This window comes from Borostomias antarcticus, assembly GCF_949987555.1.
Source record: "Borostomias antarcticus genome assembly, chromosome: 8".
Lineage (NCBI taxonomy): Eukaryota > Metazoa > Chordata > Actinopteri > Stomiiformes > Stomiidae > Borostomias > Borostomias antarcticus.
Window position 1 is genome coordinate 29560573 of NC_140241.1, and position 141514 is coordinate 29702086.

The 141514-nt window shown below is 44.0% G+C and overlaps 1 protein-coding gene across 1 annotated transcript; it reads right to left on the reverse strand.

Moving 5' to 3' along the window:
* Positions 1-40726: 40726 nt before the first annotated feature.
* On the reverse strand, positions 40727-121669 carry brinp1 (bone morphogenetic protein/retinoic acid inducible neural-specific 1; the record flags this gene model as incomplete). Its single annotated transcript, XM_084442748.1, has 7 exons — positions 40727-41867; positions 46529-46751; positions 49072-49308; positions 68174-68279; positions 82210-82379; positions 85202-85392; positions 121452-121669. The coding sequence occupies 7 exons, from the start codon at positions 121667-121669 to the stop codon at positions 40727-40729; spliced, it is 2286 nt and encodes a 761-aa protein (XP_084298874.1).
* Between the last annotated feature and the right edge of the window lie 19845 nt (positions 121670-141514).

Genomic DNA, 141514 nt, shown 5'->3' on the forward strand with positions numbered 1-141514 from the left:
CTTTCTGTAACGGATCAGTGTGACTTTAAAATGACTCTGTAACTAAATCTGTTCCATCACATAACACATTCTGAATAACACATAACATCACATAACACGTTCTGAAGATACTGAATGAAATGGCCATTGAGATATAACAGTATAAAACAACCCTTAATTCAATCAATCAATCAATCAAAGCTTTATTTGTATAGCGCATTTCATACCCTGAGGCAACACAATGTGCTTTACAGAGAACAAGGGAGGTGGGCATACGACCCACTCTCTACATATTCCAGAGGGAAGCAAAAAAACAGTATCACCCGGGGGCCAGATAAGTGAGCTGTAAAAATTCTTCCCTGACCCCTCTCAACAAGGCGATCGAGCAAGCTCCAGGAGTATGTTTGTCTACCGGCTAAGAACATTTATAAAGCAATAAATAACATTAAATTACATTTTCAGAGTAAGAGAGGCTAATAACATCATAGGAGAGACATGGCAATTGTCATCCACAATTCATACACTTGGTTGTGACCTCTGCCCCTGTGACAGTGCAGGGCGAGAGGTCATGTTTTGGGTGGCGTGTGCACGTCGGTCTGCATGTCTGTCAGCAGGATTACGCAAAAACTACTGGACCGATTTCCATGAAACTCGGTGGAAGGGTGTAGCATGGGAGAACTTAGAACGATAACATTTTGGAACGGATCTAAATTACGGGGCGGGTCCCCAAGCCGCCCAAACACAGCTGGGTCGCAACTACCAGACCGCTTTTCATGAAACTCAATGGATGGGTGTAGCATGGGCCAATTTCGAACCCATTCAATTTGGCGCACACAGAGCCACGAAATGCATTCAGGGGCGGAGGTCTGTGCTCCCGGAGTACCATTTTTTCTTATAATGTCGGGTTGCACTTTCATTCTATGTGCTTGTGAATATCAACTGTGAACCGTGGAAGCTTGGCGGCAGCTTTAGAAGTGCTTCAGTTTCCTCCATTACATTTACTCCACTACCTTTCATCATTATTGTTATATATGTTTTTTGCTAGCAGGTCAAGGTTAATCCAATTATAAATACAGGTGTGACTTCTCATTTCTGAGGACCACCAAGACGATATTTTAATTAAGCAATAAACCACGAGAGTGAATATTTTCAAAGCAACAGCTGCCACCACTCTAAAAACATAATGATACTGAACATTCCACCAGCAGTTTCAATGGCACAACAATTACTATTAAAAGTTAAATTACTAAAAAAACTATAAAAAATATCAAAAATCTTAATACATCAGGGAAACAGCTAAAGATGATGAACATTTTAAAGTTTGAATGAAGTTTCTAGCACAAAATATGAAGAAGTAGTTAAGGGCCAAAAAACTGTGGAAAACTATAATAATAAGTAAGAAAGAAATAGTGGGAATATTACAAGTTGGGCTAGCTTCTACAAGCTAGCCCACCTAGTAATAAGTAAGAAAGAAATAGTGGGAATATCACAAGTTAAATATCACACCTAAATATTAACATTTATTCAAAACGAAGCATCATTCCCTCAATTCCGCCGAGCAAAATAGTTCCCCTAGCAAAAAGGTGGCCAAGCAACAGATGCATTGGATGTAATCTTCAGTTGTTTTGAAAAAACACAATAACAGGCCCACAATGCATTGGATCAAATGGGAGGCGCATTAATACTGAAAATGGAATGATATGCGGTCCCAGGTGTGTGTTACTAAGTATTTTAACACGGCTTCCAGCCAATCAGAATCAAGAACCAGAACTAACCGTTGTATAATGTTACATTTTGTCTCAAGAGAATGTCAGTGTTCTTTCAAGATCATGACTATGTGCTTATTGTCCGTGTCGGTATTACTGAACATGCTCTGAGAGTGCTGTTAAACAAAGACAGAAACCACGGAAGACTGACAGGAAAAGTTGTACTTCACTTCTTGACTTCTTACTTTATTCTTATTTCACTGAGAGAGTTGGTAGAAAAAAAAAGTCAAACATACCCAACAAACTTCAGCATCCACAAATCTTTCTTAATTTGCCTGCTTCAATTTAAACCTACTTATTTATCCCAGGCCTTGTGCTGTACTATTTTCTGTGTGGGATTCCTGTACGCTGGAGACTTCAGCACACTGACACCTCACAGCTTCTGTCAGCAGTCTTACTTAATCTCCACAGAGGGCTTTGATGTATCTGGGAAACAAACACAAACAAGCAGACGTGCACACACACGCGTGCACACGTCTAGCGGTGGCGTAGCTACACCCCGCAACGCTGATGGGCTTTGATAGTGTGTCACTGTGACAACATGTTAGCAGTCATTAACAACCCGCATGCACTTTCATTCATTTAAGTCGTGACATTTTCTCATGCCTCACCATAATCCTGGCTACAGAGACGACGCAGGGGAGCCCACCTTCACCGCTTGAGCCAATGAAAGACTGGGACCGTTCCTGAGTGTGGCGTTCCACCCCTGAGGGAACATCACAGACTAAGGATTTATGGCTTTGCTAATTAAATTTTGCAAACCTGGCAGAGCCCCTGGCAACTGCTATCTCCCTGCAATATTTTGATTAACTGGAGCTGAATTCATTATTGTCCAGAGGTGGTGTTTGGGGCTTATAAACATCACCCCCCTAATTAAAAAGAATAATGCTGCCTGTTTTATATCTAAGACAATCTGCATCCTGCTTACCTGCTATGGAATGGCATGTCAAATTCCTATCATATGTATGACCATAGCAGAATATTACAGCAATGCTGTTTGCTTGCCTTTGTTCTACCTTAAAAGCAGATGGAATCCAGGATAACAGTCTGAACCAACTGGGAACAAGGACGCGTCGGCGCGTCTTCTAAGGGTAATAGGATTAACATACTGTACTTATGATGGTATGTAGAGTGCAGCTGGTTGAAGTTTGTTATTCTCTTAACTGTAAAATTGGTGAAAAATAACATGGAATTGTGTGAAACAAACATATACACAAACATATGTACACGCACACACACACACACGGTGGCCATTTTAGGACATTCTCAGGAGTCAGATGTCAGATATCATCTAGATATTGTAAGATGTCACCTAGATATGTCAGATTTCACCTAGATATTTGGCAGATGTCACATAGATGTCAGATGGCAGGTATCAGTTGTCAGACGTCAGGGATCAGATGTCAATGTAATTTTATTTATGTAGTGCCATTCATACAAATCAATGTAGTACATATTGCTTTACATAAAAGGAGATGGATAAAAACATAAATTATACAAACACAGTAAGAACAGATTTAAATAGATTAGATGTTAGTTATCAGTTGTCAGGTATCAGTTTTGAGATGTCAGGTATCAGATGTCAGGTATCAAATGTCAGTTGTCCCCGACTGGCTCTGACCCGAGGGGGCGGAGTCTCACCACCACGCCACAAACCCCACAACTCGGTCTCTGAGTGGGCTAGAGAGACACGGTCTTCACCGGTTGGTGGCCTGGAGAGGGGTTCACTGTCCCTGACTGGTTATGACCTGAGGGGGAGGAGTCTCGCCACCACGCCACTATCCACACCATGAACCCCACAACTTGGCCTCTGAGTGGGCTAGAGACCTGCACCGATCGGTGAAGCGGTGGAGTTGTTGGGTTTGTGGTGTGGTGGTGAGACTTCGCCCCATCGGGTCAGAGCTTGTTGGGTTTGTGGTGTGGTGGTGAGACTTCGCCCCATCGGGTCAGAGCAGGTCAGGGGCAGACAGTGCAGTGACTTCCAGGCAATCTCCATGCACCCTCCGGCAAAGACTGTGTGTCTCTAGCCCACTCGAGTGCTGAGTTGTGGGGTTCGTGGCATGGATAGTGGCGAGTGACATCTGACAACTGGTACCTGACATCTGATACCTGGGATCTGATACCTGGCATCTGATACCTGGGATCTGACACATATCTATGTAACATCTGACAAATATCTAGTTGATTTCTGACACATAGCTTAGTGACATCTGACAATATCTAGGTGATATCTGACATCTGACTCCCGAGGATGTCCTAACTGCCACTGACTGTACACACGCACACACACACACACACACACACACAGACCTTCTGTGAACACCCCCTCACTTGCCACATCCATCTCTTCACTCATACCTCCACAAGACAACTTGGCTTCACCTTCACTGGCATGCCTTCATGGGCCTTGTTTTTTTTCTTTTTTTACATAACAATAAAATTCAACAATAATTCACTTTTCCATTCATTTGCTTAATTAGCCACCCATACAAAGCAGAATAAAATGACACAATAAATCACTCCATAACAGAGACAGCCGAAACTCCATTATTCATATAACTCACCAGGGTAGAAGAGTAACATTTATTTCAAGAAAAGAAAAAAACAAATATAGTATCATTCCCCTAGAGTTGTGGGGACAAGCCAGGAGAAGATATGTAAAGCTCTGGAGGAAGAACCTGATGAAACTGTGAGAGGATAAAAGAGTGCTGGCATTTGAAACTGCGACTGAAGATGGACCAATCAATGGAGGGGAAGAAGAAATCAGTCTCTGGGTCTGAGGCGCTCTCTCATCTCAACTCCATCAGACCTTAGATAATGCATAAATAATCTCCCGGTGCACTGCATGCTGGGATTTGACTGCAGAGCAAGTGGCACATGTGTGTGTACTGGAAGCCTCATTATTTAGTCCTCCAAGGAGCTGAGCTCTGTGGGTGAATGTAGGCTACTGTATTTATTTACAGTATGCATTGCATTTGTTTCCTTGGCGTTTTTTATTTTTTTATTTTCTCCCGAAAGAATGAAAATGGAGATACAGGCTTTCCTATGATTAAATTCAAAGCACACTCCAGGAACCTTTAACGATTCGTGTTTTTTTAGATTTTTTAGAGATATTGATCCCGTTCCGGGGGATAACTGTAAAGGAATGTATCAAAGTGAGTATTTGCTATCGATGTCATGAATGTAGTCGTAGAAAAAAACAGTATAAAAAATGCTTTGAATTCTATTTAATTGGAAATGAATTAAGAGCCAGTACTGACTTAGAAGTTACGTATACAGCATGGTCCCTGCTAAGAACCCCCCTCTTATGGTGCATTCGTTTGTGGTCGGAGGTGGCAAGTCGCAAGTGGCAAAATACCTACCTCCGACCTGTAGGTCGCTATTCGAGCTATAGCGAATGATATGATGATGATATGATATGATATTGACGTCAGCCGGCAACTGGGGGCTGAGAAACATATCCGAATTTGCGACGAGGAAGTGCGAGTTCATGCGGCGTTTTATTTAATCATTCCTAGTAGCAAGTCGCAATTTGCCACCTCCCAGTTAGAAACGAACGCCCCATTATTCCATCACTTCAGAATCAGGAAATTGACTTGCACTACTCAAGAATACTGGTACTGCAGGGACGGCTGGTTCATTAGGCCGATTGGACGACGCCCCACTAAAGGAAAAAAAAGAAAATGTTTTTTTTTCCTGTTCGATTCTCCAACAGTGTATGCTACCTGACTGTTACTAGGCAGAATATCACAGTGCGGTCCAATCAGCGTAATGTTGTGTTCTGTGTAAACCTTTTGGGGACGATTTCAGTCTGGTTGGAAATCGTCCCGACCTGCTTCATAGACCTCCATGTAAAAAAAATAAAATAATCTAACTTCAGGGCCTGTAATGCAATCTCTATGGCACAGGAGGGTCTTGCACTGTGTTGTGTTGTGGTCATGTGTTATGTAAGTTATCCTAAAAAGAGCAAATAAATGCGAGGGTCAGTTGGAAATGTGTTAACATAATTCTAATTGGAGACCAAACCAAATAAAGAACATGCAAAAAATAGTCTTCCCCAATTTCTCCCTCTCTGTGTTGAAGAAGATGGTAAATTACCACAGCTCTCTTACTTTGAACGAATGCTATCTTCAGCTTTTCTGGAATCAGTTATGGACCTTTCATGAGATGTCAGAAGTCTGTAGACTGCAAATGACCTCTGTGTGTCTTCAAAGAGAATGAGATTCTCAGGTAATATGTAACCTTTCTTTTTGGAACGGCTTGCTTTGCACAGGTACTCTTATAAATTATTTGTTTGTTTAACATGCATGGTGAACAGTAAAAACTGACATTTTGGCATGCTTATGTTTATGTCTCTACAACACTCAAGAATGAAAATAAATCCCCATTAGTACTGCTTTTGAGCAATGACAATGACATACTGTGAGAGAGAGCAGGTAATTAAGTTCTCTGAATCTAATTTCCAGTCTATAGTGAAGTGGTACTAACTGAGCAAAATGTCAACACGTTATTCTAAACAAAATACCTGACGTCAGAAACATTAATGAAAGATTAAAGGTGACACTAATCAATCTCACTAATCCAAATCATTCTCCAACTAGAAACGGTGCTCAGGAAGCACAGACCTCCACCCATGACTGCATTTCGTGTCTCTTTGCACACGCATGTTCGGTATTGCTGCATTCGTTAGGTTGAGATTTTTACACCAGTCCAAACCATGTGTCTCTTTGACCTTCCCATGTCGAGATATGGCCCTTTCATTTCCCCCGATTGATAATGAAGGGGGGCAATGTTGCCTTTTTTGAGCCTTAGTCAAAAAAATGAATTGAGGTGAATGGCCGGCCATGTTTGGGCAGCTTGTGGATCCTCTCCATAATTTAATGCGTTCTAAATTGGCTCATGCTACATTCCTCCACCAAGTATCTTGAAAAGTGGTCTGGTAGTTTCTGTGTAGTCCTGGTCCAAAAATGAATGGTGCTGTATGGCCAGCCGTGATTTGGATTCCCCTCTAAAATTCAATGGGTCCTAAATTGGCCCATGGTACACCCTTCCACCGAGATTCGTGAACATCGGTCTAGTAGTTTTTGCATAATCCTGCTAACAGACAAACACACGCACATATGCCACCAAAAACTACCTCTCGCTCGTCGCTGAGGTGGAGGTAATAAAACCGAGACAAATGTCGAACGATTGAGCCGAGTACTACTACTGGAGAGCATTACTAAGGAATACTGTCATAGATTATGGTGGAGGGAAAAGGTGCTTTAAATACATTTCTCCTATCTCTATTCTGGACAATCAGGGTGTTAGCAGCAGGAGCTTAACCATCCTCTCACCCTTCAGGTGATTTTGTTTTTGTCCACCAGGGGCTCCAAAATAATTTGACATATCTGAGCTTCACCTCTCCCCTGTTCCGACACCCCTTGCTTGTTACCTTTCATTCCAAAGCCATCCTGAATCTATTCCATTGCCATGTCTAAGGGATTTAGTGGTGGGAAGGATTAGACAGAGAGAAGACCGCAAGCTCTCCCCTTAATGTTACCTCTGGAGTGATGTTTAGGAGAGCTCTGGGGCTCTGCGGTAAAGCCCCTTTTTTCCTCAATTAGATTGATTTGGAGGCCTTGGCCTCGCGTCTGCTGGGAGTCCATTTGTCTCACATAGACTCTGGATGTCCGAAATCGACAGAGCAAGGTGCAATGGATGTCTGACCAAGTCAACCCTCTCAAAACCCCTCCACCTCTCTTTTCACGTCAACTTGCAGAAGATGGAACTGTGAGACGTTTGACAATGAATGTCCGGACCAGTGGTTGTGTATTACCTGGATAGACAGAACGGCACAGAATGATTTGAGGACTTAACCGTTTCCCTGACACCATTAGCCTGATATATTCCAGCCTGATATATTCCAGCAGAATAACATTACATTACAGTCATTTAGCAGACGCTTTTATCCAAAGCGACTAACAATAATTGCATTTAACGTAGGAAAAGCCAATGTACTACTACTTGCCAGAACTCACAAGTGCATCTTCTTTCTAAAACAAGTGACTAAGAGCATAATCTAGTGCTGAAGGCAAAGTGCAAGAATAGCAATCTAAAATACAGTGCAATACAATACAATACAATAAGTGCTTAGAAGGAAGGATTGTTGTAGTACTTCTAGAATGTGCTCTGTCCTGCATAATGTCTATGTATCGCAGTCAGAAGGTTTGTCTGCTGGATGTCAGTTGGTTTTGTGATTATGTAGCAGGATGCTCTTGTCTGCCTCCACAAAGCCCATTATTATGACAGGGAAATATATTCCAAGGTTGGGTTGAGAATGTGATGGGGAAGCATTCCTGGGAAAGATTCCAGGGCGAGTCTGACTACTGTCAAACTGGAATGGCATGTGATTAGGCTTCCTCCCTTATGCTATCTTGAGATGCAGACCACAAAAGGTTGCCTGGCCTATTGATTAAGTCCTGATATACAGTACAGTACTTACCATGTGGACTGCATTATTCACTCAGTGATATAAACATGTAATTTAAACTTAAATGGTAAACATATTTGCCCTACTCTTATAAAAAGATGCTAAAACACTGACAATGATCACAATAAATAATGGGATTTTCAATGCTCAAGTAATTTTTATTTTGAAGGATGCTTATTCCATTCCCATATATATTTTATGCATTAAGATATAAATAAAAGAGGTGGAAAAAATAAATCTCTTGGACCGGAATTAGAACAGTAGTCACGGGGGCGTGTAACAACCTGATCTACAGTTTTGCACCATCAGCTGAGAGCCTTTCTCAGATACAGGTTGAAGTGCATCAAGTATTAATGCTACAGCCCCATCATGGTGGTTCCCCAGTAGTAAGCAGTGGCAGCGCTGTGCCAGGATGTGGTTGGAGGAGAGGATCAACCAACAAGTCCTCCATTGGTCCCTCGGCTCTGGTGACCCCACCCAAATGCTCTTTCCACGTAGAGGAACACCTGAAAGACATTTGGTTTTCAAAGTGTAATAACATCCTAGAGCTGGGAAATGAATGACAGGAAATCATGTGTACTGCCACTGGATGATGTTACACAACACGTTTGAATGGCTGAAGATTGCAGAGGATATAAACAGTCAGCTACATTAGCTGCTTGGTCATCTCATTTTATAACTAAGCTAAGAAGCTAGGCTAAGATTGTGTTAAGCTCTCACCATGTTTCCTCCGATCTTTGCTCCTCTGCAGAAGCAGGCGAGTCATTTCAGGCAGTGAGTAGGGCTGTAGAGTAGCACTCAATAGTCAGGTGGCGTTGTGTGCTGTGTCCGTAGATATTCAGAGTTACGACTTGGCAACCGAACACGCTTGTGAGATACATGTAATGCATGCTGTGCCTGAACAGAGATACCCACAATAACGGAACCAGAATGCCATTTGGCTGCAGCCATTGAAAGTGAATGGCATCCGTCAATGTTGACGCATCAAACGCAAGCGTGTTATACTTACAGCGTTTTACTAGTGCTAGTATTAAGAGGTGGATTAATTCAGGTAGGACTGTGTGTATATATCTAGTAGCCTACCTATTTTTACGGTGTGCGTATGAGGTGGTCCCCGAAAATTCTTGATTATTCAAGAATTCAATTCTTGATTACCACTTCATTAGTGGTCCACATACACAAAAAGTTTGAAAACCCCTGGCCTAGGACTAGGGCTCGAAATACTGTTTCGTTGCAAAAGGCCCCTGCCTAATCCTTGCGAGGGGGCCCCAAGATTTTGCGTTACGGCACTGCTCATTAAGTTCATTGACATCCATCAACAGACCAAGGCAAATTCTTCATAGGAGGAAGTCTACTTGGCTAAATAAAAATCTGATTTTGATTGCCCACGTTCGATCTGCTGTCCTCCGACTTGTCAACGCACCTGACACAACACCGCCCTAACCACTATGGTACTGAAACGTTGGCAAGTCGACCTTGCTTATGACCAGTATTCATACTCAGAACAGACATGTGCGCACAACCATTTGGTCGCACGTCTTTATATCAAATCAAACTTGAAAAGCGGAAAAACTATTCCCTGACCTCTCTCAATGAGACAATCAAGCACGCTCCTGGAAAATGTTTGTCTATTGCCTAAGAATATTTGCAGAGCAATAAACATGGGCTAAATACTTCATAGGGGAGACATGACTGTCAGTAGAGTAGATTCGATAAATAGTTACAGAGATGTTGCCTACATGGTCGGCCATTATGTATTATCCCTGTAGTCCATAACAGTCTACTAAGTAGATAAGCGCATTGTGTTGCCTCTGGGTATGAAATGTGCTATACAAATAAAGCTTTGATTGATTGATTGATTGATTGATTGATTGATTGAACAGGATATTTAAGTGAATCATATTATAAAGCACAATAGGCACTTAGTAGACAGGCTCTGAATGGAAACTAGGTATAGCAGCTAAGCAGAAGAGGGGAGCCAGAAAGCAGAGAGTCAAGGGTAAAAAAAGAGGCGTGGGGGTGACTTGATAAGGACAGCTGACGACACATAGTGGGATGGAGCTGGACACTAGGATGGCAGGGGCCCTCTCCAGGAGCCATGGGGAGCCATTAGGAGGACCTTGACCGGTAAAAGGAGGGGGGGGGGGGGGCTTTCTGGGACCAGGGTGGGGGAAACACTAGACACTAAAGAATCCCAGATGGGTTACTTAAACTGCCATTTTACTGAGGCAGATAGTTATGGTATTGCAGGCCTATATATCATAGTTTTGGCCATCAAATTAATTACAAATAAACAAAATCTGAAATTAGAGATAAAACCTGTGTGAATTTCATCCCATGGTTCAACCCTAGGTTGTTGTTTTGTTTTGTTCCCACATGTACAGTCTAACCAGCACATCACACACCTTCAAGCAGGATTGCTTTGTTGTCATGGGAATGCAAACCCCGGCTGCACTCGACTGACGCGCCGAGTCAGACTGCACTAGGCCAGGCCAGCCAGGGAATACGGCTTAGGGGAAATTTACTGTAACAGTGTTCTACAGACAACTGAGAAAATTCAGTGTCCCACCATATCCGACGGACAGAGAGGGGCACGGATAGACACGAGGTGGTGCTAGAGCACCTGCCCTTGGCCCTCTGGACAAGGCAAGTGCCCTTTTGAAAGTTTTTTACAGTGTAGGCCTACTGTATGTGGCCCATGGTGACATCCATCAATTCTCGATTAAAAGCGTGTAATAATAAGGCCCCAAAATGCGTTGTCATTTTGCCAGCCCCCCCCCCCCCCCCACACGTGCCCGCGGCACACCCGTGCCCCTCCCCTCCCTCTCTTCCTTTGTCAACGGTAAACGCAAAAAGCGGACCCAAACGGAGGCGCGCTGCACACAGCACACACACCTCCTCCCCTTCCCTTTCCCCATCCAGAGTGACCGAGTGATGACCGCTAACCAGCCAGGTAACACATAAACCAAACGAGTGTATTGTTTGCCCCCTAAGCCTCAGTTGCCAAACTATAACTTATTTGTCTCTGTTGTGAAGTAAGTCTGATGTAAGTCGTATGATACAGCGCCAAACAGCTGAGCCTAAATTATCTGACTGCCCACCTGCGTAACAAGCTAGCTAATCATAATCAATTAATGGTAATCGGTAGAATTTGTTGTTGGTATACTTAAGCTGAATATTTAATATTATGTAGTAACCTTAGGGCTGCCAAGACACACGCGTTCAGACTCTTCTCACGCTGACACGCCACACTTCACAATTCTCACGCGGAGAAATGAGCAACACCTACATACTACAGGAGCCCCCCCCCCCTCCCCCTCCGGGAAACAACTCGCGCAACAATCAAAAAACTCTGTGAGCCCCCCCCCCCACCCTGTCAACAACTCGCGTGTTCTTCACCTCCAAGGTGCTTAGTGAGCAGGTGAGAGGTGGCTCTGACACACCTTCTGACCAGCTGATCAAGTCACCAAGGCTGGAAGCATCACAGTTGATGTCAGGTGTCTTTCTGGTCCTGACAGAGGAGTCCCCCAGCTGAGTGTCTGGGTCCCCCTCTCCCCTGACGGCCAAGAGTCTCTCCACCCCCTCAATCCTCTCCCTCTGATCCTCAGAGCACAGCAGTGTCTTGAGGATGGCTTCACTGTGGGCATACCAAGCAGATCTTCTCACAGTCGGCATCACAACATCCAGCACCTTCTTCCTTTGCGACTTGAGACAGTCCAGCTGAAACAGGATGTGCCTAGGTCCGTCGATCCAGGAGTGCTTGACCTTCACCTTGAACCAGCATGTATAATACACTCCAATGATGTATTAAACAATTAATTGCAGATTCTTCTGATTTGTTCGTTTCAGACCATGCTTTGACACCCAGAGCCTGAGAAGTCTGTTTGCTGTGGTGAGCCAGCGGCTGTAGTTTACTGGTCCAATCTCCAATAGAGGCAGCGGCGCAGGAAGCACTCCATCTCTGATTGCACAGACCATTTTATAGCCATAGTGTTGATCAGTTGAGAGATCTTCAATGACTTTGTCAGGCAGCTTCATCAGTGGAGGGCCAACAATGATTGGGGTGAGGTTTGGATTGATATCCATGTCTGTAGCAGAAGCAAGGTTTCCCTATGGGTCCTGAAAACTGATAGTGTGACAGAGTAGGGCCATCAAGGTGAACAATGACATGGCGCAGGGGAAGTCCATTAGTACATTACTTAAGATATGAACAGAAGACAGATGGTTAAGGATTGACATCCAGCTTGCAGCAACAAAATGCGAAAACTGTTCTCGAGGCTGGATTTGTGCAAACTGGCAAAGTAAGAAACTGATGTTTGGAAGTGACAAACATTCTGTTAATATGTAAAGCCTGTTGATAAATATGTACATTTATTTGGGATTTGGTTTTGGCAAAATGATTTCCCTTATATCATTCAATATCTTATAAAGAGGGTTGAAATGGTAAAAGTGGCAATTTGCAAATACCAAATGATGTAGGTAGGAATGTTCCTATCCCAAAAATAAGCACATATTTGAATTCCTGGTTGAAAAACACATGAAAAAAATAGTATGACCCGCCCTACTGTAACAGGTTTGAAAGTTTGAGGCTCGATCCAAAAAATGCAACCATGCAACACCATGCAAAACCAGTGTAGTTTGATCCGAAAATGCTTAACAGTACAGAAAACCAAACCATGGACAGCTAGCATTAGCAAGCCTATGGGCTAATTATTGCTAGTTTTCGTGACCATGTAACTGCACCCAAGCACTGTGTCCATGTAAATAAATAAAGCATTTAAAACAAAACCAGTAAGCTGGATAGACAGTAGTCAATTAGTAATCTACACCGTACATTAAATGTGACAAATAAAAGGAATCTTGAATCTACTCCCTCTTGAGGTTGCGAATGGTGGTGCAGCTGTTTCCGTGCTATACCTCAGTAAAAGTGAAGAATACATCGATAAAGATCTGTACAGCATGTTCTCAGCCAATCTGCCTCACTTAATAAAGGAAAATACAACTTAAAATAATAAAATAAAGGAAGATATGCTGTCACATAAGTCATCTGTGTGTCCTCCACAAATATGCTTGGAATTTCAGATGCTGTTCTGAGTTTGGCTCTTCATAAACCTGTTACTCAAATGTCCCTCTCAGGCTGCCTCTGCCCAGTGCTGTGACAAACCAGTATCTGGATGAGCTCACTGAGTCTTGTACTGGTGTGAGTGGATTACATCATGTATAGACAACCCTTTGACCCCTTTGGACGTTTTCTGCACAGACACAGTATTGGCCCTGTTACTTCCTGTTTGGAGAAAGGTGCTCTCCAAGTGCTTTGTCGGCTGAGGTTGGTTGTGTCTTTTGCTGCCAAGGTAACAGATTGAGCTGTTCTAGTCTCTCTCCAACTGGATGAGAGCCCTAGACTTCACACAAGGGCTGGACGGCTGTCTTCCTGTTGCCTTGCGTACGCTCCGGAACAAAGCTCTTCAAACCAAATCTGGTGTACCCAATTCCCCCCCCCCCCCCCCCCCCCCGCCCCCCTTTGTTTTCTGTTTTTTTCTCTCAAGATATTGAATCCATTGTCTTCAAGTCAGTCAACTTTCTTTTTTACTGCTTTTCACAACCTCTATCACAGTTTATTGGGTGTTCATGCGGTATGCACCAACTGGATTCTATAGATTCGGTTAGCTATGGAATGATGTCAGGAAACCATGTGGTCTGGTAAATCTTGCAGCACTATGTAATTATGTAATACGTACCGCAGCACTATGTGTAAAGAGACACCCGTCATACAGTATATGAACAACAACCATTGTGCAATGATTACAGAAATGTGCAACACACACACACACTATTCCCACATACTTTACAGCAGTGCAGAGCAATTACCTCTGAAATATGTCACTAGCTGATGTCGAATGACATCCACTACCAAACAGCCCTGACTAAATGTCTCTCCTTTCCCCAGTGATCTATTCCCAGACTGAGACAGAGGCTCTAAAAATCCTGGGTTTATTTGAAAAAGGGCAGGCTGTAGCCCGCTGTGGGTGTGTGTAAGTGATGCCTCTGTAGCATTAGGCATCTCCAGATTACAATTTCATGTCTGGGCTAAATGAGTAATTCATAATGGGAGTAGAAATGGATTTATGGATACAATCCAGTAAAGGGTTGGGCGATTAAAGGTACCCAATGTAGTTTTTGACCACTAGTTTGCGCTCTAGAGCAAATTTGAGAAGGTGGTCCCCGAAAATCGCGTACTATGTAATTGCGTCAATACGCTGAGCACATAATTGTTGTTTTCAAAACATTAGCTAAATATCATTTTGCGAAGAAATTAAAAGGTAGGAAAGACATTCAAGTGATTCAACGTGTTTATTAGACTACAAGGAACCATTTAATCGAGGAATTTCGAAAATAAACAAAGAACGGATTGTTTTGATTCACGTTTCGTTGGGTACCTTTAACCGCAGATAGAGCATGCTGGTAAATACAGACCCAAAATAATCCTTAACAAAATAAAAAATAAAATTAAGAGACGGGGGTCCTACGGTTACATCACCTTAAAACTGACCAGACAGACCCTCTCTCAGTCCCCCTCTCTTCATCACTGTATCTCCCTCTCTCTCTCTTGCTCACTCTCTCTGCCATCTATCTAATGACCAGATAAAGTTTGTAACTGGTTCTCGATGGATTTAGTATGGTATGACAACGCCATTTACTCTGTATTGAGGTCATTGTGGAAATAAGGAGATAGGCTCCTGCCCTATGGGCCACTATGCTCGAGAACCATTGGTTCCCAAGGCTACTTATTTACTTACTTAATTACAATGGTTTATACCACTCAGCAGACAGAGGACACTGTGTGCATGTTTTGAATGGGCACTGCAGTACTTAGCATGAGTGCCAACTTTGTCACGCCACAAATTGTACAATTGTTATCGAAACAATTTGTTCTTATCACACTTGATAGAGACAATGCCCAAGAGTACAGACTTAAAGATGTATTCAGGGATTTCCAGGAAATTCTTAATAATAATAGAAATACCATCAATTACAAGAGGGATCCTATGCTACTGCATAGGCCCCTAAAAACATTTCATAATCACTGCATGTTTACTGGTCGAAACGATGGTGGCATTAGAATGGTCTTGTCGTGAGAGTAGTGACATTCACAGCATACAAGTACATGGTTATTTGAAGCGAGGACACACACAGTATGTCCATGTGACGCAGGAACCTTGAACATTCTATACTTTTGCACTTTTTATTTTTGACCTATGGGTGACGCCTGGACGGAACCACCTGCCTGGTTCTGAACTGCAAACCTAAGCAAGGTGTTTGACTTTCCAGCACTTAGTGAAAATTGAGGACTCTCCCTGCCACGTTAAGTAATGTTAGAAAGTGGATTATTGTAGCAGCAGTGGAGGAGAAAATCCTATTTAGTCCCCTATCTGTTTAGAGATTCACATTGACATCAAAGTCAAACCGGGTAAGGTCAATTTAAAAAGAGAATGGTGAAGTTTTAATGCCAAATAGTCACACTAGAGGGATTAGAAACAATTAGCCTACCCTTACACACACTTCCTTTTGCCTTCATCAGAGGAGCTGCCACTCTTGGGCCTGATTCATTCCAAACCGGAAGATAGCAAACATTATACCTGTGTGAGTCTTTAGAAGAAACATCAGAAATACGACCATAAAAGAAAACATGTTTTCTGCCAAACCATCCGTAGTTGGTCTAAGGCCGAATATATAAATGTCATTCCAAACATGACTTATTGTTGGTGTCTGTCTGGAGGAAAATGAGTCTATTAACAAAGTATTCAAATGCCTTTTGTGAAATGTACTGTAGTCACACACAAATTGAAGGCCAATGAAAGGGCCGCCCTCTATCAGAGTTTGTCAACGTCCAAAAGGAAGGTCCAAGTCTAGAAGGACAAGTAAATGATTACATGTCGTGCTGCTCTGATGCTGTTTGATTACTTCCTTGACCTGTGCTTTACCGGCTGAATTCGAGACCCGTTTCAGAACCTTGCTCACTGTAAGTGCACTACAGCTGTCGACAGAACAAGAAGGTTCAATCCTATCCCCGGCAATCCCTGTCTGGGCCGACCTCTCTCTCCAAACGTATTGTTATTGGCTCTGTTCAGAAAATCAGGTCTGTCAATGCAATGAACCTCAGAGATCGGAACCTCAGAGATCCGAAAAGTCTGGTCAAGTGAACGGGTGTCAAAACTTCAAGTAGCCGCCAAATTGAACTGTAATGTTTACTGTAAGGTGACAAAACGGTAATGTGTATATATAGTATTTGATTGCAATGTCTTAATGAATTTTATATAGGGAATTTATTGATTTATACAATGTGTAAATTAAATAAATATTCTATTTTGTTAAATTGACGTCACTTTCAGAGTTACGGTAATTTCAGAGATCCGAACGACCCTCATTCCTGATGGGTTCGGATCTCGGAGGTTCTACTCTACTATGAATATCCTCTACTTTGTTACAAAATGGACTGACTTCACCTCTCCAAATTTACAGTCCTTTGACCATGCCAGACTTACATAATGACTTGTGTGAGCGAGAGAGAGAAAGAGAGAGAGAGGACATTCTGTACTTCAATGACATCACAAGTTCTAATTCTGTATTTAAGCAATAAACCACGAGAGGCCGTGTGTTATAGTGATTTTATAACAGCTAGGGGGCGTTGTTAGGCACGACGCGAAGCGGACTTAAAATCACTATAACACACGGCCTCGAGTGGTTTATTGCTTTTATACAACGGTTACTACAGCTATTAGTGTAAAATAAACACACAGCAATATAAAATATTAACATTTATTGAAAACGAAGCATCATTCCCTCAATTCCGCCGAGCAAAATAGTTCCCCTAACAAAAGGGTTGCCAAGCAACAACAACAACTACAATGCATTGGATCAAATGGGAGGCGCATTAATACTGAAAATTGAATAATATGCAGTCCCGGGTGTGTGTTACAAAGTATTTTAACACGGCTTCCAGCCAATCAGAAACAAGAACCAGAACTAACCGTAACTAACAATTATTTGATCATGACTGATAAGAGACCTCTTACGCTAACATACTATGGGGGACCAGACATGACATAAGTATAAATAAATAAATGCATGACAAATAAGTATGTTTTGGTAATGTAAATGTATTTGTGCATGCATGTATTTATTTATGTCTGCATTGATTTATGTATTTTATTTATTTATACTCATATTTGGTCCTACTTAGTTAACATATCCATGCTGGGAACAATAGCATTGTTCTGAGTCAGGAGCTACCTCCACTTCATGACCAGTATATTTGTGCTATTTTCCCCGCTACAAAAAACAACCATCATCTGGGCATTCAAATGTTCTCTGCCAGGTGTAATAAATCGATGCTCAGGAGAGAGAATGACAAATGGGCCTGCTGTTCTCAGTGAGTACCAGACAAACAACTACTGGACGGCCCACAGGCATTACGTCACAGTTGGCAACAGCCCTCTCACATTTTTGCAGATGTGGAATAATTTCAAAAATTGCTGATCTTGTCGAGATGCTATTTGTCAAGCACTGTCATGCAAACGGAAAAAATGCGGTGATGTGCCGTCATAAACATATACATAAATGAATAAATGTACCGTCTGAGAGGAAAAACAAATATGCATTTCCTTGTGTTTTGTGACGACTCAATTTTGTTGCTGTCACCTTTCATCCTTTTTTTTCTCACTTTCTGGGTTTGCGCAGAGCTGAATATGCAATTCCATCCCTTCTGTACAGGAAAAATGAAGAGGCACTTTTAATAAAGGACAGATTTGGAATTTAGCAATGTTATAAGATTATTTACGGTCATATACAACGGGTGCGTAGCTTCAGTCCGACCACCCAATAATCTGATTACCCATAATTCCGACTACCCAATATTCCGACCATAGGTCCCCATCATTTTAGACCAGTGGTCTCAAACTCGCGACCCGCGGGCCATTTGCGGCCCGCCACACCCCTCCATCCGGCCCAGGACATGATGTCAGAAATATAATGTAATCCGGCCCGCAAAATAATTTCTTGTAAACGGCGCCGGCAGGCAGGCCTACAATGCGAAATTCAAGTCGCTCAAACGCGGGGCGAAATTCTGTTATTGTGCGCAGCGCGCGAGGTGAACGATGCAGTCACAGGTGCAATCAATCCACACACGACTATGAACTATGAACGGAATACAGCTCGCCACCGAGAGGCTGTTTTCATGGTTAACTAACGTTAGGAACAAAGACAGTTTCAAGAAAGATGGACATTGCAGTATTTTTTGTAGAGTTCAATGGAAATGCTACCTGCCTGACATGCAAGAACAAAGTCGCCGTTCTGAGGGAATATAATGTCAAGAGCTATTCTAAACATGGAGAACAGTGTTATAGTGTGTTTTATTCCACCTCCCATTGTAGGTAGCAGTAAAAATGATTGCAGCAGGGTCTGGCAGATTTAATTTGAATGTGTCCCTTGTGGGCCACCATACTGCACCGGCCAGTAAGGTGACCGGCCATTGGTGTCGAAGAAATGTGCACCCTGCAGTGCGCACAATAGCTCTTTGTATGCCATGGAGGGTGAGCATGATGCATGTCCCTCTTTGTATACCAGGCAGTAGCTGATTGGATGTGTGGTTGTGTTTTTGTGGATACTGATCAGATTGCTGTCAGAATTAGTTTTTTCTTCTTTTCTAGAGGGATGATTGTCAAATGACCCCTCCTATGTACAAAAAAGAAAAGGCTTACAACATACATTGTGTGCATTAATTGGTATGTGTGTGTGTGCGTGTTTTCACACTCGTCAGCGTGTGTGTGTGCGTGTCTTTTCTTTGACTGTCTCTGGAAAACCAAAACAAGTGATGTGTTCTGACCAATTATTAGTGTGCTATTAGTATTGACCACAGGCAGGAAGACACTGCATCACTATATGAATGCTGCCTCTCCTTGTGGCCTTTATGCAATACTTTCACTTCCAACTGCTCAGTGATCTAACCTACAAGCACAAGCAGTTCATAAAACTGATGTTTGCTGCGGTTTAAACAATGACCCTGGCGTTGCTCCATTTCTTGGGGTTCGTCAGGAATGTGCTCTGCACAACAAAATATTGCAGGGGACAGGTTGTAATCTATGTGCAGATAGCGAGGCACTAGGGGAATATCTATGGCTGCAGATATGATGACTTTGGAAAACTGTATGCAGTTTCTCAGGCTGAGGAGCTGTTTAATCACATTTTTCATATGACAGAACGACTACTGGAAGGCGGGTGGAAAAAATGCCTCAAGGACAAAAGCGTGATGCATGCTTCCCTGTGTGATGGCTGTGGATAGCAACTATCTCCCGGATATCTTTTATTGCTTTTATATTTGCTCCTGTCCTTGGTCTCTTCATGAATTGGGATTCTTTCTGTGAGCAATGTTAAACCCAGAGCCCTTAACAGAAGAAGAAGAAGAAGCAAAACAGAGAAAACTTCTCAAGGCCCTCCTGGATGACTGTGACTAATGTCTGTGACTGAATGTTGTTCATATTTTACCCCGCTCGTCAGCAGCAGGGTCTGCAATGACAGTATTATATTGCAGAGCAGAGACATGAAACAGTGATGACTGCCAGCTTATTCACATACTGTAGGATATGGCTTTATTCGCTGTCATAGTTTGCCGAGTATCTGGGGAGTGCAGTGTATCTCAGACCACATTTGCAATATTTTAGGTTCAAAATAATATTTTCATGTGTCTGTTCTAATTACCATGAAATTAGACCTGCAGGCGTCAACTATGTGTTGTTTTGGGTGGTGAATAAGCTTCTTGATGGTGGGTTGTGTGAACCACTACACCAATTATTTCATTAATACCTCCTGGTTATATAGCTGTAATACTATTGGCTGGAACCAGGAAGTGGATTTTCGTGAGGAGGTGGATGGGGCGGAGCAGGCGACAGGGGTTGGAGTTCACTCGTGTTGACAGCTGGTTCAGCTCACCGCCGACGTGAAGTCGAGCTTCAGGTCCACATAGTTCAGCAGGATGCCTTCCTACTCCTTCAGCATCTCCTTCAGCCGGTTCACCTCCCCCTAACTGGGAGCGAGACTCACCGGCAAAGGCCCAATGAGGGGGCCTGCTGTGGTGGAACGACATCTGGTAGGTAGGTTTAAGGTAGAGATGGCACAGGACCGCGGTGAACGCGTCCTGTTTCTGATGTTTCCTAGACTAGGCTGCCAGCATCACCGTAGCCGGTGTCGTTAGCAGCGTCTCCGTAGCCAGCGCGCTAGCACTAGCTAGCGGTGTCCATTCATTCCTGATCAAGACTCAAAACTAGCCTACTCGGGAAATCAGCGTCAGATTGATAAAATAATTACAGGTATGTTGTTAAAAATAAGTACATGGAAACCACCAATATCTAAAAGCGATCACAAAGAAATGGTGTAAAACTGGAACTTGAACTAAGGATAGTTGCAAAATTGTATCAATTTTGTTCCGTTTCCCATTGAATATTGAAAAATAGGTTTGAAAACATCCTAAAATTCTGAGAATTGTCTGTTTGTTTCCTTAACAGCATGTTCAGACTGGATGCGAGAGTGCAGTGAAGTGTCACTCATGCGAGCAGGAGCAATCTGCTCCTCTGCACTTTAATCACGCGTTCACTCGCGGCCCATGAAAAAATAGACCAGACACAAAACTATCCGCTGCAGAGCGCGAGCTGGCCATGGAGCTTTGCAATGTGACACAGCCGGTGTGAACAGTCACATCGGTAAACATGCGCACTGAAAGGAAACAGGCTGTGCTTCGCTGTGCTTTCGCATCCAGTCTGAACCCGCCATTAGAAGCAAAACTGTACACAGACACCTTTATTCACCCTTGCCATAAACTACATTGTCGTGAGACTATTGGTCATGCTGCATTAATCAATAAGTCAAACTAACCAACTAGAGGCAGAGTGATTTCCAAAGGGCAACCTCACACAAGAGTTACTGAACATTAACACAGTGTGCTTCAGAAGCTAAACTTTCTTCCATGTTGCAACTCTATAATGCTGAGCACTTGGCTTTGTTGTGGTACACAAACAAGCCAAAAATTAGTCACCTTGTGGACTGTCAGGCTGATGTAGTGGCCTTAATTGGTGTTGGGCCTTCTGGGTCCAGACTCAGTCAAACGGGGAGAGCTCGACCCCACATGGCTTCCCACAAGGTCGGGTTGCCCTACCCGCCATGTTCACCCAATAGCCCCATACATCACTGGCGACAGACTGAAAATTAATGCCACCGCCATCCAGAGCATGCAGGTGACATCTCACTCTCTGGCCAGACTCATCATAAATGTGTTTTTTTCAGTGGCGCTGGGGGTAATTGTGGGTTACCGCATGTGAAATGCAATGTTAAATAAAACAAACTCAAAATGCTTGTGTGATTATTCCTTTTTGTCATTATTATAATGTACCGTTTCTCCATAAATATTATTTACGTGAAACATGGGAAGTTCACAAAGTTAACTTTTCCGACAGTTAAATGAACAGCTATGAGGGGGTGTTGGAACAACACTGAGAATGATTTATTTTTCTATAACATTGTTAGCTATCATACAGGAGCTAATTACAACATTTGCCCTTGAGAGTGACTCAAGCCCTGCAGGAAAACCCACCAGCATACTAAAGATGAAGCTTCAACTCTGGTTGAATTTGAGGGCTCATTAGATTTCATTATAGCATCAAGTCCACATCTTAAGATTTTTGAAATATGGCTAGCTTGTTAACTATAAAATCATCATGCACTACATTATAGCTAATGTTCCGATTTAATAGAATACTAAAGCAGTTTGACCTTGCATTTTGGCCTTCTCCTCCAGGCTACAATTTCCTTTAGTTGCTAATATTTGAGGATGCTTGGAAACATTTCATCTATAGGCAACAATCTATTTCAACAAACCATATGTACTGTACAACAATTGGGGATCAAACCGACCTCACCTAGCAGCTAAGGGCATATAAGTACATCATATATTGATGGACACCATTTTGCTGGTTATGCACATGGAGCTGCTGAGGAATAATGGGTCTGTCTAAAGGTGTACAGCGTGTTCACAAAGCACCAAACAATAGGCATTATGTTTGATCTTGTATTGTGTTTGTTGTTAGTCAATACTGGTTACTCTAGGGCTACTTAATGATTTAATGGCTATGCCTAGTAAGTAATTGCACATACATGCTCTGCATTAATAATATTGCACACTGGCAAAGTTATTTTGTGAAAAGAGCACTTGGAATATTGGTGCCATCTCTTATCTCCAGTCTTCAGCAAAGTCACTAATTAAAAAGATGCTTATCAAATGAAACGGTATATCCATGATGCTTTGCTTTGTACCGGGGATATAATGAACTGTGCTGGATCAAACATATACATTTTTTCCATTTATCACTTAGTACCAAACCATTTTGCCATGGGCCATGATTCTCCATTTGTAAATATCTAGCTTGCAACACAACGCAACGAGAGAGAGAGGGAAGGAGAGAGAGAGGGAAGGAGAGAGAGAGAGTGAGGAGACAGGAGAGACAGAGGGAAGGAGAGAGAGAGGAGACAGGAGAGAGTGAGGAGACAGGAGAGATAGAGGGAAGGAGAGAGAGGAGACAGGAGAGAGTGAGGAGACAGGAGAGAGTGAGGAGACAGGAGAGAGTGAGGAGACAGGAGAGAGTGAGGAGACAGGAGAGAGTGAGGAGACAGGAGAGAGAGAGGGAAGGAGAGAGAGAGGAGACAGGAGAGATAGAGGGAAGGAGAGAGAGAGGAGACAGGAGAGATAGAGGGAAGGAGAGAGAGAGGAGACAGGAGAGAGTGAGGAGACAGGAGAGAGTGAGGAGACAGGAGAGAGTGAGGAGACAGGAGAGAGTGAGGAGACAGGAGAGAGAGAGGGAAGGAGAGAGAGAGGAGACAGGAGAGATAGAGGGAAGGAGAGAGAGAGGAGACAGGAGAGAGTGAGGAGGCGCAGGAGAGAGAGAGGAGAGAGGAGAGAGTGAGGGAAGGAGAGAGAGAGGAGACAGGAGAGAGTGAGGGAAGGAGAGAGAGAGGAGACAGGAGAGATAGAGGGAAGGAGAGAGAGAGGGAAGGAGAGAGTGAGGGAAGGAGAGAGAGAGGAGACAGGAGAGATAGAGGGAAGGAGAGAGAGAGGAGACAGGAGAGAGAGAGGGAAGGAGAGAGAGAGGAGACAGGAGAGAGTGAGGGAAGGAGAGAGAGAGGAGACAGGAGAGAGTGAGGAGGCGCAGGCTGCATTCCAGCATGCAGTAACCTTGATGACACCCTTCATTACTTTGTACAGTCTGACGTCCTGACAGAGGCACTCTGCACCAGATGGAGGGGAGGGCCCCCCCCCCCCCACACACACACACACACACTCACAAACGTGTCCTTTCAGGGGCCAGGAGAAAGAGCCTGGAGTAGGGGTTGGTGGGGAGGCTAGTTTGGACCGGCTAGCACATCCCACTGGCTCGGTGGAGCTGTCCTTGTCAAGGTGCTTTGACAGCAGGCGGCTTCGGCCCTGCGCTGACCTTGCCTTGCCACCAAGCCGAGCCCGGTGCAGCATGAGGTAATGGTCCTACGACCCTGGTACCTCCTCGGGCCGAGAACACGCCAGCAGCCGCCATCATCGAGTGAGAACACCCAAGCAGAGTGGAAAGATGCTGTGACCTGGAAGTGATGATGCACGGGGTGACTTGTAGGTGGGATTCAGTGCTTCCTACACAAAACTGATTAATGAGTTATCCAGAACAATCAGTTTAACGTTTACAACCACCCCCGTGGTCACTGGTCATTCTAGAGAGGTTTGTGCAATAGTTACGCATCATAGCTTAACACTAATGTTTCTTGCATACTGTAGCATTACCAGACCTTCACTCTTATACTGAATGTCTTAACTGTTGCTATGTGAAGAGAAGAGACATTTTAGAATGTCTGTCTTGTGAAACTTTCAATAAGATCTGACAGGTTGAATATTGAAAACGGTAGTTTTCGAACATTCATCATTTCAAATTTGTATTGTCATTGTCAATGTCATTTTATTTATACAGCACCATTTATACAAATCAATGTAGCACGTAGTGCTTTACATAAAAGGAACTGGATAAAAACTTAACTCATACAAACAAAGTTAAAACATACTTTTGTGAGGGAATATTTTTGATTTGTAAGAGAAGAAAACTTAAAATGTACTGTACAAATATGCCCATCATCGCAATATTACAGTTGTAACACAATTAAGATTGTTAGTCTTTTTATTGCATGTTATGCCTAGATTACTAACATCTAGTGGTCATCAAATTATGTATCGGCTGTGCAGAATGCTGAGATTTCAATTGAACATAAGGACTGTGGTTGACTAACATAATTTCGGTCAAAATCTGTAAACACGAAAGATGGGGTACTGTAGCATTGATGACGATTAATTCCAATTTCCATTATTATCGTTACTTGAATTGCGAGTGAAAGCGAGTGCGCCCTGGAGGTCATGTGCATCCGGGTATCAGTGCGCCCTGGAAGTCATGAGGCTCCGCCCTGCAGAGAATTGTGCCCTACAAGCATGACACAAATCTTTATAGCTCCCTCTTGGTCAAAACTGGTTTCCTCTCCCTTATTACATTGTTTTTCTTAAGACTCCCTTCTTCCTTCAGGAAGACCTTTCCATCCGACTGCTTTCTCCAACTCAGTTCGACATCTTCAGTCAACCCCCTCTCTTTCAGCTTCATCTTGATCTGAGTAAGAGAGTCTTTAATGTCTCACAGTATGACTTATGCTCTCTTCAGAGTGTACTGTTGGTCTCTCTCAACCGGATGATGATCTCAAAGTAATGTTGGCCTCACTACAGAATATCAAATGTCTCTTTACAAGAGAAAGTACTGTTGTCTTGATCAGATGGCTAGAACATTTCTTTCCGCTAGTACTTCTCACCTGCTGTAAGATGGTCTCCATCACATTAGGATTCTCTATGTTCACACTAGAGTCCTTTCTGATCAGCTTCCCTCTCACCACATGCTTCTGCACTGGTACTGGGGCAAGGGTGGGAGTGGGGTGTATTCAGGATGATGACATCAAAGGTTTGTGATCTTACAGTGGTATACATTTGTACTACTAGAAACAACCCAGACATTATTCTATATCTATTGTTGTGCCTTACATGTTATGTAAGGGACAATACGCAAGGTGTAATGTTGTCGAAAAATAATGCACAACATGCTAATTACCTCACCAGGCGAAGCCTCCACGAAGTGCATTATTTTTCGATAATAGCACACCTCAGAGTGTATTATCCTTTTTATACCATGGCCACTCAAAAAAGACAAAAAATATGTGTACAAACCTTACGTCCTCAGCTACATCTGTCTTGTCCTGTTTATTTACCTTAAAAAAAATGGGTCTATATTGGCTAGTTAAAATCTACCTTGTGGGTTGTTCAAGGGAACCCCAGCAGGTGGCGCTGGACCCCAAATTTGAGGCTCCTCCCTTTCATACAGCTTGCGGTAACTGTGACACTCTCTAATCCAGTGACCAACTTTACCACAATTAAAACATGTATCAGGTCTGTTTCCCTTCCTGTTTTCCATCCTGTTATCTGTTCTGTTTCTAACACTACGGTTCTTATTGTTCATGTGACGGCCCTGTGGTCGTTGTTGGTTGGGAGCAGGCGGAAAAACAGAGTTGGGAGGCGGGGTTAAATAAGGCCAAAAGTAATCCCATTGATTGACTCTGACTTCACTCTGACTCTGACTCTGACTCTGCACTCTCAACAATAAGGTGGGCCCAGTGTCCCCTCATTTTATTAATTAAATTTGCCATTTGGAAACCGTTTAATAATTTCCAAAAATGTTCTTAGGGCACCAGGGTTAATTGGGCATTTGGCTCTTGAGAAACTCCTATAAACACCCTGGAGGAAAGTGTGTCCCTAAAAACGTCACCGGCTCCTTGCACGGAATAAAAACTGGAACAGTGACCCGCCCTTGGGGAACACCTGATTTTCTGGTGACCCTAACCATGCTTCTTCTGACAGATGGAGAGGGTGGGTTGGGGGCGACTCCCCCAGCATCCACTCAGAGCTCTAATCCACAGAAGACCCTTGGCTGACTGCCTCCCCCAGAGGACAAGGGGCTTTATAAATTATGTTGTTACCCAAAGAAGTGTGGCGTGTTTGCTGTATTGGGGTAAATGACGTGGTGGTCTTTGCGTGTTTCTCTGGGTTGGGGTGTGTGTGTGTGTATCTTTGAGTATAGTGTGTGTGTGTGTGTGTGTGTGTGTGTGTGTGTGTGTGTGTGTGTGTGTGTGTGTGTGTGTGTGTGTGTGTGTGAGTGAGTGAGAGAATGTGTACTTTCTCCTGTGTGATTCTGTGCTTCTCACTGACAGAGACAGATGGGGTGGGAGCCACCAGATTTACCATAGGAAGCAGTTTATAGAACGCTGTCAGAGGGGAATAGGCAGAGTCGCTGAAATACAGGCCTCAAGTCGCAGCCATCAATCTTCTGGGTGCCAACCAGGATCAGACAACGGGGAGAGCTAGTTTGTTAGTGTTCACAGAACATCAGATATGAATGCGTTACACCTCACCGCTGCACTATTTCGGGGGCCACTGAGACAAGCAAGGACGAGCTGTTTGCTTGATTCGATCCTATTCTTCCTTCAAGCATCGAAGGTTAGGCAGTGGTCATCAATATGTAAATATGTTGTTCCATTCTGTCAATCACATACGGGAAACGGGGGCAGCGAGCTCCGAGGTAATGGGCAGTCCTCAGAAAATGTTGGCCGGTGTTCACTGTCATAGAAATTATAGTTTCATCACCTCCTTTTGTAATTCACCACCTCCCTCAACCTTTCACATAGCTGTGCTAACCTAATTCATGACAGGATGACCTCCAGGAGGTCCACACACCTAGAAATCTGTCTACTCCAGAATAACCATCCTTTGTCCCTTTGTCTCTTCAAGAAATTACCGCCTTTGCTCATGTCACGTATCTGTATTCTCGACCACTGTTGATGACGCCTGCCATTTAATATGACGTACAATGGGTTAGCCAATCACATCCTGGAAGCGTCGTACCTTTGTTTTGCTTGAATATAAGGCAGCGCAAGATCAGGAGGCGGCACTTCTTTGGATCAACCAAGATTGATTCATTATTATCATGGATCGGTATTGGGATTGATCAAGGGCGAGTGTGAAATAGCAGCCACGAACTCAGCGGGTTATCCAAGATGCGGTAGCAGCGGCCAAAGCTCCTGCTGGCGGGGAGTGAAGCTCTTCAACTCGCCTGTCACTGGCTCCCTGGAGGAATTTAGCCTGGCTGCAATAACGTTATCGCGAACGGAATGAATACCATCTACTAGCAAACGAAACATGTTCAGCTATAATTAACCTGTTAAAACTAAGATGCCTGGATAAAAAAATAATGTCTCCAATGGATATATTTGACAAAAACAGGTTAATATGCAAGCCGGTTTTCATTGCTAAATCAAAGCGGGGAGAGTCTTTCTCCATTGTTTAGATAGTAGATACCGAAATATATGCAAATGTCCGCATATTTAATGAGTTATTGCCTAATTTGCATGCCTACACTTTTTTTTTGAGAGAGAAAGTGTAATACAAAAAACATTTCTCTTGATGTGAAGATTAAACTGGTAAAAATTAATGAGGATATATTTAAAGGAAAAAAATATCATATTCAACTGTAGTGTCTCCCCTTAAATGTCTTTCATATTGAAATTCACTTGGACTGGGTGGTTGTGAGACGTGTTGCGTGGGGGGTCATCAAATCAAACTTTATTCATTCATTTCAGACACAGATGCAACAAAAAAAGATACTGAATCCCAAAATACAAGCCTGCCATTGATGCATTTTTCACTTCCAAAAAAGCCCTGATACGACATATGAATGAGAGCTGCAATTTGAGATAGAGATTTCATGATTCAAAGTTTCTCATTCTATCTTCGTTCAGTGGAAATAGTTTCAGTTTTCTCCTTTTATTTCCTATCTCTCATTGAGTTAGGCCCTGGCCTCAAGATTTTATCTACTCCATTATATGCCCAAAGAAAACACCAAATACATTATGTACAGTACAACACAATAACAGTTGCATTTTGCACCTTTGTACAGGAGGAACATGTCTTCATAACTGAATTGTCATACGTCCAAGTCAAGATAAAGAGTCCCCGCACACCTGACCAAAATGTGCATATTAGCCAAAACATGGCATACCTGCATGCTAAGCATGATTCATCACAAATACAACAACAAGGACAAAAATCTACATTATTTGCCTTCCCACCCTCGTGTCTATGCACTGGCCTTTTAGGCAATACTGTATCTCTCAAGGCAGCCACAGGAGAATGCTACCCACAGGGTAAAATTGTCTGAGGTTGCAGATTTGTTCTTCTACCCTCAGGGCCAGGTGCGTTTCAGTGACGTTTCAGTGAAGTTTCCTGCTGAGTGTTGCCAGAAGGGGAAAATCCGAGGTCATCTGAGGGAGTTGAGAGGAGGTCAAGTTAATGCATAGTCCTCTACCGTCAACCAACCAGACAAGAGGGGAGACCATGGGACCACTTTCAAACTTTTGGGCAATGTTCTAACCTACTGTATTCATGAACTGTATTCGTATGCATACGTGTCTGGCTTGACTTCCATTTCATTCAGGAACACTCACGTCAGAGGTTGATTGACCATCTATTGCCACAAATGGAATACAGTTAAGTTTGGCGCTGATGGCTCCGCTCTACATGCTTCCCTGGATTAGCCAAGCTGCAAGCCAGGCTAAAACAGGGAGCGAGCTACAGTCACGAGAAGTATATTCCCACGTCTGCAGGCATATAGTGTGACAGCAGCGGCGGTAAAAAACATATTACAACCCGCAACCACAAGGGGCAGTAAAGCACTGCACAATATTTTTAAATAAGATGCTGTTGGTCAATGTTGTGTTTTTGGGGGTTTTTTTTGCAAAAAAAAGGCTCTATACACCCATCGAAATAGATACACAAAACAAAGCCAAACGTGTATCAGTAGTGCACTAGTAGCCTACCAAATAGCCTGCTACTTTAGCTTTATTAAATGTCAGGTCTCTACCAGGAAATACATTTTTAATCAATGATTTTATTATCAAGCACAATCTTGATTTCATGGTTTTGACTGAAACTTGGTTAGACCAAGGTAACAGTGCAGCTGTTCTTATCGAGTCAACCCCTCCCAACTTCAGCTTTATGAGTGAGGCTAGAGTGCATAAGAAAGGAGGTGGAGGTGCCATTTTGTTTAATGACTCCCTCCAATGTAAGCAGATGTGTTACAGAAATGTTGGTTCCTTTGAATATGTGGCTGTTCAGTTGAATTCATCTTCTCGAGCCATATTTCTAAACATCTACAGGCCACCTAAATATTGTCCCAACTTTTTTGATGACTTTACTGAACTGTTGTCTATTATCTTTATTGACTTTGACTGTGTGGCTATTGTTGGTGATTTTAACATCCATGTTGACAACCCTCAGGACAGAGGGGCTAAAGAATGGTGTTGTCCTTGATAACTATGGACTGACTCAGCATGTGACGGAGCCCGCACACAACCAGAGGCACACTCTGGACTTGATCATCACCAAAGGTCTGAATATTTCAAAGGTTGAGGTGTCTGATGTTGCACTCTCTGATGATTCCTGTGTTTTCGTTGAGAGTACTATCTCCATGCACATAAAAGTTAACAAACCCTCCTGTGTCAGTAGCCTCTGAACTTCTATCCACCAGGGCCTGCAATGAATTTGCCTCATTCTTCACTGACACGATTTTGACAATTAGACAAGCAGTCAGTGCCTCCATATCAGGTACAAGATATATTGATAAAATCAATACCATGACACAATTTTATCCGATCAACCATAAAACCCTGGAGGACATTATACAATATCTGAAATCCTCCTCCTGTTGCCTTGATATTCTGCCTACAGGCTTTTTTTTTCAAAATGTATCTAACTGCATGGCCTCTGATTTACTCCAAATTGTAAACACATCTCTTCTTTCAGGTGTGTTCCCACAAACCCTGAAAACTGCAGTCGTCAAGCACTCTTAAAAAAAAAGAATGATCTAGACACCACACAAATGAACAATGGCCCATATCAAACCTCCCGTTTTTAAGTAAAATCATTGAAAAAGCAGTTTTTCAACAGCTGAACAACTTCCTGTCACTAAATAATTAGGGCCCGAGCACTGGCGGTGCGAGGCCCTATTGAAATTGTAAGGATTATTCTCCTACCTTCTTCTTCTTCTTCTCCTCCCCAAACAAATGCCTTTTTGGCGGCCTAAACATTGATGAAAATGCATGAAACTTTGCAGATACGTCAGTCCCGGTGAAAAATTTTATATTTCATGGGTGACGGAAATGGGCGTGGCAAAACGGCTCAAGAGCACCCCCTAGAACATTTAAAATGGCGAGCCGCACCTTTCAGTTTGATGTAGGTGAACGAAATTCGGTGGGCATATGTAGTTCATCGAGACACACTAAAATGTCTCTTGGAGCTCTACCCAACATCCAACAGGAAGTCAGCCATTTTGCTCTTAATGTGCCATTTTTTCCTTGTTTTTACCATTTCCATGCCTCGTATTTTAACAAACTCCTCCTACAGATTTCATCTGATCAACTTCATATTCAGTCAGCTTCATCAATCAATACTACCGTCAAAATAACCCTGCAATGTCGGAGACCAATGTAATTCCAAAATAAATACTTTATTTGTTTTGATGCATATTTTGCTTATCAAAATAATTCTATAATTATTATATAATATAATATGTCTAAAGTCAAAAATCAATCCTATCAGAAAAATATAGGCCCTATCTATTCACAAGATCTGATTTTCACAATCATTCAGCCAACAGACACAATACGACAAGGGCAGAGCAGTAATCCTAATCACGGGTCGGATCCACGAATGAAAACAAAACATAGAACGAAGCCAGATCCCTGTGTGGGGGTGCTAGAGACACGGGGTTTGGACTGGGGTGTGTGTGGGGAGAGCCCGGAGTGTCGGGTGATTCAGACACAGAGCCACGAAATGCATTCAGACCGGAGGTCTGTGCTCTCTGAGCACTCCAGTTACTAGCTAGTTTCAACTAATTTTGGTTGCACCACTCCAACTTACGCAATACCTTAGCTATTAAATACCAGTAATGCAAAAGTAAATAAAAGTCACTTGAAAGAGATTGTCGCATAACGTGACAGGGACTTTATAGCCAATCAGCAAGCAAAGCCATGTCTGGTGCACATTCCCTGCTTTTAAAAGAATCTATTTTTTTGGGACCAATCCAAAAAGATAGCCTTTTTAAATTTTTACCTTTTGTTTCAATATCTAATTGTTCAATCTCAATTCCCACAAATGTGATAACAATATTACTACTGTTCACCTTATGTATTTATGTAGGCTATGTTGTAAGAGATTAATGGCTGTAAGAACACAGCCGTATTGCCATTAATTTAAACAGTTCCCTTTGCTTTCCAAGCATCATGTCATCTACTTCATGTTGATGCATTTTTTGTTTTATTCTTTCATGGCCCCCAGAACCAAGTTATTACCTGCGTCAGAAGTGGGGCTCCCAGTTCACAGTGGCAGGATATGTGAAACCTTTTTGTCGACATGGGAGCTAGGATGGACACAATGTCCCTGTGCCTTAAGTACCAGGACTGTGTAAAGTCAATTAGCAGTAATTAGTACACTGCTGGATGATCCTCTGCCAAGGAACACCCAGAATGCCAATACATACTATTGATCCAATTCTAAGAGGACGGAGGAGTTCCTCAGGGTTGAACTCTTAGGGATGTGTCCCAAACACATAAAATGCAGCATTTGGAGGCTTCTGTACACATCTCGATATATATACAGTGCATAACAGAATATACACCAATGTATACAGAGGATTCACAGGCAGGTTGGAGGCTGCCTTCCGGTGTCTCTATGTCCTGGCTAGTGATTGTAGGCTAGGCCGAAAAGGTACGTCTTGAGATCTCGCTTGAAGACCTCCGTTGTTTCGGCCCTTCTTAGGCACTCCGGCAGGGTGTTCCAGAGGTTGGGGGCATAGAAACTAAAAGCTGCCTCTCCGTGTTTCTTGGTCCTGGCTCTTGGAACTGAGTGGTCTGTTGGACATGTACCTGACAAGCATGTCTAAAATGTATTCAGGTGCATGCCTGGAGAGATTTATAGACTAGTAATAGTATTTTAAAGTCTATTCTAGAGTTGACAGGTAACCAGTGTAGGTATCTCCTGTATACTCCTGTATCTCCTGTATATGTGTGTATCGAGTGAGAAAAGCACCACCTGCGGACAGATCCTTCCCATACTCCAGAAACTGAAGAAGAACTTCACAGTTCAAGAAGAAGACTCTCTTGTTTGTGTCTGGCATTAAACAGAAGGTTTGGACTGATATCGCTGGACGCTACCAGGACCACAACATCCAGATGTTCCTGGAGGAGGTGACTGCCATGGACCCCAGATTCAAAGACAAAAGTGACAGTGACTCCACCTGTCTCCGTTTGGAGAAGGCAGCTATAGTAGTCAACGCAGCAGAAGAGGTGGAAGCAGACGCAGACCTTGCGGTGGACAGTGACACATTCCAGGAGGAGGCAGAGGATGATGATGAATCCTGCAGTTGCAGTACCACAGGTAAAGAAAATATTAAATTAACATATTGAATATACATTTAATAACTTTTTGTTTACATCAATTATATATTTCAAATTCTAATATACTCAATTCACTATTATAGCCTAAGAGTCTTAGAATTTTATTTTTATTTTTGTTTTCCGCGTTGATTGACCGACAGGTGGTAGTTGTAACCACCCTGGAGGCTTATTCACTTTGCACTTACCCATAAACCTTCAATGAGGTGCAGCAGGTTTCTTCAAGAACTTCTTCTGGAATAGGCTACTTCGTTTGGTATGTCCATGTTTTATTCTAACTCACAGCGACTGGTGAGTCTACAGTATAGGCTGCTCAATTCTGTACAGTATTTGTGTGACAGGATCCCAGCGGGCTCTGGAAACCAAGACAAGGCAAGTTTATTTATATAGCACATTTCAGCCACAGGGCAATTCAAGGTGCTTGAACCAAGCACTGAACAGTGAATAGAAAACAGGGGCCTGGTGGCGTGAGGTTAGTTGTAACTGACAGACGTCACATTTCTGTATTTTGGTGACATGACAACATGACGTCTTTACACAATGCTGCCTCGGAAGTCCGTTTCAATCCAGACTCCTTCACAAGTATCGCTAAAAACACTGCCTCTAAAAGTATAGTGCCTCGCTAGACTGCAAGGCAGTCAGCTGACTACAGTCTGGGACACAGCCTACTGTATATGTGCACATGCTGAGAGGAGATGGCTCCTGTTAGTAAGTGACTATTTTCAACTATTATCTTGCACAATTCATTTGCCAATAGTTGTTAAAGTTGTTTTAAAAAGTCACACCTACAATACAATTAAAATATTAAAATTGCTATTCTTGTGCATCATTTCTAACACTGCAAACAACCCACATGGGGAACATCCCATTTTGGTGACATTAAAGATTGCAAGAAAATGGAAATTCTATGAACATTTCGTCCTAAATAAGACACAGTTCTGCATATGGTGTCTTAATGAAGACAAATAATGTGTACATAATATCAACCTATCCGAGTGGCCAGCAGTGTTGGAGCTGCAATCTTGAGCAAGTTCACGTGGGTGGTTGATGTCATAAGTATTGAAAAACAATATTGTCTTTCTTGGATTATTCAACCTAAATGGAGCATATTGCATGTTGATGTGTTTGTTTCCGCATGATAATTGTCACCCAGGAAAGCCTAATCCTTCTTTGCTAACACGATTTGTTTTGCGACTCAAGGGGCCTGAGGTGATAGGAAATCCAGGCTATATTGTTCTCAGTGGCCTGACTGACCTCCCGGCATGTTCTATCACCAACGTCCCTCGGACTAGTTCTTTATTAAGATCCATGTGTTCTAATGAATGTTGTGTCTTCGAGCACAATTTCATTTCTATTGTTTATGAACCGCCCTCAGCTCATTTTAAACTAGAGGGTCTTGCACTCAGAGAGCAGACCTCTGTCCCTGTCCCCCCCCCCCCTCAACTGCTCTCCCCGTCCACGCCCCCCCCCCCCCCTACCTTTCCTCTACCTTTCCTCCCACCTCTCATGTGCTGTGCTCTCTCTCGCTTTTTGAATTGGTTACTGTAGCACCACCTGTAGTTTCCTCTTTCTGCTTGACATCTTTCCTCTCCAATTTCCAAAACGCTAGTTTGGTTGGTTAGTTGCTTGTTTTGTGAAGACTTCCGATTCACATTCAAGCAGAGCAGTAGTGGAGGGAGGAGTGGGCTGATTCAGAGTCTGCAGACAGTAGTTTACAAGATGTACATTTGAGATGGGAGTTATACAGACAATCAAAATGAAAAAGAGCGGACTCGCACACTGCTGGGCTCCATGTTTAAGGCATTTATTGTACCTGAATCAAACGTGTGACGTTTCGAGCTCGAAACGTCACACGTTTGATTCAGGTACAGTACAGGCCAGGAACAGACAGTTTTTGCCCCCATGGCCAGGAACAGCCAGTTTTTGGCATAGTGGCCAAGCTCGGTATTGCATGTAGCGCCAAGAACCTGAAACCTATGAGGAAACTGAAACCTAAATCCCCCACTACACTGAAGTTACAGTAATATGGGTACTGTAGAACCACCTATGAATGAATCATGGTCAAAATGTAATGGAGAGTTCCTTGGCCCATGCTGCACCCCTCCACCGAGTTTCATGCATATCGGGCCGGTAGTTTTTGTTTAATCCTGTCGGCCTTCAGACACACACACAGACAGACAGACAGACAGACAGACAGACAGACAGACAGACAGACAGACAGACAGACAGACAGACAGACAGACAGACAGGGGCGAAAACATTACCTTCCGCCCTGTGGGGCTTTGCCCCTGGGGCAGAGGTAATCATAGTCATCAACAGATGTGAGCAACCCATAGAGGGCATAATCTATTTGATGGGTTACCCCTCATAAACTAAGCAAGAGAGAGACAAGATGATTTATAATGTTCAAATTTCCTCGCTTCATTAGGGATATTATTTTTTAGAAAAGCGTCACACCCATTAATTTTGTTAGATACAGTCAAATTGACATTTTCTTCTCAGATTTGATTCCAAAAAAAGCCATCTTGGGTGTCCACACACTCAACATCTTTCTTTTTACAGCACAAAGCTTTAGATGTTCTTTAGAAATTCAAGGACATTTTCCCTCCTGATCAGCTTGCATCCATTGGGTTGCTGACATCCACAGAATGCAATCTCACAGTATTTTTAGCCACAAAACAACACTCTACCAGGTGATTGCTCTAAGGCTTCTACATTATCTCCACTTTATTTTTATCTCTTCTTTTTTTGGTCATTCTGGAATAGCAACAGCCTCAAGGTGTTTACTGGGGTGTCTTAACTCTACCGTCTGGAGAGCTACCTGCCAGGTAGCCTCTAATTCCTTGCGAGGTGAGAGTGTACACTAACAAGTGTGTTTACCCTTGTCTGCCCGGAAGGAAAACATAGTGGTAACAGTAGCTTAACCTGTACGCCCTAATGGGCACATTCATCTGCTCGGAATGTCGTTGTTTCCCTCTCGGATCCATTTAGCATGAGTTTTATTTCCTTTGTCTTTCATGTTAGCTTCAGCTTCGTCTTCAGCAGCTCTGGGTTTGGGGCACTCGTGTCTCTTTTCTATGCAGAATTCGGTGTAGCGTATGCGCACACTGCATGAAATGGAGGGTGTCAGCTCTGGGAATACGAGTCAGTTTCTACATCATTGCTTGTAGCCATCTGTTTGCATGTGAATACCCCGCTTATCTTGACTTCCCAACCTTTTTTGACAGAAAAGTCTGTCTCTGTATTGGTATAGTAAGACATGCTGTAAACGTCATACGACATACCTAGAAGACCATGTAAAACATTTGTTGGTCTTTTTTTTAGCTTTAGCTTTCGGTTTTACCTTTTGTGTCATAGCTTGGAACCAACCCTGAGAAAAGTGAAGCCCACATCACTTTACATTACTAAGACCCGGAGCATTTAAACAAGTCAATTACCTATTACGGAGAGTGAAACCCTCCCTATAAATCGCTTCCACCATCATGGCCATTACCTCACGAAACATTAAACCCAAACCAGTATGATTTACTAGAACACTGTAATTCTTATAATTCCAGTTTGATGTTCTCTTCCCCACCTCACTCACATGCACACCCACAAACAAACAGAAACACACAAACCAAAGCAAACCCAACCACAAACACACAAACTGCCAGTACCTTTGGTCGTGGGCTGGGTAGCAAGAGAGCGATGAGTGCTACCACACAAAGACCTGCTTGCCTCATTAACACATATTAACTATAAATACACCATTAATCAGTGCTTTATATAGCTCAGTCTTGCTGTGGCTTGCATAGATTAGGCTAGTAACCACTCTAAGATACCCATAGGTGTAATGGAGAGGAATGGAATGGACTGACCTTGCAGTAGTCTTTTTCTGTGAGTTATTTTTCCGGTTCCCTCTTTTCTATGGCTGCAACACTAAATGTGCTTAGCTGTTCTCCCATTTCAGTGTTTTATACCTGCCAATATTTTCAGCAGTCTTAAAAATACATGTTTGGTCTTTGATTTGACAGCTTTTTCAATGTGCAAAGAGAGCTAACGATTTAAAAAAAAAATGTATTTGTCAAACAACAGCGCGTCTGACTTCTCTATGTGTTTGCAAAGACTGGATGAAACTAGTAGGGTTTCTTCTATCTAAATGGAGAGCAGAGGTGAACAGAATATAAGTGCACGTACTGATGTCCACAGACACTCATCTCTCACTTCTGAAAGGTCTTGATGACACAAAGTAAGTATGAAAGTATGTCTGCTACCATCCCTTTATTGTCAGATGATGTTTTAATTCACTCTTTCAGTGTAATTAAGCATAATTGTTGAAAAGCTTATTTTCAAACTTCCTTCCATTTACATTTGACATCTTTGTTATTTACAGTAGGAGGCATTCTTTCCTTTCTAAGGCCATGTTGTGCTGTAGCCTCCACAAAAATAGATCACATTTACCCTCACAATTTAAAATGTTCTAAAAGGGAGCCTAGCAGAACATCAAAATCACTCACGGCCATCAAATATAATGTTATCCCCCGGACAGATTACAATCCTTTCTCCCCTCGACTGCACAGCTAACACATTCCTAGGTCTCACTTTTATATGCCAAAATATCATCATCTTCGTATCCGAGGAACAAATGCCCCAGACAGAAGTATTGTCTGCTGGCAAGTACCAGTAGTTTCAATCCAACTGGATCCGGTGACTGCTCCAGTATTTCCCCTTAAGTAGGACAGCTTGTCATCTGAACATCACGGTCACCCAGACGTTCTCTGACACACTTGTCAGCCGGTGGCATCAGTGTCCAAGGGTTGTCATAAGTTGGAGATGCTGATAGACATGTAAAAAAAAAAAAAAGAAGGAAAAAAAAAATGGAGGACGTGTCATTTTTTCTGTTCTGTTGCTGGTGTAAGCACCCATTTTGGCCATGGGAGGGCTGCAGAGTTTATGAATAGGAAAGCTTCTTATGCTACTCTAGTTATTTTGCCTTTATCCCTGCCAGTGATGAATGTATGGGTATGGTCTGACTGGTTCCTGCTATTGAAATGACTTCCATAATCTCATTTTGATAAATGCTGTATGTTTGCTTTATAGAGTTATTTAGAGTAGATAGATAGATAGACAGACAGACAGACAGACAGACAGACAGACAGGCAGACAGACAGACAGACAGACAGACAGACAGACTAGAGTAGTAGTACCAAAGGGAAATGTAAAACCTACAGTACCGTCACTACAGGCCCTGAACCTGGTATGGAGAGTGCATGATTTGTAATGGAAGGTACTGCAAACAAGTGTTACGCTGTAAAATACACATTACTGCATAATCTCTGAATAATCACTCACAAACTAGATGTAAATAAAGATACAATTAGATCTTGCGACTCAAGTTACCATGGTTATCAGCAACCTGCAGAAAGGTGCCAGTAGCATTTACCTTTGTTGTTCCAAACCAGTGAACAGTAAGCCCTGTGCATACTCATATTTTTCCTTACACTATTTAGGCTACTCTTCAGCATTGGTTGAAAGTGTTACACACAAACATTGCTCTTCTTATTAAATATAGCCTTTTAATGAGAAATAGAGTATTATATGAAACATTCATTTGAAATAAGCTGACAGAATGATTTCAACAGAACATCCAAAAATTACATAGGCAAGGTATTAGGAGCTTTATCTTCAGATATCAATGGGCATATGCAAACATATCCATGGGTATATGCAACATTGCAATGAGGTTATGCCAATAGATCAAATGTGTGCTTGTTTGCAGTAGAAAGAAGTAACTCATACCAAGATCAAAACAGTCATGAATTGTCATCCCTCTCTGAGATTACAAAGTAGCTCACTCAAGAATGATATAGACTAGAGAATGAGTATTTGTACTTTCTGATAAGGTAGTCAAATTTAAATCATGGATTATCATAGTAATCATGGCCTGCTTTGTTCTCGCGGGATTACTCCAATTTCTGTCTTCAGTAGAACTGTACCAAAGCAAAATTGCTATTTACATGTATATGTACATAACAATAACCTCAATAACCAATATCCTTAATAACCTCAATATCGTGTCATTTCCCCACATGCACAAACCATCCCTCCTCATTCTGAGAAGAATGACCATGGTCTCTCAAGCTCTTTTAATATCATTATACTGTTTGGTTGTTTGGTGTGTGTTTAGTAAATAAATTAAGAACAAATTCCCATCTCTAAATATATTAAAGGGATAGATAACAGGCACTTCAATAATAATAATAATAATAATAATAATTCATAGGTAGTGTTCTTAGATGGTCCTTACTTGATTATGAGATAATCTGGTGGTAGACAAACATATGGTTTTGCTAATGTTTTCCAGCAAGGTCATTTCATGTTTGGAAAGATTTTTTTCAACTAGGTACATTTTTCAACTACGTTAATTCTGAATAATTTGGGTTTTATGTAAAGTGTGACTTTAAAAAAGAACATATTATGGAAAGGAGATTTACAGATTAAATTATTAAATTATTTGAAGCTTTAATACAGTATAACGATATGTCATATTGGTTCACTCAAGTTGATAGAAATCCAATGGCTTTATAATGTAATTCCATAACCCCAAAGAATATACCCTCTCTCTCTCTCTCTCTCTCTCTTGCTGTCCACTGCTCTGTCCTCCTTTTGACATGAATTGGGATAAAAACAACAACAACATAACACAAACACAAATGGAACATTTTTCACTTTGATGAAAAATGTGCAGGGTGGGGGCTTCTCACGTCTGAAGGAAATGCATGTCTTACATATTGCCTGTTGTGGATGCATGTGAATGATCGTTTCAAATTTGCTCTTGGTGCCCGAAAAGCTTGACACATCAGCAGTCACAAGGTGTACGTTTTGCAAAGCTGTACGAAATAGCATTGATTGTTCGTCTTTAGACCACAACGTTGCACTCAGGCACCAACTTATTTGAAACACTGGTAGAATTTTAAAATGCAGTAGGCAGCGCCCAAAGTTTCAGCATAGACTGATCACTCACTCTCAAATGACACATTCAATTAACAAACAGCAATAAGCATTAAGCGAAAAAAAGGTATACATATATATAAACAGCTGGCTTCTGTTATTTGACATGACATGACTATCCACTGCTGCATTGCGGTGTGTCTATACCTTTTAGTATAGCGTCAAAGTGCCTCATACCTTAACATACCATACATCATAAAGAGAGGGATGCAGATTTGCCATGGGTTCTGATGTAATAAAGAGGCTATAGCTTTAGCTGTAGCTAATTCTTAGAGTAATTGCTCACTAGGCTATTTAACTCCTAAAATGTATAAACGTCTTCATATTAAACTGTCCTTTTACATGTTTGTAATATTAGCTTCTCAGTAAAGCATATTGACTTAAGTAAAATTATGCTATCTGGTCTGCCCTTGACTTTATTATATCTTTAAAAATGTTTTACTCAGTAAAGAATGGCAGTTTTAGATATAACCTTTGTTCCCTCAGAGTAAAATCAAGGCCTCTTTGTCACCAGAAGATAGATTTAATTTTTTCCTCTTTTTCTCTTTTTTTATGCTCTTTAAGGAAATGACAGACATGCTGGGACAAATATGGTACAGTCTTTAAAGTGATTTCTATCAATCTTCTTCTTTATCCAACTTAAAGGCTTTTTGTCAGTCTTTTCAAGTTTCTGTTTAACAATTACACTTACAAAGTTGTTAATATTACATCAAAAGGCAGAACAAAAAGGTCAAAATTGAAAAAAAAGGAAAACAAAATAAAGATTAATATTCCCAAATTGTTCTTTCTGTGTGTCCATTTTGTTGACTTGTCTTCATTTTCGTGAGTGTTTTTTTTCCAGTGTATTTCAGCAAAGTTTGGTAGTCAGGTGATCTGATTGTTTCAGTATCTCTGTGTTGAACATGTCCAAGGCATGGTTGACCCGGATCATCTCGCTGTTGTTAAGCTTGAGTCGGTGCTTCAGCATACAAGAGAACAGGTCCAGCTGGGGTTTCCCGGGCGCTACTGGAGGGGCCAGGCGGTTAATCCGATCCCTAATGTCCAGCAGCAAGAGCATGACAGAGGACGAGGAGTAGAACTGAGTCCCCTGGGTATACGACTGGTTCACCTGCTGCACGGCGCTGCGAAGCAGGTCGGCGTTGAAGCGCAAACTGTAGCCAAAAACCTGGATGTCGGAGATCTTGATGTAGATCTGCCGCTTATTGGGGTCAGACAGATCCACGGGACCCTGGCTCGTGTCGTTGCGCAGCCCAGTGGGCACCTTGGCGCGACTCCGCAGGTAGATGTGCACCGTCTCGAAGAAGGTCTTCCACCGGTTCCCCAGGAGCAGAGTCCAGTTGAAGCACTGGGAGTTCTGCAGGCGCACCTTCTCCCAGCGCGGGTAGCCGTGCTCGCCAAAGGGCATGCTCCAGCCCTCCGAGTGACTCCCGCTGAAGGGGTTGACGTAAACAAAGAACATGGGGTCGATGCTGCTGTTGCGCATCTGGCAGATCTTCATTGAGAGCCCAATAATCATGTGAAGGTAGTCCATCCGGTTCTTGTTGCTCTTCAGGGTCAGGGACATGCGCTTGCGCCACCGTGGGTCGAAGAAGGTCTCCAGGCGAATCTCGTTGCTGATGAAGGTGGTGTGGATGTAGAGGCGCGAGTCCATCTTCTGGAGCAGGTACTTGAGCTCCAGGTCCTGGAAGTCCAGGTCTGTCTCAAAGCTGATGAACTGCTCGCTGCGCTCAGAGTCCACATTCTGGGGCTCGCAGCGGCCACGGTACAGCCGGTAGCCTTTGTTGCAGGAGCCACACTGTGAGATGTTGGCCAGGCTGCACATGGCACAGCTGTTGTTGCCGCCAATGACGCAAGGGATGGGCCGCTGGCACAGGGTGACGCCCGTGTGGCACACGCAGATTCTCTGGCTCTCCAGGAAGGTGCCCCAGAAGCCGTTCTCGTTGCAGTAGAGGAAGGACTGGACCCTGTTCAGCCACAGCATCACAGACCTGAAGAATAGAGAGAGAGGAAAGAAAGAAAAAAGACAATGAGAGTGAGAGAGATAAAGACAGAAAAAAGACGGATCAAGTGTCAGAGCAAGGGGGAGAAAGGCGAGACGAATGGATACAATGCACCATTAATAAGGACCGTTTAGCAAGCGCAAACCCTGCGTTAAACTCCAAGGATTAAACTGCTCTGTCACTGCTGCAGCCTAGTGCTGTTTGTTATAGGCCAATACGTAAATGGGATAATGTATTCTCTCAGAGAAGGACTCCCTTTACTTCCCTCCTGTGGGAAGCATTATTTCCTATGCTAATCTCGTTGCTCTTTTCCCCCTCAGGCATCCCTCCCTGTCATCTTGACAGTCCTGAAACTTCCTCTGTGCGTGGAGGGTGAATCCTGAATCCTGATTTCTATGAGAGGTTCAAGGTTGGACTGACATGCTAATGAACTCACGGTGCCTGCGAAAACAGATGGCACAGCGCTTCGACAGGACACAGAGCCCCAAGCCACAGCCTTAAACCAATCATAGAAGGGACACTTTAAGGGGACAGAGGAGACAGTCTTTTTCACACCCTAACTGTTTTTGCTCCATTATGCTGTGGAAAATGTTGAACTGAAGGATATGTCAAATGTGCTTTGAAGATTACGTAAACATCACAATCAGACAGTTTTCTAAAATTGGAACTGCATTATCTACGCAGAGATAACTGGAAAGTTTCACACCCAGGTTTGTCTGTGTGAATTGCAGTTCTGATTCGGTAGGAAACTGAGTTCTGATTTGAAAAGACATTTTGTTGAGGTTTCACCTTTGTACTATCTTTATGCACCAGGCACATTTCTACATCAAGCTGAGTCCATTACTATTACAGATTATTGTGGAAAAAAGGTACAAGACACTTTGCTATGTCTTCATACATTTTCAGTTCTACCCCTGATAAAACACTTTTGCCCAGGGGAAAATTGTAAAATAATAAAGAAATGGTTGCATGCATGTGTCCCACTGCAGTAACCCAACAATGAACTGTGTATCAATGTTTGTTTTTCATGGCCACATATTCACACATATCTCTGTAGAACATAAAGACAAAACTAACAAACTAACTAACTCTGTGGAAAAAAAGGGGTTCTTGCTCAGGCTTTAATTTGAAAAAATCGACAATCTTTGGAAAAATCTTTAGTAAATGTTTCATGGCGAGACCTTTCAGCAGAGAAGGTTAGTTTGAACTTAAACTCTGGATATCTTTCCAGTAAAGCCCCAAATGTATTTTACTGTTAAAACTATGCTGTGTGAGAAAGTGCCAAAACTGAAGAGATGTGACAGGATTTGCAGGTGTTTATACAGCAAATATTAAACTATCCTCATTAACTTTTTATGGTCTATTCATTAGGCCTATTGCATGGGAAACAGACCTATTTGCAGCGTCCCAGCATCCCCCCTTGAATTTATTTGCAATAACTGGAGTTTTATGTGATATGAAATGCACTCTATCATTATAACTGCTCCTCTCTAAACTGTGTGAGATTGTCATGCAGGTTGTTTTGGCTTGTCTTATTCACTCCCCTCTGAATCTAGTGTCGCGGTACATTTTGCCACAGGGAATGAGATTGAAATGACTAGAAATGAATGCTGTTTGTTTTCACGAACCAGACCACAATCTCTGGGTTTGTAATGAGGCATCACACAGGCCTGGTGTTCAGTGCAGATGACTTATGCCATTACCAAGCCCCCTCCGAATAGTTAGAAGGGATGAGGGGGGGGGGCAGAAAGTTAGGGCAGGGTAGAGGAGATAGAATAGGATTAACATGGGGAAAATGTCTGCCTGTTTGTTTGTGTGTGTGTGTGTGTGTGTGTGTGTGTGTGTGTGTGTGTCTGTGTGAGAGAGATTTGACAACGCCAGTGATTGGATATGATAGCTTCCCTATCAGTGCAATGTGTTGAGTAACAACAACAATAGCCCATCATTACTGATAGAATTACAACAGCGCGCCTGACACACCTTATCATCCATTACCCTGTCAAAATCACTAGTGACTGTTACTAAATAATACATAAATATGTATAAACAGTACAGTACGGTACATTAATAACTGTGTACATGTTAAAACTCTGTCCATGAATAATTAAGTATGATGCCTTGACAGGAATGCAAATGATTTGACTGGGAGTGAAGTTACCGGTACTACATATCCGTCACTAATCACATTCTCTTTAATTTTACATGAGAAGCGCTGCTGAAACATATTTGCTATTCAGATACTCCATATTGTCTCTGCAGTGAGTGTTCACATGTGATTTCCCTCGCAGGAACGTGTACGGTACAGACAAGGTGAGGCAGGTATGTTGAGCAGGACCAATATTTAAGTCTCTTCTTATAACTATCTTCTGTTTTCCGATGCGGTAACCGCTTGGTTCCGCCCCCGGGGTCTGTCAAGCACGGCTGATGACAAACGAGCCCAATTAGGACCGGTCGTCACCCATGTATGGTAAGACTCATCAGGGGGCTTTCATACGTCAAGGCGGTCACCATACCAGTTGAATTTCGCTCGCTTGTTTGATAGAAAATCACTTTTATATAAATCAACGGTAGGCTATACACCAGTAAGATGACAACGAAAGAAAGTGAATATCATGCACCACTGTACCAGAGCTTATGCTCATATCGTATAGATAATAAATGGCTCTGGTTTGGAGTTATGTAGTTCAGTTGAGAATACGGTACATGGAATAACCTAGCGTGTTCATGTAAACAGGTGCTGATTCTGGGTAATGCAGTTTAGCTGACAATACAATCAGTTCAATTACAGTACCTAGCACACTGACAGAAATAACAAGGCCCTGCTATCTTTTTGCTGCTCTGCATATTCCTCTTATCCCAATTGCAAAACACCATAAATGTTTAACAAGGTACCGACCAGCTTTGCCTTTTACAGGAGACTGTGGACTGAATGAAAATGGTGATGAGAATAGTAAGTGTGTAATTATACTGTGGGGATCAAGGGGAGGTCAAACTAGCACCCCCCAATCCTTGACACCCCCCCACCCCCCTTTCTAGGTCTGGGCTAAGCTAGACTAACTCTTCTCTCTGGACAGCAGCTAAGCGCAGTAGCTACTGTAGCTAGCTACCTAACCCCCTCTAGCAGTGGAGAGACCAGAGCTTTTTTCTTTATTGTTCCAGCAGCCCGGAGTCTGTTCTCAGCGGAGCGACTTCTCTCCGTAATTGCACTAGAGTGTCCCTTCGGTGGAATTGCAAAGCTGTCGCTGAGCTAGCTAATGTTGTGGCGGGCAGTGGTGTCTCTGAGTTTGGACCTTCAGGGCAGAGGCTGAGGCGCCCGGGAGACTTGCAGCTAACGTGGAGCGGCAGGACAATAAGATCCATAGCTGCTGTCACTCATGGAGCTGCTGGTCTCGAGGACTGATAAGTATGTATTGTTTATACGGTGTTTCATTGCCATTTGCTGTGTATTGTAGAGTGGATCAGAAAGAGGGATCCAAATTGAACTCTGTGGAAAATACACAGCAGTCAACCTTTCAACAGCATTCCTACTTTCCTTCAAACAACAATTGCCAGTTGCTGTGGCTTGTGCCATGTAGGATATGGGAGCTTGCTCCTCTTAACATCACTGATCACAACAGTAGCCCACTGTCTTCAGAAGGTTAGTATTTTATCTGTATCTTGTTTACTCCAAGTCGGCGATATCAAAGAAGGACACATTGTTGATGTGGGCTCTGGTCTGCAGGGCGTGTGTTGGCTCAGTGCATTTCTCACTTCCTGTGTAGCATGAGTAGGAAAATAAATTTAAGTGCACACACACAGGACGATGACAGCATGGGCCGACTTCCATCAGACAGATACACGCACGCTCACACAAACAAGCACAGTTTTTCTACAAAGTGCCGTCAGGCGTTCTTGATGTGTGCTCTGTTGAGCACGGGCGGCGTGTGCACGTGCTTTGATAACACTTCAGAACAATACTTTCTCCAACGCTCTCGCATCTCTCTCCGAGCGTGGGCGTTTTCCTTCTACCTTAGTGACAGTTGACAGTTGCTTGTTTTCCACATAAATGAATATTTTTGTGGATTTTCTCCATATCTAGTTTAGCTTAACATGCTATTTCTGTCCCTGATTTGTGACATATTTTGGGAGGGAAAACTCCCAGAATGCATTTCAGACAGCACTTCTGGGCCAAGCTTTGCCTCTGCAGTCACGGTAGGTGGTGACAGATTGTGCACTGACCTGTCCAGAAAGTTCCCACTGTTGCTTGGGGGTGGGGGGTGGGGGGGTTGGGGTGTGGGTTGCTACAGGTATGTGCATTCCTGGGCACTACAGAGCTGTAGAAGGACAATGACAGACCAAAGACACCAAATCCAGTGTCATAATGTATTTTAAATCCCATTGTCTAGTATTGTGTCAACTACATGCTTCAGGAGGCCAAATAAAAATGACAGTACACCCAACAAGCTAGATGGGGCGCTCTCTTGGGCTCTCTCGTACTGCCATCTGCATTGCAGTCTTTCTCCATCGTCCACCTCAAGTCAGAGAACGATCCCTATCACTATCGCCCACCATAAACATGACCCGGGACAACAATATCCATTGTCTGCAAAACAATGCAACCTTATCCCCATTCCCATCTCGCTCCCTGGTCTCCCTGGTCAGATGCCCACCTCTCCCTAGGCATCTGGTGGTTGGGGTTGTGGTGGCATCGGATGCTGAGGCCGAAGAGCTTGCGGGCAGTGCGCTGGATCTTCAGCCTCTGCGTCTCCAGCGAGCTCTGGAGCAGGCGGTAGCGCGCCTGAAGGTCCCAGTCGCCGCCCCACAGGAGGTGGACACTGCCCACGGGGAGGAAGTGGGTGGAGGGCAGTCTCTTGAGGAAGGACTTGAACTCGTCTGGAAAGTGGGGGAGAGAGGGATGAAGGGGGGGGGGGGAAGGGAGAGGAGAGAGGGATGAAGGGGGGGGGGAGGGAGAGGAGAGAGGGATGAAGGGGGGGGGTGGAAAGGGAGAGGAGAGAGGGATGAAGGGAGGGTGGAAAGGGAGAGGAAGGAGGGATGAAGGGGGGGGGGAGGGAGAGGAGAGAGGGATGAAGGGGGGGGGTGGAAAGGGAGAGGAGAGAGGGATGAAGGGAGGGTGGAAAGGGAGAGGAAGGAGGGATGAAGGGGGGGGGGGTTGGAAAGGGAGAGGAGAGAGGGATGAAGGGGGGTTGGAAAGGGAGAGGAGAGAGGGATGAAGGGGGGGGTGGAAAGGGAGAGGAAGGAGGGATGAAGGGGGGGGGGGTTGGAAAGGGAGAGGAGAGAGGGATGAAGGGGGGGTGGAAAGGGAGAGGAGAGAGGGATGAAGGGGGGTTGGAAAGGGAGAGGAGAGAGGGATGAAGGGGGGGGTGGAAAGGGAGAGGAAGGAGGGATGAAGGGGGGGGGGGTTGGAAAGGGAGAGGAGAGAGGGATGAAGGGGGGGTGGAAAGTGGAGAGGAGAGAGGGATGAAGGGGGAGGGGTGGAAAGGGAGAGGAGAGAGGGATGAAGGGGGGGGTGGAAAGGGAGAGGAGAGAGGGATGAAGGGGGGGGTGGAAAGGGAGAGATGAGAGGGATGAGGGGGGGGTGGAAAGGGAGAGGAGAGAGGGATGAAGGGGGGGAGGGGGTGGAAAGTGGAGGAGAGAGGGATGAAGGGGGGGGTGGAAAGTGGAGGAGAGAGGGATGAAGGGGGGGTGGAAAGTGGAGAGGAGAGAGGGATGAAGGGGGGCGGTGGAAAGGGAGAGGAGAGAGGGATGAAGGGGGGGGTGGTAAGGGAGAGGAGAGAGGGATGAAGGGGGGGGGGTGGAAAGGGAGAGGAGGGAAAAACAGAGAGGGGGAAAGGGGGAAGAGAGGATTGAGGCGATAGTTAGAGAGATTACTGCCAGGAGCTCAACGTTGTGTCAGTCTCTCTTCTGCGTATTCTTCTCTTTCTCTCCTCAAAGAACCTTCAGTAATTGATTGATTACTTTATAATAGACCTTCATTATAATTACGATGCACTGCTGAATACTAACTTTATTCGTTTTGTACAGTGCACAATGCACTTCCTTTCAAAGAAGCTCCTCATACTGTAGCTCCTCATAGCTGTATGCCGTCAATAACCTTGAAGGACTCAAACTCAATTTCTATGTTCTCTATGGTGTATAAATATATAACTTTCAGTTTTTTATTTATTATTTTGGGCCCTTTTATGACTTATTAATATTATATTAGCATGCTTCTCTTCAGTGGAATATTGGGAGTTTTCCTTTGGGAATAACCCTCTCCGTTCCCTCAGTATTCTGGCTTGATCACCAGGGGACAGACAACTGTGTGTGTGTGTGTGTGTGTGTGTGTGTGTGTGTGTGTGTGTGTGTGTGTGACTGTTAGACAGACCTGCCGGCGATTTGGGTCATCTGTTGGGAAATATGGAAACTAGTGGGCATGGAGCCACTTACCCTAAAATCATGGAGGCTACACGCGCACACACACACACACACACACACACACACACACACACACACACACACACACACACACACTCTCTAGGCATGACACACAGCCACTAGCGTGCTAGCATGACAACCTAGCTCTGGGTGGAGAAGTGACTGTTACAATTAACTGTGCGGGCCTCTCTTCTAAAACAGAAGGCGGCCCTGAATGAGCTTGAATAATGCATCGCCCACTTTATTGCCGATTGGCTCCCCTAAGAAGTTAACATGCGCGTTTTAATGTGCTGTGTTCTATGGGAAGGTGACTCGCGTAAATGTGGCACCACACCCTGTATAAAAGACCAGCTGACAGGCTGAGTTAGAGCTCTCTGTGTGGGTGGATATATTATTATAGCAATTTATGGCTGTTTGCCGTAGATATAGGAGTGTTGTAAAAGACAGGCATCTGCTGTTCCTGTTTGAGGAGAGATCAGTGAAGAGTTGCCTGGCTTAAGGACTTTCAGTACAGTGCCAGGTCCACGTGCCAACGGGTCATAGCGTGATCTCACACAACAGAGGAATTAGACGATCTATTTAGTATATACGTCCTATTTACTTTTTCTGGCGATCCAGCCTCCTTTAATCTTGACAGAAGGCTGTGTGATATCTATCTGACACAAGCCTCTCTTAGTCAATTGAGATGGGAAAAGACGGAAAGATGGCAGCTCCAGTGCAAACAAGGCTACATCATCAGTACATACGGAGCTTAGCTAGATGTAGATCTCTTGCTTACCGGAGTTCTCAAAGTCTTTGTAAGATGTGGCCCAGGAGTCCGCCATCCCCAGAAGAGTGTTCTCCATGATCTGGATGTCCGTGATGGGGCAGTTGCATTGTGGGTACTCTTCGGCGCACTGGCAGATGCACTGGCTGTTCCGGCAGATGTACTCACCCTCGCCATTGCACATGATGTAGCTGAGAGCCGACTGGACAAACTTCTCCTGCAGGTACTCTGGGAAGATGACTTGGAGTCCTGCAGACACACACACACACACACACACACACACACACACACAGGTACAAGAAAGAAGGGGACATGACACATTCGGTGTGTTGAAAAGAGGCAACTGTCCAAGTGAGTGTTTGAAAAAAAGTCAAAAGCATCAAGTTTAGAGGACCTGTTAGGGGGTCACAGCGCCATGAAATGTCACTGAGCATCATAGACGAATGAAGTTAAGAAGCACTTTCTTCTTAAACACCACTTACAGTTGCCACATTCTGGCATTCACCAATGTGCCTCATTCATCAACAAAGTTAAGAATTTCTTAGGAAGCATTTATTCTTAAACTCCGTTTCCAAGAAGATTCTGGCGTTCACCAATGTTCTCACATGTGGGAAATCAGAACAGAATCTACGAACACGGAAGAGCAGTCTTAAGTAGGCTACGGACTATTGGTGCGAAAGACATGTTCATTTAAAATGATCTGTGATTGTGTTTACTTCAAATCTACAGTCGTATAACATTATAGGTTTGCAATACTATAATATTTGTCGAATTTATCTTAAAATAATGGTTTTCATGATTTTACAAAGCAAGCGCTGTGCTGTCTGTCTGTCCAATAATGCGCCGGGTCCAACTGTGAGCCCTTCTCCGGATTCAGCGTTAACTGAACAAGGCTAATATCATCCCATGCATTTTACTGACGCTGCTAAATGACAGGTTTTCTTTTGGGCATGCCACGTTGACAGCTGTTTTTTGTAGACTGTAAGCTATTGTATATTGTATTCTATAACTTTGACATTTTGCACTGTTCTGCCTCACTATGTTTATGCACCAAGTCGAATTCCTTATAGTAGGAAGCCTACTTGGCTAAATTAAAATCTTATTCTGATTGCCACAACTAACACAACCCCACCTAAATCATCGTGCTAGCGAAGAGTTGGCGAGTCGAGGGCGCAGATGACCGATATTCATTCAGAGAAGTGACATCTGTGCACGACCCTGTAGTTGCAAGTCCTTATATGGGGCTGGCGGGGAGTTTACCTATGCTAAATTGGGTGAGCGGCCACATGCTTTCAATTTACGAAAAAGTGGGATTCATTATGAGAAGGCTGATGAGAACTCATCAGGCGGTTTACGAACACATGAATCAGACGGGAGCTTTCTTTAGAAACGTTCTTAGGAAGAAATTTAGGAACGGAATTTAGCAAGATATTGGCGAATGAGGCCCAAGGGATAGAGCTTTCTAAAATAAGCTCTTACGGAAAGGAAAGTTACTGATGTAGGTGGCCCTGCATGATGTAGGCCTATTGTCTATTTTGAAAGGTCTTTAAAAGTTTTTTTTTTGTGTTTCCCTTTGAGCTGTCTTTCTACGGAAGGCCACTCATGATGTGACAAAATAGAACAGTGATTGATGCCTGTTGTCTTGGTTTATTTAACACAGCCATCAGTTCGGTGTGTGTTCGTGCGTGTTTGTCTGTGCGCGCGCATGCGTGTGTGTGTGTGTTTGTGTGTGTGTTTGTGTTATGAATCTTGCATCATGCTGCTAACTGGTAATTGCCTTTATTACGCTAACAGTGACGTAGCATCTGGAAGCCTGCTAAATGAAAACGCTCCTTCACTCTGACAAGGTATTTATACTTTCACTTTTCTATCCTGTCCATATCTCCCCCAAGGGATCTCATAGAAGTGAAGCTCTGACAGCTAAGTCTAAAGCCTCTCTTCAATCCAGCCCAGGAAATAAATCCCCCGTAATACAAGCCACTGGATTGGAAAAGAATGTAATAGATTTTGCTTCCTTATATGAAACCAAGGCAATATTTTCTTAATAGCTTTTGCTTTAGTGCAAACGGTGCCTTTGCAAATACGCAACCAGAAACCAGAACATAATATGTTGTTATCGTGATCATAATATGTTATCGTGATGTTGAATGATTGGTTTAATTTGTGTTTTTCCCCATACGGTGGCTGTTACCCCAACATGAAAATGAGACTTCAATTTCAAGAAAACAGTATGGTGTGGATGAAATACAAATTCAGCTTATCTATAATATGGCATTTCACATCTGGATATTTTCAAGCTTTCTAGTATCCAATGATATTACTAATAACCCACAGTGGGGGGATTCATGATTATGGTGTTCATTAAAAGGGCAAATTAAATGCTAAATTGGAAAACGGTGGGTGGTTTCAAAGCAAAGGACGTTTTAAGCTTGTATCTGATTAAATAAAGGTTACATAAAAATAAATAAACCAGGTCCAACAGCCCTTAGACATGAAACTGAATCTTAAGAGGTGACTTATCAAAGTTCATATTTTTGCTACTAATGATTGGAATGGAATTAAAGCTGCACATGCTTTCTCTTTCATGCTTACCCTACTAATCCTTTGATATAACCTTTACAGACATGGACACCATATGCATGCCAATGAGGCAATTACAACTGTGTACCACCCCGGCTATATGATAACAGTGAGTTGTTGTACCGTATGTCTATCCAGTGTTAATACTCCTTGGGGGTATATATTTTTTCTACCCCGTTGTGCCCCCCAATACAATCACTCTGTTTTATTACTGTGTATAACCTTGCTTCGTATCTCTTTGAGAGATCACTCTATTCACTTCTCCGCCTGGTCACCTCATCAGAACCTGTGCTCATGGGGGGGGGGGATGAATGGACCACATCTGACCACAAAAGAGTTGGATTGCGAAGGGCTCTCTCTCTCTCTCTCTCTCTCTCTCTCTCTCTCTCTTTCCATCCCTCCCTCTATCCAGGCCCTGTCTGCAGGCCTCCGGAGCCAATATTCATTTAGCTTGATGTATTCCTGGGCATGAAACTTTAATGTGATTTGTGGGAGATTCCAGATGGCGAGTTCACGGATCGACGCTGCTCACTGACAGAGCCGGTGCCAGCGGCCCGGCGCACAATAACATGGAGTGGTTTGCTCTGCCCCCCCCCCCCCCCCCCCCCCCCCACCACACACACACACACAGCATGTCCCTCAGTCCAGTTCTCCTATTGTCTCAGCACCAGAACCTTTATTCTCTTTTAGATATTACAAGGCAGTACCCAGGGAGTGAAGGAGCCACGGACACTGTCGTCTGTACACTGCTCAGCGCAATCAGCAGTAAAGGTCTCTCTCTTTCATTCTCTCTCTCTGTCCCTGTCTCGCTTCATTACCCACACTTTTGCTCTGTCCCTCTTACCCCTCCTCCCATTCTCTTTCTCTCCCTCACTCATCCTCTTTCTCCCTTCCCTCTCATTCCCTCTTTCTACCTTCCCTCTCATTCCCTCTTTCTCTCTTCCCTCTCATTCCCTCTTTCTCCCTTCCCTCTCATTCCCTCTTTCGATTTCCCTGTTTCTACCCCTCTCTCTCTTCTTCTGTAATTGCCTCACTCGTCCCATCTCTCTCCCCTACTCCATCAGTGACTCTACTACTCTCTAGATATTTGTAATCTCTTGGTTGCCACTTCCACACCCAAGCAAAATGGGGAACAAGTAACAAGATAAAACTGAGTCCATCAACATTTCTTAGCACTGTGGTGACAATATAAGCCGTTTAGCTCATACCAAACCTAGTAGCTCGACGCCCCCAGGAGAAGCAATATGATGAGATATCAAGTTTCGGTTAAAACTAGGTTTATCTTTATGATTTTTCCTGTTCATTTAGGACTTATGGCAACACCCAGGAACACCCAGAGCTATAAGGGCCACATGTTTATAGCCAAATGGGTGTCATATATATATTTTCTCTGACAGCAGCACAAACCATTAGACGCCAGGAAGAGAGAGACCGCCGTGCATTTCGACAGTCTCTCTCTGAAGAAGCGCCAATAAAACAGAAGGCGAAATATCAGAAGTCCTATGCAACAGTTTTATATCTTCACGCTCTGTCAGTGCGCATAATTCCCAGCTTTCCTCTATCTCCCACTAAGTAAACAGCACCTCAATCACCACTTAAAGTGACTGCATACATCGCAGGCGAATATATTTCCCTCACGTCACATACCCTTCGCAGGCCATGCAGAATAACATGTATTAAAATAAAATAAACTCTGCTAAAATCTATGCTTTAGAGTGTCCTTGTAACTTTGTCTTTGGCGATCATTTTTACACAGAGATAGAGGGGCTGTCCCCTCGTTGCTATGCCATGCTTCACCTCGTAAGCTGCAGTTTCATCACAAATTAATTGACCATTGTGTTCCCTGCAAATTCGCAAAATAATCATTATTTAATCCACCGGCGCAATAGAGTGTTTTACTTTGATGGTAGCATTAAATTGCGCTGGAGGCACTCGTAACGGCCGACATAAAATACCGAGACCTCTAAACTAGAAATCCACCTCATGACCTGCCTACCCCGTGTCCCTGGAAATCACAAACGTGCGGTTGGTGGGGGAAAAGGGTGCAAGTGTTATACATTAGTATGTATACATTAGTATGCACTAGGGCTGTGCTTCATCAGGTCTTTGGACTGTGTGAATAGCGTATTCCTAAATCAGCTGCTCAATCGGAAAAATTAAGTTCTACAGAGTGAAAACCAGACGTGTTTACTGTATGTATGTACTAGTAAACTAACATGTATTTGTAAATTAATAATGCAATAATACATGTGTGTAAATAAATAAATAAACAATAAATAAATAAATAATACAGTACCTGGGATCAGATCAATGAGAAGGACAGGTACTTTAAATGCAGGCTAATATATGTATTAGCCAAATAGTAAAATGAAACTATAACTCAATCAATGTAGTCAGTACAAAACATACCTTCAACAATATGTAATTACTTAGACGTAGTGAAAAGGCAAAGCGATTCAAATGTAATTCACATACTGTGGGTTATGTTTTTTTTTCCCATTCTACTTTTATTTAACAATAAGATCAACAATACAATGTCACAAGTTATCAACAACAACAACAACCAAAACAAAAACATTAAAAGGAAAAAGAAAAGAAAAAGAAACTGCTGTCAGGTCTCAAGTCTGTGTCAACTGCCAGTATGAAGTCCACTTCCTCCATTTACTGTTATATTTGGTCCTGTAAGCCGTAGTCTGTGTGTCAGTCTTTCCATAATATGTATTTCCCAATCCATCCATTGGACCTGCCTAAGCAGGTCTTCCGTACCCCATTTCCTTGTAATAGTATTTGTCCCAGCAACCATGAGTATCTTGAATAGATACGAGTGCCCAGCCTGTATCTCAGTCTCTGTATAGTTACACAGATATGTGTATATACATATATATATATATACCCAGCTCAAGGTTCATAGGAAACGTGTATCCCAGAATCTCTTGTGTTATCGCTTGTATCATTCCCCAAAACCCTGCGATTTTGTGGCAATTCCAGAATATATGGGCATGGTTAGCTTCAGATGACCCACAGTTCCTCCAGCATGTCTTCCTTATAGCCCAATAATGATTCAATATTCTGGGCGTGATAAAGAACCGTATCAGATCTTTCCAGGAAAACTCTCTCCAAGCACGTGAACTAGTTGATGTCTGATGTTTTCCCCACATATTATCCCAATCATCTTCAGATATTTTCATACCAAATTCTATTTCCCATTTTTCTTTTATGTAACCTGTTGTGGATTTGCCAATCATCAATGCCTTGTACAATGTTGTTATAGCCCGGCTTACCCCTATAGGCATTAATCATTATTTTCACCACCTCATTCACTTCTAGGGAGAGTTTCTTTCTAATCTGTTTCCTATAATAATCCCGCATCTGAAGATATTTGTAAAATTCCCGCCAATCCAGGTCAAATGTAGCTTTCAAATCCTGAAAACTCACCATCTTCCCCTTTTCCACCAGCGTGCACCATGCCGTAATGCCTTTGTCTGCCCACTGTCCGAATCCTCCACCGCACCCAGCTGGTGTAAAATTGCTATCAAAAGCCACCTATTTCAATAAATGTGCATCCTTCTCCGCCTTGTTGCGTCTGAGCAATCTGAACCATAATTCCAGGGTACATTTTGTGATCGAATCCATTTTGTTTCTAACCTTCATAAATGCTTCCCTGCCTATGATACTCTGTATCGGGAACATTCCAAATGATTTTTCCATTTCTTTCCATTTTGCTTCATAATCCGGTTTACACCAACAAATTACATATCTCAACTGGGCCGCATGGATGTATTATTTCAGGTTAGGCAAGCTCAAGCCCCCCTTCATCCTCTCAAGATGAAGAGTTCTAAATCTCACTCTAGGCCTCTTAACCCCCCCCCACCAAATGAATCTGGAGATCATCCTTTCCCATGATGTAAATTGTGATTGAGGTATCTCTATTGGCAATGAACAAATATAAAAGTCTGGGCAACACATTCATTCTTACTAATTCAATCTTTGAGCTAAAATCCAATGTTAGGGTGGACCAACGATGTATGTCTCTTAATAATTCTCGATTAATCTTATCATAATTTTCCCTGTACAGTCCTGATAAGTGTCTAGTCACTTCTATCCCTAAATAATACATTTTCTTTAGATTCCAATTTAAGTCCAAATTTTCCCTGATCTCCTTTGGTGGACTGTAATGAGTCCAAGAGATCCAGCAACACAGGCAGCGAATCACTCGGCTGTTCAAGGAATGGTATGACGTCATCCGCGAAGAGGCCCACCTTATGTTCCACTCCACCCACTGTTATCCCTTGAGTCTCATACTGTGGACTATGTTAAAAACTATTCTCAACATAACTCATACGATAATCATCAAAATTATACTCAACACAGGCATTAAAAGCATTCAAAAGAACATTTACAGAAACACAACTTTTAATGCTAATTCATCAGTCTTTTAAGTCACCATTTCAGTCTTGATCAGTTCATCTTCCTCTCGTTGCCACCCTCCTGTTGGCTTTTGCCAGTTGGTGCAGAACAAAGAAGTGTGACCCCCCTGACCATGAGGAAGTGGTCATGTGGTCACCCCCGAACCGGCCTACATTGGCGACTTGGTTTAGTCCAACCCATGACTCCTTGATGAAAGGCTAAAGTGGAACTACTGTATGTAGCTTATGTAGCTACAATACACCCCCCCCCCTTCCACACACACACACACACACACACACACACACACACACACACACACACACACACACACACACACACACACACACACACACACACACACATATCCCTACACCCCTGTGCTCCCCATCATTTTCTCTCCCATCTCTTTGCATACAGCTTTCTAAGTCCTGGCTTAGTGAGTCATCCTCCGTTTCTAAGAAAGACAGCTCTGTGTGGTTCTGTCCGTGCCTTGGCATTTAAATGGATGAAGCAGTTCTTCATCTGTTCTGGGTAGATTATCCCCAGTGTTGTCTGTGCTCTACAAGCCGGCAGTCCTCTTCTGTTGTCAAACAGGACTGGGTGGGGCAGATTATTTTGTTTAATCAACAACCTCACTTTAAGCACTAATGAATTGGAAGTGTTCTGTACGTTGCCCTTAATATTCTCCCCACAAAATTAAATCACCACCTCTATTGAGTTAGTATGGGACAACAATGTGATGTTGTACATAACTCACCTATAAAGGAAACTGTTAGTGCGTTTCACTTTATTTTCCATGACTACATGAACAAACTCCTGCATACATAAAGCAAGACAAAACAAGACAAGGCTGTTGGTGCCTATTTTGTAGAACAATGCATATATTATGAAATCCGCCTTGCCCTATGCTAGCCTCGTGAATAGGCACTTGGAAATATACAGTTAGACGTGAAGGAGCCCTGTTTTAAAAAAAAAATGGAAAAAAAACAATATAGAAAATGTAAAGTAACGGCAATAAAAGCAAGAAAATTCCATATATGTTTATAAACCATCCTCAGTTTTTTTTAATACCCCTCCTCCTGAAAAAAAAAAGGCAAGGCCTAAATTGCACGTTGTCGCAATTGGTGTATTGAACCTTTCAGGGAGCCCAAGATGAGCTGTCCAGGGTGCTGAAATATTGTCAGAGGAGCTGAACAGTTGAGACAGCAGGGTGAGTCAGGGCAATACTAAATACCCCCCCCCCCCCCGTGCAGCAGAGCAAGGCCACGAGTACAGGACGAGTACAGGAAGAGTACAGGACGAGTACAGGACGAGTACAGGACGGACAACCGCACTTCAATGACTGGTTTTGATATGTGTATACTCTACTGATAGTCATGTCTCTCCTATAAAGTATTTAGCCCATGTTTATTGCTCAGCCAATAAGCAAACATTTTCCAGGAGCTTGCTTGATCATCTCATTCTGAGAGCCAGGGAAGAATTTTTTCCCATTGCTCTCTGTAAAGCACATTGTGTTGCCGCTGTGTATGAAATGAAATGCACCATACAAATACAGTTTGATTTGATTTGATTTAGTCCTCATTGTAATTGTTTGGATAGTGCTTGGACTTGTGGTAGTATTTGTTTTATCGATAGCATGTTCTTCCACCGTGCTTCGGTACTGCGTGCAGCGAGGTAGATATTTCCCTCAGCTCTGATCATCAACCGTGCAAAGATAGGTTTTCACAGTGTAATTGGAGATTCGGTTTGTTGTTGGCAGACCATCTTAGTCAAGAGCGCTCAAGCTGTTTCAGGTCACGTGGAGCGCTGGTGTTGAACGCACCCTGCCATGTGTCGCTGCACAGCAGTGGTGTTGGGGGCTTGGCTTCTTCTGCTCATATCACACAAAGACACACACACTACAGACTCACGCACACACACACACACACAGAAATGTACAAAGAGACACTCAAACAAACATACGCATGAACACACGCACACACACAGAAATGTACAGAGACACACATACAGCATAGCAGTAGCAGCAGAAATCACGTTTTACACAAATCCCGGAGCGAGGAGATGCAAGCCAGATCTGACATTTACATTTTGACTATAAACAGATACTGTAGGAAGGACTTCTGTAAACTCTCATTTCCATATTGCATGGGAGACAGGAAAGAACAGAAGAGACAGATTTGCGTCGTGATAATTACATTAACATTTAATTTTGTTAATTCTGTAATTAATGCACTTTAGCGCAATTATGCCCACCATAGAAATTCTCTAGCAGGGTTCCAGAACTGACTATACTATTTATAATTCAGCAGTAATAAATGGCAGTTCTCTCTTTCAAGAGCAAATCAATAACCAATCTAGAGCTATTTTGGGTTGCCAGGTTGGCCCCGTGGCGGGGAGACATAAACATCAAGCCTTTTTAGAGGCACTTAAAACACCGTAGATGACAAAGTGCTTGTAGAAAGGTGAGGCCTAGGTAATATCGAGCTGTCAGAAATGAAGGGCCCTTAAATCTGAAAAAAAACTAAATCCCTCACCGATCGATAGGAGAAGGAAAGAATGCATGACTCTGCTGGCTTGGGAAAGAAGGAGAGAGAATGAGAGAGAGAGAGAGAGAGAGAGAGAGAGATGATCTGAGGTGAGAAAGACAAAGAGAGAGGCATGTGATGAGACAGGCAGGTTGTGCGATGAGTGCGAGACAGAGAGAGAAATAGAGAGGCTTGTGATGAGAGAGGTAGGTTGTGTGATGATGGAAAGACCGTGAGAAAAAGAAAGCAAGGGAAAGAAAGCGAGAGAGAGAGAGAGAGAGAGAGAGAGAGAGAGAGAGAGATGGTGGATCCTTGGGTGCTGACAGAAATGGCCTGAGCCCTGCTGCTGTGAGGAGGAGAGAGGAGCTGATTTATGGGACTGCTAGCCCAAGTGGAAACTCACTCCTGATTGACCACCTCCAATTGAGAGTTGACCCCGAGGTCACCGGTGAGAGATTTCATCAGGTACCCAGGGCTTGCTCTGGCACAGGGAGGTGAAATAAAGGGTGCAGCCATCCATCTTGAAAATGATCCGGTATTATCATTTATCCGGGGGCCGAGCTAGTGTACTTTTGTAGTGAGAATAATCCCTCAGGTTAAATGCTTCAGTGATACTGGGCACGACGGTTCGATCTGGCACAGTGTTATTAAGCATCAGTGAAATGAACTGCGTGCTCTTATGAATCACTTTTTTTTAGCTGCTGTTTTTTTTTTGGCGTGGTGTGTATTGTGTGTGTATTGTGTGTGTCTGTGTGTGTATTGTGTGTGTCTGTGTTGAATGAGATAACAGTGCAGATAGTGAAGGGAGGGAGGACGTAGCGAGAGACCGAGAGAAAAGGACAAAGAGTGCCTGTGTGTGCTCATTGAGATGCCAATCACACACGCACACACACACACACACACACACACACACTACCAACATTGACTCGCTGTGCAATCCACATCAACGATTACCTCAAATAAATCATATCATTGAAAACATTTTCCTTGCAAATAAAATGTAGTCTCTCAATCAATTTCTGACACATCTCTCATCAAACACATCTTAATTGATTTGTATGTTTGTTTTCTTTCCCCATCCAAATGTTTACAGTGGATACAAAAAACAATGAAGGACAGGAATCTTCTGAGCAACACAACAATGAGCATCTAATCCATCACTTTCCAGATGAATAGCCTACAGGCTGTTTAATTTATTTTCACTTCACCACTTTGAAAACTGTTGGCTCAGGCTATTCTAACATATTCATAAATCTTTCCCAGATAGGCTGGCGGCTGGAATGAGCAGAGAGAGAGAGAGAGAGAGAGAGAGAGAGAGAGAGAGAAACAGAGAGAAATACACAGGCAGAGAGAAACAGAGAGAGAGGGACACAGAAAGACAAACAGAGAGACACAGAAAGAGAGAAACAAAGAGAGAGAAAGAGAGAATCAGAGAGAGAGAGACAGAAAGAGAGAGAGAGAGGGAGCATTGCATTTGCTTTTGTTTTTGCAGTTAATTTATCACGGCCATTTTGGAGGGTGATTGTCGATGGGAAAGGCCTGAGGAGGTATCGGGAGCTTCTCTTTAGTCCTCCACTTCCCAGTCCGCCGGCCTATAGGAGAAGACGAGGCCCTATCACATGATTAAGTGACAAAAGACTGGGCCGTTTAACTACCACTTGTTAATTCCCACCTTCGTTTAACTCTCCCTCTCTCCTTGATAGGCTACTCTTATTTATAGTTCCCAGAGGAGACACAAAGTGCATCTTAGAATGAAACCAATATCCCAGGGTTACTTAGGGTTTGGGCGTCAACTCGAGGAGGATGATAAGAGGCAAATAAATAAATGAGAGGGAAGCGAGAGAGAGAGAGAGAGAGAGAGAGAGAGAGATGAGTGTGTTTGTTTACTCACTAATTATAGAAAATCTTTAGACGTTAGAAGTTAGATAGTGAAGCAGTGGCAGGATTGATGAGGTTTCCGTACTGTAGTTAAGCTAACGTAAACTATAGGAAGCATCGCTCAATGCTGCCAGGTCAAAGATGTAAAATCATATATGAGGTTCTGAACCAGCAGCGTCAGGAGGTTAGCAGTGGTTTCCATGTGAAGTGAGAGGTTAGTTGTGGTTTCCATGTGAAGTGAGAGGTTAGCAGTGGTTTCCATGTGAAGGGAGAGGTTGGAAGTGGTTTCCAGGTCATGCAGTTGACTATGATTATGTGATTCAAGATTCCAAAAACTTTATTGTCCATTGTTTGGTGTGGAACATGGAAATGCCTTCAATGGGTTATAGACATAAGTGTAGCATACAACAACCCCGCAGAAATGATTAAATGCCCTGTTCACAACAGTACTGGTCAGGTCACACCGTACTAGCTTCCACTAAATCAACTGCATTTCTCACCATTGATTTACCATTTTCAGGTATACAGTAGATGTAGGTGTTCAGTAAGCATTCTGGCAAGACAAAATGAATCAATTACAGTTCATGGAGAATGTTCTTTCTGCATTTGCGAGGCAGCCGTGTGAATAGTGCTGTTGTAGGATCTCAACAATGACAGGCGAGAGAGAAAAAGATAGATACAGAGAGAGGGGGAGCAGGAGAGAGAGAAAGAAAGAGACAAATCTGCACCCTGTGCATGATCAATAATTACCTCCTGGACCGACCACAATCAGTGACCGCAAATAGCACTCCCCGATGACCTTCTACGGAAAACCGTCAATAATGAGGTTGGTCATGTCTAGGGATGTAACAATAACCGGTATAATGATAAACTGTGATCAAATTTGATTAAATGTATCGCGATAAAATGATCACTAAAACCGTGTTCACTATTACCATGCTTTGAAAAACTACTGTAAATACTGTCCAGCATCAACCAAAGCTAGCAACAGTCTCCGAGACGCATTATTTTAATGTTTACGCAAACAAAAAGTGCATAGTGCTGCTATTTGAAAACTATTTGTGGTTTTCAATATAAAACTTAGTGAAATGTTTTCAGAGTGTACTTTTTGAACATTTTCAGCATATTTTAACAGTACCGTGATAATACTGATAACCGTGATGATTTTGGTCACTATAATCACAATGAGGAATTTTTATACCGTTACATCTCTAGTCATGTCAAACTCTTCTGGGCGTTCCCCCGAAGGCTTTCCCTCTGCACGTCTAAGACGATCCCTATAACATTCTCACTTTCAGAACTGTAAATGGTAAATGGACTGCACTTATATAGCGCTTTTCCACCTTAGCGGCACTCAAAGCGCTTTACAATGGCCTCTCATTCACCCATTCACACACACATTCACACACCAATGGCGGTAGCTGCCACGCAAGGTGCTAACCTGCTCATTGGGAGCAATTTGGGGTTAGGTGTCTTGCTCAAGGACACTTCGACATGTGGACAGTCGGAGCTGGGATTCGAACAGCTGACCCTTCGATCATTGAACGACCCGCTCTACCAACTGAGCTACAGCCGCCCCCTGTAGTACAAACTGTAGTACAAACTAACCATGAATCACATCTCCACCTAGACCATGTCAGGTAAAACACTACCATTTCCCTCAGATACGTTTGAACTGCACTCTCTTGCATGGTGCGGCAGAGCTTAAGTGAATCACACACAAAGGTCCGATGCAAAATTGTGTCCCTGCGTCACCTCAAATTCAGAGGCTTGTCAAGAAAGAGGAATGGGGGTGGGGGGGTGGAGCGTTAGGCATCATTTAGTTTGCCCATTATTTTGAGCCTGGCAGCAATTTCTCTTGTGGGGAGGGCAGTCTGCTGGCTTTGATAGGTAGCTACCTTGATGTCAAAATTCGTCTGCATTTCAATATGAATCTGAGTGAAAACTGGTGGAATATGTGAGCGTTTGGGGGCTGGTTATATCACCCCCCGCTGTGTTATCTGTGGTTCCAGACCCGAGCAGCTCACAAAGAGCATGGCAGGCGGAAAAAAAAACATGTCTCTTTGAAAATGTTGTTTTGTATTAGTTTATGTCAAAGAACAGAATGGGCCATGACTAAGCTCACTGCTACACACGGTCTTCATTGCTTTCTGTTAATAATTACAGGATTTAAAGGCTGCTTGAACCCATTTTGGGGCTATAGCTCTGCTGAGGCTTTTTCATGTCTGTCTCAGTTCTCTTTGGTCTAGTTAGTACAAAGAGGAGGGGTAATGGCTGCCAGTAGTGTTTACTTTGTAAACGTTTTGAATGGGATCCACCTTTGATAGGATGAAATATGTTGATTCTATATAATTTGGGGTATATAAAGTATTGGGGCCTGAATGCACTATGCAAACTGCACAGAGAAAGAGAGAGAGAGAGAGAGAGAGAGAGAGAGAGAGAGAGAAATAGAGAGAGAGAGAGAGAGAGAGAGAGAGAGAGGTGTATGAGTTTAATTAAAATGAAGGAAATGGAGTGGGTTTACCATTAGTGCAACTTGTCCACACCTGTGTGGCCCTGAAGGCTAAAAATGTTAGACTTCCTTGTCTGCAATTAATCAAGAAAAGAAAATGCACACCTTGTTTGGTGAGGTGCCGACCCAAAGGCATATACTAATCTAAAATTGAGAGAGAGGGTTCGTACACTCTGGTGAAAATTATTGCATTGGAGGACCGGATTGTTCAACCCTCTCAATGTTAGATACTTCCCTATCCACATTCATAAGAAATGACTTAATAGTTGCACCATTTTGTCACTGCATCGCTTACATAAGAGGTAGGGTGTGTATTTATTAATTTTCTTCATAAGGTATCAACATAGCTTAATATCTGGCTAGGACCCCATGCACTACTTAAATATGATCAATTCATCTTTTTTATGGTGTTTTAGAATAGGGCATCGTATCAGTCTTTTTTATTAGAGGTTAGAAATCACTTGAACCTCCTTTGATGCTATTTTATTTAATTGCAGAGCTTAACTCATCAATGATGATTCCTGCCCTCCAAATGTCAACCAAGCACTAAGAAAGCGAAGTCATGATCTCTTATGATTCATAGACTTTGCAAATCGCTGGTGCAACTTAGCTCTGTTCCATGCCCCGGCTTCCTCTTACCACACAAACTAACTGACATGGAAGGTGGAGGGACAGAGAAAAAGCGATAGAAACAGAGAGAACATAATTTGAAGCAAGTTGAAGCAAAATCTCAGTGAGAGAGTGATAAGGAACAGGTGAAAACAAGAGAAAGACCGCAGCAAGTAAAAAAGACATGAGACCGAGAGGCAGAGAGAGGCAGAAATAAGGAAGAGAAGTAGAGAAAAAACTAAGACTGAGAGAGAAAGAGATCCATTCTCCACGGCTCATCTCCCCACTGTCGTGACCTCCATCTTGCGGACACGGTGAGCCTGAACAATGATCCGTCTCTCTGGCCACAAACTCTCCGTTAGCCCCCCGCCGGCACCAGGACCGGGCTCCTGCAGAGCCCTCCCCAGAGATAGCGCAATGTTTGGATGCAGCAACTCCACCCCCTACCCTTCATCTCTCCTCAATCTCTCCCACTGGCTCCGCTCTGGTGGTAATGATCTCTCCAGCTAACCTCCTTGACCTGTGGCCCTGACCTTGGCCAAGGGAGCCTGGGCACAGCTCGGTCTGGCCCTGGGCAGCACTGCTTTTATTTCACCCCGGATGATGTGACGGACAGCTGAGGGGATTCTTCCATCTCCTGGCTAACCAGACCAACATTCAATAGCTAGCGCTCCAGGTGGACAATACTGTGTAAAACATTATGACATTATTACACAGCGCTCTGAAATACTTTAATCTGATTGTGCAATCCACACATTCTATGGTCAATTATATAACGGGTATATAACTCGAGTACAGCGTACATACCTCAGCGCAAGCGCCTCGGTATTGCCGCAGCACTCTCGTACCATATATGACGTTAAAGAACGTAAGTAGCCGTGCGGGATAACGTATGGCCAGCCGGTCATTATTGAAAAATACGAGCCCGACAGTGCGCTCGTAACCCTGAGGCGGCGCGGACACAGAAACACAACACTGAAATAGTCTGGTAACACAACACTGAAATAGTCTGGTCTGTACAGTTACTGGCTTATGCTAACAGTGAAACGCGGGTGTACTGTAACATGATATAGGAGAGCATACTATATCGGGTATGTCACTTGCATATTCATCTAAAGAATGGTGGCTGATCCGTGATCTTTCACGTTGGCCAGTCTTGGTAGCTCCTTGCTCCTCCCTGTACTTCAAATGCCATCACTTTCCGCACTCCTTCTGTAATTGTCCGTTAAAAGGTCAGCAGGCATTCGAGACACACAGTGAACCTTCATTAAATGGCCCAAGAACAGACATAGTTTGATGAGACTCAAATGGCCAGCCGACTCCTTTCTCCAGACATAGTTTGAGAAGACCACTCTTTTATTCCTCTCTTCTTGAATCATTTTGCAGAGGCCCATCAGTAGCGGTGTGGATGGAAAACCACATCAATAGGATGGAGGACATTTATTCGGCTTTTGGATACAAACAGATTTTCTTTGTGCATCTCCTGAAGGGTTAAATCCATTAGGACATAAAATCGATGGCGTCTCTCTGTGTGAGCAGCGGGTGGCCGTCAAAAGTGCTTTTCTTAGAAATTTGGAGAATCAGCCTTAATCATTTCTTTCAACTAATGGGATGGAGAGAAAAGAGTTTTCCAAGCGGCCAGACCCCAGTCCCCATTGGATGGTAATTATCCTAGCTCCTTCCAGTCTGCCTACTCTCTCCAAAAATATATTTTTCTAAGTGCCCTCTGGATGAAAGAAAGTAATTGAAATGAGTGTTCTAGTAATTTGTCATCCCATGTGTCTTTTATTCATGTATTTTTCGAATAATAGAATAGTTGTTGTTTTTTTTCCCATCTCTACCCGCCACACAGTCATCAGTTTTATTGCCGTGTGTGCAGTGGAGTAGAATGAAGGAGAAATTGGATCTCAATTATATTAATGAGACCAACAGTTCCTTCAAAGTGACCTTTCCTTATTCATTTGTAAATACGGAGAATTCATTTGTAATTGCGGTTAGGGGAGACAGGAACTGGTCCTCTCCTAGAAGATGAATCGCTCAAATCACCATATCTCTACAAAGCTAGCATTGGTGTCATTGGTTTTAACCCACCACCATGCTCATGCCACCATGCGGGTTAAAACTGACAAGGGCTTTTGATAACACACACAACCTTCAAATCATAAGGTTATGTCATTTCTTATCTAATATGGTGAGGTGTAGTGGTGAATACCTCAGAGCCTGGGCCATCTGTGTGTTCTCCAGTCACACATGTTTAGACCTCGACATACAGAGGGGGTATTAGACCCCAAGGCCACAGCTTCAAATTCTATGACAGAATGAAGGGGAGGGATGTTGAAGCAGCGCACTTCTTCTTCTATGTTCACTGCCAGAGGAGGGTGAGGGGTGATTCTATTTTGCTATTTTATAGAGCCTGGGGTCAAATGGCACATAACATTGTTGGGCTTCATTTGTGTGATTGACTGTAGTTACAGTACTCTGAGGAATGAGTGTATATAATGTATAGAAGACTAGGGGCACTGTAAACCCAAAGCCATCTACGGAATTAATGTATAGAAGACTGGGGGAACTGGAAGCCCAAAGTTTACAGTTAATACAGTTTTTTTTCTCTCTCTCCAATTTTGTGAAAGACATTGTGGCTTTTTTTATTCTACTTGCAACTTGAAAACGTAAAACCTCCTAGGAGGAGAAATATTTTAAGCATTTTTCGAAAAATTCTAAATGTCTGAAAACAAACCAGCAAACCAACAAGCTAGCCCACCTAATAATAAAACTACCAATTACAAAAGGGTGCCTCACACTTTGTGCTTGGCCACATAAAAACAAACAAACGTTGAGGCACCCGAGAGCAGATTTCAAAACTCGTTTCCATCCCATCAAATCAAGCTGAAAGATTAAATAACCAGTGTCTGGTGGTGGTGGAGGTGCTGTCACATATCAATAGGATGACGAAAAAACGTTATTATTCAAAGCACTGGGGCCAATATGCCTGATGCATGGGAATAAAGCTGTTGCATAAAGACCTAGCAGTATAGAGTCCTTTGAGCAAGTGGCGGAGGGAACTTGAAAGGTATTTTATGACAGGCATAGTGATACTCTGAATCAAGAGCTGTAGTGATCCCTTTGGGAGGAGTGAGACGGAGAGGCACAGCTGGAAATATTTCTGAGTTAGCCAAACTATTTTTTCCCCCTCTTTTCTTTTTTGTAACCAAAGGTAAACCACTTACATTGACAGGTGATGGCGTGTGTTGAAATGTCAGCACTATAACAAAGGCTTGCATCACTCTTTCCCTGTGGGAGACATCTCTTGTTAAGTAGAACTGGGTGCTTCATGCTTAGCGATTGCTTCAGATGTTACAAAAATAAAATCATTTTGTTTTTTGGTGAACTAAATTTGATCTCCCTCCACAGCAGATAATTGCAAATGCTCCTCATACAGGTTTGTTTTAAATATGGTGTGACCTACAGTGTCAGTTTAGTTGGGGGGAAAAATAAAACAAAACAATGTTGTTTTTCATATCACATTATTGAGTGCAAAAGTTTGAAGCACTTTGTATTCAATGAGAAAAGGAAAGAAGGAAAGTACTAATAGATACACATGAGTGATGAACAAATATGAGTCAGTGGAAGGTGTTCTTTGGTCAGAAGGGTAACTGAATAATCAAAAACAGAAAAACAGACCAAGCTACTTTTCACCTTCACCCTGATGAAAGCTTCATGCCGAAACGTGTCAGTAAGTAAGTAAGCTTTATTTATATAGCGCTCTTCACAGCACGGATGCACAGAGTGCTTTACAGTAATAAATTAAAATGGCAATACAACACGAGACAAAATTAAAACGACACAGAACAGAAAAAAACAACATTGCGAGCAGCAAGGCGTTATAGATGGCCGAAGGCCTGCCTGAACATGTGTGTCTTAAGAAGTTTTTTGAACATGAGTTCAGTCAGCATGCCAGTCTAAATAAAGGCATTTTAAAGTAACTACAAGACAACAACTACTAAACCTTGCCTTGCCTTTTTTCCTTTTCCGATTACCTTTTATTTAACATGCAACTCAACTAATGTTTCTAACTAATCATACATGCTACTTTTTGACTGAAATAAAAGCACTGCACACACTGTGTCTTCCAGTATATTCCCAGTGTAGTCTGATGCTACATTATACTGTACATCAAAGGAACACATTAAGTGTCAGTGGAGTGTTTGAGCTCACATATATAAATAGTTCACATCATGGTTCATGATATTACAGTATTTAGTATACAAACCTCAGCTTCTATCAAGTCTAGACGGATCTTCTCTTTTCTAATTTAGAGTGCACAGCTGAAATTAGGGTTAAGTGTTTTGCGGACACAGAATTGAAAATACTGTCTTTATGGACAGGAAACCTAGTCACAGTAAATCTTGCGTCTCCCAGTTCATTCACAAAACAAAACCATACAGGAAGTCCTTTAATTCTGAATGGGTCTGGAGTGGGAATTCTCTTTAGTTTCCTGAATGGTTCTAGGGGAGTTTGGAGTGATATATTGACCCAGTCTGGACCCAAAGCATGGTGTGTGTGTGTGTGAACACCCTGGTAGTGTATGTTTGGTGGTGTTTACCTTGCAGATGAAGCTTGCTCTCAGGGCTCTGCAGGAGGACCGAGCTCACGGAGTCCAGATTATCATAGCTGCTGCATCCCAGTGGGCCGGTGCGTGTCTCCGTCACCTGCCAGAGAATCACAACCCAGATGAGAGGAAAGTGGAAAGAGAAGGGGACCTGCTGTGTGTGTCTGTCGGTCTGTCTGTGTTCGTATGTTTGTGTCTAAGAAGTAAAAGGGAGGTAAGATCAGACAGAACATTGTCAGAGAATCAAACTATTTTTGTTTATTTAAATCCTGAAGGAAAATGCATACACGTGACTCGACTATATCAAGTTTATTAGACTACTCACATCCCTCGTTACAAAGCATTCATTTTTCCTTTGCTAGAAAAGGAATAACACAGTCATTGAGCATGAACCACGTCTCTAGTGAAGCTCTCAGTTCCAAAATACATCACTTGCAGATACTGCTTGCTGTGCTTTTAATAGCAGATATTGGATGGATGGATGGATGGATGGATGGATGGATGGATGGATGGATGGATGGATGGGTGGATGGATGGATGGATGGATGGATGGATGGATGGATGGATGGATGGATGGATGGATGGAGTGTTACATATCATATATATGCTTCTAAGCATAACATAACATAACATATCATAAACCTCTAAGCATAGCATATATATATATATATGCTTCTAAGACTCGATAAAAACAAAAACCTTTATGAGAGGTGAGATGTTAATGGGCTTTTTTCTTCGAATGATCCTGGTGTACCGTTCCCTGCCGGAGAAAAACACCCACCATTACAGTATAAAAGCCTCCATAGCCATCCCTCTCCAGCCCCAAAACTCATGTGAGAGAGGATAATTACAGTAGAGCTTTTAGGTGCACTCCATCTGTATTTAGTTTTTAAAGAAAGTGCTCTTCAGAGACAGAGGATTGACTTTCCAGTCCTTTTCCTATCGTCATTAACTCATTACGAGGTGACTGTCACTGCTATAGAGAACTTTCATGGTTCCGAGAAGCCAGATGAGATGCTACACAGAGAAGGAGATCAAGAAGAAGAAGAACTAAATAAAACTCTTGGCAGTATCTTCAAACAAATATCCCAGAGTCTTAACTGGCTCACTTGCCAAACTCCAAAGCATAAAAGAAGAGGATGAACTTGGGCAGACTGTATCAGGTCTAACTGTTTGTTCTTTATAATAGGGTTGAACCAAGATGTAGAGCGAAAAAAAAGAGAAAGTCTCAAGTTGAGAAAGTCCTATTCAAACCACGCACAGAACACATTATTGCAGTTGCTTTGACGTGCAACGACGAGTCCGCCTGTGTCCTCAGAGACTCCAGTGTGATTGACAGTGACACCATTTTCCTATCTTTAATGTTGATTCAGAGCCAGATGGCGAGTTGATAAGCAGGGAATTAGACAGATGTATCGTATATCGCATCCTCCGTGTCACTCTGTTGCCGGGGAAAATTCCAATCCGGGGAGAAACCGAGGAGGACAGACACCAACGGAGCTTCACAATGAGTTCACTTTAACTTTAGTATGCATCCCTGCCATGGTAACTGATCTAATATTGGACATACTATAATGACATATTGAGCATTACATTGTATTTTGACGTAGAGTATTATAGATACAGCTGGATAATAAGCTACAGTGCAGTAAGCACAGACATTCATAAGAACGCATACCTGCTCAAACCCTGTGTCGATCTGCATTGGCCATTTAACACTGTGGCTCAGTCTGCTTTCTATGAGTCCGCTATCACTTGGCTGAAGTTTTTTTGTGTGAAGCCAAAACAAGGACATTTCAATGCTTCCCACAGCCTTGCCTAGCATCGCGTCTGTCTATGCAGATTGATTACTGTGCTGGCCCGCGCCTATCAAACTCTGCCATCTGCACGGCTGCTGACAGGGCTGTTTTCTCACCCACTCTTTGTTGGGCTTATCGCTGAATGAATTATCTCTTTCAGAGGTCATGTTGCATGATGCATGGCGACCTAGCAAAGTGAATAACTGTCCTTTGAGCCTCTGGATAATAACCCCATAGCTGGAACACCAACCAGTGCGCACACATGGACACACATTCGGAGAAACACAAACTCACACACACGCACACAATACAGCCACCGTCAGGCATACCTTATTCGCAATAAAACGCTTACTCAGCATCGTTGAACATGTCATTTTTCTCCCAGTCAATTGATGGGATGGTGTATCTTTTCCTGTGGCCCTGGTAATCTATCTGACCCGAGCCCAGTATCATGTGAGGAACTTTACTGTTGACACACATGTGCACTGACCTTACATAGATACACACATGCATATGCATACATATGAGTAATGTTTGGGGGTTATAGTGTTTTATCACAATGAGTATTGTGTCAGATTATGAAAATTTAATACCTAGTAGTAAAAATACATGGAGCAATCAAAGGACTGAAATGGGACAAGGGGGACTTAAAGGATCTGGATTATTAAGCAGAAAGCAACTATGGAATCCCAGAGGGTCCATTTCCTAGCAAAACAGCAGGAACCGTGGCTCCAGCACATCCTCTGGCTCGCTATCTGCCATCTAAAATCCAGCACCGATTGCATCTTTTACTCCCTAATGTTACTCATAATCTCTGACCATCCCAAGGGCCTGGATTTGTACATGAGGGGAACATTGTTCATGTCACATAAATTGCTGTACTGATAAATGCAATAATCTGCGAATGGATTGATCCTGATCTCCTAACGTTCATCGAATCATGTCCACGAAAAAAACCCGCAAAGAGCAGTTTACGCACACAGGGTAACATCACAGTGCATTGAGTATGCAACGATGCAATCATCTCTTCATCATCTGCATCATCTTCATCATCTGCATCATCTTGTCATCATTGCAAACAACTCTTTCCCGTCTTCTCCACATGTTCAATTCCATCCATCTCCTCCCATTTAGCTGGATCCGCAAAACCAGTTCCACACACTCTCTGCCAATTATGTGCATAATCAATTGCTACAGTAAGAGTGTGTCCTGCTCGAGGTCTCAAGAGAACTGCTTAGATTATTTCAATATATTATGTAACGGGGGGGTGAATGACAATGTTGTATCCAATATCTAGTTTCCTTAACCGTATCATGAATTTTTAATTAACACCCAATTACATAATTGAATGTTATTTGCACTTTTCACACTTTTGGTCTTTAAGAAAGAATCCACTAAAGTGCATATATGGTTTTACTGATGTCAGGGTGCATATAGGGTGCATATATGGTATGCATGATGCAACCCTGATGACCCAACATATCAATTGCAAATGCAGAAGCCATTCATTACTTATGACTGACGTTCTTCCAATGGAATATTAACGATGAATTCACAATGGACTGCACTCTCGGAGTCTTGTTGACAGCTCTGTAAACCACAGTGCAGCATTCAGGAAACACGAAAACAACAAATCAGTTAATTGTCCTCCAGCTCTCTTTTTATGATAATGTACTGCACAATGGAGTTCAATTGCATGTGGTCCCTTTGTTTACAAAGTGTAAGGGAGTAACCATGAACTACCTCAGGTGTAGTAGTCTCAGTTGTACAGTACGTGTTGGCGGCCATTTTGTGACGGAACACTTTCCGCACACCTATGATTGCAATTTGGTGCTGTATACAACAGCTTAGTCAAAGCAAATGTAGAGCAACATTCAGAGGATTCTGTGTCGGTCAAGAGATTGAGGAAGATATTGAGCTTCAGAAAGGAAGCCAGAGAGGGAGATGAAGTCAGAGAGAGAGAGAGAGAGAGAGAGAGAGAGAGAGAGAGAGAGTAAGCTGGGGCTCGAGAGAGGGCTACTCTATGTATGATGGAGTGTCTTCATCAGGGGACTGCCAGCGCAGAGCCTTCTTAATCTGCCCATCACCTGCCGCTGGCTTAATGACTTGCTATTTCTGGCAGCGTGGAGATGAAGGGACACGCTCTCTTCTAAGTCTCTCCATGCCTCAAGCTTCCTGATGTTGTTTGCTCCTTCCTTTAGAGTATAACGGATTAACAGGTAAAGGACTGTATGCGAAACACTGAATGGTAGCTGTGCAATTGTATAGAAAACACAGGGACTATTTGCTGCGACGATGTGGTGCTTTTTCGATGGTTTTTAGGGGGAATTGCATCCCATGGTGAAATGCACTGAACCAGATGGGTATGTGATTACATTTAAATATGCTACGAGGATGCGAGTGTAACTCAATCAGTGCCCAATTAAGAAATTTGTTTTGTAATGGATGCAAATGACTTAAGACCCAAAACTCTTTTGGTTTACTTCACAAAAATGTGGGTCGAATTATGTGCCTTTTAATATCTCCACCTCAAATATTATATCTTATTGGCACCCTGAGGGCTTGGGCGCCGTGTTGCAATCCAAAACAGCGAAGCACGAAGCGTCTGCTGCCTCATCAGTAAATCTGCATACTGAGCCGTGATGTAAATCAGCCTGAAGTCACTCCACTGGGAGGTGACCTTGCGGGGAGACGCAGTGACACACACACACACACGCATTCACACGTGCACAGCCACACCACTTGACACACACATGCACACGCAAACACAGAAGCACATTATAGCTGCACATACACACACACGCGCGCACTCGTGCACACCCGGCATAATCATCCCTGGGCTTTGCCACAGGAAAAAAAAACTCTCGTAAAATTGCATTTTTTTCTTCCATTACAACGCTTCATTGGGTATCTTATTTTCATTCTTAAGCGGTCCTCCTCCCTGCGAGCGATGGCTTGCAGCCTATGGGAGCGCCTGCTAAACGCCAGCGCGCATCCCCTGCTACTCCTCTCCTATCAGCAGGGTTATTATGTGTATTATTATTAGTGTATGTATGTCTATATATGGGGCAGTAAAGCACTGCTACAGTGTAGTAGGCTACTAGGCTTCTCTGACTATCTGGTTGCCATTGCTTATAGCCTAATGTGGGCTATGTTTCTCAGTTTGACCGGTCTGAATTTGCTCTTTTGGATTAGCTACAGCAGAGACAGTAGCCTACATAAAACTGGTTATTTCAGGGGCTATCATTTTACCAACTGATCAGACTTCATTCATTCTTTAGATTCAAACCCAAACTCAGAAATCCCACATTTTCAACCCCTATTTTCAACGATGCAGTCAGAGTAACAACATTAAATATACAATCAATAAATAGCACCAAACCAGTGAGGACTATTTCATTTCAACCTGTATTTACCCACCCATGACAAATGTATTCAATTCAAGGCACAACTACACACGGCTGCCCAAGTGGCACAATTGTTAGGGCAGCAGACTTGTTTAGGGCAGCAGACTTGTAACACACGGGTCACAGGTTCAACTCCCCAACCTACTTGTAACACACGGGTCACAGGTTCAACTCCCCATCCTACTGTTTCAGGGATACTTTTAGAGTTCTATTAAATCGTTAAGAAGAAAAGAGGTATTATTTTATTTTATTTGTATTATTAGGATTTCATTACTTTTATTAAGTAACAATGTAACAACAACAATGATACAGTTGCCTATCCCTCAAGGTCTGTAGCAGTGCACTTCATAAAATAGTTGGTGATATCCTATCTAAAGGAAAATGCCTATCTTCTTAATAAAATGCCTATCTTCTTAATACAGTAGCTATTCCTAAACTCATGGTTTTGTCCTAGACTATCCCAGATCTCATAGGCTATTGTATCTTTGCTTAAGAAATCCTAACTATCCAATTCTATCTCAAACGGTCGGTCTGCATTTGAATTTATAGTTTCTCTGTCCAACTGGGCTGGAATATTTGGAGCATATTGCCAGGTCAACACCTAAACTTGGGCTGGTGGTACAAGAGGAATAATTCAGTAGCCTACTTAGTTTGCTCCAGCTGCAGTGGATGGAGGGAGGTTGAGCGGAAAAATAGCTGGCCAGCATAATCAGTTTGTTGGCAATTCTTTTGACAACTGGACAGTTGATGTTGCACAGTAAATGCAGTACATTCTATCCATGGCTAGTTGCTATCGAAATCAGGACTGGCATCTATCAATCAAACTATCGAATTCAGCCCAACACCTGTGGCAGACCGGCAAAAATTTGAAATGGAATGGAGCAGTCACTGCCAACAGCACAATAGGAGCCCTGGCTGGAACTCGCTAATGTTAGTAGCACCCCCCTGCCCCACAATCCATTAGCCCACTGGCTATGAAACATATCGATCCAGTTAATTTGAATATGAACAGGTAACAGGGAAAGGGGTGTTGCAATAGCCTAGTACGCACATATATTGTTAGTATAATAAACACACTGCTTGTTATTTAAAGGTATAACATAGCAATTTTCACTTTTTTGAGTTTGTACGTGCTATTTGCACAAGAGGACATTGAAGAAACACAATAGAAATGTATCCGTTTTGTAGTTTTAGAGGAACTGAAACCTTAAAATTTTCAGTCCAATTTCACTGTGGTTGAAAATGCCCCCCGTTTGTGCGTTTTTCTCTTTCTTGACATCACACTAAAGTGTGAAAAACACGCCACCACTCCCCTACACCCGCCCCAAACAGAAATCTGTCTGGCTTGCGCACCTGCTGTCTTTGCTCCATTTCATGCTCGCACACCTGCTGTCTTTGCGCATTGTTTATCGAACACGGTAAGGAAGCTCTGAACCTTTTCTCCTAATCTTGAGAAAAATTGATTAATTGCAGTCTCAACGATGACCACCTATAATTTTAGTATATTTTGTACATATGTTTTATAACTTTATTTGCGGTTGACATACAAATTGAGAAGTTTTTACCATGATCTCCGTCTATGATCAACGTTAGTATTGAACCTAGCTAATGTTAGATAAACGAACCATAAAGTTAGCTGCAATTGGCAACAGTTGATAAAAAGCTGTCTAATCCAGCTAGCTATCTGTCTTTATCCAGCATGTTGATGTTAGCTAGCCTAATGTTAGGTATGTTAGCTAGCTGTGTTAGTTATCCTAGCACGCTAACGTTAGCTCTCAATGCATTTGCTTTTGGTAACATTAGTCCTCCTGTGCAATGGCAGAAACATGTACAGCACACAATACCCAATATACACAATACATATACACACAATACCCTTCCCTGGCATTAAACACTGAATTAATCAGGTGCAAACTGTGCTGTAACGTTTCCAAAGTGATAGCCTACCAGCCTAACTGTTGTGAGTGTGCTGTGTTGTATAGGCCAATAGGCAATGTTACGAAGTCAAAGTTGGTTAGAAGTCAGTTTGTCTCCCCAAGAACCTCCCGATTGGTATCTCTCGCTCAAACTACATTCAATATGCTGTAGACTTACCGATAAATAGCCTATTGTTGTAATTTATGCTGTTTTGTATATGTAAAATAACTCGCTCCCTCGTTCCCTCACTCCCTATTCCCTACATAGGGTTCACCATGTAGTGAACTACCTAGGGAACGGAAAAAATGTAGGGTACATGCACTGTTCCCTGCAAATCAAGGTGAATTGTGGGTAATAAATAGTGGACTATACAGGGAACGAAAATTCCGTGGAGAATTCGGACACTACAAACAAAATGGCTGACGCCCTATATAGTGCACTATATAGTGAATAGGGAGTGATTCCGAACACAGCTTGGGACTCAGGAGTTCCAGGTCCCTCGTTTCAGGGCTCTGGAGGTGTGCAGGTCCTGGAAGGCAGGTTGCAGCCAATGTCACCTAATATTATAAAATGTTACAACACCCCCGTTTTATGAGAAAGTAGCCTATGTCTTAATTTTATGTCATGTTGTATTCGCGACAATTACCTCGGGAAATAAAGACGTAGGCCTACAGTACCCGTGCAGTTTTTAGTCATGTTCTAGAAAACATAGCCTATTCTCACAATGAGATCGTCCCTTCATCAAACACACCTGTGTACTGAATCGTTTGTCCTAAGGCCTTGTATTGCAGTGTTGTGCTGTGCTTATAGAAGCTATTGTGATACAATTATGACTACATTAAGGGGTGGGTAAGTCAAGTTTTTTTTTTCCTTTCATAATTTACAACACCAACGAATTGTAAGTTCTGCAAAACATTCTGAAAGTTGTGTAAGCCTAGTCATCAATGCAGTGGCATCTGCTCCACAGAATGTTGATCATCCAGCACCTCGATCCGACCCAACTGCAGGAAGCATTGCACATTTTGGATTAAACATCTACAGTAGCGATATTCTATTATAACCAGAGGGCATTACAATAACATTCAAAACTAGATCTATTGACTTCATGACCTGTTACGTCTCTGGCTACCCCTTGTCCGCTGTGAGCTCACAGAGTCTTAGCGCACGGCCCTCTGTTTCTCCAAACTCATCGATTATGTTGAATCGCTGCGCACTGCATGCAGTCTGACACATAATTAGGGGTAGGATAAGTAGGCTACATGTAGGCTGCATCCTCTCCCCCTGTCTGTAAAGCATATTTGGTTGCCTTTGTATATGAAATGGGCTATAATGATTAAATTGATCTGACTAATAATCAGTTATTGCAGTGGTATTCTGCTCGATTCCTTTATATCACCACAACTGACAGATGTTGAACCCAGAACAGTAACGTTTCAGTGTGCAGCTGGCTTTGTTGGACACCTACTAAGATAAATAAAAAAAAGACGTTAGACTGGTGAACAATGCGGATTTAATGTCAGTTTCACAGCGCAAATTATCTGTCTTCTGGTAAGACCCACAGTTGCAATTATTTGACTAAATAGGCCTATACTGTTCGTAGCTGGCTAAAAGCTATAACGGTAGTCTAATTGCCCAAATTTCTTTTCTTCAGGCCTGTGGAAGCTGCTGCTAGTTGTTGTTATAATCATTATCACTATCATTATTATTATTATTACACACCTTGTATTCTAAGAGCAGGTTGAAAATGCAGGTCTGAATAGAAAACATTCAGGTCCAGAGAGGTTTCCTCCCAAGCTCTTGTTTGTTTTGGGGAGTTTTCCTTCCGGAACACCCCGATGACTGAGAATCCACCGATGCTGAAAAGAGAGGCTCCAGGCTCCCGGGCAACAGAAACTCATTGGTTTGGGAAGATACATTTCTGTATGGGGTCTTAGAAAAATAACTAGTCCCAGACTTGCTCTGGGCATCACTGGGGCAGTGGGGAGAAGTCTTCATTTTGATTAACGCTTGCATGTTGCTGGAACCTCTTAAGCAGAGCTAAGGCTGGTGGAGACAGGGATGATAAATATAGCATAGCATGGCGGATCAGTGGATGCTCTGAGGCCAAAACAAACCCACGCACACAAACACACACACACATACACACACAAGCCTCTCCTAACTGATCATTTGCCACTTTCACACTCACCAAGACCTATTGAAGTGTCTGGGATACATTCCCCTCCAGCAGCAGCCATCAAGGGGGAAGAGAGAGAGAGAGAGAGAAGGGCAAGGCAGACATCTTCTCGTGGTGCCCCCGGTCAGTTGCTGCGATTAACCAACGCAAGCGAAGCAAAGTCTGCCAACTGAGGGCCCCCACCCAGGCTGGCGTTCGGCTGCCACAGGCGGGGAGGCGACTCCCAAACCAGAACTCTGCAGCTGAACACCGAAGGGCTCACAACCAGTAAGATCGACGTCATCAAACACCTGGCCTGCACCACCAAGGCCCTCGTCATCCTCCTCCAGGAGACTCACTGTGTAACAGCAGATAAGCTAGTTCTCCCAAATTTTGGTCTAGGTGGGTCTATCCTAAGCAGGAAGCATGGCCTTGCTACGTTTGTCCACCAAAGGTTGAACTGGACTCTCACCGACCAATCCCCAATCCTGTGTGGACGTTGCCGGCTTTAAAATCGTCAACGTCTACAAGCCTCCACCCTTGCGATTCACACCAGCATATCTCCCAGTCTTCCCCCACGCCTGTCTCTGTGCTGGTGACTTCAATTGTGAACATGAAGATTGGGGGTACAACACCAATACACCCGACAGAGTGAACCAGCTTTGTCTCCGGTCGCTGGAAAACTGGGACGAATCCTTACCTGGAATTCGCAAGTGTTGGCATTGATAACCGGCTCCCTGATAGACGCGTGCTAGGAAAGTTCCCGCGGTCCCAAAATCGACCATCACTGATAACCACGCCTAAACTCGTGGACCTTGTCCCGAGCGAGGAACTTCTGAAAGACCAACTGGAAACGCTACTGCCTCCTCAACCATAGATCCACGAGATGCGTCCCACCACCTAACACCAACAACGTGGACGAGGCGTACCGGGAACTCTGCGGCATACTGGAGAAAGTGGCCAAAAAATCCATCCCACATGGACGTCGCAACAGCTACAAACCGCGCTGGGATGCGGAGTGCGAGGGTCTCTACTGTGCTTTTACTTCCGGGGTTTATGAATTTGTATCGGAGCTTGGGATTTGGTACCCAGAACGGCGTCAAATCCCAGTTGAATGCGTTCCAGAGAAAAAACGCAAAACCCTCACTTTCGTCCAATCTTTGTAGTTCTAGGCAAGTTAGTAATTGTAAGCCATTGTTAGCAATACTGTTATTTTGCGCATTTGACAGACACCACGTCTTGACCCGACGTCAGTTACTGAGATAAATACTGTAGATAGATATATTCCTAATAATTAAATTACATCCAGATGGAGAGAAATGTGCTTGAGAAAAAGGTAATAGTAACAATAAAACAATATTTGTATCGCACCTTTCATACAGATAAATTCAGCTCAAAGTGCTTTACAACAGAGCATTTAAATTTAATAATCAGAAATTGAATGATGCAATGATCAGGCTTGTCTTCATTTGTAGACTATAGGAGAAATACACTGTGAGCCCAGCCTGCTAAATCTGCTCAAAGACGCCACCTGGTGGTTGTGCTTCACTAAAAACACCTGTCTGAAATCCCAATTTTCCAATGGGATTTCCCTGTCAAATACCATGATGGTCAAATGCTGCAGGATGGATAATTTCTAACCACCCCATACTTGCCAACCTTGAGACCTCAGAAATAGGGAGGGGGGGGGGGGGTTGAGACATTTTCCTGTATCCTACTGACATTATGAATATTTGTTTTTATAAAAAAAAAAGCACACAGCAACAGGATTTATATTGTTCAATAATTTTATTTCATGAGGGATTGAACTGAAATTGAATGGGCAATATCTGTATAGATTAGTATATATCAGTATCATATTAGTCATATCAGTATCAAATAGGCTATAGGCTATCCCTTTCCTCTAAAACTCTCAGTGAGAAATGTAAACTCTACTGAGGCTGGAATTTACATGAGTATTTTTCTTTTTCTTTGAAGAGCTCATTCTCTCTTCTGTCAGTCAAGAGACGGTAGACGCTAGATCCTCAGGGAGAAAGTCCTGTAGCACATGCACGGACTACACAGCTACCATGGAAACCAAACAATGGTGTAGCTGTATTGAAGTCCGAGTGGAAACAGTAAAATTTGGAGCGTTATGTTAGAATGAAACAGGTCGTGACACGTGAGTAAATCTGATAGACAGAAATCGGGAGAAAAGCGGGAGAAATATGACCCCGGGAGAAAACCGGGAGGGTTGGCAAACTGTATACTCTAATGCCGCGCCTGCCTTTAAGTCCTGGTTAAGAGTGTTCCTCTCTTTCTGCTTGTGCCAACTCAAGATCCCCAAAATCTGGAGAAAAGCCCTAGTTGTCTCGATCCCTAAGCCGAATAAGCCTGAAGGGAACCCAAAGAGTTACCGCCCCATCTGTCTGCTATGTATCCTCTTCAAGATCCTCGAGCGCCTCATCTACGCCCGCGTCAAACCAATCATCAACCTGCTGCTCCCACAGGAGCAGGCCGGGTTTCGACGTGGGAGATCGACCATAGATCAAATCACTTTGATGACTCAAGACATCGAGGACAGCTTTTCAGCCAAAAATAAGGCCGCAGCCATCTTTATAGACCTGACGGCTGCCTACAACATCTTATGGCACCGCAGCCTCACCTGCAAGCTGCTCCGCCTGCTGCCGGACAGGCATATGGTCAGCATGATCATGGAGCTTGTCCAAAACCGCCGATTTACCCTCACCACCAGTAGCGGAAAGCAAAGAAGGTTGCGACACTTTAAGACGTGCAACTGTGGTGCTGAGTAAAAAAAAAAGCAGACCACGTCATCCAGGACTGTCCAATATATCGGACACCCAACGGAATGCGTGGCCTGATGGTCGTGGATGATGAAACGGTGACGTTGCTTCTGGAGGTGTGCCGGATATATAGCCCGGCTGACCCCACACGCAAGCTTGGAGTGGTAAAAGGATAGCCCCGAGCCTGGGGGGAGAGAGAGATGGTGTACAGGCTGGACTATGAAGCAAACACTGTGTGCTTATTTCTATATGTGCCACTGTGGGAGAAAAGAGACAGACCCCCAAGGGCATATACAGCACTGCCAAATACACTGTCAAACCCACAAGTATAGAGTACACAAGCTGATCGCTCAGGGAAACAACCGTAGACCGACCGATACGGTGGGAAGACAAAAAAGTCTCATGGGAAGGGAGTATAGCATTCTGCAAATGCTTGGTACCCCCACCCTTATACCAACCTTCCTCCTTGCAGTTTCCTCATGGCCACTACTGTCTAGGGTACTAGCTCCATGGAATGAGGATAAATATCCTCTCACCTGGATCGTTTCCTCTGTGTGATCCAGCAGGTATACATGTTTGTGGACAGTTTCTTGCGTTGATACAACTTTCCTCAAATAATGTGAAATACAAATCTTTCTGAAAGCCCAACCTCGAGGGGCACAAATACCCATTACTCCCCCGGCACGCAAATGTGCTTACTCGCAAGACAGGAAGCGCCTGTATTGACGTCTTTGTGCGTGTTCTCTCCACAGACCACAACCTGGCACTCTGGGGTTGGGACTGCCAGCCATATTGAATCAATATCGGAGGAGCTACGGCCTCTGTTCTTTGTGTGTATAGATCCACACTCTGCTCTGCTTGTTGACTGTCTACCCGGTGACTGCCAAGTCTAAGGGGCCGTAGAAATGGAGAGCTGCAGAACCGGACCTTCGGATGTTTACCTCCTAATTATAGGGTTAGGGAGGAAGGACTGAACCCACAAGGTCCGAGACGATTTTGGATTTTATTTTTATTTTTTCACGAAAAAGTATGGATATTGTATACGTGAACGGGAATATGAGTCAGCAGTGGCCTTGAACAACTCCATTTCTGTCTGTTCTGTCTTTTTTTCTCTTTCCCCTCATTTTCTCAGCCCAAGTGGATTCCTCATGGGGGTGCCAATGCATATCACATTGATCTCAGTCAGAATATTCTACAGCTTTCTTCTTTATTTAATTCATTTTAGTAATATGCTCTTTTATTCCTTCCAAGTGTCATCGTGCTGTAAGCTGAATATACAGTATGTGGAGTGTTTAACTCTAATCAGAAGTCTGGAATTCCCACTGTTCATAGCACTTTTCCACTGGGAATAATGAATTGAATTATGTAAATACATGATATGTTCATTGAGAGGTCTTTTCTCACAAAAGAGAGACATATATATTTGATTTTATTAGTTGTCTCACTCTCCTGCTCACGCCCAGGACACAAGACAGGTTTGCAGACAGACAGTCACGACGGCACGCCTGCACCTTCTCACAATGTGCCTCTAGCGTGGCCATATTTATCCAGACTAGAATGTGCTGTGTGAGCATCCTACACCCCTCCTCCTCCTCCTCCTCCTCCTCCTCCTCCTCAGGACCTGACTCAGCAGCCATTGTCAATTCTGTTTAATTTGGTCATGCTTGACTTCCTGCCACCCAGAGCGCCCGTCTGCCACAACCTTTTCATCCGCCTGTCACTTAGGACAACAAAAAGCCAGGTGACTTCTCCTTGGGGGGCTGGGGGTGGGTGTACAGGTTGCATGTTTGTGTGTGTGTGTGTGGGTGTGTGTGTGTGTGTGTGTGTGTTGGTGAGTGTGTGTGTATTTGTATGTACTGAAGGGGGACATGTGTTGGGTACGGGGCTTATGAAGGTGTGTTTGTAGGGGCGGGTTTATGCACGGTATGTCCGTGTATGCGTCTGGGCAGGTGTGCTGGCACGCGCATACCTTGATGGCATTGGTGGATATCTGGATCTCGTGGAGCTTCCTCATGGTGCCGTCCCGGTCGATGAAGTAGGAAGAGGCGAGCTGGTGCAGGGCCTCTACATTCTGGGTGGCGTTGACCAGCTTCCTGTCCAGCTTGTTCTTGGCCATGTACATGGTCAACGCCTCCTCCCCTATACAGAATAAGGAGAGAATGGGTTTGACTACATATTAGAGGAGGAGAGGAGAAGGGAGGGGAGGAGAGGGGAGGTGAGATAATAGAATACAATAGAAGGCAATACATACAGTATATCAAATATGCATCTGACTGGGTAACGGCATGATCTTCATGTATAGTTGGTTACCTTAATGAGGTTATTGGAAAAATAACCAATTATATTGTACTTGTCCATCAACGGCCATTTCAGTATTCTGCCCTGATTATCTGTATTTGCTCCCATATGTGTTCCGTAGAGTATCACATCATTGTAATTACTTTCTCTAAATCAAAATGTCACATGCCAAAAAAGTCAATATTTTTCTTAACTCTCCTAAGCTTTTTTTTTGAAAGGTTGAGGTTGGTCGGAACTGGAGTGAGAGGATTGCTTTCACACTGAGAAAGTGACCTTTCTTTAAACACTCTCCACCACAGGGAAGGAGAGAATCCCCAGCTGAAAGCCCCGTTTAAACACCAACAAACGTTGGCCCCGATGTGCAGTGTGCTTTACACTTGTTTGTTGACAGCTTATAAAGATTGAACAGCTCATTCCTCCCCTCCCCTTCTAGAAAGTACAGATCGTAGGGCCAACCATGATGTCTGGAGCTCATTCAAGAGCATGTCAGAAGTGCTCAAGGATCCGTGCATGGTGATTGGTTACTCTGCCTCGAGCCCTGTGTTGGGATTGGTTCTTTAACTTGTGGTGACCGTGACCTGGGGGGAGGCAGGCAGGCCTAATGTATCATGGTCTCATGACACACACACACACACACGCACACACACACACACGCACGCACACACACACACACACACACACTCGCACACACACACTCACACACACACTATCCCTTTTCTCTCTTGAGTGACAGAAGGTTACTAAGACACCCTTGGCCAAATGCACAAGGATAATGTACCCCATTAACCCTTGATCGGCTTCTCTGCCACTCTCAGGCCCATTTTGGTGCAAGTCTACTGTACATAAACATACCACACTTACATCTTTCACCCCAGTGAAATCGATCTTTGCAGCCTTTTTTACAATGAACACTTTCTAATTCATCCCCGCGGGTGACTTTCTGTAAGAACTACATTGTCTTATATCTTTTACTGGGCAGTTATTTGGCACTCTGCCCTAGTAAAGCCCAAATTGATTCATGTGCGGCCATTTTGAATATTCTGTCTCCGTCTTTGCTCAAAATGATGTAATTCCAATTTTTATGGATATACATTATAGCCATACAGGGGCATGGTTTTATGGTCCAGTGTAATTAAATAACACAAGCTGATGGATATATAAAAGCAATACATGAGGGGGAAGGTATCGATTTACTTGTATATCATTAACAGTGTCTGCTGTCTGGCTCTGAGACAGAACACCCGCTTGGCTTAAAAGGAATGAGAAGAGCTGGGTTTGTGCTTCAGTGGATGTAATGGGGCCGGTGTGGTTAGCTTACAGGCGATATCGCACTACGCTATGCACAGTGCATGCTGTTGAACATGCACACACATTAGTCCCAAGTATTCTGTGACTACTTTTTACCTATAGACTGTGGGTTAGCAAAGAGAGCATCATCTTTTCTTAACTCCTTTATCACTAGAGAGCGCCCGCAGGCCAGCTCTCAGTCCACTCCTGGTCCGTGGTCTCATGGCTTTATCCCCTCACATAATGGTGTTCTTTAATGGGCAGCCTAGAGATCGAGACAGGAAACTTTCAGGCCGTAATTCTCACGAAATGCCCTCCAGGTTAAATGATGATCTGGTGACACTTAGAAAGTGGAGAGAGAAAGAGAGAGAGGGCGAAAGAGAGTGGGAGGTAGGTGTGTGTGTGTGTGTGTGTGTGTGTGTGTGTGTGGTGTGTGCATGTGTGTATGTACATACTGGATGTGTGTCTGTGTGCGGTAGTGTGGAACCCAATAACAACAGATGTAATCAGTTTTCTGAGTCACAATCCCCTCATATATCACCCACCTTTAATCACTTCTGGGTCTGTGGCAGCTCTGAATCATCCTCTGTGGGCTCGCTTGTATTTATTTATACTCTGCCATCATATCATATTTCACCACAATATTGTATTTCCAGAGTCCATAATTAGTGCATTAGGGTGAATCACCTTGCAGGCATGTGTACATGATATTGCAACTCTAAACTTCTTCTACTTATGAAAGCCTCCTTCAACCCGCCTTAACTGAATTATTAAAGCCGACAGTCAAGTGAAAACACTCAGTTTGACATTCAAGTGAAATCCTATATTTAGGTCTAACAGAGACGTGGCCTTGCCTGCCAAATGTATGTGCTCGAATGGCCATACTGCTTGACCAAAAAGTTAATGCTGAATGGGTGAAATTTGATTCATACACTAAATTTAAATAAATAAATCATATACAGTGTCAAATGGAAGCTTTTGAAACTATCTTCTAGAATTTCTGACCATTCGATCAAGATAGTTTTACGCACACATTTAAACAGTTTGTATGAGTTTCTCCGAATGATAACACCCACGTCATTGCATCATGGCTTCCACAGTCATTCCACTTCCACAGGCTGCGCTCCCGAAATCATGCACAGATGAAGTTAGCTACTCTTCACAAAAGGTGATACCATAAACTATTACGGCTTCTTCAAACACCCAAAACATCTTTGTTGAACCTGGTAGAATCAAGGACTTCTCAAGCTTTTTTTCCAGATCCTTCTCCCAAGACAACCACAGAGCCGTTTTGGAATGCTTTTTTCTGTATATAGTTTTACTGTAACTATTTAAAAGTGATTTTGTTTGGAGAACTAAGGAGCATCAATTCTTACCTCCCAGGGTGGCAGAGATGAGGATGTGTGTTCCATACTTCTTGATGATGGTGTCGATGAACTGTTGAATGGAGGGTCTTCGCCCCAGCAAACGCACGCTTCGCTGGAAGTCTGGCATGAGGGGTACAGGGTTCCTGATCAAGTCCCTCCTCTCAATGGCCGTGTTCCTCACCTTCCAACGCGCAAACTCCCTGCAAGGAAGAGAAAAGGAGGTACATGTAACAAACAAAATGATCATAAAAGGAAATTATGACAAGCATTTATGATTAATAGGCAATCTTCATGACCAGATGAGTCTCAAACCCATTGGATACAAGTAACACAGGAGCGACAGGAAAGGTCATTTTCGCAATTGAGATTCACGATATGCAGCGATGACGTCATTTCGGCAAATGACGCGTTTCACTTCTGTACTGTATTTTAATACAGAATGAGATATAATGTATGGTGAGTAATAAGCCCTATGGAATTCATTAAGTTCCCAATGTGACACAGAAAATACCTCAGACCTTAACCCACTTTAACTCAACGTGCTGTCTCCCTATTCAAAGGCAGCCCCATCACCATAATGGTAAAGAAAACAGTAGCACTATGAAACGACAATCAATTAGCCTTGCCCTAAAGGACACGACTGCTAGCCGACATCAAACTCTGCAATCTAAAATCCAAATGAAGACAGCATGTTATCTAATCAGGGGAAATGCCAACCGTAGCCAAGGGCTGGCTCTGAGACTCGTGATTGCGTTTGCTAAGTAGCAAATGATCAGCATCAAGCCAGATCTGCGAGCGTGCCATCAAGCTGAAAGAACAGGCCAATAACAGAATCACAGTTAGAGACAGGGTAAGACTTACAGGTCTTTTTAATGGACATAAACTGCCAAGAATTAAACAATTGAGCCCCATGCAATAGATGTTTCTACTGTTACGGCACCACCTCCACACACAACCCCCTCAGCTCCTCCGAGCTTGCCGGTGGACCGACCGGCTTTACCCCGCGGCTTTCGGGGTCTCCCGAATTCCCGCCTCCTCCCGAATTCCCGCCTCCTGACTCCAGAGTCGGGGCGCGTTCGCGCTCCTCATCCCCGGAGAGTAATGCTGAGACGCCCAGCACCTCAGCACACGCACGGCGCGCGCTCCAACGCCACAGGTGAAGGTAATCGTGGTGATTAGTGAACGAGCTTACGGCTGAGTGCTGCGCACCGGGGCCCAATCATCATCATCATCGCCTGCCTACAAGTTTTCTCCACGCTCATTGCCAGATCTTCCCATAGAATACCTGTGGCCTGTACCCTAGCCAGCTTAGCCTACGTTGATTGCTGTCCGTATCTCTGTTGTGATTCTTTTTTCTTTTCTTTTTTTACCTTTTCATGTTTTCAGTTTCACTTTTTTTTTCTCTTTCCGTTTTTTCCCTCCAGACCCAGTGTGCAGTGCTCGGCTTGCCTGCTATCACCACCCCTGGACTGAAACATGGATTCCCTGACCCCCCTTCTGGATATGGACTTTTGATTACGGATTACGGATGTTGGACATTGTTTGTTGATCACCTGACCCCTGCCTGGTTATCGTTTTTGACCTTGCCTGCTGGACTTTGTATTTAGTATTAAACCGCCCTTTGGCCTTTGCATTTTTTCTCTGCCTCCTGTGTCGTGCGCTTGGGTCCAAATCCAACCCGGTCTTAACATCTACTCATACTACTAATCCAGTTTACAAAGTGAATACTTGTAAAAATAAAAAAGGAAAATAAAAGATTGCAGGTCATGGCGAGGGCATGCAACTCAAGGTGGATTGTGAGAAACACAAACGTTAAGCGCCGGACATGTATCACAATGAACAGTAATCTGATCATTATGTAATCCTATTATTAATCCCAGATAGTGGGAACCAGTATGTTATCCTCGGTCAGTGGGTTTCGCTATGTAAATACGCCGGGGGCGCAAACACTTTACGTTTATATATTCACTGTCTGAAATAATCCCCATGGCAATTGTCCTTTTAATTTTCCAGGGAGACAGTCTACAGTTCACAAAGACGTTTAGAGACCTACCGTCTCACAAAACGATTGTTACAATGGACAGGGCTGGGAGTGAGGAGAGGTGCTGTTACAATGGCACCACCAGCAGCTCGGAGCGGCGGCTTGTACAATTAAGTCTACCTGCGTGAAGCCAGGATCACATACCGTGAGGTGGGTACCGGAACAACTGTAAGATTTTCTTACCGGCAGACGGGTTTGTTAATCTTATTGGGCCTTGCAGAAACATTAGCAGATTTCTAGCAAAAACTACATCACTTTAGTGGAGACATCGCCGCAAATTAATTGGAGGAGGAGAGGAGATTTTGGCACTGCCTTCCTCATTAGACTCGCATACACTTTCATACATGCACACTCATACAGATACACTCACATATCCTCACACAGCGCCACGCCCTCCTCTCTCGCAGTCTCACAGACAGAAAGAAATATGCAAACAAGCACACATTTACATGTGAGCACATACATGCACGCACAGCCCTTGGCAGAGGAGCGGCGGTTGACAAAGGTGGATCTCTCTCTCTCGCTCTCTCTCTCTCTCTCAGCCTTTTGAAAGGCATCTAAGCATTTTCTAATTACCTCTCTTCAAGGGGCAAAACATATGCAAATTGCATTGTTTGACTTTGAATCAACAAATCTCAAGGTAAATTGGGGAAGAAAATGAGCCGTATTAAGTCTCCACATGAGACTGCTCATGATGAGATTGGGGGCGAGTTGCCTTGTGTGTTTCTGTGTGTGTGTGTGTATTTGCGTGCATGTGTCTCAATCAAGTGAGGAAGGGATGGAGATAAAGGGAGAAAGAGAGACAAGAGGCTAAATGAAGAAAGATAGAATATGATTCATATATCTACAATGGTTGGCCCATGTTCCAGGAAAAAAAGTGTGTGCTGGGTTTTCTCATTTGCTCCAGCCTCTTCATGTGGACCCCTGTTGATGAGTAATCCAATGTTCCTACAGTATAAACAGTCCATTGTTAGAGAGAGGAAGACCTATGGCCTCGGCCTCTATCTCGCGCCTACCGTACAAGCTCCTGACAATATGAGGCTAAGGGTGGAGACCAAAAGGTGACACTGGCTTCAGATGAAGTACAGTAGCTATGAACAACAGGATGAGTAGATAAAAAAGAGACAAAAAAACATCCTGAAAACACAGTCAGCCATGAGCTAACCAGTGGAGTTGCAATATAATTGATTTCCAGCACAATAGTTCATCTATCCGTGCGACCCCCAGCCTTCTGAAATCAGCGTCATGGAAGACCGCAGCCACTGTTTTCACTCTTTCCAGCGCCCCCTAAACCTTGAGTGTGCCTCACAATGAATTAGACCTCACATTAAGCTTATATTGTACTCAGCACAGAATCTCAGCGAGGCGATCAGCTGGGGTTCAATCTCCCTGTGCGGAGTCCCTCAGTAACACCTTTCATTGGTTCTGTTCCGGGTAGGTAGGTGGGTACTTTATTAATTCCCAAGGTGAAATTGCACTGTTACACAAGCCACATTCAGACAAAGTACAAAAGGTGCAATTATAAATACACCATGCACTAGGGAGCCGTTAGGGCTACCTTTCTACCAACTACCATTCTTTTTTACTCTCCATGCCAGCAGCTGGACCATGTCCAAAATCCCATACACTACGGGTACAGTCAAGAACTACAGTATATTCACAGGTCATGTACTAAGTGAGCATTGTTATGAGGTGTTATGAAACAGTATAGTGGCTTATTAATGTTCCTATAGCACTTCAGTGAATCTAAAAGATGTGTGTTCCTCTACAAAAAACAAAACAAGAGTATGTGTTACTGTAAGGATGACTCATGGGCACCGAGTTCATCTCTGAGACCCGAGACGGGCCTTCTCTGATCTGCTAGACCAGTTTGTTTTCATCAGATAACCAAGATGATATGTGACTGCCTTCCATGGGCCTTTCTTAGATACATCACAATTCTTCAATGTCAGAACATTAAGCACTTTTATCGGGGCAAGGGTTGGGGGGGGGGGGGGTTGGTGTGCAGATTCAGTATTTACAAGGCGCCTGTGTGTGTAGATGTGTATGTGCGTCTGTTGTTGTGTATTTGTGTGCATTACACACACACACACACATGGAATAAGTCAACAGATCTGCAGCAAATGTGATAATAATGATGCCAAGCGAACTGAGAGAGATTTATGGCTCCAACTAAAATCTCTTTCTCTGTCTGTGTCTCTATCTCTCTCTCTCTCTCTCTCCCTCTCTTTCACATCAATTTAGTTTAAGTACATCCCTCTTTGCGGCTGTCTCGATTAGCACAACAACATATGCGGCAGCCATATGTATTTGGGTCCATATGCCCCATATTAAGCAGGATAGCAGATGGAACCTGTGACATGACTCAGTGCTTTATTTCCCAGTACAGAGTGTAGTAACAGCCCCTTGCAGAAACTAAGGATGAGATAAATAGCAGCACCGCTACAGGCTGAGGTGAGTGGGAGTGCTAGTGGATTATCCTGTAGGGTGATTATCATCGCGGCCTGATGTTGAAGCTACTGAGGTTATGGTCCGTGTGTGTGTGTGTGTGTCTGTGTGTCGGTAGGCGGGTTTAGTCTGTCAGTTGGGTTTAGTCCTTGTCACCAACACTTGCCTCACAACGTACGTAGCTAAACTATTCACACAGCAAGCAACGTCAGCTGACTGGGACTGAGGGCTGTGATTTAGCAATGGGTTGACTAATCACTAGATCAATATTTTCAGTTGGGGATAGGACTACAACACCACCTGTGCTGTGGCACCAGGAATCTGCTCTGACCACTGTTTTTATTCACCACCATATCATGTTATTATGCAGATTAAATGTTCTGTATGTCTACGCGACACAAAAAAGGTAGTATTAGTTAGTATTGGAAGCATTGGAACTGATGTGTCCAGGTGACAAGACCCATCTTTATTTATCAGTCATTACCGTCCTACCAGTCCCGCACAGAAACAAGCAAGCCAACACATAAGCCAGGCTTGACCTGGCCTGGTTCTTTTTTGTCTTACCTTACCACTACACATGTACTTTCCCCTTTTGAATCCATCTGGTCTCTACTTGATCTCTACAAAATGTATCTGATATTAAATGACAAAATTAAGAACATGATAAGAATATTTATCCCCCCCCAAAAAACACAGGCATGCCTTTCTAATGGAGCTCGGTTCTAATACAGTGGCTAGCAAAACTCAAATAGACATTTTTGGTGGAAGACAAACCAAGGATCATTAGACATTGAGGACGATCTATCCATCCATCTCCCATCCATCATTCTGTTTAATTCTCCAGTGCCCTCGTTTTGAGAGAGGGCTTTTATTTTGTTCCCAACCGAGTCCCAGAGCTTTCTCTGTCCGTGTTTACTCACCTCCACGGCACTGAGACAGACACAAGGGTAATCAAAGGCGACTGCCTTCCTGATTTCAATGCAGTCAGAATGAGGACATTTCTCACCAGGGAGTGTGTGTTCTAATGAGTGTACTGGTGGCTTTGGTCATGCCCGCGTCTATTTCAGACATAGACGCTAAACAGGCCTGAAGAAAAGAAATGTCCTCAGTGCATGGCCTGTAATTAAGTATAATCTTCAGCACATTGAGCTATCACTCTCAATCTGGCTCTGTTTAGTTGGCGTGCAGGAGATAAAAATGAATATGTACAAATAGAGGGTGTGAGAGAGAGTGGGAGAGAGAGAGAGTGGGAGAGAGAGAGTGGGAGAGAGAGAGAGTAGGAGAGAGAGAGAGAGTGGGAGAGAGAGAGAGTGGGAGAGAGAGAGTGGGAGAGAGAGAGTGGGAGAGAGAGAGAGTGGGAGAGAGAGAGAGTAGGAGAGAGAGTGGGAGAGAGAGAGAGTGGAAGAGAGAGAGAGTGCAAATCGAGCAAACGAAGTGTCACGGTCCACAAAATGAAAATACAGACCAAGATGAAGTGAGTCAATGAGGCTTTGAGAAAGCACTGACCACAGCTGACATCTAACGCATTGTTCTTTATGTCCCCAAAATGTTCACAGTGGTCGTCATTATCACTGAACAGAGCCATGCTGCATATTGTAGAGTGTATGGAGCTAATGTTATTTCGGAACCAGCCTTTGACTAGTGTTAACACTAAGCACATAATGCCAGTCTCCACTCTCAACTCTGTCTGACTGACAGCCTTAACCTTCTAGCAGGATATGACTAAACCAGCCATCTTACAAACGCGTAGCCTCCTCTATGCATCCCATCTCCTTTTTTTTCCAGCAAGAAAGCGCACCAGTCTTGTCAGGCGTCGCCGCAGAATGAAATCCCATGAGGTGCGGTTCGCCGCCAGAAACGGGTGACATTAGCGCACTCTCTGATCCATCGAGCTGAATGGGATTGAGCTTGTCCCGACGTCACCTCTGTGTCTCATCCTGGAGACAGAGTGAACATTATCTCCACGCGGCTGCGAAACTGAATATTGTCATGGTGTCTCTTACCGGGCTGTCAGGAAATATGCATACAGCGCCAGGATTCCAGGGAAGCTCTCCATCCGAAAATGAAATCACAGAACGATCTTTTGGCTATGAGAACCAAAAAACCCACTTTCCACTCATCAGAATAGATGGACTACATAAGTAGAGTTAGGTCTATAAACCATTGGTTTGATTGAATACAGTCCACATGTGCAGGGTACTGCTGACTGTATGTGGGTAACAGAATCCTGATTTTGTGATGGGGCCTCTAGATGGGGACTCACTGGGTTCCAATCAACATCATTCCTAGAAGAGGAGAATTTTCTCTTTCTGTTCCGGCGGTGCCACGTTCTGTATATGATCAAACAGAAAATGCTGAGTGATTTCAGAGTGTATCTTGTAGTTAATGTGCTGTTTCTGCAGCACTGAATGATGTGAAAAAGATGGATGTGACTCTTTCTCTACACCATCCCTGCCTCCGAGGGACTGGACTGTTTGTTTAAGCTACAGTACCATCATTCTACGTCTGCCAAGAGCAGCAGCCCACCTCCTTTGGAAACAGTCCTGTTTAATTAATAATAATATCAGTAATCAATAATTACAGCACAGTGAACCATGAATCATGACTCAGGAACAGTAGATGACCGTAAGACATCTACTGTACATAAAGCAGATTTCACCAAAGCCACATTATACTGTGGAGTTCCATGTGAACGCACCTACGTTAATACCTACTACAGTTATCAAAATAAAAACACACTCATTCACACTTGCACGCAAGGACACACACACAAACACACACACAAACAAACAGCCATCACTACGATCTGGGGTTTTTATAATCATCAGGCAGCTAAAGCCAAGCCATAAATCAAACAGGCAGAGATACAATTGAATTCCTGGATGATGTGGAGCCGCCAAGGCCCTTTAAACATATTACCAAATAAATCTTAATCCAATGCCCTTTCTTCCATCGCAGAGGGCCATATAGAAATCAATGAATTTCTTACTTTGGTTCGCCTGGGCTGTTTTTTTTTGTGCTCTGTGCTGGAGCGGGGTTTGCATTTACTAAAAACAGCAGGCGTATGGGGACAAGAAATTAAATCAAAGGTCTATTTTCAATGTACTCACTGCATGATCCAGACCTGCCACGAGCCAGGGGACCGAGGACACTTACACTGATTATCCGGAGCCAGGGTTTATAAAAATAGGTGTGCGTGGCAATGACAAATCCCTTAGCGTCAACCTTAATGTCCCCATATGTCCATCAAGCACCCATATGTCCATCAAGCCAAGTGATGAGACTGTCTGTGGGAGAGATGCTGTGTAAACCCGTCCTACTGTGGTAATGACAAATGTACGCAGATGACATATTTCACCGAGTCCTATTTTAGGAAGTGTGCAATAATATGCCCTGCTGTGTGGAACTGTATGGTCATGATGATTTGGGTAAAAAAGAGAGCTGACATTAGACCTGTGCCTTTTAGTGCATACAAACGTAATTGGAACTATTTTTATTTGGCATTTTAAACATTACCTAAGCCACAGTTTGTTCGTAGCATGTAGACTTCAGTGCATGTACTTCCAAAGAGTATTGACACATACGACATCAGTTGGACATTGTGTTTAACATCTTACAACCACTGCATCTGCATCATTATTTAAAGTTCGTATTGTCTTTTTTTTTTATATTGACGGATAAATGTGGCAAACGTTGTATAAAAGCATTATGGAACTGGAAGCCGTGGGATGTCAAAGATATCGCCACAGCTAGTGAGGTGTAACGGCACTCCGCTGCACATCGTCCCTAACCACTCTCGCTATGGAATGCGGGCGTTGCACTTTTTATGAAGAAAATTTTATAATTTGGTGCATTATGTAATAAACCACCAAAATGGATGTCTTTATTAGAATTGTCAGATTTTTTTCCGATAATCTAATTAGCCTATGCTGTTTTAAATACCAGTATTCACTATACGCTAATAAAATAGATGTAATGTTTAAGCTGTTAGGCCTAAGCCATCCATATTCACCAAGGTGTAACTTTAATAAGCCGCGTCTCTCCATTTTATCGTTAGACTAATATATTTTATATCTAATATTAATACAATACGCACTGTTCGTCTTATTGTGTTTTCCCCTTTCCTTTGTTTCATGCACCCTTTAGTGTGTAAAATTGGGGAAAGTTGAAAATCTCTCCTCTATGTAATATGGTTACATGTGTTTTCAATATTTTACCGTAGGCTATATCCCTCTAATCTGAAATAAATTAAGTTTAACATCATGACCATGAATATTCTGCAACCATCCCTTATCTGAATGCCCATACTGAATTGAATTGAAATTGATTTGAATTGAAAGCTTTATTGTCAGTAATACGAAATGTCGTAAGAGCTTCCTCTAAAACAATACTCACAGCCACACAGCCACACACACACACACACACACACACACACACACACACACACACACAGCCACACACACACAGAGGTTACACACACAGACCAACATAAGAGCATAAGAGCACAGAAAATTGCACAGTCCCATATTTCTTCCATCAATATTCCGTTCAGTCCGAGTTATAAGTCCCGTAGGGTGATAGAGGGCGTGAGAGGGGAGTGTTTGTTCAGCTCCATGACAGCTCTAGGAAAGAAGCCGTTTCTCAGCCTGGAGGTGCGGCCTTTGAAGGCCCTATAACGCCTCCCGGATGGGAGCAGAGGGAAGAGGTGGTGGGAGGGAGGGGTGGGTAGGCATAGGCGTAGGCAGCGGGTCCTAAAGATGTCATCGAGAGTGGGCAGGAGGAGTCCCATGACGTTTTCGGCAGTCTTTATGACTCTGGAGGGACTTCCTGTCGGCTTCCGTGCGGTTCTCATACCATGCTGTGATGCACTATGTCTAGGTCCTCTCAATGGAGCGCTGGTAGAACACTTTCACCAGATCAGCAGACAGGTGGTTTTTCTTGAGTGTCCTCAGAAAGTAGAGACAGTGTGAGATACAGTAGTTCATTCCCATCAAATGTGTGCAACTACCCCCGGATCATTATATACAATAGTCTGCATTAGCTAACAGCCCCAGCTGTGCGTCATTGGATGTGATTGCCATTTGGATAGCTGTTGTTTGTCATCACACACACACACGAGAAACGGGGAGTTGGTGCATTGGGTATCAAGCCACTGTCGTGTATTAATTTGCCTAACTAAGCTCGAACCTTTGTTCTAATCCAGATTATATTATGTGTCTATTCTTAAAAGTCAGTTTTAGGCCCGGCTAGCTCAGTCGGACAAAACAGTAGGCCAGTTCTGTAAGGGAGGGGGAGAGCAGTTGCTCCGTGGGAACGCAGCTGTGAGCAAAGTAACATTAACCGTGATCAGTAATTGGCCAGTAGATAACGGATCAGGCTAAGAAACAACACTGCGTGAGAAAGCAGGTGTTCTCACATCAGATACGGGGTATATAAGACCCCGTGAGGCATCGGTCCGGGGTAGTATCTCTCGAGAGCTTTACCGGTTTTAATTGTCTGTTACTGTACATACAAATAAAGCCATTGCATTAAGTTTCGATTACCAGTGCCTTTTTGATTTGACTTCAACTTACTCAACTATTGAACAAAGACCATTTGAAGATAGTAACAAGATCAAAGGCGTCCCTAATCACGTCAAGTGGCGGAGCCAGCCAGGAGAGACACGGCATCGAGACCTGACACACCGGGGGACCTGCGTCGCTTCAGCACACAAACGCGCCTCAATTAAAACGGTAAGCAGAGCCATTTGAAATTCTGCCAATTTTATATGTGTGACTGAAGCGACCAGGTACGCCCAGGTGACAGATACTCCCGCCTTTCTCTAAAGAACCTAGATAAATATATTAAAAGAGTAGTACAGTTTTACCAATTTCTAATCCATACAGGCACTGTTAATGATTTAATGCGATATATATGTCTGTCTTGTCTATCTTTAAACACCATGGTGCGGAGAAGAATGAATGACTAATTATGAGAGAAAAATGTGCATGCCCTAACCTAATGTATGCGTAGTTTTTAGCCTCACCATACCTAAAACAGGGAACTGTAACAGAAGGAATGTTGTGTTTCTATTTTTAGTACTAAGCAGTTCAGAGCAGGGATCTCTTTTTTGTTGATAAAGTGTTGCGGAGAAGAAGCGCTCCCGGTTACGGTGGAGTAGGCTATTTACACGTGATTCCTCGAGAAGAAAGCAGTAAAGAATGCTTTAAATCGCTGAGTGAAAAGCGATTGCGCGCTGCCCAGGGAGGCATTTTGTGGCCATTCTGTAAATAAACTATCATTAAAGATTGCCTTGTCATGAGTGAGATAATTATGAGATGATTTCAAGACCTACTTCAAGGTAATTTTTGTATTATACAGCTGTAGATATCAATGTGTGCATCTTAGAAACTGTAGTATATACAGTATTATAAGCATTCTATATGTTAATGTATAATAAGTGAGGTAGGGTCAAGACAGAGTTAAAGTGGCAGGGACCAATTAAGAGTGGGGTCTGGGAGTGACGCCAAGTTTAGATAAGGCCCGGTGGTTGGACAGAGGCCCAGAAAGAGATAAGCCTTTGAAAAAATAAGGGAGCGGAGAAAGCCTTTGAAGAAAGTGAGTGAGCTGGTAGAACGGCCCAGTAGAGCTAAACTGAGCTGGTAGAACGGCCCAGTAGAACCAGTAGAGCTAAACTGAGCTGGTAGAAAAAGAGACGTTAAGAGACGTCATTTACTTACTGTTATAAAATAAGTGTAGTGTTAAAAGATTATAAGACAGTGCTGGCACATCGTGGTAAAACACTGTATTAAAAGATTGGGTTTTGATGCTATAGCAAAGCATAAGGGTCAGCTGGTTGCAAATATATACACGCGTGGTTAAAAGCATTGTTCAAGTATTTTTCTCCCATAAACACACACACACACACGCAATCACTCTCTCTCTCTCTCTCTCTCTCATTCTCTCACTCTCTCTCTCTCACTCTCTCTCTCCTCACACACACACACACACACACACACACACACACACACACCTCTCTCTCTTTCTCTCTCTCTCTCTCTCATTCTCTCTCTCTCTCTCTCCTCTCACACACACACACACACACACACACACACGCAATCACTCTCTCTCTCTCTCTCTCATTCTCTCACTCTCTCTCTCACTCTCTCTCTCCTCACACACACACACACACACAATCTCTCTCTCTCTCACTCTTCCTCTCACACACACTCCTCACACACACACACACACACTCCCTCACACACACACATACACGCACACACAAACTCTCTCACACACACACACACACACTCCCTCACACACACACATACACGCACACACAAACTCTCTCTCACACACACACAACACACACACACAAACTCTAACCACACACACACACACTCATTCTCTCACTCTCTCTCTCTCACTCTCTCTCTCGCCACACACACACACACACACACACACACACACACACACACACGCAATCTCTCTCTCTCTCACTCTTCCTCTCACACACACTCCTCACACACACACACACACACTCCCTCACACACACATACACGCACACACAAACTCTCTCTCACACACACACACACACACACACAAACTCTAACCACACACACACACACTCATTCTCACTCACACACACACACACACACACACACCTCTCTCACACACACACACACACACACACACAAACTCTAACCACACACACACACTCATTCTCTCTCACACACACTCCTCACACACACACACACACACTCCCTCACACACACACATACACGCACACACAAACTCTCTCTCACACACACACACACACACACACAAACTCTAACCACACACACACACACTCATTCTCTCACTCTCTCTCTCTCACTCTCTCTCTCCTCACACACTCACAACACACACCACACACACCCACACGTGCACACACACACACACTATATACACACATCCCTCGCACACACATACCCACACAATCACGTACACATACGTACAGTATAGATATCTCATTTATTTTTAAAGGGGCCCCGACACAGGTTCAATCACGTATATTGTATTTTCACCAGAAGGGAGGCTCATAAGAGTCCGAACCACTCAGAGAATTGTGTGTATACATCCAGAGGTATCAATAACCACGAACACCACCATCCACGAAAACATACAGACTCTGGCAACTACAACACGCTTTTACCAGACAGAAAGGGACGTACCTGTTTTTCCTCCACACACTTGTGTTCATATAGAGCGAACAATAACCAGGCGTGGTGGCATCTCAGTACAAGTCGATATAAGGCACATTTATGGATGAGAACGTAGACGGTGACGAGATATTTAATACAGATCATACCATTGAAGGTGACCCAGAAACCAAAGGCATACGAACACATTTTTGGTTAGAACGCACCTACATAGACGAAGACGGTTTCGAAGTGTGGCAAACAGAAGACGATGTTAGATTAAAACTTTGGCGTATAACTAAGTTTCTCAATTTAACACAAGTAGAAGAAGAATTTCCAACTGCACCTTGGAGGCAGTTATTGAGGGGACTTTGGGATCCCCTAAGCTTAAACCAAGTTTTAAGTCAGTTGTGTGATAACCCAGGAGCAGAGGCCGAGGTTTCTCTAAGGTCATTTTTTAGGTTACCAGAAGGTTTCTTATTAGGAGGAATATACCGGGAGGCAATAGATCCACGGATCTGTATTACAATCACCCCCAGGCGAGTCAAGTGGGATACAGGCAAGTTTGTTTACATAAAGCAAACACCACAGCGAGACGGATCAACTAAATTAGAATACAACCCACACCAGATCCCAAAGGTTAAAGTAGGGGTAACAGTAGGAAAGATAATAGTGCTAATTAGAACAAACGAACCAGGAGTAGCAGAAATCCCTAGATCCCTAGCTAATCAAGCGAGACAGGGATACATGGGGGCGAGCCAAGGAACAGTGAATGGGAAGGACAGGGGCAACGAGGGAACAACCCCAGTCGAGCTAGTGGTGACAAAGCACCCGACACACAAAAAACAAATTCTAAAATACATGCGGAAATGGCATGCGAGAAATCCAGCGTGGCCGAAAGGTGGTACCTATATAGTGGCGATTTGTGACGAGATGGGGCAAAACATAAAACACCACAAGGCAAAAGATAACAGTGACAAAAGGACAGGTAAAAGATCCAAAGAAAGGGAGGTGCTACAATGGTTCAGGATGGAGGGAGGAGTAAAAAAGATGGAGGCAGTCAAGCAAGAAATGACAGCCAATACCACACCAAAAGCAGAAGACAATAATAAAAAAGGGAGTCCAGCAACAACTCCCACGACCCCCACGGCTCCCACAGCGTACATCGACCCTCCCCCGTATCCAGGCAGACTGAACCCATTCGGCCGCCCAAACCCATTCAGAGCAGGGCTCTATCCAGTGATACCAGCGGGAGAAGACAAGGCCAGAGAAGAATTGAATTGTGCAATCAAAGGGGACTTCACCCTGACAATAAGAGAACCTGCGCCTGCTCCAGCAGAACCAACGACAGCGGCTGCATCCACCCACCAAAGAACTGAGAGAGAAAGACCCGAGGAGGAAGAAGATAGACGGTTGTATAGATTGCTACAAGAAGAAGAACAGCAACAACACCCGAGAGAAAGAAGGAGGGAGTCTCTACGTCCAGAAAGCAGTCTGGGGCCCGGTCCGCCAAACACGACCCCCACTGGACAAAGACGAAATGACCAAGATGAGGTAAACCACATACCACCATCAAGTCAACAGGAAGATCGAGATGCCCTGTACCCGGAGAGCTCAACGGGGATACCAGCAAAAGACAGACAGACGATTAACATAAACAAAGTACAAGAACTCCTTTTAGATAACGCAAGAAGAATACAAGTAGCTGAAAGGAATTGTGACGAGTTGGAAGAACTGTTCACACCGTCACCCCCGACCACAAGCTTCCACAGACCTCGTTCAGGAAAATTGAAGCATCCCGACCATCGTGGAGAAATGGAAGTAAGCCTGACAGGCATCATGAAGCCATTGCGCCCAACAGAACAGCCACAGTTCGACTCTGAAGAGGAAGAACGTCAGAGAGCACCCAAGCCCCGGAGTAGGAGAACGGAAGGAACTAGGAGTTCAAGCTGGGAGAGAAACCCAGGACTACGGCTCATAAGAAGGGGAGAGAGTGACCCGCAAATCGAAACACAGTGGTCGACTGAGAGAATTTGCCCACTAGTAATCAAAGGACCCGGACAGGCTCCTGCATACGTACCATGGGGATTCATGGATCTGATAGGTCTGGTCGCACGACTACCGAACGTCACGGAAGGGGCAAATAAATGGATAACAGCGTTAGAAGAAAGTACAGCAGGAGTAACTTTGGCCCTGGGGGACATTAAGGCATTACTGATGAACGTGGCTGGAAAACAAACCACGGACGAGATCTTCGAAGGAGCCCAACTACCAGGAGTAATGGCCGGAGTCACCTACAACGGAGTGGGGTTCGGAGGACATCGCACCGTGGTATGGGCAGAGCTCAGAAAGAAATATCCAGAGAAGATGGATCCAACCAAGCTCGAAGGAGAGAAGCTGAAAGATGGCGAATGTCCAACCAAGTTCCTACATGACTTCCAACGAAAATGGCTTGACGAGACAGGGAGTGCTTGGAACGCTAACAGCACCTGTCAGAGCCTATTCAAACTGATGGTTAAAAAGGCCATGCCAGGCGAAGTACAGAGGAAATTGGATGGAGTAGTAGGATTGGCAAAGATGGAGTGGCCACTATTCTCAGAACACATCGTCCATCATGTGGACATGTACAGAAAAGAAAAGCAAGATGTAGAAGAGCTGAGCAAAGTGTTGGCCAACAAACTCACAGCACTGCAACTGGGAGAGCTAACTCAGAAACAAAAGAAAGAAAAAGCAAAGGCTCAGACCCCACTGATGGCGGAAACTGAAGAAACCCTCACTCAGGCCCCAGTCATATCCCAAGTTCTAACCCAACCACAACTAGGTCCAGGACCCCCCACTCAGACGATGCCACGCTGTCCACCCACAACTCAATCTGCATATCCTCCCATCCACGTGCATGTCAACCCAGCAGCAGAATACCGTCGCGAGGATCTGGGAGGCCGAGGCAGGCCAATGCAGCGAGGACGCGGAGGATGGAGAGGAGGCCAACAGCAACGGTACGGCCAACGGAACTATGCCCCCCAAAGACAACAGCAAAATCCACAGGCAGAAGAGCAACAAGGTGAACAGCGTCAACAACAAACCAGACGCCCGCAGTCAACACCAAATATGGCAGAAGAACCCCAAAGACCGTCAAGAGAATGCTGGCAGTGTGGGGAAATGGGCCATTTCAGAAGAAATTGCCCAGCAAATCCATGGTTAGGCCCTGCGGCAGACTGGGATTAGGGGTGCCTAGAGAAACCGGAGGGGAACACCATGACACCAATTATCTCGTTAAAACCGCATGACGAGCCCAATATACCAGTAACAATACTTGGTAAACACCACACATTCATGATCGATACAGGGGCAACATATTCGTGTATTGGAAGTGACGGATGTAAATTGCCCCTTTCTAGCTCATCAATAAGAACAGTAGGTTTCTCTGGGAAGACACAAGTTGTACCCCTCACCAAGCCAATCACGATGCTCATAGCCGATAAAGAAGTTGTGGCACCCATACTATATGCTGCTCAATCACCCGTCAATCTGTTAGGAAGAGACATTTTGTGCCCTCTAGGGGCAAACATCACATGTACAGAAGATGGACTAAGTATTACCTTCCCCGAAGAACCACTCACACAAATGATGACTTTGACAACAGGTCACGATTACAAATACAGGCCCGGTAGAGTTGTACAGGGTCGCGTAATCATACACAAAGACAAACACCCAGTAGTTTATTGGGTAAAACTTACCCCACAAGAATCAGCACTGAAACAGCGGTGGATAGAATGGGAACCGTGGATACGCACCAAGGTAGGGCAAGCTAAAAGCCCAGAACTGCCCCTGCACTGTACACTTCAATATCTCACTGAACTAACTCCTGCAGAGTTTGACTATGATAGGTGTTTTCAGGAAATGATTAACAAACAGCAGTATTCACTAATTAGCAATGACATTTATATAGGACCCCAGGGGGCAGCAGCAGGAGTTACACTTCCACCAGAATTACAAGAATGGTTTCAGGTGAATAACTCCACCCCACACGTCACCTTAATGGTATCTGAGGGATATCAGTCCCATGAGCTAGGCCCTATGGTTAGAACAGCCATGCAGATACCGGAGTGGGAGAAAACCGGCAACAAGTATATCCATGTATCCCCAGATGCACAGTATTTAAGAATATCTTCAAAAATATATGACGTAGGAACAGCAGAACGAGTTCTCGTTACAGTTAAGGCGCCCGTGCATCAGATGTTAACTGTAGAACAGGAGGGTCTTTTGGCCCAGGTGCCCCAATGTTTATGGTCCAAACACAAAACAGACGTAGGATTAGTAAAATCTGCACAACCCATACTAATCAAGGTAAAAGAGGGAGCACGTTTGCCATACCAAAGACAATATCCTCTTAAACAACATGCCACGGAGGGTATAGGCCCTATAATAGAAGGTCTGGTGAATGCAGGCGTACTAATAAAAACAAGAAGCGCCTGTAATACACCCATCTTTCCAATAAAGAAGCCACATTCAAACGATTACCGATTGGTGCATGATTTGCGAGCTGTCAACTCAGTTGTGGAGGTTCCCAGACCCGTTGTCCCTGACCCGCACACACTATTATCAAACATCCCACCGAACACAAAATGGTACACAGTCATAGACTTATGTTCTGCATTTTTCAGTGTCCCAATACATAAAGATTCGCAACATTTATTTGCATTCACCTATCGAAATTCGCAGTTCACCTATACACGACTTCCTCAAGGATTCGCAGATTCCCCATCAGCGTTTAACAGAGTGTTAGCACAAGACTTACAGGATCTGCATGTATCAAGTACACTATTACAGTATGTAGATGATCTACTGATCTGCAGTGATACTAAAGAACAGTGTGAAAGGGACTCTATAACAATACTGACACGACTAGCTGAAGGAGGGCATAAAGTTAGTAAGGATAAGTTACAGTTTTGTCAACCTAGTGTAGAGTATCTAGGAAGACAATTGTGTGGTGACAAGAGACACATAGCTAAATCCCAGATAGAGGCCATAATAAAAACTCCCAAACCACAGACAGTAGGGCACCTGTTGTCTTTTCTGGGGATGGCTGGATACAGTCGACCCTGGATTTGTGATTATGCATTTAAAACAGCTCCACTTCGTGCTCTTATACGTGCTGCTGGTCAACAGGACCAAAAAAGTCAGTTACAGTGGACAGAAGAAGCTGAAGGGGCGTTCATGGCCCTAAAAGGTGACCTAAAATCTGCACCAGCCTTGGGAAACCCAGTATACTCTAAACCTTTTCATTTGTATGTAGCTGAAAGAGCAGGATATGCTAATGCCGTGTTAATGCAGGACACCCCGATAGGGAAGCAGCCCATAGCATACTATAGTACTAAATTAGATAATGTTGAGGCCGGATTACCTCCATGTTATCAAGGGTTAGCGGTAGCCTCGTTTGCATTTCAGAAAGCTTCCTCTGTTACTATGGGACATCCAGTGATTTTATACACCTCCCACCAGCTACATGCTTTACTCACTAGCCAACGATTCGTACTGACACATGCCAGACGCACCGGGTATGAGGTAATACTTTCTGCACCAGAACTGACAATTCAGCGATGTAGTACAGTGAATCCGGCCACCAGAATGGTACTGCCGACAGATGGTACGCCACATGACTGCATTTTAGCAACAAACACATTTATGCGTGCCCGAGACGATTTACATAACACACCGATCCCAGCTGATCTTACTTTGTTTGTAGATGGTTCATGTTTCCGTGATGCTACTGGAAATCACGCCGGTTATGGTGTGGTTCAATTAGAAGATGATGGTGAATCATTCAGAGACATTCAGAGCTTACACATAGCACAACCATGTTCTGCACAACTAGCAGAGATTAAGGCACTGACTGTCGCATGTAAACTAGCTGCTGGTAAAAGATTAAACGTATATACGGACTCAGCCTATGCGTACGGAGTCTGTCATATTTACGGCAACATATGGAAACAGAGAGGTTTTCAAAGAGCTGACGGTACTCCCATCATTCACGGAGATGCCATTTCACAGTTGTTAGAAGCCATGCTTTTACCCACCGCGTTAGCTATTGTTAAATGCCCAGCACATCAAAAAACAAATTCAATCATTGCTATTGGCAATAACAAGGCTGATGAAGCAGCCAGGCAAGCCGCAACAGGTAGTGGTATCACGATGGGGCCTGTAATCTTGGCGGAAGACATAGAACCACTTGTAACCATTCCGTCTCTTATATTAGCACAAGGTAGGGCTTCTCCTCAGGAGAAATCTATATGGGCCAAAAGAGGGGCTTCATACAAAGCCTCACCTGGTCCTCTACAAGGACTATGGCGCAGTCATCAGGGACATTTTGTGCTGCCTATCTCGTTACTTGGGTTTGCTATTAGAAATGCGCATGGCATTAGCCATTGCGCAAGGGGGGAAGTGATTAGATGTCTACAAGAGAACTGGTGGTCACCGTATTTAGCGGCCACGGTAGACAGAACTTTAGCACAATGTGACGTCTGTGCAAGATTAAATGTTAGAAAAACTTTTTCAGCCCCAATAGCACATATTCCAGTTCCGGATGGACCTTTTCGGCACTTAATGATTGATTACGTAGACATGACAATGCGAATACAGAAAATGAGATACATTCTTGTAGTAGTTTGCAGATTTAGTAGGTGGATAGAAGCAGTTCCAACAGCTGGAGAAGATGCACGATCAGTGGCAAAATTTTTGTGTAAAGAAGTATTCCCCAGGTTTGGCATCCCGGACACATTAAGTTCAGACAACGGTTCAGCCTTTGTGGCAGATATAGCCAGAATAGCTTTCAGGATGCTGGGAATCAGGCAGAGATATGGGTGCGTATATCACCCACAGAGCCAAGGTAGTGTAGAACGTGCGAATGGCACGCTGAAAGCAAAGATAGCAAAAATTATGCAAGACAGCCAGCTGAACTGGTTGCAAGCTTTACCAATAGCACTAATGAGTATGAGATCAAGTACTAACCGAATAACACACTTAACCCCGCATGAAATGCTAACGGGTCGACCCATGCCAGTGCCGCACACGAGGGGCCCCATCGATGGGCCCTCTCTTGAAAAATTGGAAAGGGAGCTGAAAAGCTACCTACAGCAGCTAACCCAAATCCATAAAGCTGTATTCCAACAGGTGAAAGGAGCCACAGAGGAGAGAGAGGCGGAGATCGCTGAGGAACTGCAGAAAATCTCTCCAGGAGACTGGGTATACGTGAAGGTGTTCAAAAGAAAGTGGAACGAGCCCAGACGAGACGGACCATTCAAAGTCCGACTAGCCACCAGAACAGCCGTAAAAGTTGACGGTAAGAAGTTTTGGTTCCACCTAAATCATTGCTGCAGAGCAGAAGATCCTGAAAGGACACAGGAAGCCTTTAGAAGAAGAGCAACAGTTCCGGGGTTGAAAGGGGCAGGTGACACCGCCCCGCAGGAGCATGAACAACACCGGGACGGGGAAGGCGAGGCCTCCCCTCAGGGAGTCAGGCGATCTCAAAGACTGGCCGGACGAGGAGAAAAAGGGAGCGCTTCAACTGGAAGCACTTCAACCAACAGCGCCACCAGCAGTCGATCCACTAGCAGTGGACCAGAAAGACAATGAACAACAGACACTTAAAATAGAGTTAAAAATAATGTCGAAACCTAGGCCAGGGAAGAAACAGAACAGGCAGGGGATGAGAAAGGGAAAGCAGGATGAGGTTGACCTGTGGGTATTGGGGGGTAGCCTCTTTATGTTAATATCAGCAATATGCTTAATGATACTGGCATACAGAATGCACTATGTTGACCCCCCTCAGAGCAGCAGGCCATCCCAGGAATCCACCAAAAAACCCATGCCTGACAGATTCCTAAACCACACATACACCAAGGAAGACAAAGAGACATTGGCAAGATGTGCTCTGGCCACAGGGGTATTGGCTGCAGATCAAGGGGAAATTGTCATGGGGAAAAAGACAAATCTGACATACACGAAAGTTGTCCCAAGACATCTGGCACTGACTGTAACCTCAGAGAAAACCAGAATCTATAGCTGGGCAGTAGGAGACAAATGCCCCACAACAGGGTCAATAACCATTACGGTCATCTGCCGCCTGCCAGCACACTGTGAGGACACACTCAATGGGAGAATCATGATGCTGGCAAAAGCTAAGAGAGTAGTCAAGCTTACTGGGACTTACAGGCAGAGAAGGGATGTGTCAGGGGGTAGGGCTGTCACCATCAACAGGGTGAAAACAACACAATGGGGCTCAAATATGTTCTACCAGTGGCTAAACTTCTCTGCCAGACAAGTGAGTAATGAAACATGTGTGGCATGCTATAATGCTAAAAGGTTGCCTAGTTTAAGACCAATTCCAGGAAGTCAAATAGGAGAATGTCCAAAAATCGAACATTGCTTTGCACCATGTGCCATGTTTTTGGCAGGACGCCACAATCAAAAGACCGTCGGTTGGAGCCAAGATACACAAGTATGTCCGGTTAGATTAAATATATCCGCCGCGTCAAAAGAAGAATACCCTCTACCTCCGGTAGTGAGGATTCCACCGGACCTAGTATTTCCTTTCTGTATAGTGAGAGGAGAAAAGCTGCGACAAACGGTCACACGTACAACTCCAAAACTAACCGACCGAAAGGGTCTAGTGCAGTGTAGAAACATAACATGGTACCCAAGCGACAAAAGTGGAAACGGAAACAAAACAGAGTACCTCAAACTATGTAATACCACAAAGAAGGCAAATTTCCAATGTCAACAACTAGTAGTAAATGGAAAGAGGGTTATCTATCAGCTAGAGGAGACGCAAATCTCACAATACACAATTCCAGATTATTCTGGGGGAACCGTCCCAATAGGGGACATGTTTTGGATATGTGAAAAAGATGAGCAAATTCGCACTCACCTTCCAAACAGCTGGGAAGGGATCTGTGCACCCACAATGCTAACAGGGAAAATAACAGTTTTAGCCCCATCAACATTATCAGGAGATAGGAAAAAGAGAGACATTGGCCAAAAATGGAAAACAGATGATAAGGTTTACATAGCATGGAATCAAGAACCGTTTGGTGCGCCCGATGACCATAAAGCCATAAGCGAGTCCTGGATAATTTCAGGGCAAATCGCAGGGTCAGTACCGTTTTACGGACAAATAATTAACGCGCAGTACCTCGCTCGTAACAGTAGGTGGATCAATTACATGTGGTACAACCAACAGCGGTTTATTAATTACACCATACGCGCGCTTGAGGGTGTGAGAGAACAACTGCATGCTGTATCTCTTATGGCTCTGCAAAATAGGTTTGTAATTGAAACACTCCTAGCCGAAGATCAGGGAGTATGCCAACAAATAGGTGAAGAATGCTGTTCAGTAATACCTATGCACACTGGAGAAGGAGGGAACCTTACAACGGCTTTGTCCAAACTCAAACTACTACGCGATGAACATGTGATTAATTCTAACTGGAACACCAAAACTGAACAATGGTGGGATTGGCTTAAAAACCTGTCATGGAGCAAGGTCCTGAGGGGTGTAGGGATAGTGGTAGCCTGTATCCTTTTGATTATATTAATAACAGCATGTTGCGTAGTGCCTGTTGCTAGCCTAGCGTTAAAACAGGTATCAAAAATAACCATTGGTCAATTTATGGTACAGGTCCAACAGCGCAGAGTTAGGTTGGAGGAAGAAAGCCAAATAGATCAAATGTCAATCTTACAATCAGACGATGCTATAGTCCAACCACAAGAGTGTGACCATTTGTATTCCAATATGGAAGAGCTCGACCAATGGTGGGCTTAGATTAATGGGTCAAAATGATGGATATCTCTGTGTATGACCAATGACTGCAAATCTAACTCTGAGTAATTGTTTGATAGAAAATCATGGACCAGGGAAACTACTGGAGGGACAACGTTGGCCTACCCCAGCAGCCCTTTGGCCAGCCGGTCCAGTCCCAGGCCATGCAGACCCAACCCCTACCAGCACCCCAGATAGATATCAGTCCGATCAGGCCCCAAACTGTATCCTTGACACCGGCTGTCTACCGCAACCTGCCGCCAGTGCGCAAAATAGAATACCCCACTTCTACATCTAGCTTTGCTCCCCAGGAAGATCCGCAGTTCTGGCCAATCCCCACATTTCCTAGTATAGGCCAATATCTGCCAGACATGAGTCAGAATAGCTATTACCAAACCCGAGCCCGAGCTCAGGGTTCTACGGGTCGGTTTACCCCAGTTCAGGGAGAATTCTTGCCACACACACCAGCACCTGTCGGTCCTGGTATAACGCCCCCAGTCCAGATAGAAGCAGTGTATGGTAGGCAGTCCTACACCGTTACAGGGAGAACCACATGGAGCGCTGGTGGCACCGGTTCAACCAGCCCGAGATCTGCACCAGGTCCATCAAGGATGGCCCCTTACCCGTCCCGTCTGGGCCAAAGAGAGACGGAGTCCATCCTGTACCAACTGCTGACTACGGAGGTCCCGACCGCTGGGGGCGGTTCAACTCAACAGAGAGATCGTAACTACACTGCACTGCAGGGAAGAGGGGGGGGAAACTTCAGGAAGACCCCAGCGCCATCTGAGACCCCAGCGCCATCTGAGACCCCAGCGCCATCTGAGACCCCAGCGCCATCTGAGACCCCAGCGCCACCTCAGACCCCTCCCTCTCCCATCTGGAGCCCCACAAGCCCCGTCACTTCACCAGTTCCCACAACTCCACACCACTCTGACACAGATGACGAATCTGAGTATGGGGTGCACACAGCACTTATGTCAGAGGGGGAAGTGGATATGGATGACTTTCCCGACACCTGGGAAGTCAGAGAGGCCTTGGCCGAGTTGCCAAAATCCAGGTTCGTCGAGTTCACTAGGAGGATCCCTGGTGAAGCAGGCAAGAAAAAGGTGCGTTATATGCGTGGCCGAGCGAAGGCACGTCAAAAGTATCGAGCGCAGCCAGCCAGAGAGACTTACAAAGTGATTGAAGTCCTCAAAGAGCTCATCACCACGGTGAAGGGGGTCGAGGGGGGCTTTCAGTCAATGAAGGGGAGCTTTCAGTCAATGGAGGGGGGCTTTCAGTCAATGAAGGGGGACTTTCAGTCAATGAAGGGGGACTTTCAGTCACTCAAGGGGGACGTCCAGTCACTCAAGCGGGTCATCCAGACGAGAGATGGTCGGCTGAAGGGCAAAGTCGGCCCAATCTGAAAAGCATCACCCAGTAATGGGTAATTGTGGGACTATATTCATGTAACCTCACTACACCCCACTTCAGTATTCAATGTGTATTATAGCGTGGCAGTTCCACCACCACACATGAGTCAATTTTAGTGCACAATGTTTTTAAGTTGTTTACAATAAGTTTGTCAATCATTAAGTAAAACACTGCCAATGATGTTGTGCCTACTATAATACATGACATGCATTAAGAGCGTACTGTGATTGCCGTTAAGGCTGTTTGGTATTACACTGTTTAAATCTTATATTCACACTGGAGGGTACAATGTAAGCACTGGAACTTCAGTTACTTTGTGGTTTATGAGGCTTCTCGCTGAAAGGTTGCCGTAGCTGTCTGGGGTTTCCGGGCAATGGTGGGTTCTTAGGAATCAAACCCGCGCGGCTCTGTCAGTGAAACGCTTGATGGTAAGGAGTGATTGTTTTTGGGCAATGGAGGATCATTAATCTGCCTAATGGCATTAAGTGTGGCCAGAAGGCGTGCTAGAATAAACCATTTTTTGCCTACAAAGTAACTGATGAGCATCTAAAAGTAAGCTATATCATATTAGTTTGTATCTTTGATATTTTGAGGCCAATACTATTACTATGTGATTGTTTTTAGCCAATATGAATCATTGTGAATGAAGTTTTATCTGGCCTCTAGTTTGGTAACTCTTATACTTAACTTTTTATTATGTTTTTAATCATTCTGTTGTATGAATATTGATCTGTGACTCTATAGTCACAAAGGGGGGAAATGTCGTGTATTAATTTGCCTAACTAAGCTCGAACCTTTGTTCTAATCCAGATTATATTATGTGTCTATTCTTAAAAGTCAGTTTTAGGCCCGGCTAGCTCAGTCGGACAAAACAGTAGGCCAGTTCTGTAAGGGAGGGGGAGAGCAGTTGCTCCGTGGGAACGCAGCTGTGAGCAAAGTAACATTAACCGTGATCAGTAATTGGCCAGTAGATAACGGATCAGGCTAAGAAACAACACTGCGTGAGAAAGCAGGTGTTCTCACATCAGATACGGGGTATATAAGACCCCGTGAGGCATCGGTCCGGGGTAGTATCTCTCGAGAGCTTTACCGGTTTTAATTGTCTGTTACTGTACATACAAATAAAGCCATTGCATTAAGTTTCGATTACCAGTGCCTTTTTGATTTGACTTCAACTTACTCAACTATTGAACAAAGACCATTTGAAGATAGTAACAAGATCAAAGGCGTCCCTAATCACGTCACCACCACGGTTGGCCATGTATTCATACTCTATCATCTGGGCCATTTTGGTTTTATGTTGCTTATACATGCAGTTTGTTGGGCCATCTTGAATGTGTCCTTTGCTATTATTCCTAGCCTACCTGTTACGGGGTATAAAAACAATATGGGTTTTACAGTCAGTCGGTTGCAGTGATTTTAGAACAGCTAGGGGGAGCTAACTAAAACATATGTTATCAACAAATCCCAGTAGCATCATAGAGACATTTAGGTCCCTCTCACAATTTGTCCTTGGTTTTCAAAGTAATATGTGTTGTTCCTCTTCATCGCCCATCTCCAAATCACATGGAGATGCGACATCATGCAAAAGTGTTCGATGCCTGCAGAGTCCATCTGTCCACATCGATTGGAAAGGAGCACTAACTCTACTGGCACTGATGAGAGAAAGAGAGAGAAAAAGAGAGAGAGGGAAAGAGAGAGAGAAAGAGAGAGATAGAGAGAAGGGCTATAGCAAGGTTACCGCAAGAGAGAGGTGGAGCAGATCTGAATGGGGAGAAGGCAAGAAGGGAGAGAAGGATAAAGAGGTCTAGTTTGCATCTCTATCCTTTTCTATCTGGAGCATTTTGACATCCTACTACGAGCACTGTGAGAGCTGCCACTGTTCAGTAGCGCTCTTTACTGGAGGAACGGGTTATGTCCTCAAAAAATTGATTATTTCCTAATCTGAAGTAATGGAGATCCAAATATCATAATCAGAGAAAGAGAGAGAGAGAGAGAGAGAGAATTGGGGAGGGGACTACAGTATGCCTGTCCAAATTCAGAAAAAAACATGGCGTCGGAACTTCACTTCAGCCTGCAGAGAGTCGCCATAACCTGTGACTACTGTACATCCAGAGCTATAGATTCATATCTAACAATCACTTGTCACTATATCAGCGATGACTGGAGTCTCATGTCTCATGTTCTACAGACCAGGGCAGTTGAAATCAGCCACACGGCGAGTATTCTCGCTGAGCTGTTGTCCGAGGTAATACAAGATTGGGAGCTTACAAACAAAGACCCTGCCATCGTAACGGACAACGCTGCAAATATGGTCCGCGCTGTGCAATCGATGGAGCTGTTGCACATTGTTTTGCGCACACGCTCAACTTAGCCTCACAAGCAGCTTTCAAAATCCCAGCTGCCGCTCGCTTGCTCGGGCGAGTAAGGCACAACGTGACATTTTTCCATTGGAGCACTACAAGCCACACGCTCAAAGAGAAACACAGGATGCTGGAGCTGCCTGCACATGAGCTTGTGATTGATGTGGTGACCCGGTGGAACGCTTCCTGGAGCAGAAACCAGCCATCTCGGCAACTCTGCTGTCACCTGAAGTGCATGCACAGCTACTGGAAGAGATGAGCAGTGACCCCCATGACTCCACAGTGATTAAGGACCTCTAGACTGCTGTATACAACTTGAATTTAAGGTATGCTTATTTCGCCTTATTCACCTGGCAGCCATATTGGTTAGTCTGGGGTGCGGATGCGGAAGTGCCCGTTGACTTCATCAGACAAGAAGGGCAGGGCCTTGAAGCGAGGATCTAATGCTGATGCTACCCTTCAGGGCCACTTATCTTAAAGAGATTTCACATACTTAAATCACTTTTATATCATTACATTACACATGCATGCATACACTTACACACACATGCATGCAGACAGACTGACACACACCATGCATTTTATTTAATATTTTACAATGTAAAATAACCAAGCACAGGGATTGCAAATTAATTAGCCTTTGCTAGAAACCCACTGTACTGCCCCCCCCGCCCCCCCCCCCACCCACACACACAATCATCATCACACATCTCTCTCCCTCTCATGCACGTACACATGCACACACACACACACACACACACACACACACACACACACAGTCATGTTAAGTAGGCATTCGCCTTATTCACCTCAGCAGCCATATTGGTCAGTCTGACGTAATTGGGGGTGCGGATGCGGAAGTGCCCGTTGACTTCAATGTTAAAAGTTCACTGTAAAAACACCACTTCAAGAACCAAAATAGTCAAAATAACAGGCTGAATACACTATCGGGGTTACAAACTCATCATTACAAGACTGATTGTTTTTCACTGCCGTTGTTTTTGCGTTTGGAAATACATGGAGGTGAATGAGCCAAAGTTAGCCGTCAGCTGCATTCACTCCCATGTATTTCCAAACGCGAAAACAACGGCAGTGTAATAAATAGCATGTGTAATAAAAATCTGATTAGATCTGGGAAAAGCTAAATATCATGAACATTATACATTTTGAATGAAGTGAAGAATATCACAAGCTGGGCAAGCTTTTGCAAGCCCATCTAGTAAGCAAGAGAGCATAACCTGCGACTGACGTATTCCACTTAACTGAATCTGTTCACTCGGTATGAAACATTAGCTCAGTCAGGACTTGGCGCATGTTGTGATACGAGCTTCTAAAATGGGAAATGGAAATCTCTTAATTTGCTTTAATCTAGAGGCTTACTGACAGCATGAATATGGAATCTGATGCACGGGTGTGTGAGTGACCCCACTGTGTTTTTTTAAAATCTAATTAAGACCGAAATGTGAGAACTACTGCTGCGAACACGCCTGGGCGTCATATAGGATAGACTTGCATGTAAACTAATTTAAGTTGATTGTGCTACAGGATACAGCTCCGATTAATTGGTCAAGCAAGATCCTGTGTCGAGGATGCCGTACTGACTATTATTTCACCTTACTGACGTTACAATAACAAAGTAAGCATTAACATTTAATATACCTTCATCTACTGTACTGGAGCGCCAAAACATGTCTTGGGTTGAAAAGAATCCATGGTCAAATAAAGTTGAAATATGCTAGACTGAAAAACAGACTTTGAGATGTCCTATTGTTACCATGCCTATTCTGTGTCATACAGATAATGTGTCTCTGACTGTGACAAACATAACTTGTTAATACTGTAAGTTTCAAATAACTGACTTTTCAGAAAAAATTGTTTCCCTTTAGAAACTGATTTAAAATTGCGAGAAACCCCCAAAATAAGGCTCATGGCCTCTATACTAAAACAGCCAAATCTGTTGACTGAATGCCACAGTACACGGTACTCAGCTGAGATTCCATTCACGGCGATGTTGCCCGTGGATCGCGCATAAACGAGCTATCAAGGTCGAGCCGAGTCTGTAGTCAAATGAAACGAATGCTGCTGCCAGCTTCCCAGATGCCACGGAGTGTAACCCATTCGCCTGCTTCTCATTTCCATCCTGCACAGCATAACCCTGCTGTCAAGCCTTAAATAGAATAGGGAGTAAGGAGTATGGATTTGGTGTAATATGCCATAACTATATCTGTGAGCATATTCTATATCCTTGAAATGAATTGGACGTATGATAATTCTGATATTGGTATTTGCAGAGCCCATCTAGACTGTGATATAGTACTATACGGTCCATTATTGATCCATAACACACTTCATATAGATACACTTACTCTATCAACAATAAATAAAACCATAGGATATCTGTGATAGCTCTGTGAAGATCCTCATCTTGGAATTTCCCTTCTGTGGGGTTTGACTCTATGAACGGCACACCTAGACAAGATCACGTTGAATCCATAGTATCTATGTTCCAAACAGTGTAGTCTATCTTTTCAAGTACATTTAACAACATAAAGCAGCACTGCTGTTTATCCTCTAGGAAAGGAGGGTGGGGTGGGGGGGGGGGGGGAGGGTGTAGGTGGCAGCGCCCTCTCTCCACAGTCTTCGGGGGGGGGGGGGGGGGCGGCGGTGTAGGTGGCAGCGCCCTCTCTCCACAGTCTTCGGGGGGGGTGGGGCAGCGGTGCAGGTGGCAGCGCCCTCTCTCCACAGTCTTCGGGAACTGCGGCAATCGTCCCCACGCAGTGAATTAGTCAGTACTTAACCCTGCCACTTCCTCCAGCTCTGCTTCCTCGCCCAGCTAATTATCACCGTCTCCCCCCACCTGTAATTAAGTCCTCCCAGAACGGGGTCTGATTATCGGAGGGCTGGAGAGGGGAAGTGACACCAACCCCTCCCCCGGATCGGCACTGTTAATTTCTCAAACTTCCCACCTGAGCCTTGCCTCCCCGAGCCTGCCTGTGGACACCTTCTTCTGGTTTGTCCACGCTGTAAACATTGTGGAGACCATGCTAGTAGAGGGGAAGCACAACCTGTGCTGGCTGCCACTGGTGTAAATCACTGGTCTCATGGGTATTGCGTACATATGGGCCTCGTGGAACCGCATGACCACAGATGGGTTATGGGACTGGGTAGTAATGTCCTGTGTGTTTGCGAAGGGAATGGAAGGGAGGGAGGAGTGGAGAGGGTGGAGGGTGTTAGGTCGTAAGGGAGCCCCTGATTATTTTTCACCTTGACCATGACCTCCGTGTTTCAGTCTGCCTGTCTGACACCCTTCCCCTACTGTTTCTATCTCTCTGACAAACCCAGCAAACACACAACGTCAGGGAGACGTTCAGATCATGTCTTAATAACGTCCGTCGGTCCAGAACCCCATTTGTACGTCTGCTGGACCCCCTCAATATTCAAACGTCTGGCTTGGACCCCTCTAAGACGTCTGTGGACGTGCAAAACGGGTTCAATATCTGAACGTCTAAAAAAACGTTCATTCTGGCTCCTAATTGGATGTCTTTGGACGTCCGAAAAAGACATCTAAAAGACGTCTTTTAGAAGTTTCTTTGCTCAGTGGGGAGGACCCGCTGGTCGTACACACAGACTCACTCTCTCTCTCTGCGTCTCTTTCACACACACGCTTGCCTTTTCTGTCACTTTCCTTTCTCTAAGCAGTGTTCATTTTGATAGATATTTTAGATTTAGTCTTAATCTGTAGATGAAAATGCATGTTAGTTTCACATTTAAAGGGGTAGTATGCTATTTTAGACATTTAGGCCTATTCGCGGCTTCCATGAACCTGAAACATAAAGACCATAATTTCGCTGATCGTTCCAGTATTGAGCTAGTTGCAGTTTTTATGCAGGCTCTCACGGGGCTACAAGTCAATGGGGCATCTGTAAATGTGTTGGAAAAAACTATAAATGATAAATGTACATTTCCGAGACAGGAAGCACAGGGTGTAATCTTACCAGTCTCAGCATGCTCTCCTGTGAAATGTATCACAATCCGAATATTTTTAGTGTTTGGCATGACCTGCACATAGTCCTCCATGGGAGCAATGAAAACAAGTGTCAGGGGAATGCTTATGTCCAAGCCATGCCTTTTACACCTTTTAAATTGCCAGTGGACAAGTTTGCCTATATCCGTTGTTTTTCTGGTGTGTCACATTTGACATCACAAACGCACTGGAAAAGGATTTGTGATATAAGATTAGAAAAGATTGTGATATTAGAAGTGAGAGTTCGAGCAGTAGTGGCTTGTGAGTAGTCCTGGACTGCTATGTTTGGTAGCACGCAGCCAAAAATGTTTTTTAAGCGATTTCCCTTTTTGTTATTGATTTTGGTAAGCTACTATCAGCCCTCTGTACCACTATTTATTGTGGTACAAAATAGATTGCATAAAACCAGATTGGAAATCATTTTTAAGAGTTTATGGATGTAGAACTATGCAAGTGAAGATAGCTTGGTGTTATTAAGCAACCCGATACAAGCCTACATCTGATAAAATCAGCCCACATGTTTCAAAATAGCAAGCTAACCTGCAGTACAAAACTGTCAATCTACAAACAGCAGGGGGCATAGGAAAGTGATATGACTGTCTGCTATGCAAATTGCCTCTGCCTCCGCACACTTAACGACAGTGAGTGTCATCATTGCACCAGAAAAGGGGAGAAAATCAGCTTACAGGTTCCTGACGATCAACGAAGACAAAACCCAGATGTTAGTTGGTCTCGGTGAGTTTTTAGGGCAATGTAAAAAGGATATAATTAGCACAACTCTTAACACAAAAAAAGAAAAGAAAAAAAAAAGCCAGGTAGGGGAACTAATTAATGAAATCAGCAGGTTTAGTGCTTGGGTGGAGCAAATGGTGATGGTTTTTACTTTCTGAGGCCAGGTTTAACACATCCACTAATTCTCACACCTCAAACCCATTCACTCTATCCTGTCTCTTTCCCTCTACCCCCCTCTCTCTCTTTCTCTCTTCCTCTCTCTGTCTCCCTCTCTCTCCCCCCCCCCCCCCCCCATGCAGAATGTGGACTGCAGCTCCCCCTTGAATTAGACATTCCCCTCGCCTCTCGGCAAATCTGACGACTGCATCTAAATGATCCCTCCTTTGCTCTATATAATTACTGATGGATCATCCATTCAATTGGACCTCGGAAACAAACGATATGTCCAGTCCCAATAAAAAAAAACGAAAGACACCAGACCAGCCACTACCCCCACCCCTGCCAGACTGTTCACAATGAACCTCTGAAAAAAGGAGGAGTTCACCTCCTTACAATGACCCATTCTTTGTCCTCACTGGATCAATGGGCAGACTTTTAGCATATTGCATCACCATGGCACACAGTGTTGTATATGTTACAAATGAAATCCCACCGGAACAGGTCGCAGAGAAGGGGAAGAGAGAGAGATGTATGAAAGGTGTGGAACAAAGGCATGAGAGTTGAATTAAAGGTAAAGAATAAAGATGAGTATCTGTTTGATGAGGCGTTTCAAAGGGAGATTTGAGCAAGACAGAATGTTTGCTCATGCAAATGGGAGGCCTTATATCAGATGCAAATGCCCAGAACCGATCAGGTGATCTGCAGCAAACGGATTAGAGATTAACTCATTAAGCTTGATGAGGAAATGTTCAATTATAGGAGTGCATAATCTCCATGTATTAGTCAAATCACACTTTAATTGGTCGGTGAATGAACGAGAGCGTCTTCTCTCTCAAGGCGTGCCTATGGCTTACATGCTCATGCGGAGGTTAGTGCATGGATATAGGTGCATAGGTGTGCTTAACTGCTGCTAATTTGAACACGGTAATAGGAGTGATAGAGTGTGATGAGGAACTTAATTCAGGTGTCAATCAAACAGCTCAAGATATTGTGTGTGTGTGTCAGAGAGAGAGTGTGTGTATGTGTGTGCTGAGAGCAAGATTAAAGATCTCAAGTTTTCTCACTTCAGATGAAACATCACTCTAAAGATGAAGCTTGCCCTGCAATCGGCTGAGTTTGAGATGTGCACTCGAGGGGCCTCAGAGAAAATCGTATTTGTTGAAAAATTGGTCCAAGTCTGTCATTTGTTATATACGACCTCACATCTTCTGACCTTCGCTGCCGTTAAGATGATGCTGTGAATGCTTTATAAGCAAAGAATCAATCTGTACAGACAAACAATTTTGCCAAGGTATTCTTTTGTCTTTCTTTCATTCTTTCTCTCTGTAAACACTTGATGAGGTGGTTTGCAATTGAAAACATAGGACCCACTTTGCCTGAGCAATGCCTGTAATTTTCCTGAGAATGCTGGTAATTTTCCAGCAGGGGGTTGTTGAGTACTAATCGATTTCAAACCCTGGATCTAGATTTAGCTGGTGACGAATCCCGGCCAAATGACAAGGTGATGAAGTCTTCTTATTCCAGTCACCACAGCCTTCCATCTCAACCCCCTGATCAATGAGGACCCGTACCATTTTCATAAACATTTTCATTCTAAATAACAATGCAACAAGCTCCTTCTTGCTCCTTTCACCAAAGCACAATGCCAATTCAAAGCCTTTAAAATGCATTGATGCCTGCAGATTTGCATTTATATTGGATTTCCACAGGCCCGACGAGGACTTGAGATAGAGCCCCCATGCACCAACAATGACCAAACAGCCAATGCACGTCGTTTGAAACACAGTCCACCCCTTAATAGAGTACAGGCTACAGCGCACAGAGCCGGGAGGGTAAGAGTAGAGGAGTGCCACTCACATCGGCATGGATTGGTACTTTCCAGTCAATACCGATCCAATCTCCTGGCAAAATGGCGACACGCTACATCGGAGAAAGTATCTGTCTGGCGTATGATGAATACCATACAGGAGATGCACGCTCATGCATATCATCTGCATAAAGGGGTAGGGGAAAAAAAACACTCGGGTTGGAGATTGCAATCGACCGAGCCATGTCACCAACAATTACCTACTGAAAGAATACTAATATCTTTCCCCCCTCCCCTTTTGGGCGGCGATGACCTCTTCGTCCTGCCAACCGCAGGGCGGGCACATGTGCATTTGGCCTCCAGAATGAGGCCCAGTGCCTGGGCTATTAAAGACGGGGTGGAGATTAGTTTGTTGCTGATCACGTTGTCCGGCAGTTTGCCTTCTGGGGCAATCTCTCTGGAGGAGCTGGGCAGGGAGGACTGGATGCTTCGTCTCTCTGCTAATCTGATTCAACCACTTTCAACTGCTAAATCGGCAAGACGGAGGAAGCCCCTGGGGAAATTTACAAAGCGATTCACTCCTCATTGCCAGTTAGTCTCAAGCATTCATTTATTTCTTTATTTTCTCAACTTACTTGAAAAAATAAACTTGTTTGAGGAGCCAGAATGATATCAAGTAGAGGCCAAATATGTGAGGCTTTAGCCATTAGCCCAATAGCTTTGTTTGAGTGAGCATATTGAACAACGAATATTATAAGACAGTTGAACTGGATTAATTTATGAGAAAGTTCTATGAAAAGTTCTTTGAAATAGAGTTGGTTTATATGGGCTTAGAAAGTGTCAGAACTTTGTCATAAATAATTCCAGTTCAACTGTGTTATAATATCCATGCTCGCGGAGCATTTATGCCAATTTCACACATGGATACTTTTCACAGATAATTGGATAGTTTTCTCAACATGTCATTAGCACAATGTACTTCAGAAGGACAAACAGAGCAAGGTATGTAGCACATCCAAAAACAGTCGTGCTTCGGCAAATATTAATTCTGTTCTGTTTTTTGAACCAGAATCATGGACATGTCCTGCACATAGTGCACTATATCACCCTCTAGATGTGCATTAAAGTCGTGGTCAAGCGATAAGCCCACAGTAATTCTAGGTGAATTTATTTACCGCACCGACATCTTCTAAATGTCGTAGTAACGATTTGCATGGCAGACCAAAGCGTATTGCGTAAGCCTATGGTAACAGTACCGCAGGGCATTGCTGTCCTCTGTCGAAAAACAACCAACCATGTCATGAAAAGAGAAGGATGAGCACAGCCAAGCTTTCAACCACATTCACACTGTCTCCCTGGAGTCAGGATGCTTTGGTTGAGAGTGGTGCAGATGTCCGACAGACGTGATTGCAGATTATAATTTGTTTTAATATTTAATGAGAAGTACACTGTATACGGCTCAGTATCAATGCACAATTTAATTGTCAGGGCAATACCTTGCATTGACACCTGAATCTGATGCCTCCTGTCGTTTCACAGGAAACACAGACACCATCAGAGCTGCCTCCCTCACAACCGTCTGTATTGGCGAGCCAGGAATACCAACCAATACCAACAGGAGTAAAACGCACTTGTTTTCACTGGCTTTTGAGGCCTAATAGCCTACATCTCTTGTCCTGTTTTGTGTCCTGTCCTTTTATTGTTCTGTGATTATGGGCACTTTATTCTGTTTTTTGTTTTAGTTTATTTTATATATTGTACAGCACTTTGGTGCAACTTCGGTTGATTTTAAACATGCTTTATAAATAAAGTTGACCTTGACCAACCACAAAAGCCTGTTTAACTCATCCCTCCCCTACTCCACTCCTATAAATCAACTGAGCATCATATGCCACAGGAATGTGGTGTAATGGTCGCTGTGAGATTTCTGACTCTCTCCGCCATCCGTGTCTGTAAAGCTCCGCATTATGCAAATTAAGTGTTTACATGTGACGAGATAAAAAACAGTGAGAGACCAGAGGCTGTGGAAATCTATCAACATAGAGGGAGGAGGAAAGAGAAAGGTATAAAGGTACCCACTGATATTACCGAATGGAATGGAACATTTGTTGATGATGAGTCTCTCTTCCTCTCTGTCTCTCTCTCTCTCTCTCTCCGTCTCTCTCTCTCTCTCTCTCTCTCCGTCTCTCTCTCTCTCTCTCTCCGTCTCTCTTTCTCTCTGCAGGGTTTGGACAGTGCGGGAGAATCAAAGCAACACTCCCATGAAAGGATGAGAAGCTTCTAGTTTGCTGTACACTGTCGGCTGATTGTGAGGAGATTTGCAATGCAAAGAGTGTGGGGAATAAAAGGTGCATATTGTGAATCCAACAGCAGGTTCATGTATATCAAAAACACACAGCATAGAAGGCGAGGATGGAATAATGTCTGAAAGCTGATGCCTATCAGCGAAACACACCCACATTCTTCACGATCATGACACGGCCTCTTGGGTGCATGACAGTTTGAGAAAAAGAGAGCTTTGTGTGTGTGTGTGTGTGTGTGTGTGTGTGTGTGTGTGTGTGTGTGTGTTTTATATACACACACAGTATGTGTGCGAGCTTTGTCCGTGCTCAATGTTGACAATTCACCATTCTCTCCGATACAAACAAAAAACTGGGGAGTGATTAGGCAAGCCAGATTGTGTTTTCTCCCAAAACTGCAATGGCAATGACGGCTTAAACAATGCCTATTTATAACGCTCTTTAGCGTCATGCAGCTTGTAAGAAGGGATGCAGTGTAGCCAAACTAAATAAGCCTGCAAGGCTAGGCCTATTAGGGCCCCTAATAAAAACCACAGCCAAGTAGCGAGCCAATATATTTTGGGACGTTGTATAGTGATTGGAAACCAAACAGGATGAGACAGTATTGTCTCATTCTCCTTTAGGGGGAGTGGGGCGCAGGGGTATTAATGTGAATTACATCCATCAATCTGTGAACGTTAGGAAATTGCAACAAAAAAGAAAAGATATAAGCTCCTATGGCTTAGCAAAGACAAAACTAAAATAGCCGCCCGTTATCTTTGAGCGCTGTTTCTTATGGAAGAGGGGGAAAGACTTTAGTGAGAGTGACGTTTAAAGCAGGCGGTGTAAAAAGGCTATACTAGCACATACAAAAAGGGTTTTACAGAATGCTCCTTTTCAGCAGTCACTTACACAATAGAGCCTGGAAATATTAAAAAAAAACATTTTGACAGTAAGTGTCTTAAAACCCCCCCGCCATGGCATCATTGGCTTATGCATGATTGAAAATGAACTCACCTATAAATTTTATATCGGGTTGTAAATCCTTGGCGGAATCTTTCCACGAAGGAGAGGTAACTCCGAGAGTGGTGGAAAGGTCCACGGTCGGAGATGAGCCAATCAAATTGCTTGGTGACATGTTGCTCGGTGGCCAAGGAGTCCTGGCGGGAAGACTGAACTGTTATATGGTCCCATATAAACAGGAAGCAGATGACCTCAATAAACCTCCAGTTCATGCTTTTCCTTCAGCCGCTCTCCGTTCATTCTCGCTCCATTCTGAGGAGACCTGGGGAGAGAGAGACACAGAGAGAGAGAGAGAGAGAGAGAAAGAGAGAGAGAGAGAGAGAGAGAGAGAGAGAGAGAGAGAGAGAGAGAGAGAGAGAGAGAGAGAGAGAGAGAGAAGAATATTAAAAAGAGAGAAAACAGACTTAATGAAATTAGGCTAATCACATTGAAACCCCAACCTGACAATGTCTGTTTGAATTTCCTGCCATAAATGTGAAACATTAGCCCAACACATGACACCTTTCTATAATCCCGAAAATCCATTTGAGGAGGAAAGAATATATATGGCTATTTGATGAACATACCTGTTTGAAGAACTGCCTTGATATAAATCACCCCCACCAATCTAAACTGTTTGATGCACAAATAATTAAAGTAAAAAGAAGTCCAAAATTAATTAAAAACTGTTTCCCCCCTCGTTGTCACTACTCCCCCCCCCCCTTTAATTCTAAAACTGTTTGATGAACACCATTTAATTCAGGTTAAAAAAAAATGCAGATCAATCAGACCAACAGGCAGTCCTTGCAGCTAAAGGTCGTGTCGTTGTCAATGAGTCAATGACCCCATTATCTTCTCCGCAGGACTCATGAAACCACAGATTACAGAGATCCAGTCCTCTGCTCTTCCCTCTAGTCCTGTGTCCCCATATTGCTGCAGAAAAAACATACATGACTCTTCCTTTTTCTTGGCTTTTTAGGTTGTTTGTTTGCCTTTTCTTTTGGCCTTTGGCCTTGTTTACCACATATTGAACCCCGGGCAGGGGTGGGATTAGAGATGTAACGGTATGAAAATGATTAGAGTGAGCAAAATGATCATGGTTATCAATATTATCGTGGTATTATAAAATGTGCTGAATATTTTCAAAAACTACGTATACACACAATTAAATAATTTCTCTGAGTTTTACATTGAAAATCACAAATGTGATGTTTGACAGTATTTACAAGTGAGTTTTTCAAGGCGCGGAAATCAAACACAGTTTAAGTGATAATTTTATCACTATAAATTTAATGGAAATTTACCGTGGTTTATCATTATACCAGTTATTGTTACATCCCTAGGTGGGATCACCCACCCAAATGTGCGTTTTGCCCACCCAATAAAAAAAAATCATCATAATGGTGGGACAGGCTCGCACAAACTGGTGAGTGAAACAGCCTAGTTGCAACCTGATGAAAAAATATTTGTTAAATGCCAAAAACAGCTCACTTTTAGATTGCTTAACTTTTTAGCATACAGTAGGTCAATGTAGTTAACCATAATGAAAATTAGCATTGAGGCTAGTGGATATTTTCTGAGAATGAGAGATGATGAAATGAAAATATTCTTGTTTGCTGTAACTAGCTACTTAAGTAATGTAACCACAGTTAAGTATATGTCTTCTGATGTTAGTGACTATGTAGGTCAACATTAGCTACTGTACGCTATGTGTTGTGGACTAAATGGCATTGCATTCAAGTTATATTCTGTATCTGCATTTCCAAACTTTGCTGTCATTTTTCACTGCTGAAAAGCAAAGTTTCCTCCTAGGGGGATCACTCACTCACTCACTCACTCACTCACTCACTCACTCACTCACTCACTCACTCACTCACCCACTCACTCACTCACTCACTCACTCACTCACTCACTCACTCACTCACTCACTCACTCACTCACTCAACTAGCTAAAGCTTATGTACTTTTCCACATCTAGTGTTGCAGTGTCAGCTTCCTGTTTGATGCTTGCTCAGCTAAATGTTGTGATTTTCACTCATCAGCCCAGAAAAGAAATGATGTACAGTTACACTGTTCCATTTGACCACATGTTCCACCCTATCACCCTTAATTCACTCTATGGGCTCTTATATTTATTTATTTCAAGGTTGGTTCCCCCATGCCAATGCCCCCAATTATTTTTTTTCTTCCTGCTAGTTTCCTCTTTGTATTCCCAGTGTTCCTTGGACTTCCAGATTGCAGCTCCCCATGCTAACGAGGAATGTTGCCCTTTTCACAGATGAAAATGAATTACATCCCTGGTTGTGTGGCCTTCTCTTTCAGCAGACTAATTGGTGCTATGATAAGTTCAGACAAGGTTAAGAGCCTGCTTTATGATATGTTATGACATCAAGTCAGTAACGCAAGGGAGGGAAAATGTTGTCTCCCATTTCCTCAGGGTTTACATTATTGGCTAACGTTTTCGATACATGCATGGCTTTCACAGATCGTTTGAGGAAGTGCCTCTGTATTAAAAGGTATGTTTTGCAAAACATTAAGCAGAGGGTTATTTCAGATACGTTGCTCAGAAGCCTTGGGAATGGTTAAGGTGTATAATCATCTTCCCCGGTGATCTCTGTCACTCAGAAAGGGAAGCGGTGTCAGATCGATAACCTACAGACCATACAGTACTGTATATCAGAGGTATAAGACACAACGACGATACCTGGATGGATCCTCGGCGCAAGGTTCTCAAGTAGCGAGTCATGGCGAAATTAACAATGATATATGATGATATTGATTGGCACGGTTTAATAGGTTTAATGACAGTAGGGGTGAGAGGGGAGTATTTCGCCACCCAAAGTCAATTAGACAGATCTGAGGACATGCAGGACATATTGCATGACACATACACTTCAGTGGAAGGAGCAGATCTCCAGAAAATCCAAAACACTCAACTGCATCCCAGTATGCTGCATATCCGAGTGACTATAGCAGTCATGTTACATAATACCCAAGTAGAGATAAGTAACAGTATGAAAATGTCATATCACAATTATAGTGACCAAAGCTATCATGGTTATCAGTATTATCGTGGTATAGTTGTGCTGAAAAATGTTCAAAAATGAATGATACAGACACTGAAATCATTTCACCAAGTCTTACAGTATATTGTAAACCACAAATACAACTAGGGCTGCTAGCAGCAGTGAGCGGGCCCTCGCATCCCACACGTGTCGGGGTGCGGCGTCGTTAAAGGCTGTGCTATTTCGATGTCCAGTACTGAGAGAAACTTCCTGTCACCAGTAGGTGGCGCTTTAAGCGTGACTCAATACCGACGCATAGATGTGTTCAGGACAGTAACTTGTTGAAACATGAGAAATGTTGTGTAAATCGGACAATGTATGTAGGAGTTATGATGACTTCCTGCTTGACCTGTAGGCGGCGCTATAAGTATGACTCAATACTGACCTACAGATGTGTTCAGGACGTGACCTTCATGAAGCGTGAGCAATAAGGTCTAAATCGGATAATGTATGTAGGAGTTATGAGGACTTCCTGTTTTATGGCGAAACGTCAAAATTCGCCTCGGCGCCACGGCATGAAGCAGATCGAGTGTGCAGTCGATCGGATGAAATCTGTAGGAGTTTGTTAAAGTACGATGGATGGAAATGTCAAAAAACGAGCAAAATGGCGGACTTCCTGTTGGACTTGGGGTATGGCTCCAAGATACTTTTTTGTGTATGTGGATAAATTAGTTATGTCTATCAACTTTCGTTTGCCTATGAAAAACTGGAAGTTGGGGCTCGCCATTTTAAAATTTCCAGGGGGCGCTCTGGAGCCATTTTGCCATGCCCATTTCCGGCACCCATGAAATATTGGAGACTGTTGGAGATTGTTGTTAAATTTGGTTGATGCTGGACAGTAATTACAGTAAGTTGTTCCAAAGCGCAGTGATCAAACATTGTTTTAATATAAATCAACTTGCCTTGCCTTGCCTTTTAATGATAGTTATCACGATAAATTGAATCCGATTTTATCGTGGTTTATCGTTATACCGGATATCGTTCCATCCCTGTACCCAAGTAATATTGCTTAGTGTGTACACAGAACATTTCCCTACTTGTACCTGTATGATGTGACAAATAAACCTGACTTTGACTTTTATACACGGTTAACACAATGCATTCGTATCCTCCATGGATTAGATACCAACATTAGCCTAAATCCAACCACACACTATCAACAATTACTGTATAATGACCATTGTAGCCCAGGATTGTGATCCAAACTGAAACCATTTTGACAGAGTATTAAAAATGATACATTTGCTCATTGTAGGGTGTCAGTGCACATTATTGCCAGTGCAGTCATGTCTTAACTTACTGATAAGGAAAGTATTTTCATCTGTAATTGTTTAAGAACTTTGGCCTCCGGGTGTGGGGCACCAACAGTGAGCTATCAAATTAGTGCGACTGTATTCAGAAATTCTTTATGTCTTTCATGCTTTATTAGACAATAACAAGTCATGAAAGAGCAGGGCGAATGTATTGGCTGTAATCTTTTACTGTAAAAGCTGCGGGTGAATGATTCGATAACAAAAGCTTGCCTTCGACACAGTAATTGCCACGGTATACTTCATACTGGCACACTCATACAGTAGAGGGGTTTTTGCCATAACTCCTCAGTCCATCCAGTTTATTGGTCAATCTTTATGGTTTCAGTAGCCTCTGCATCACAACGCTGTGCTGCTGACCTTCTTCCATCTCTGCTCGGAATACCAGCTACTATATTCAGAGTTTATTGCATGAAATGCTTCCCCTTCTTTTTGCATAATAAAAAAAAAATGTCCGTCTCTATAAACTGTAAACAACCAACAACAACTACACGCTACAGACACTACACTCTACAGACACTACACGCTATAGCCACTACACGCTATAGCCACTACACGCTACAGACACTACACGCTATAGACACTACACGCTATAGACACTACACGCTATAGACACTACACGCTACAGACACTACACGCTACAGACACTACACGCTATAGACACTACACGCTACAGACACTACACGCTACAGCCACTACACGCTATAGACACTACATGCTACAGACACTACACGCTACAGCCACTACACGCTATAGACACTACACGCTACAGACACTACACGCTATAGACACTACACGCTATAGACACTACACGCTACAGACACTACACGCTACAGACACTACACGCTATAGACACAGACACTACACGCTATAGACACTACACGCTATAGACACTACACGCTACAGACACTACACGCTATAGACACTACACGCTATAGAAACTACACGCTATAGACACTACACGCTATAGCCACTACACGCTACAGACACTACACGCTACAGACACTACACGCTATAGACACTACACGCTACAGACGCTACACGCTATAGACGCTACACGCTAAAGCCACTACACGCTATAGACACTACACGCTATAGACACTACACGCTATAGACACTACACGCTATAGACACTACACGCTACAGACACTACACGCTATAGACACTACACGCTATAGACACTACACGCTACAGACACTACACGCTATAGCCACTACATGCTACAGACACTACACGCTACAGCCACTACACGCTATAGACACTACACGCTATAGACACTACACGCTACAGACACTACACGCTATATCCACTACACGCTACAGACACTACACGCTATAGACACTACACGCTATAGACACTACACGCTATAGACACTACACGCTACAGACACTACACGCTACAGACACTACACGCTATAGACACTACACGCTACAGACACTACACGCTACAGACACTACACGCTATAGACACTACACGCTATAGAAACTACACGCTATAGACACTACACGCTATAGACACTACACGCTATAGACACTACACGCTACAGACACTACACGCTACAGACACTACACGCTATAGACACTACACGCTACAGACACTACACGCTACAGACACTACACGCTACAGACACTACACGCTATAGACACTACACGCTATAGACACTACACGCTACAGACACTACACGCTATAGACACTACACGCTATAGACACTACACGCTATAGATACTACACGCTATAGACACTACACGCTATAGACACTACACGCTACAGACACTACACGCTATAGCCACTACACGCTACAGACACTACACGTTACAGCCATTGCAGGTTTTTTTCTGCTGTAGTTGCAGTTTTGAGATCGGGTTGACTTGGGTTGCTCTGCCTCTAACCTGGACTGCTGTGGCAATGACAAATACATGGTGGCATGATTTAATGAGGGTTGCTTTAAGCTAATTAGTTTGGACTAATTTGAGGTTGGCTGTCAGAACGCAACAATGCATCATCTAATTGAAGAGGAGATGGGGGATGATACTGCTCTGTAAGTATTGAGGACAAACACATCTTGTCTAAACCCATGTGTGTGTGTGTGTGTGTGTGTGTGTGTGTGTGTGTGTGTGTGTGTGTTCATGTGCCTGTGTGGGTGTGTGTGAAAGAGTGCATGTTTGTGTGAAGATGTAAATGTGTCACAGCGACCATCACATAATGTAGACCTACGCATATGGCTCGTACATTGTACATGCATTTATGCATACGCATCGCAGTGATACTAACAAATGGCCACTTACCAAATTATGGTTGTATTATTAAAAAGGCTAATGGAAAAAATATATAAAGGGCACTCTAAAGTGCTCCCTCCAATATGAATGAGGATGTGGCTGGTCAACATGGCCATGTCTGATATTGAATTATGGTACCTTCTAATTTTTCTCTGTCTACAGATATTGATGTAACAAAAACAAGAAAGAACAGAAACTCAGCATTCGTTTTGCCATGCGACACATAAATGCCGCATGCCTGAGATGCAAATGGACCTATTTGCAGTCCCCCAATCCTCTTAACAGACTACAAGAGAGCAGTGTTTGTCTGCATGATACAGTATCTCTATCTGGAAGACAGTAGTGAGACAGCAGGCCAAATGACATGAAAGGATTTGAACAGACTCTGTATCTGTGGGCCAGATCACCTCTTGTTCATTTCGGCCCGACGAGATCAAAGTCTGCACAGACGCCATAGCGCACCACACACTCATCCTGGCACCCAAACCCCCTGCAGTTAGACACGTGCATGCGTGTGACCATACACACACGCACACACAAACACACACACACATCCACTCAATACCATAAGGCACACACACAGATAGAGACAGACAAACGGTGCATACAGACACGCACAGACATACACTCAGACACACACTGTACTCACAACACACCATCTCATGCATTCTGTATACTACAGTACATGCACAAACACATGTATTCACCACACACACACACGCATGCACACACACATACACACCTCCTATGCTCCAACATGTTTGTGATGTACACAAAGCTGCTGACGTTACAGTAGCTACCGCTGACAGGACTCATCATGCTCAGTCACACACACACTAGGGATCAAACGGTTACCGGTTTCACGGTAAATCACAATGAAAATTCCTGACGATTAGTATTACCGTTTTTTTTTTTAAATCGTGTTCGATTACCATGCTTTGAATAACCACAGTAAATAGGTTACCAAAGACATACAGTCCGACGTCATTCCCAGTTTTGACTTCAGAGGAAATTATACGCTTATGCACCTAAAAATGTCCAATACCTCACTGCAGCCCTTCCATATTACATAGCAAAGGACATGATGCCCTTTCAACCGTTGAGAGGCCTGGCTTTCCCTATGTTATTTGTGTTTTAAAAAAACTGTTTTTTATAAAAGTTGTTGAAATTATTCCAGACTGTCTATCAGTACTTATTGAACATTTTCTGCATTTTTTTTAAAATACCGTGATAATACCGATAACCATGGTAATTTTGGTCACTATAATCGTGGTATGAAATTTTCATACCGTTACATCCCTAACACACACACACACGCACACACACACACACACACACCCTCCTCCAATATGACTCATTTAATGACAACAACAAATATTCATGTTCTCCCTTCCTTATTTCCATTTTGTGTGTGTGTGTGCATGTGTGTTTCTTTTATACACGTCTTTTCTGGAGTGCAGCAGGCCTGATGGCTACCCCAGGGGTATTAAGACACCATTCAAACCAGTGTTTGTTTGTCTCTCTCTCGAGTGCACTCCACAGCTAACTACTCCCTGCTGGTATCCGAACGCTGCTCTCTAAACTGGCTCAGATCAGCGTCTCTGTCTGGCAGTCTGGAGATCCAGGGGATAATTCCTCCTACTTAGAGGAAACTTTTTGTTTTTGTTTCTACCACTTTTTCTTCTGCTTCTTTTCTTTTCAAAGACATCCTGGCAGTATCAGATGCCTCCTCCATCTTGCCATCGGTGCCACATTCGTGGTCTCCCGCTGTGTAAGCACCAAGGCCTGTTTGCAAATCTCTCTCCCAGTGTTCACACAATCGCCAGGAGGATTCTGGGAGTATGCATTTTTTAATGTTGATGTGTTTATCGATGCGGAGAGAGAATGTGTGAGGGAGAGAGAGAGAGAGAGAGAGAGAGAGAGAGAATGTGTGAGGGAGAGAGAGAGAGAGAGAGAGAGAGAATGTGTGAGGGAGAGAGAGAGAGAGAGAGAGAATGTGTGAGGGAGAGAGAGAGAGAGAGGTGTAGAGAGTCACCATGTGAATCCCTGAACAACCAAGGTAAATAGAAGGGGATGCAGTCTCGCCTCGATAAATAACGCCAGGCACAACAACAGAGTCTCATCTCCACCCCGGCACTTAAAAGTTCTTATTCAACGTGCGACCTCAATCAAGGCAACTCATCCTCCACGTCGCCTCCCTCCGCTACCTGATCGATGCACCTGTCCCCACGCGGTGGCCGCCGGAGACGCCCTTGTCGTTCCACATAGTTCACAGTGACACCCAGGCTTGTCCCCTTTATTTGGACTCAGAGTCTAGGGAGAACCAAGACTGTCCCAGCCCATCTAGGTGAAGCCAGGCCGGACCCTCCCTGGTGACTGAGTGTAACTGCATCTGTCCGGGGCTAGCGTACTAGCTGACTACCTGACACTGATACAGGTTGAATGTGGTGTTTGCTGAAATGTATCTACTAAACGTGAACCTTAACAGTATATACAGTTCTGTATTTTTATCCTAGGATATAGTGAGTGGTGTATCTATTCCATGCTAGTCTCACAGATGTCAGATGCTTTTTCGCTTCCCATGCCTCCTAGCCTGCTACTGTATGACAACAAACCCTCTGTTGACGGATTCCTTTTATGGACTGGCAGTGCTGTAGACCTCTCGCTCTTATCAGGGGGGTCCTGCTGCAGGGCATACACAGTCCCAGTGGTGGATGGGTAATGTATGCAGCGCGGGACGACGGCGACAGAAAGCGACTGGATGCTTGTCAGAGGGAAAGTGGCAGGTCGGACACCTCTGGGGGATCTTTGTGCGCCCTTCATGTGCTAATGCACACCGTGTCAGGGAGAGGCTGAGAGGAGACGGACACGAGAGAGTGAGGGAGGAGGGAAAAGAGCCAACATCTGCTCCGAAATGGTTACCATGCCACAAGGGAGGGAGACAGAATTATGAGAATTATCATATCCCCGCCGGCGGCCATGTCTGGACAGGCGTCGTAATGGCCTGCCACTTGCAATCGCAAGGAAGTAACAGAAGAATGGAGCGGCGGCCGGACTAACTTCATTTGTACTGGATTCTTCTCCATCCTTCCCTCCAACCACCCCACCCCCCACGTCTCTCCTTGGCTCTGCTCCTTTTGTTGCTTTATTTAGGACCGCAGTGGCACCCTGACCTTCGCAGGACTTGGATCAGCAACCTCCATCCGCTCGATAATTAAATGTCCCGGTGGGCCAGTGACCAATCAGTGAGTCTCAGGGATCAATGGGCGGTTTTCAGAAAACAAACTAATTCACTAATGGTCTGACTTATTGTTCCAATACCACTACCTGGCCCGGCTGAATTGCTCTGTTCCAATCTATTGTGGGAGGGGCAGGTGGAGGACAGACAGGGATCAATGTGAGTTACGGTGTATGGGCGTGTCATTGAGTACGCAATGTGTGTGTGTGTGTGTGTGTGTGTGTGTGTGTGTGTGTAAGACGGTGTTCTAGCTTCATCAGCTTCATGTACTCCCCAATGGAATAACAGTGATGCCTGCGCATGTTATGCAGTCCTCCTAAAGAGAGGCTGGCCCTGTCGTAAAGAGAGGCTGGCCCTGTCGTAAAGAGAGGCTGGCCCTGTCGTAAAGAGAGGCTGGCCCTGTCCTAAAGAGAGGCTGGCCCTGTCCTAAAGAGAGGCTGGCCCTGTCCTAAAGAGAGGCTGGCCCTGTCGTAAAGAGAGCTGGCCCTGTCCTAAAGAGAGGCTGGCCCTGTCCTAAAGAGAGGCTGGCCCTGTCCTAAAGAGAGGCTGGCCCTGTCGTAAAGAGAGGCTGGCCCTGTCGTAAAGAGAGGCTGGCCCTGTCGTAAAGAGAGGCTGGCTCTGTCCTAAAGAGAGGCTGGCCCTGTCGTAAAGAGAGGCTGGCCCTGTCCTAAAGAGAGGCTGGCCCTGTCCTAAAGAGAGGCTGGCCCTGTCCTAAAGAGAGGCTGGCCCTGTCGTAAAGAGAGCTGGCCCTGTCCTAAAGAGAGGCTGGCCCTGTCGTAAAGCCAAATAATTAACAAGGTTCCGGCGCGCGCCAGGGACCAACAGCTTGGCTGGTCAAGATGTTGCAGTATGTGATCCAGATAAATTTGAAGCCGCTACCCTAACAAAGAATTAAATTAAACAAAAGATAATCACCGTTAATCATTCCCCGTCTCTGAGGAAGCTATTACTGAAAATGTTTTTTTTTTTTTTTTTTTTGACTTTCCTTTTTTTCTCACTTATGTTTTATTTTCCCAAGAACTAATTTTCATTAGGTTTCATTACTACAATCAATCTACCCAAATCACTTTTTCATTTGCTTCATGCTTGGGGCGCAGGGAGTTAATTGTTCTACTCGTTTTCACGAACTGGCACACCTGTATGGGATTTTATTTTGCTTCGTGCTTGGCTTCCCCTCACATCAGAAGCAAACATATGTCTGTTTTGTTGTGGAGGGTAAAAAGATAATAACGTGTGTAGTCAAAGAGAGCATTCATTTAACTATTAGTCCCTCAGAAAGAAAGTGGACCAAATCGCCTCCTAGTCACTTCCTGTCTTTGACTACACTTCACTTCCTGTCTTTGACTACACTTCACTTCCTGTCTTTGACTACACTTCACTTCCTGTCTTTGACTACACTAGTACCAACACTAAAACAACACACTTCTCTCCAATTCACATTACTTTTTTTAATTAAGAGACTTTAAATACCAAAGTGTCATTCCATGGACATACAGTATAACCAAACCTAGCATTCTGCTTAGCAGAGTATTTAACTATTTCACCTCGCTTGAACACTTGTTATCACCAATAGGTTGAGGTATTTCACATCTGTTACTACACCAAATGTGTTTGTGTGTGTGTGTGTGTGTGTGTGTGTACGTGTGTGTGTGTGTGTGAGTGTACGTGTGTGTGTTATAGATGAAGATGAATCGTTTGTCACACCGCAAATTGTCTTTCAAACGCTCCCCACTAATTGCCCTGCTGCCTCACTGATGAGAAACCACTTTCAAGCCTCCCTTTCCGTTTAGTCAAACCCAGCGGCCATATTTGTTTTGAATTTGTCCTCTGACTTGCCTCACCACCTCAGCTTAAAAAGCAGTGGGCAGAGAGAGAAAAAAAGAGCGAGGCAAAGTGCTGCGACCCTAATAGCTTTCTGATGCAGCGGCTCCTGCCGCAATGTTGTGTCTGAATGAACGAGAGCGCTGCAGCCACTTCCAACCCGCTAGCCGGTCACACTGACAGTGCCTCCAGTGGAGCCCTGACATGAATCAGAGCCTGAAACAGGGCCTCTGAGAGGATGTAAATGGCATTGCTTCCCGTTGCAGGTCTACTCTGCTCACACATGTAAATGTCAAGCGATGTTATCCTGACTGGCCGTCTCCCGGCTGAACCCCCAAAGGAAGGAAATATCGGTGGTTGTCGACTTCAGTGACGAGGGAAAGTTGTTTCTAAGGGAGCACGTCTAAGGTCATGTTAAGTGTGTGTGTGTGTGTGTGTGTGTGTGTGTGTGTGTGTGTGTGTGGTATAAATTCAGTACAAAAATGTCTGAGAGACTTTATATGGTGAGTGTGTGTGTGCACTTGTATGCGCCTCAAGGGGTTTATCCCACATTAATAACGAATTTCATATATTTATATATATATATGCTTGTGTGCGTGTGTGTTCATATCGACCACGTGAATATACTGTACCACACATCACAACAAACAGAACAATGTGCTACTTAAGCCTCGAGCCCGCCGACAGCCAATCTTGTCCGAAGCGCTGTTAATTTCTTTAATTACCTGTGGAATTAAACAGCGGAGCCCTCCGCCTCCTGCTCCCTCCCACTGTGACAGATCCATCATTGTTGTTGTGCGCGTCTGTAAGACGCCATTTAAATTTCCCCACACCGGCAGCGGCGTGGGCCCGGAGGGGGGCAACACGTCAATTTTGCAAAGCAGCCGTGCCGCTATCGCGCCGCTTCCAATTGTGATCCTCAGGGGCACATTTTTATCTGCCAAAGACGTGTGGAAATTTCCCCTTATCAGAGAGGGAAAGATGGATGGCTCGGCTCGCTCTGTTTCAGTGGCTGACACACGGGAGCGCCAGGCGAAAGAAAAGAACATTGCTGTCGTTCTCATCCCGGCTGCATCTCCAACCCCGGGAACCTTTTTTTCCGCCATTGACCGTCATACCTCGGCACCTCCAGAGCCACTCTGCCGTCCCTCACAAACTACCGCCCCGGAGAATGCTAAAAAATGTATTTGTATTTTATTCCCCCTAGCAACTTCCTTGTACGGTTGGGCACTGTTGTCGCTAACCTAACCTTTAGCAGCCAGGAAACTTTTCCAAAACACTGAAAGTGTTTTCGAAGTCGGCTCTTGATTTCAAACCCTGGTTGTCTACGGTGACGGCTACCACCCCTCGGAGGAATATGGAACAGCTGCCCCCTGCTCTCTCTCCCGGGACTGGACCCCTGGTGCGATGAGGAGGAAGGTTCTGTCCCTCTGCAGTGCGTTATTTTCAGCAGGCACCCCCCCCCTCCCGCCCCCACAACTCCTCCCTTCCCAGCTCCCGTCCCCGGCTGGCAACGCCATCACGCTCGAATTTACTGACCTAATTTCCCTGCCCCTCTCCTCTCCCCTGTTCAATGTTTATCCTCCACTCCTTGACACGTGGCGCCTCCTCCTCACAGCCTCTCCGTGATGACTCCGAGACTCGCACCCTCCGCTCGTCGCCGTGCGTCGAGGCGAAGGGGTGTATATATACCGCGGGGGGGTTTCCAAGGCAACGGTCAACGCTCCAATTGTTCTTAATTCAACGCCTTAAATTTGTCGAATGGAGGAAAAGAGGCGGAAGTGGGCCGACGCGTCGGAGGGTCCCATAAATCAGACGAATCTGCTGAGACGTCAGGCAGATGGTGCAAAAAAAGCCCCCGCGCAGCCTCCACCCCTAGTGGGGGAAGTGTTGCGCAGCCTCCACCCCTAGTGGGGGAAATGTTGCGCAGCCTCCACCCCTAGTGGGGGAAGTGTTGCGCAGCCTCCACCCCTAGTGGGGGAAGTGTTGCGCAGCCTCCACCCCTAGTGGGGGAAGTGTTGCGCAGCCTCCACCCCTAGTGGGGGAAGTGTTGCGCAGCCTCCACCCCTAGTGGGGGAAGTGTTGCGCAGCCTCCACCCCTAGCGGGGGAAATGTTGCGAAGCTAAACAGCTCAGCGACCACTGAGAGGCCTCTTTGCTCAATTTTGCAATGATTTTTTTTCCGGGGGGTTCCAAAAAAAACTTTGCCGCCCCTCCGCTCTCCCGATACGGCAAGAGGTCTTTCATCCATCATCTGCGTTGGTGTGGGCACATGTTAATCCGCAGCGCAGCTGTGTGGTACAGGATCCCAGAAACGTCATAGGACACAAAGGACAATGGTATATTGTCGCAGAGAACATATGGTATTGCAATGTCCCCAGTCCCCAGACACACACACACACACACACACACACAAAGAGACACCCCCCAAACATACTCTCATCAGCCTCAAACTGTCCCTCTGGTTCCATTTGGCGCTAAGTAGCACCAAATAGAAAGTGTCCTTCATGTGTCTGATGGAGTGTGGTCTCTCAGTGCAATGTGCTGTTTTTAATGAAGGTCCTCGCAGTCTGGGCTGTTTACTTTCCTCTAGCCTACCGTAGAATTGTAGGCCTCCTTCTGGAGCTGCCTTTCACTGGATTTCACTTTTACTGGATGCCTTTCAGTGCAGTTACCCTAGTGTCAAGGACTCCCTCGGCAATGATAATCACGCCGGATTCAAATGGGGACAAAAATAATTATGATTTGGATGCAAACTATAGAGACAATTTGGCACCAGCTCACAGCAGATGCAAACAGGGGCTGCCAATTAATTTAAAAAAGAGAGGAGAAAAAAAGAAGACAAATGTGTTCTCTCTGTTCTGATGGAGGTGAGCCTTCCGGTAATAATATTGTGATGAAGACAGGCGCCATCACCTAGACATAAATACACAATTGCTTATACAGTACAAACAAATGGAGCAGATGATGTTGAGCTGACTCAATATTTCAGCCATTATTAAACACAATTTTTCGCACCCATGTGCCCTGATTATCAAACTTCTGATAGTTCTCCAATTCCCAAGGATTTCTGGAGGGGGGGTCAATGGAGGGAAAGGGTTCGAGAGTGTTTGGGCAGGGAAGCAGAGAAATACAGCCGGCACATTGCTGTATCCCTAGCGTTGGTTTAGTAGAAAAAGGGTGTTGGTTGCAAAGATCCTTTCCTAGGCCCTTTTGAGGCAGGCATATATGCAAACACACACACACACACACATTGGCGCCTACTTACACACCACATTGCAACACGCAGGCATCCAGGCCAGACATTTCCAGGCCTGATATGACTAAAAGGATTGTGCATTTCTGCTGAGGGAAGCTCTTTCTTTTCTTCTCCCGGATCCCGCCTCTCTTTGGTGGGAGGTTATCGCTGGTGAGAATGTGCCCTTCATATCGGTTACTGTGTGCCAGCCACCCTCTTCCTCCCATCCCCCGTAGAAGCTTTAAAATAGAGCACTCTTGACCTCACGACTTTGAAATCGTCCCTGTGCTGCTTATCTTTCCCCCAAGCTCTCCCCCTTTTAGAACTCAGACACTGAAGCCACCAGGTTAATGCATTCAAACACCGTACATCTAGCCTTTTTGTGTGCTTTTTCCAAGATGTATGTCTAAATAAACTGCCAGTCCTGGATAAGAGTGATACAGCTACGGCCTGTGTAGAAGGAGGTAAAGGCTAGTTCTCATAACGGCAGAGGCCATAGGGTTTAGTTTAGCGTTAAGTTAAGGTTAGGGTTAAGTTAGGTTAAGTTTAGGGTTAAGGTTAGGCTTAGTTATAGGGGTGGGGTTAGGGTTAGGGTTAGGGTTGGAGTTAGGGTTTGACCAGCCTCGGCTCTTATTGGAACTAGCCGGGTTAGGGTTAGGGTTAGACCATAGCTGTATCCCTTCTAGCCACAACCAGTCCAGTCGGCCCCATGCGACGCACGCCCACGGAGTGAGACGCACTCCGCGTACGCCGTAGACAAACACTGAGGCGGTTCCTGTTTCCTGTCAGCCCGACAGGAGATGTCTTCAGTTCACTAAATAATTCAGACAAGGTTTTCCCAAAATGTTCTCCCTGCGTCACAGCAGAGTGGGGCGATGTGATGTCTTAAGCCCTCACCCACACATGGAGGCAGCAACACTCTGCCCTTAGGAAAGTGTGATGCTGGATGTATTTGCTCAGGTGATTGTTGATCTACCTCCGGGGGAGAGCAGTTATTCATATAGTGAATCCAATCAAAAATGTATGCTGGGTACTTTACAAGTATAATCCATTAACATGTGCACTGGGCATTGGATTCAGCAGTGTGCTAAATACATACTGTACAGTAGTCACGTATAGTTGAAATGGCTAACAATGCTAACTGTATCACATCGTGTAAGTTCCAAGATGTACAGTACAGTATAATATCACACCTATTCTGGTGTACAGTACACTTGGTCTGAAGGCTTTCAATCAGCCCTGCAAACCTCATCCTTCTCAACAGAGAACCAGTATAGGAGGCTAGAGGAAACCTTCTAGTGCACATTTTTCTGCTCACCATAGCGACTTTTCCCTTCCACGGCCTCTGCTATGCCCTACAATGCTGACTTGCTGACTGTGCGTAAAAGCCAAGCGAGGATTCTATCGGCTTCACCTGCAGCGGCCTCGCCATCATTAACACTAACAGCCCTTCTTCCATCAACGCGCCGACTGCACTGCGGCGTCACGCACAGGTGTGTGTGTGTGTGTTTATTTTATATATAAAGCACTTTTCATTGTGAGACAATCTCTTAGCGCTGTAATACTACTACTACTAATAATAATACTAATAATATTACTAATAATAATAATGTGTGTGTGTGCGCACGCATGTGTGAGTGTGTGTGTGTGTTTGTGTGAGGGAGCATGTGAGTGTGTGTATGTGTGTTTGCATGCAGCACTGCAAATGCAAGCCAGCGTTTCTAAAGGGTGCGTTGTTCCTAAGTGCCCTTGTCTCCCGGGATTGAATCAACACTCCTTTGCTTGTCATACACAGCAGTGGTACACAGTGTGCATGTAAGTGCTGAGGGTGGCTGAGCATTCGCACTAAGAGTTCAACGGGCATCAAAATGTGCGCAGCCATCCATCCATCCATCCATCCAAATGAGTCCTTACCCCAAGTGAAGGAGGTCAAGTATCTAGGGGGTCTTGTTCACCAGTGAGGGAACCATGGAGATGGAGTTTGGCCGGAGAATCGGAGCAGCAGGAGCAGTTCTGCAGTCGCTTTACCGCACTGTTGTGACGAAAAGAGAGCTGAGCCAAAAGGCAAAGCTCTCGATCTACCGGTCTATCTTCGTCCCCACCCTCACCTATGGTCATGAAGGATGGGTCATGAACGGAAGAACGAGATCACGGATACAAGCGGCCGAAATGAGTTTTCTCCGGAGGGTGGCTGGGGTCTCCCTGAGAGATCGGGTGAGAAGTTCAGTCATCCGGAAGAGACTTGGAGTAGACACTGGATTAAAGGACAATGCTAAAAAAGTAACTTGATGGCTGCTTGATACTAAACACGATTTGTAAAAATGATTGTTGAACGCAACAAGCTTCTTTTTTTTTTTACATAAGTAGCCTAGGCAACGCAACTCTCAACTCAACTCAACTCAACTGAATACTTTTTCAAATCATACATATGATGTCACTGTGTTGCTAGCTGGCCTCCTCTGTCTCCCGGTCTGCCTTCTGTCAGCACTCTGACAAAATCAGACAAAATCAAACAAAATCTGATTCAAGTCCCTGTCAAGTCTTAGGCTTAGTGTAGGTTTTTTTGGCCACAAAAGAAAAGGCATTCTGGAGGAACAAATAGCTCTTATTTATAAATATTTCAGACAAATCAAGATTTTGGGACAAGTCTCCCTAATTAATAATTGAAGGGATTTGTAGTTTGCACAAAGTGCTGTATGCATAAATCGAAGGCAATGTGGGAAAATAACAGACAACATTAAATTGCAATAATTTATGTATCGCAACCTGGCCCCTTATATGCTTGGTGATTTCATATGACTTCAAATTAGATACTCTTGACTGCAGAGAGCGGTTGATGGAGTGGGTTGCCAGGTTTGCAGACTTCAATCAGTCTTGCACTTGGATGAGTACATTGCAGTTGGAACCACTCAGTCCTTCTGTGTCCCAGTTCCTCTGTCGCATAAGATGAAGGCGACTGTTGTATCCATTTAAGTGAGTGAGCGTCAACAAAAAGCAGTTGGATTCCTAACTTCAGATACTGGACTATCTAGAGTGCGCTGCGGTTTCGCTTTTGGCCTTCAGTCACTATCAAACTTTCACAAGAGAGTAAATGGACTCCAGTTCCACATTCTGACAGTATGGTGAACTGATGTGTTTGGCTGGCAGCTACCAGGGCCTACAGTACTGTCCACTGTCTCTCTACATTAGCAAAATGAAGTTGTAATGATGCACTGACAATGAGGTTGTTTCATGGAAGTCTATAAACTACTTCTTGGCTACAAAAAGCGAGGAGGCAGAAGACAATCTCGCTTGTAAAATAGAGATGACAGCGTGGATTGGCTCCTGATCAAGCACCGTAAATAGAGATGCAGAGTGTGCATCTCTATCAACTAGATACCATCAAATAAGCGATCAATCTCATGCCATCATGACATCCTTGGTCTCAGGACTGTCCGTGTCTTAAGGCACCCATGGATGCAATAGTGGACCTCTCTTTATCACAATAGGTAATTATCCTAGTGTAGAGATGGACATTCTTACTCTGTGGGAAAAAAAAGACCTCACATTTCTCCTGGAGCATGTCTCTCTCTGTCCCTCTACATGGGAGAAAGAACAGCACTGATGTGCTCCCTAAGTTAGAATTTCGAAGTCATCGACTCTTTCCAGGAGATCTCTCTGGAGTTCTGAACAGCAGTTTCTAATAGTTTCCTCAAACCTCCACCTCCCCCCCCCCCATCTCATACTCCACTTCTGTCCACCCGTCCTCCCCACTCCATCACCCTGAATGCCCTTAAAGAGGAACAGGCACATCCCTGCAATTTCCCTCTGTCTCTAATAGACACTTTCTCCCATTACCTGATCACGAGGTGACAGGATTAAAGAATGGCCATTGCTTGAAATAGCACCCTGTAATTACTGCTAAGTCAAGCGGACTGCCTCCTCCACCACCACCTCCTCCTCCTTCTCCTCCCTCCATCTCCACCTGGCTTCCCCCGCGCAATCACGAGAAGGGGGGCAAGCAGGTGAAAACAAAAGCGGAGTCGGGGAAAAGCTGCAGCAGCTTCCTACAGCTGATGCTGCAGTTTAGTTAGGGTATTCGGGACCTACGGACTGACTGACTTTCTTCTCCACGGTCCTATAGTCCAACTTCTTTCAAATCTGCCTCTGAAAAGGCAACTACATTCAGGGCACAATGGTGCCAGATTTAGTGCTTATTTTAGATTTTAGAATTAGATCAAGTGCTTAGCCAACACCGAGGCAACTAGGAAATCAGAGTGGCTGAAGGGAGGGATATGTTAAAGACGTGATAGGAGAGAAGAAGTAAAGAATTAGAAGAAGAAGAAGAAGAAATAGAAGAAGAAGAAGAAGAAGAAGACGACAGCGTGTAAAGAGGTGGACAACTATTTTCTGTCTGGGTGAGCAGAGAAAGTCAGTACACCCAAGCAGAACAACAGTTTGCTTCATCAGAGATATCATGCTGGCAACTAGCTGCGTAATCACACAGGCATCCTATACTACACTGGCACAACCAGGCCACCACCACATGATTATCAACGCACAAACGTCGATATTACGAACCCCTGATCAGATCACTCTTGAGATGACCGGCAATGAGAGGGGTCTGTTGTAAGACAAGACTCTGAGTTGCAGAACAGCTCTGGGACAGAATGGTATTAAGAAGAAAGAGAGCATTTATCTTCAAACGAGATCTTTTTGATCTCAAAGAAAAACAAAGGCCCTAATTGGTTTCCCCATTCCGCAGAAAGAGGGGAAACCATGGAGGAGGAAGTGGGTTTAGACGTACGCATTTCAAACGAGGGATTATCTCCAGACAGCTAATTCTCTAACTCTGTCGAGACAGGAGGCCGGCCGTGGGGGAGGCACACATGGAATTTCTTAGCAAGCTCTTAATTTTTCACAACCTGGCAGCCAGTCCTAGCTCTTCACACAAATGTGCGCGCGCACACACACACACACACACACACACACACAGACACATAGCCTACACATGCACACAGTCACACAAGTGCATGTTCACACACACCACTGGGGGGACAGACTGGTACCAGCCATGAAGAGAAGCCAGCTGGCAGGAACCCCTCCCCCTGCCGGCTTCTCATTGTTTATTAATAATCCCAGCATCCTCAGC